This window comes from Eublepharis macularius, chromosome 2 (assembly GCF_028583425.1).
Source record: "Eublepharis macularius isolate TG4126 chromosome 2, MPM_Emac_v1.0, whole genome shotgun sequence".
NCBI classification, from domain to species: Eukaryota; Metazoa; Chordata; class Lepidosauria; order Squamata; family Eublepharidae; genus Eublepharis; species Eublepharis macularius.
Window position 1 is genome coordinate 157,504,739 of NC_072791.1, and position 116,923 is coordinate 157,621,661.

The 116,923-nt window shown below is 43.5% G+C and overlaps 1 protein-coding gene across 1 annotated transcript; it reads left to right on the forward strand.

Moving 5' to 3' along the window:
* Positions 1-16,689: 16,689 nt before the first annotated feature.
* On the forward strand, positions 16,690-113,435 carry IGFBP2 (insulin like growth factor binding protein 2). The gene is made up of 4 exons (XM_054972744.1): positions 16,690-17,134; positions 99,619-99,818; positions 107,113-107,253; positions 110,628-113,435. The coding sequence occupies exons 1-4, from the start codon at positions 16,729-16,731 to the stop codon at positions 110,784-110,786; spliced, it is 906 nt and encodes a 301-aa protein (XP_054828719.1). The 5' UTR covers positions 16,690-16,728; the 3' UTR covers positions 110,787-113,435.
* Positions 113,436-116,923: the final 3,488 nt, after the last annotated feature.

Here is a 116,923-nt window from a genome sequence, read left to right on the forward strand (position 1 = left end):
GGGCAGCTTGAGTGGTAAGAGGGAAAGTCCTAGGTTCAAATCTCATCTTAATAATGGACTTGCTGAGTTTTGCAGTGGTGTACACCTTCCAAAGCAGCCATTTTCTGCAGATGGACTGTTTTCTGTAGCCTACAGATCAGCTGTAATTCTGGGAAATCTCCAGCCACCTCCTGGAGGCCAGCAATTCTACTTCAGGGTTGCCAGGTCCCCTGGTGGCCACTCTGGGGGACAGGGGTGGGGGTGCACACATGTACTCTCATTAGGGTTGCCAGCTCCAAGTTGGGAAATTCCTGGAGATCTGGGGGGTGAAACCTGGAGTAACCTGGAGAAAGTGGGTTTGGGGGAGGGAAAGGACCTTGGCATGGCATAATTCCATAGAGTCCATCCCCCAAAGTAGCCATTTTCTCCAGGTGAACTGATCTCTGTGGCCTGGAGACCAGTTGTAATTCCGGGAGATCTCCAGCCACTACCTGGAGGCTGGCAACCCTAACTCTCATGTGCTCCTGAAGGGCTGAAAAATGACATCGTTTCTAGAATTATACAGAAGTGACAGGTCATGCGGGGGGGGGGGATTCTTTAAAAATAAGCTCCAAACTCTAAATTTTGGGCAATTTTTAGAGAATTGGCCCCCATTGCAACCAGTTGCTTCTACGCTGCGCCAGAAATGATGCCATTTTCCAGTGCAATGGGTGGATATGCCTCCAGCCTGCCCCTGGCCTTTCCAGAGACATTTTCCTAGGTGGCAGGTGGGAAAGGCTGGTGGAGGCCAGGGGGTGGGGGATCCCATGCTATGGCCGAGGATGTCACAAGCATAGGAGTACTAAAGTACAGCCTTCTCCTGTACTGTCCATCCTGCCCCTTAAGATCCTCTTCTAAAGAGCTGTTCTCTGTGCTCCTGCCAGCAGTCATGGGGAGGGTGGTGATTAGAGATATGTTTTTTTCTGAGGTGGCACCTCACCTCTGGAATGTCTTTGAACTTTAGCTTGCCTGCACCTACCTCATTGTCCTTTAGGCCTAGAGCTGCCAGGTCCCCTTACCCTCCTGGTGGGAGAGGGTAGACATAACACTCATCTTTTCGTCACTCTTTTGTTGCTTCAATTCGGCCCATTTGGAGCCCAATATGGCCCACGGTGAAGCGCGCGCACACACTCTTGGGGTGGTGTGATGATGTCACTCCCAGGAGTGACATCATTGTGCCGCCCTGGGAGCATACCTAGGAGGCCAGTTTCCCCACCCACCCCTGCCGCCCAAGTGAATGGGGGGAGGGGCATCCCCTGCCCCGGACCTGGGATCCCTATTTAGGCCCCAGGCCAAAACACATATTTTTACCCATCTGAGGGGTTCCATCCTTTAAAGCTATTTTTATGGTCTTCTTCTAGCCTCGGCACTGTTTTATAGGCAGTTGTCTGCTGCAGAATATTGTTTTATGCTCTTTTTATGTCCTGAATTGGTTTTAATGGTATGTTTAAATAGTTAAATTCTTACTGTGTTGCTTTTATAATTTTACTGTTCCTTGCCGGTCTATCAAGTGGCCGTGGGGAACAGGGGGCCCAGGCCAGGAGGTTTCTGGATATAGCTGCAGACCTGCCCTCCCAGTTGAAAAATGTGTGATGTGTAGGTTTGCCAGTTCCAGGTTGGGAAATTCCTGGAGGTTTGGCAGGTAAAACCTGGAGAGAGCAGGTTTTGAGGAAGGGAGGAACCTTAGCAGTGTATAATGCCACAGAGTCCACCCTTGAAGCTGCCATTTCCTCCAGGGGAACTTATCTCTGTGGCCTGGAGATCAGTTGTAATTCCAGGAGATCTCCAGCAACCACCTGGGGATTGGCAACCCTAGTGATGTGACATCTTTGCCCTATCCAAGCAATAGCTAAAGCTGCAAAGCAAGAAGTCGAGAAATAATGCACATAATGTGCTTTTTTTTAGCAACATGCTTGGGTGAGATACAGGGAAATATGTAGGTTGACAGCATCCAGACATCTCCCATAACTTTGGGCCTTCAACCCAAGCTTAAATCTCTCCTATTGAAATCATATAGAACTTCCAATTACTTGATTTAGGATAGATGATACTGTTTGTTTGTTTGTTTATATTTTGCCTTTCTCCAACGGGAGAAAACAGCTTACATCATTCTTCCATCCTCCATTTTAACCTCATAACAACCCTGTGAGGTAGGTTATGCTGACAGCGTGTGACTGGTCCAAGATCAGGCAGCAAGTTTCCATGGCAGAGTGGGGATTTGAACCTGGGCCTTCCTGATTCTAGTCTGACCCTCTAATGACAACATCACACTGGCTCTCACAATGGCCATTGTCTTCTAACATTTATGGTCATTTGCTCAAGTATGTTAAAACAGATGCCTAATGTATGCCTATTGGCTGGGAATATCCAGAATTCCTAACGAAGAAAGATATCTAGAGTTTTTATCCATGATTTTTTATTCCATATACTCTAAATGCAGCAGTTGACCAAACAACAAAGTTTAAGGATCACTATCATAGTATATTCTGATTTATCTTAAGCTTACTTCAGAAGTGATTGTAGACACCTTCCTTCCCTAGACAAAATGGATTTGGAATCACAAGATTCCTTGTGTTGAAATCTAAAAGCAAAACTAGATGCTTTGCTTGATACAGAACTACTGCCAAAAATAGACGCCTCCCTTTTATCTTACTTCAGCTGCAATATTGTCAGATGTTTCATTGCCCCTCAGGACCAAACTAGACATTATGGTATCCTTGGTCTGCCACAAGGATGCTGCCATCATTTTAAAGACATTTTTAAATGCTATGAGGACCCTCATCAAGTGTCCAAACAGCTGCTCCCCAGTGATTGTTTTAGCACTTGAAAAGGCATAGGAGATGGGATCAAGAGCACCCACTGCAAGCCCACTCAGGACTGCATTACTTTTAAATGGCAGCAGCATCCTCACGGTGGCCACAAGAATGCCATCATGTCTAGTTTGGCTCTCAGTGGTAGATGAGGAATGGAAAATGAAATCCTGCCCTCAAGTCATAGTTGACTTATGCCGACCTCTGGTGGGGTTTTCATGGCAAGAAACTAACAGAGGTGGGTTGCCATTGCCTGCCTCTGCAACCCTGGTCTTCATTGGAGGTCTCCCATCCTACTAACCAAGGCCGACCCTGCTTAACTTCTGAGATCTGACACAATCAGGCTCCCTTGGGGGCAGGAAAATGTACATTGTGATGACTCACAACATGGATAAGTAAGCCGAAATATTGCAGGGAAGAGGGAGAAGAACTTCATACCAATTTTGGCAGCAGCTCTGAGTCAACTGTACTATCCCAATTTAAGAGATGGGGATGTTGGGGGAGGAAACGTATTGAGGCTGCTGAATAAATTTCTTTTTGATTACTCAAGTTCTTTTAAAAAATATAAAGAAGGTCTCAGTTCTTGACTTCACCTTCTTCACCGGCCAATTTATATTGCTTGGTTCCTCACTGACAAAGCAGAAAGTCATAAAATAATCAACTGCCTGAAGTCTGTGGGAAAGTGCTGCTTTGAAAGGGATCCTTTTTGCAGACAATTGCAAGGCCTAATGCCTCAGGGAGGTGCAACCACAGTTGCTTTTTTCTTTCCTTCTTTCTAGAAACAAACCTACATCTGTTTGGCAATGCCACATTTTGTAGGGTAAAATAAACCCTTGACAACAAACAGCTCAACTTATATGGAGGGTAAATGCTTAGAAACAGAGCCTTGCTTGTTAAAGCTGAACTCTGTCGTGGCAGTCATTCTCTTCACCTCTCTGGAGAAACCACAGCCTGCTGCTCCCATGAGCTGTGCCTACTCAGTCCACACCGGATAAAAACCCCTCTGGACAGCTGTAATTTTTTCTTCGCTAAGCACGTAAGTGCTTGAGAAAGGATTTTTCATTTAAGACATCACAGTGAAACAGCACAAACTTCATCTGAATTTATCTAATTTGCTTCCACAATTATGGTGTCAGAGAAAAATCAAAAGGCATGAAATGAATCAAATAGCAGATAATGCTGAAGAGCAGTATAAACAAAAACAGGGCTTCCTGCTTAATCCAAAAGTATCCAAATTGGAAAATTCAGATTTTTCTGAATCTTGACTCTTGGTATTGTCTGATGTGTGATGGGTAGGGGTGAGTCTACATATCCTGCTTCCCATTCATCCTTCAGTCCTGCTGTGTATCAAATACACTGGAGACTCTGGTAGCTTCTGGGACTTTTTATTGCTTTCAACTTGGAGACTACATTTACTAATGGAGAAGACTAACAACACACCCTGAGAAACAACTACAATCTAAATACCAAACATCTCAGCGAGGCTGTTCCTATATGGTCTTTGAGAGTGAAACAGAAACTAGTTCTTAAGAATTCACTATACACACATGAATACATTGCTAATGACATTTGTGAAATCCTTCTCCCTTCAGTGGCCGATACCTGAAATGGTACCTCCTACTATACATGTGCACTTGGAAATTTATTAATCAAGATCTGACTTGAACCATGACCATTCATAAATATTGGAAATGTTTCACATCTGAACAGAATATTTTTGATCTTCAAGAGTAGCCTTCCAATTTTACAGTTCATTGTGGCACCTCACTATCAAGATTTTTTTTATCCAGATAGTGGAAGAGGCACCAAGGGCACCTTACCTGTAGGCTTGCATACACAGTGATAATATTTGTACCTGTACCTCATCCAAATAGAATTTCATCTCCTTAGTAGGCCCTTCTTTTATCTTAACAGAATACTAAACATGGTAGCCTTTTAAAAAGGTTGACAGAGGAGCACAGATTTAGTTCAACACTTTCATAATGAAAAATAACTTACACATTACCATTCTTGCTATTCATTATTTGGAACATCAAAGTTGGCTATGTTCTGTTAAAGCTAAAAGTACATCTAAAATGCATTGGGAATGTGACATTTTTAGAACTCAGCAAAAATGTTCAGATTGATTTTAAGAATATAGTGGTGGCAGCTGCTGCTTAAGGCTTTTTCAGGTGTTCCAGAGTAGCTGATTATAAAGCAAGTCAGACATTGAATTAACTTTTTAAGAGAGATGTAGCAGAGTCTTGTGCACATTTACTCAGTCCCAGTGAATTTAATGGGGCTTATTCCCAACTCCAAGCTGCTTTAAAGAGTTCGCATGTGCAACACATACACAAACTAACACTCTTGCTACGTTATTTTTAACTTTCAGAACCTATTGGAGACTTGCTATAAAATGCACTCTGCAAAGAGAACTGTCGATCTGAAATTCATGTGTCAGAGGTTTGAAATGATGATGAGGTTGTGCTGCTACACATTTTCCTAAACGGTGGCCTTTCTTCATTTCGCAGTGTTCATTCTCACGGCAGACAAATGCAGTCTGAAACATGGTTTAGCTTACTTGAAGACACAATATCTATTTAATATCTAAGGAACTATATAATGCAGTTTGATAAACCAGTGTATTGGAATATGCTTAAAATATTTCTATTTTGCAAGGGTGAGAGCTGAACTGTCACCAATGCAGCACTTGGTAGAAAAGGAATGTACTCAAATGTCCTGGAATATTTAGACATGTCTCTGCTTCTTTCCAGAGCCTAATAGTCTTGTTCCCGTGGAGCTGCCTATCTATAATAGTGTCTCCATTGTACTAGAGAGCATATACACAGAGTTTCCTCCTCTCTTAAAGAGAATGGGAAAGATCTACTTTAATCACAGCATCATGTGCACATTGGATCTCCCATGTACCTAAGAGTCAATGGCACTAGACAACATTTAAAGTCTTGTATTTCACTTACCTTGTTTGTTATATTTCTATTGAAACAAAGCTTTATTTTGTTATTCATTAGCAGAGAAAATTGCTTGTGATATCAGATCCATTATTTTGTTCGTGCATGTTAAATACATTCACTTCAGTTATTTTGCTTATGGTCTCTAATCCTTGCATATCTAAATATTCCTCAGAAATGGAGACATCTAAAGGACTGGCACTATGGAATGGTATACACATTTATTTGAGAATATAAGAATCGCCCTTCTGTATCACTGCAATGGCCATCTAGTCTAGCATCTTGTTTCACGCGGTGGCCAAACAGATGCCTCTGGAAGACCTACAAGCCGAGGATGGAGGCCTTGTTGTCCCTGCACAGGTACTCAGAGGGTATCGTGCCTCTGAATACCCATTTAGTAAGCAAGACTAGTAGCCACTAACGAACCTACCTTCAATTAATGTGTTTAATCCCCTTTCAAAGAAAACTAACAGCATAATCCTGAGGCCTACTGGACTGCCGGCAGGCATGCACCTGCATATCTGCAGCACCGCTATTCCACTCCCTAGGGACTTTGGCAGGAGAGTTGCACTGGCAGCTGAGCCTTGCAAATTGCAGTTAGGCTGCCAGCAAGAGCACTTGCCCTCCGTTCCCCTGGCAACCACGCCAGCATCCCCCAATGACTGCGCCACCCCCATGACAGGCATGCAAGTGGTGAGCAAAGGTCGCAGCAATGTGCAGACCATGATCCTCACTGGCCACCAACACCACCATCCTGCCCTATTCTTTGCACTGCTTGCAAGAAAGGGCTGGGTGGGACAGTGGCAGCATGTGGTGGCAGCCCCCTAGGCGACAAGGAAAGGGGCCACAACACAAGGTCCCCCATGGGTGTCATCTCTGGGGACCCACTGATGCTAAGAGGCTGGAGGACAGCTGTCCCTGCTGCCATAGCCTGTCACAAGGGGTTCATGGCTTGAAGACGTGCCACTACTTCAGCAGAAATCGCCTGTGTGCAGGCCCCTGTGGGGAGAAACTAGGCAGTCTGGCTGGGTGGGCGGGTCCTGGGAACACCACACTTGCCCCATATCACCCCCCTCACCACTCACCCCAGTCACCTGCCATGTCTGATCCTCTGGCGCTGGGATTGTAAAAAAGGCCCAACGGCAACTGGTGGCTGGGGAGCCTCTGGCCACTGTGAGGGTGATGCTGGCATGCTCCACCACTAGGCCATACAGGAGCGCCTTCTTGGCCTTGGTCCAGTTTGGCTGCCACTCGCCACTGCATTAGGGTTATCAGGTGCCCGCCAGTGGTGGGCAAACTCCCAGGGATTTCCCCCCTTATCTGCTGATTTCTGAGTGATCGGCAGGAGGCGGCAGACTCCCGGAGCATGCCTGCCACTGGCACATACCTCAGGAGCGTGCCCCATGCACATGCTCCCACCCCTTGCACTGGCCGCAGGAACATCCCTGCACTCCAGTTTGGCCCCAAACTGGCCGAATTGGAGCGCAGGAGTGCCCCCACAGCCGGCATGATGACATCACTTACAGAAGTGACGTCACCAGGGCTGGAGATCCCCCCGGCCCTGGCCAGCAAATTGTGGGATGGACATGGAGCAGCTGGAAACCACTCACAGGCCTGCGGGCACAGGCTGAGGGGATGAGGATAGGTTCTGGCTCTGGGCTGGGTGGAATGCCCCCCTCCACTAATCCTGCACTTCCCCTATAGCCACCATGCAGGAAGACTTGTTTGGTGCCCATTCCTACTGCCCTCTGTCCCCGGAGTCCACCTGCTCCACTTCCTGCTGGCACTGTATATTTGGGTAGCACATCAGTGTCGGAGGAGGTGCTGTGCCAGTCAATACTGGGAGCGCATCTGCACCATCCAGATCCTGGACAGCACCTGTCTGGACTGTTTCCGCCTGGACCCGGAAGCCATCCAAGCCCTGTGCAAGGACCTCAGGCCAGCACTCCAGGGACAAGCCCTACCCCCTAGGGCCATTCCCATCCTGAAGAAGGTGCTGCTCTCCCTCCACTTCCAGGCCACTGGCTCATTCCAAGGCGTGGTGGGTGAGGTCCACCTCTCTCTCTCTCTCTCTCTCTCTCTGCTGATTTTTTTCTAAATTGAAAATTGCCCCCCACAGATACACAAAGGACACAGAAAGACTTGTTTTAAACCCTCAAGTTTGAAGGAAGGGAAGAACACAGTGGGAGGGAGCCCAACAAACAGGAGTCTGGAAAACAGAACCTGTTGTATAATACAAATGTATTAATTTAAAAAAAACTAGCAGCAACATACTAAACACACTGCAAAATTAAGTTAATATTATTGGCAGTATTAGGGATCTCTCTTCTTGCAGTCTGTGCTATACTTATTGTTTTCATTAAATATAAACAATAATAAAATAACAGCAATACAGATTGTGCGGTGTTTTTTTTTTTGTATTTTTAATGATTTTTTTTCAAAAACACTGTAAAAGTAAAGCCCAAGCTGTAAAGTCCAAATCAGTTCAAACATGAAATATAATTTCAGTAATGAAATATTAATTCCACAGTATAGAACAAGGTCATAAAAGTCCTAATTGGGAAAATTCATCAAGTACCTCCAAAGGTTGCCATAAATAGATGAAAAATGATTATTGTAAAAACCACATTATCCCATCCTCTCCTGAATTTTGACACAGTAATGGTTATTTTATGTCAACAGAAAGCTTTTACTTTACTTTTATTTATTGCTGTGGCAATTGAGTCTAGGTATTTCTTTCTGTACCCTTTTTCCCGGTCCTTTTTAGTAAAAGAAAAGAAAAGTCTGGTACTTATACATAACGTTGCTCTGATTCCCACCAATTGTCACCTCAAGACTTGAGAGACCCCTCCCCAAAAGATGCAAGTACTCAGTACCAGTGAGTACAGCCACAACAAAGCCCTGCTTTTTTTCTTTTAAAAAATGACCTATGTAATTTCTTAAATTTATATATAGTTTTAAAAACTATGATCCTGATATATAAGCAGTCTCAGACTTGGACTTGGTACTGTGATTCAGCTACGAATCAGCACTCTACTGGTTCGAATCCCACTGTTGCCTTGAGTTTAGTAGGTGGCCTTGGGAAAGCCACTCCTCTCAGCCCCAGCTCCCCAGCTGCATTGTGGGGATAATTATAACACTAACTTGTTCACTGCTCTGAGTGAGGCACTAATCTGTCTAGAAGAGCAGTATGTAAGCACAGTTATTATTGATGTTGTTGTTGTTTTTATATGGTTGTCTAGCATAGATTTATTGATCCTCGGCAACGAAGTGCAGTAAAAGGCCACCACCTGTAAGTAAAATCCAAGTAGGAGCAGACCCCACCTCCTTTACTTACTACTTACGTACTTATTTATTCATTTATTTTTTACATTATTTATAGTCTGCCTTTTTCACTGAGACTCAAGGCAATTACACTGTGTAAATTAATAAACTGTATAAACTGAAAAATATCCCAAACAACTGGACAAGTTGGCACTCTGGTACCATCTGACACTGTCATTGCTCATATAGAGAGACCAAGTCAGAATGGATGTGAGCGATTTTATCTGCAAAGTGCTGGGGATTCATCTGTTTTATCTGTTGATTCTCCTGGATCTCTCTGTGGCTTTTGATACCATTTATCATGGTCAGGGCTTTTTTTCTGGGAAAAGAGGTGGTGGAACTCAGTGGGTTGCCCTTGGAGAAAATGGTCACATGGTTGGTGGCCCCACCCCCTGATCTCCAGACAGAGGGGAGTTTAGATTGCCCTCTGTGCCGCTCGGCGGCACGGAGGGCAATCTCAACTCCCCTCTATCTGGAGATCAGGGGGTGGGGCCACCAACCATGTGACCATTTTCAAGAGGTTCTGGAACTCCGTTCCACCACGTTCCAGCTGAAAAAAAGCCCTGATCATGGTGTTGTTCTAGACCTCCTTTCTGGGCTGGGATTTGGAGGGACTCTTTTGCAGTGGTTCCACTTCTACCTGGAGGGTAGATTTCAGAAGGTGGTGCTGGGAGACAGCTGTTCAGACTCTTGGCCTTTCTCCTGTGGGGTCTCTCAAGCTTCCATCTTATCCTCTAAGTTCTTTAACATCTACACTAAACCTCTGGATAAGATCGTCAAGAGATTTGGGCTGGTTTGTCACCAATATATGGGCGACCCTCAGTTCTATCTCACACTACCAGCTGATCCTAAGGAGGCTGTAGAAACTCTAAATAGAAGCCTGGAGGCAGTTTTGGAGTAGATGTAGACTAAGAAACTGAAGCTTAATCTTGATAAGATGGAAGAGCTACAGGTGAGCAGAAGGTCTGACACAGGAGGATTCAAGATGTCACCCATTCCGGATTGGGTTGCACTCCCTTTGAAGGAACAGTTCAGTAGTTTGGAGTACTCATGGACACAGCCTATAGTCGGATAAGTAGGTGGCTGTTGTGGCCAGGAGTGTCTTTTACCTGCTTTGTCTGGTTAGCCAGCTGTGGCCTTTCCTGAGCAAAAAAGATCTATGGCACATGCCCTGCTTACATCTAGATTAGATTACTGCAATGTGCTGTACATAGGGCTGCCCTTCAAGAACTTGATGTAGCATGCAGCAGACAGGGTGTTAACTGGTGTAGGTCACAGGGACCATATCACTCCAGTCTTGGCCTGTCTTCATTGGCTCCCAATTTATTTCCGGGCATAGTTCAATGTGCTGGTGTTGACGTTTAAAGGCCTATATGGCCTGGGACGAATATATCTGAAGGACTGCCTACTCCCCTATGAACATACCTGACCACTGTGGTCATCTTCAGAGGGCCTTCTGAAATTAGATGGGTGGCAATCCAGGAGATGGCCTTCTTGGTTGAGGCACCCAAACTCTGGAACTCTCTCTCCAATGAGATTAGTCTGTCCCCTTATGTTGCAGTCTTCCACCAAAAGTGAAGACTTCTTTGTTTGGTTTGGTGTATTCTCAGTGATCCTTCCTTCATGCCCAATGTTTTAATTGTATTAAATATTTTAATTGTTACTTTTTAAAGCTCTGATTTTAACTGTTTTAATGATGTCTTTTAGTTAATTTTATAATGTGGTTTTATGTATGTATGTATAAAACCATTTTATAATAGTTTTATAATGTGGTTTTAGTATGCATGTATGTTTTAATTTGTTAGCTGCCTTGGTGGCCTTTATGAGGGCAGAAAGGCAGGATATAAATTTTGTTAAATAAATAAATAAAATATGATCAGCAGTTGGGAGATTAAATAAATAATGCAGATACAAAAGTTACAGACATTTGAAAACAAGCAGAAATCTGATACAGAGCTGAAACAAGACATAAGTAATTAAACATGATATATCAAACAGCACAGAAATTACCCAGTAGGAACATACTTACAGTACAGCGGTGGACAGTATACAGCAGTATAATCTATAGTCCCTGTTTCTTTACCAGTGCATCTATTTGAACCATTTCCTTACAGTACAGCCCTCTACCTATGTAATTAATTCAGTTTTGCAAAGTTTGCAGAAAGCCCTGAAGATGGGAGTGCTCCTCACCTCTTCAAGCAGGCCATTCCATTAGGCGAGGGCAACCATAGAGAATGTGCATATATGGGCAGTTGTTGATTTTGCCTGTTTACATGGTGGCACCTGTAGAAGGCCCTGTTCAGATGAGCAAAACTGCTGTGGCAGAGCACAGGGAAAAAACCAGTCCCACAGATATGAGGGACCAAGGCCACGAAGGGTATGCGATGGCCAAAACTTTGAAATGAGCCTGGTAACCCCCTTTCCAGCAACAGCAGAGGAAGGAGATAGCTAAAGGAGCCAGCTACACCTGGCATGGTCAGTGAGGTTGCTAGCCTTTGTTTGCATACAGTGCTTCTGACCAGCTGTACACACACAAGGGGCAAAGGACCTACTTCCCCATAGCTGACAGTAGGAGCTGCTTATTGCCTTATGCCCCACCTCAGTGGCTACTATGAGTCTTTCAGCCGCACCTGCCTATCTGAAAAATGAGAATACCTTACAAGTACGAACAAGCAGGAACAAGGGTGAAACAGCAAGCTACATTTTTTTTTCTTATGACACACCATGAGCTGCAAATGTTATCACTTTGTTTGCATCAAATGACTCTACAACCACTCAACCAATCTGTACCCAGAAGGTATCACTCAACAGTCCATGAAGTCTAAGCAATACTTATGTGGTTTAATTTAACCAAAATGCCTCATTGACCTTGGGTTTCTCAAGTCCTTTTATCATTTTCCTGCCTAGCAACTTGCTGTCCAAGGATTCTGTGACATAAGGGCAGTTTTATAGCAACAAAAAGTTGACTAAATTTGAGTGGCTCCTCACTGCCAAAAGTGCTCAGTCTATAAGCTGTAAGCCCTCCAAAAACTGAGAAAGGAGCTGGAGTTTAGCTTCAAGTTTAAAAAAGAACTAGAATTGCTCATCATCTCTTCATCCTCTGAGCCTGTCCTAGCCTGTTTATGCCGCCTGCATTAAGAGAGGTCAAAGCACTGAGCCATTCAGAACTCATTCACAATGATTTGCAGCCTTTGGAAAAGCTCCACTTTGCATTTTTGATATTTTAGCCCTCTTCTCTGTATTTGAAACAAACAAACAAAATGCTCTACCTCCTCCATAGAAGCCACTTCCTGCTTTTGTTCTACTTGCTTGTGGGCAGGACTGCCCCCAGATCAAATGGCGCCCCAGGGGAGGAAGATCTTTGTTCCTTCAGTTTGTTCAACTTTCGAAGATCTTGATTGGATTGCCCATTTTGATTCACAACTCACACACAGGATTTCTTCCAGTTATATAAGACAATGGATTTGCATGCTATGCTCTGTAAAACTGTTGCTTTATCATGCTGCATATAATCAAGTAAAAATGCGTTTTCCTCTTACAAACTTTTCAGGAATAACTGATATGTCTCTTGACGTCAAGAAATTGAACTTCCCATCAACTTTGGATAGTGTTAAAACGTACTACAGCAGAATGTTAACTAAGTCTTTTAGTTTGTACTGCCTGTTTAACCTGTAGTTGACAGTAGATAACCTGTGATTGGTACCCCTCACCCATGCCAGTGAGATACCTGTCCTTGAACCTGTCCCTGAATGTCATAGACTAGCATGACTTTTGTTTGTAAGGTCCTAATGTGATGAGTTTAGGTCAATTTTTAGTGTCTGAACATGAGCTTGGTTGCTTGGTTCAAGTTCATAAACACTGGAGTCCAATAACCAAAAAATAAATCTCAGTGTAATGCCACTAGGAAATATCAAGAATCTTAAATAAGTTAGCAGCATAGAGATGATTTGCTCTTTCTCTCTATTGTTCAACTGGCCGTTTTGGAGCGAAACTTTCATTTATGGGAGCCAGTTTGGTGTAGTGGTTAAGAGCGCAGGACTCTAATCTGGAGAATCAGGTTTGATTCCCCACTCCTCCACTTGAAGTCAGCTGGGTGACCTTGGGCTAGTCATGGCTCTCTGGAGCTCTCTCAGCCCAACCCACCTCACAGGGTGTTTTGTTGAGGGGATAATAATGGCATACTTTGTAAACCGCTCTGAGTAGGCATTAAGTTGTCCTGAACGGCGGTATATAAATCGAATGTTGTTGTTGTTTTTGTTGTTGTTGTTGTTGTTATTGTCAGGGGATGCCCTATAAGAGGAAGTGCTGACACAGTGTTTCCCACTGGGGAATATTGTTACAGGAATAAAATGGAGGACAGGGGAACACTGTAAGCCCTTTTGAGTCTCAAGTGAGGTATAAATATCTAAGCAAATAAAATCACTGGGAGACACATGCATTTGTCATGTGACATCTGGCTTGGCCTTGAGTAGAACCTTAGCTGCATGCTGGTGCTCAAGGATAAAATGAATCTGTTGGATTTATTGGGGGAATGTCGAAGTTATTACATTTGATTTGGCAAGTTTATGTTAAAAACTACTGCCTTAATTTGACCAAAACATATCCCTTAAAGATGAAATTCAACAATATACTTTTAAATGTTCAAAAATTCAACTTCTGAAATGTTGCTGAAATTTAATGTGTGTTTCAGCTCTAGGCTCAAACTGCCCACAGGATTTATGATGTTAGCATGGAAACGCTTTCTGTCTGGTCACAAGGAATGGTGTATGAGACAAAGATTTGGGTCCAGTAACACCTTAAAGACCAACTAGATTTCCATGGTATGAGCTTTTGAGAGTCAAAACTCCTTTTGTCATTTACAAGGAAGTCAGAGCGTAGGAGGGCTATTGTAAATTACAGTGTCAGTGCTACTGGACCCAAATCTTATACTTCTACTATAGACCAATATGGCTACCTACCTGAAACTATCTTCAAGGAAGCTAGCTATAATACATGTTGTAATTAGCTTAATAGAGCATAGGTGCAAAGTGCAGAAAATTAGCATCTGTAATGTGAGAAAAAAATGTGTCCCAATGGTCTATTTTTCCTTGTTCTGATGGTGTATTTTTCTGCTTTTTTCCCCTCATGTAGAAGAAAAGATGCAGACACCCAAAACCTCATACAGTAGCTGTCAAAGGCCTTTCCCATTCTCAGAATCCATACGCTACAGCTACCAAAGAACGAAGCTGGTATTGACCCAGGTATTGAATCCATAGATCTGAAAATCTGACACTCAGCGGAACATTCCAGCAATGAAATGGTGTTTTAGTAACAGATAAATCATATGGCAGAACCTACGATTAATTTTTCAGTGGTTCCATTTTGGGTGGTTGCCTGCTTTTTATTTTGCATATTTGATGTTTCCAATGCAAGCAACAATTTGTACTGCTGTGGTTGTTTACAAACCCAAGACAATTATCTTTAGCATCCACTGCACAGTGAAGCAAATTGTACCATCTCCCTACCATCCTATATTTTCAGTTGCTTGCAGTGGTGCAGCAAAACTCACCAAATATAATTAATCACCAGCCCTCTATATGGAGACAGGTGTCCTACAGAAAGTTTATAGAGAACTACACACTGATTTATGTCACCCCACAGGGCATTTATGAGGGGCTTCACAACTAGGGTTACCAACCCCCAGGTGGTTGCTGGAGATCGCCTGGAATTGCAACTGATCATGCCACAGATATTGGTCCCTTGGAGAAAATGGCTGCTTTTGAGGGTGGACGCTATAGTATTATACCCAGCTGATGTCACTCCCCTCCTCAATCCACCCATCAAATCTCCAGAAATTTCCTTCCCAGGAGCTGGCATCTCTATTCACAACATAGACCATGATCCATGCTTTGTCTACTCACAATGAGCCAGTTCTCTGCTGGAATCTTGCAGCAGTACAAATTAATGTTGGTATTTCTCTCTTTCTCCCTTGGAAGGGTATATTGCATTTGACCCAAGTGCTACCATTTTGTGAGATTATTATTATTTGCTTCACTCATTTAAATGGCATTGAACTCAGTTATTGATAATGCACAGGCAATGATTTTGTCAGCATTTGAATCAAACCTTTGGTCTACCATGCTTTGTGATGGAGAAGTACACATGCCTAGTCCACAAGGCACTTTTTACATTGTGGAAGGGTTCCTTATCCCATCTGGACAATTTAGAGAGTAACCCTAAGCAGGTCTACTCGCAGGTCTATTCAGTGGGGCTTATTTAAGCATCTTACAGCCACATTTTACTCCAGTTAAACAGAACAGGCTGTCAAAAGATTCACCAGCTTTATTAGTAAAAGTAATCCATTAAATAAGGCCTCTTAATCTGTCTGGAGCTTTATGTATGGGGCTCGTGTACATTCAGTGTAAGGTATTTGCAGTCTACATGTTTTGTCATAGACTATTACTATGTATGATTTGGCTTTTGGAGGGCAGAGGGAGTTGTGGTTATAACATTTGATGGGTTTCCCTACAGTGTCTATGCATTGCAAAAATCTTCTCAAAATGAGACTTTTTTAAAAATTCCCCTTACCCTGATAATATGATTCAGTCTTTGTGACACATGCTGAACTTTGGAGTCATTTCAAGAAGGTCCTTACTGAAACCTTGTATATTTCAAGGGAGTAGAAGATGGCTGATAGAGATTGAAGAGTATTTGCTGAGAGCTAAACCAATCTACTACTGGATCACCCAACCAACAACTATGCCAGCACAATGGCATAATATATGACATTAGGCCAGTGTTCCATTATGATGGCATCATAGACAAATATGGCCTCACTAACATTTACATAGGGCACATTTCTTTCTAGTTTGCTCCCTATATTTAGGATACACATACACAACCTGTCCTATCCATATTTATGAGGAAATAGTATCTGCGGACTTCAGTAAGACTTGACTTTATCCTATGTGTGTTGATTTGGGAAGTAATCCTTCCGGATTAAACCAGACTTTCTTTCAAATAACTGTACATAGGATTGCTGCATGGGGAGCATGGAATGGGAATCCAAATCTCTTAAATCTGTTTATATTAACAGATGTCTTGGATATAATATAAAGTTCTCACGGAGTTGGTAAAGCAGTTATTATTATTTCCCCCCTCCGCGCCCCTTATTCACCCTCGTCAATGAGCCAGAAATCAGGGATACATCATCTCGTTTATTTCACAACAACCCTGAGAGGTAGATTAGGTGGATAATCTGTAACTTGTTTTCAGGGCTAGGAGACATGACACCGAGGTGGCCCGAAGGAGGGGGGATCAGGATGCAAATAGCAAAAGGGGGGCGGGGAGCACTGCCAGAGGGAAGCTGCTCTCGATGACTGCAGCGCAAAAACCGAGCCCCGGGCGAAGATGGCAAGCCTGGAGCCGGAAACGCTCCCGAGCAGAAGGGGCCCCTGCTGGTGCTGGGATTCCAGCCCTCGGGCCAGGCAGGGCGCGAGCGAGCCAAGCCTGAGCGAGGGGTGGGGCGGAAGGGAGCCGCCTGCCTCTAGGACCCAGCGGAGCCGGGGCGCTCGCCAGCCGCTCGCCCAGCAGCACCTGCCCGGCCGGCGGGCGCTCGGTCGGCCCCTCAGTCGAGCGGTGCCGGCAGGATGGTGCAGTTGCAGCGGTTCATCGCGGGCGGCTACTTGTGGCTGGCGCTGGGCTTGTGGGCGCCGGCGGGGCTGGCGCTGCCCGAGGTGCTGTTCCGTTGCCCGCCGTGCACCGCCGAGCGCCTGGCCGCCTGCTCCCCTCTGCCGCCCGCCTCGGTTGGACCGGGCTCGGTCGCCTGCCCGGAGCTGGTGCGGGAGCCCGGCTGCGGCTGCTGCCCGGTCTGCGCCCGCCTCGAGGCGGAGCCCTGCGGGGTCTACACGCCGCGCTGCGCCTCCGGGCTCCGCTGCTACCCGCGTCCCGGCGCCGAGCTGCCTCTCCAAGCTCTCATGCAGGGGCAGGGCACCTGCGCCCGGCGGAGGGACGCCCCCGAGTATGGCACCGCCAGCGTCGAGCACCGAGGGACCGGTGAGTGCCGGGAGGCGGCGGCGGGGCAGAAGAAAGGGGGCTGGGGGCAGTTCTGGGAGCATGTGCAGAGTGCCTTTGCGTGGAACTTGGAGGACATGGCGGACTTAATGGGAGCCGGGGTTTCCCGGTCTTCTTATGCCGCGGAATCCCTTTCAGTGGGTTTTGGATCTGGCTCCAAACAATGCCCTGAAGCATGTGCAGAGGGTTTCAGTGTTGCTCACAGTCAGGTGAGCAAGAACTTCATTTCCAAATGAGCTCCGAGCGTGAGGGGCGTCTCAGTATTAATAGGGCCGGGATGGGTCAGTTTGAGGGCTTCACTGCTAAAACGGGCAGTGCTCCTACTCGAACCTACATCGAAGCTCTTCCCGTGTTTCCAGATACGTGAGATGATTCTGCTCCTTCGTGATGAAGAAAAGATTCTCTCCATGTGCTCAGAGGCATTTTCTTGATTACATTACAGGGGTTTTCGTTCAGCTTTAGGATGGAAAGCATGTTCCAGCACTGCCATTCGAATTTGAGGGATTGAGGGGAAGATGTGGTTGGGAAGTGTGCTGGGTGTATGGGAGCTAGAGATTGGAGGGGGGGGCAGCATTTAGGGGGCACGACTGCGTTTGGGAGCACTGACGTGTTAACTCCTTAAAAGTGGCAGGAACTAAATGGCTAAAAGGACTGATATGTTGGAGAAATGCTGTGTGTGGAGAGTTCAGGGAAGCTGTGTGTAGAGGATTTGGTCTAACCTCAAGTGCAGGTTTGAACTTAGCATATTTGAAGAGAAGTGGAGGTGGGGAGGATGTTGAGGAAAGGTTTAGAATCAAATTGGCCCAGCAGGAATGGGACCAGTGATATATGGTGGCTGGGGTGGGGGGTGGGGTAAAAATAGGTATACTAGGATAGATATACTAGATTTAAGGTAGACAAAACACATGGGTAGTCCCATTGTTTCAGAGCAAAATCTAAAAACAAATGCCATGTAATACCTTTTATGAAGATCAACCAAATTAACATAGCACAGTGTGCAAGCTTTCAAGTTCTCCAAAGCTCTTCATCACCCTGGATGTTTTAAAAGAAAAAAAGTGAGGGAGAAAAAAGAGACCAAGATCTGAGAGACCCCCCCCTTTTTTTTAACATTCAGATTGATAAAGAGATCTCTGGAACTCAAAAGCTTGCATAGTGTCTTGTGTCATTTTGGCTAGTCTTCAGAAAAAAGTATTATATGGCTTTTGTTTTTTAGGGCATGAGGAGAAACAGGTTGGAGATATGAAGGATTCCAGCCTAGGGGAACAGGATGTGGGAAGTAAATGAGGCAAGGTAGGCGTCAGGGCACTGCTGTGAGTGGTGGTGTAAAAAGAGATGTGGAGGAGAAGCAGGAGTTGGACGAGTCTCACATCGGGATGGGGGGGGGGGAAGTGAGCAGGCACTTTGTCAATCAAAGATATGGAGTCCCTGGGGGATGAGTGAATGGCAGTGGGTGAATGAGAACAATGGGCAATTGATGAAAACAATAGAATAGCAAAATGATTCTCAAACTTTTTGAAATGGGACTCACTTCTAATCTTACTGCACTTTTCAAGACCCACTTGCAAAATAACTCAGTGCTACTTTCCCCTCTGTAACATAAAATGTTCAAAAAATTAACACTGAACACATTTTTATATTTTATTTTTCATATATAGTATTTTTAATAATGAATAACATTACCAAACAGGCTGTATTTCATAGCCATTTTGATGCTTACGCAGAAACACATCCAGACTTGCCATTTAACTTCCCACAGCTTCCTCTCCCAGCTCACCCTGTTCCTTCCCCCTGGCCTCACAATGCTTTTGTAAGAGCACCGTGACCCACTCTGGGTCCCAGCCCAAAGGTTCAAAACTACAGGCACAGGGGAAAGATACTCTTGCTGCAAGAATGGTGTCAGTGAGGATATGGACACAGGGCAGAAAAAAGGTTTGGGGTGGAAAGGGGTCAGGGAGAATTCTGATATCTAAAGGTGTCGAGTATGGACACGTGGGGCTTGGGCTCCAGAAGATAGAGCCCTGTAGCAGGAAATACCAAAAACTGACCTGCATATTATGCAGAATTCTGAGTTGTACCACTTCAGATTTCATGTGAGGTGTCCTATTATTTCAGTGCTTTTGCATGTAGAAAGCTCCCTGTGTGTGTTAAAAGAGAGCACATCAGGAAAACATTCACAGACATCAGACTTCTGCCCTTTCATTCTGAGTAAAGCATAGAATGGGTGTGAAAGAGCCATTTCACACGTTATCTGGCTGTTAAGTTTTTTCTGTTTGCTCAAGGGACTGCAGTGTTACTCCAGTGTTTCTCACAGCAAACACATGAAGTGTGAATAGCAGATATGTATCCCTGAATGCACAGTGCATGCTTTGAAGAGCTATGGCCAATTCAGACTTCTTGGCGAGTGCCACAAGGTTGTTCCCACTTCTAATACTTACTGCAGGAAATACCTTTGTCAAACTGGGTGTATGTGCGGTGAACAGGTGAACATGATTGTCCCATGAAGGGTGAAGTTGTTTCAACTGACATTTTGGCTCCCTACAGTTAATGTCTTGTACTTAGGCAGTTAATTGTACACAATGTGAATGAGCTTGAGGGAGGATCCTTGGGTTTACATGCCCCTTGTGCACAGTGTTCCAAAAAGAAGCTTCCACTTTTATGATGAAATATAGTTTTTTGTCGCGCCTGAATCACAAACTGTGGTTTGCCTTCTTCTCTACAAACAGGAGTAGGGATAAACCAGCGAGTGGAAACCTGGTCTGCGGGGCAGAGAGCAAACTGCAGAAGCTTAGATGTAACGTTCCTCATAGAACAGACTCAGTAGGTTGCTATTGGAGACCAGCTATCTTCAGTGCAGGAATTATCTTGTGAGGTTCCACAAGGAGGAATGACATCAATATGCAGATAATACCCAGCTCTGTATCTTGCTATCCAAATCCCCTGGTGATGCAGTAGAGGTACTAAAGTTACTGCTTACAGCTGTTCTCAATTAGCAAACAAATTGAAATTGAACCCAGACAAGATGGAAGTGATGCTGGTTTGAAAAGCAGAGATCTTGTAAGGGCATTGTGCTTCTGACCTTTGATGGGGTTCGATTGACTCTGGCTGACTCAGTTAAGAGCTTAGGGTTTATACTACACCCAGCATCGCTGGTAGAGAAGCAAGTAAATGCAGCTGCACAAAAGGCCTCACAAATCAGACTAGCCTGGAAGATGGCCCTCTTTACCTTGACATTTCCAATCTGGCTCACTGGATTCATGCCACAATAACTTTGAGACTCGAGACTTCAGCTGGTGCAGAATGCTGCAGCTCATTTACTCTCAGGAAATAGACAGAGCATGCATATCACTCCTATTCTGCAGTCTCTCCATTGGCTGCCCATCAGTCAATTCAGGGTCATATAACCATCACATTCAAAGCCCTTCATGGCCATGGCCCATCATATCTATGCAACGGCCTCTCCCTGTATATTCCACTATGGAAGCTCCGCTTATCTGAAGAGTGCCTTCTGCAGATACCGCCCTGCATGTACATGTGCTTTCTCTTTGGTAGCCTCCGTCTTATAGAATGGCCTGCCAGGGAAATTCCCACTGTCCTGGCTTTCCTCAAATTATGCAAAACTGGACTATTCAGGAGGACTTGCTACACAGATTATAGGGCTGTGTCATAAAAAAACAGCTCTGAGAAATGCCTTGGTAGGGACAGGGATTGTAGACTACACTATTGGGTAATGTCGGCTGATGTAAATATGCTCCTACTAGTAATTAGTTATTCTTTGTTTCTGAAGGATTTTATATCTGTACTCAGCTTTGGTTTTTCCCCCCAAATTTTCTGCTACCATACTCTATTGTATCTGTTCACTCTTAAGTCCTAACTGTTGTTCATTATTGTATTTTGCCCACTGAATGCTCTAGCTGTTGCCTATATTGTATTTCACGTGCACTTTGTAAACTGCCTTGGATCTCAGTCAGAAAGGTGGGGCTATAAATAAATAATAATAAAAGCAGAAGTCTCCTTAAATCATTGTGCATGAGGGAAGGAGGGAGTGCATGAGCCCAAAGATCTATTCCTGCCCATCAAGTGTGTTCGAATAATGACAAATCATGGATTGTTATATCTGGACCTTGCCAGTGTGTCTTGAGGGTGCTGTAATCCATTGCATAAACTTTCACTTATATGAAGGAAAACCTCTTGACATGAGTTTCTAATTACAGTGACGTTGAAATGGACTGTGCTTGAAGCTGAAGAGAAAACATGCATGTTGCATCGGTATGTGTCACTATGACACTATGAGATGCCAGTTCTGAAAATGAGTGCGAAAGCTATTTTCACCTCCTGTATGCAACATAATATATTTCATTTAAATGAACACTGGCCTCCTCATTATTTCTGCATCACGACTAATTGCCTGTATAATGGATCTTGATAGGAAGCCATGATTTTTTAGAATGCATTGATGCAAGCTTGCGTAATCTCCCCCCCCCCTCCCCCAGACACACACATAATTAAACCTCAATATATATTCAGAAAATCAGAGATGTTGTGGAATATAAAGTGAGAGGAAGATGGTCAGGGAGATGTCAAATGGTTCCAGACTTTTGGATCAAATTACTTTCATACTGTAGTAAGGTTTATTTTAGAAGTTAGTTTCATCAGAATCTTTGATCTGAGTTTTGAAATCCTTTTGTATAGCATGTGTACCTCACCAAGCAATTTTGGTCACAACATTTTTTTTTAAAAATTGCACGTTTCTCTGACATATAACTCCATATCATTCCAAGAGGCATCTAATGGAAATGCCAAAACTAATCAAATAGTGTGAAATGTGGAATTGTGATTATTTATAACCAAGCTGTTAAAGAGAATGCAGCTCACGTGACACACAAGCAGGTTGGGTTATTGGTTGTAGTGATTGTTGGAAAGTTTGCTTAAATGAAGAACTCTTCAATATAAAGAAGAAATAACTTACCTCCACCTAGGCCGATTCCACACTACCTTAGCTCCCGCTTTTCTTGTGCAATGATTGCTCCATCTGTTATTGCGCATTCTTCGCTTGTTTGTCCACATCACCCTTTGAATAGCGCTTCTCCTGCGCAATCCGTTGATCACATCCCCTTTCAAAAAGACGGGTAAAGGGGCGGGAAAAACCCGAACGGCTCCGCGGGTTTTTTTTTTTAAAAAAAGGACAAATTGACGCTATATCGACGAGTAAGCATCCTGGTTCAATGGTACAACGACACCATTAAGATAATATATTTTAAAAAATCACCCGAGACACTTACGATGAGCGCTCGGAACATCACAGCCTGCATGCTGGTTGAAATCATCTGGGAATGGGTGAGCAGTCATGATCACCTACAGCAGCATCCCACAGCAGAGCTTCATTTTGTCTTTGGAAAATTGAAATCTGTGCCTAACTTGTCGGCACAGTCCGTGTCGGGGCGTAACATGAGCCATGATTTCAGTATCATGTGGATGCCCCCCCCCCAATATATAAATTGAATTAACATATGAAATTGTTCCTCTGATATTTGAGGTCTGCCTGCTTTTTTAAAATGAGATTAATATGATGAGATGTCGCCATATCGACACGGTACTCTTATTTTTTAAAAAAAGGGGTGGGGACAAAGGTGGAGAATTACTCCTTAATTGGGAGGCGGGTCAAGAGAGGCTTGGAATTCAACGGAGGGCAGTTATTCATCAAAAGATAACCCGCGGCGAAAGTGCAATGGGCTGTGGCGACGCCATGGCGAATTAATGACGGCTTTGGAGACGATGCATGTGAACAGATGAAGGAATGGTGCTGCAGAAGTGAAAAACTGCCGCAAGAACAACGGTAGTGTGGATTCGGCCCTAATGCCCTTTGTTCAACATTATGTTCCAGTTGAATGTCTGCACAGTGTATGAACAAAAGATGAAAGTTTTTCCATTATTCAGCAAGGATGGAGAATTCAGTCTTGCTGAATTTACCCATGAGGAGTTGAGGAAAGAGGATTCAGGTCATTCTCAAAACTGATGTGAAATCAGTTTGATATGTACTTGGCAAGAATCGTTTTTATCTGCGAGAAGGCAGGTGCTGCTGATGCGTTGTTCTATGTGTAAATTCCATGAACTGTACTTATTTTGCATAGGCCAGGTTGGAGAGGGGGGCGGGATCTTTTGATTGGGGATTGGAATGCAAAACTTGTATGCAATTCCTAAATTAAGGAGTTGGCAAGCTTATTTTGTCCCTGATGAGAGTCAGGAAGGTTGCCCAAGTGAAACAAGGAATAAGACTGAGAATTCTCCTGCTGTGGGCTTTTGGCATTGTTTAATCTTCCACTGAGGTCTGTGCTGCCAATCCAGAAAGAGCTGTAGGCAGAATGAAATACAAATAATCCACAGCGAGAAACGGATGCCGTTGCTGATTGCAAAAAAGGCTGTGGGTATTCTGGGGAATGTTGGAACAAAAGTATCAGGTCTGGGGAAATCAAACTAACTAGCCAAGTATAATTGTACCCTTTGGGGTCCAGTGTAGAAAGTTTTGAATGTTCACTTCCCTCTGGAAGCCGAACGACAAGATTGCTCAGTACAGACCAGATTTACTGAAGCAGACTCTTTATGCCGTTGGAGTGGATTTGCTTCTCTTAATTCACCCTCTGCATTCCATCTGCTGCACCTACCCATGCCTACAACTAGAGTTGCTGACAGCTTCTTGCACTGAATTCTTCAAGTTCTGTGTCCATGCATTTAATTTCAGACTTCTAAGTTATAAAACCTGACAACTGATCCCAGATCTCAGTGAATGATAAATTTTGAAAATGTTCAACATGTTGTGTGAGGATTGCTGCAGCCCTCTGCAAATTTATTTATGCTAAAGATTGACTGCTTATCACTCTACTAATTGACATGGAAATGCTCCGAAAAGTATATTTTGAAAACCCAGGATATGCTCCTAACTCATAGAGGAGACCTGGAAACGGTAGGACTACATTTGGCATTTCCATTGGTGTTCTGTTTAGTAAGCAGGTGTGTTAGACTTTTACTGGGACAGTGTAGAAATGAGAAATACAGTGAAAGCTTTGTTACCTGGCCCTTGGTTATCCGGAATACTCAGTTAACCAGCATCGCTTAGAGGGCAAGCTTCTCCCTGTTAGCAGCATACTGTTGTATTTTCAAGTGTTCACCCCGCCCACCTCTGCAGCAGGCCAGCTTGATGCCTTCGGCCATTGCTGAGTTTCTGACAGCCAACACTGCCAACTGACTTCTTCTCTGGGACTCTTTCCTCCTCAGGCTGCACTGAGTTGTTGGGAGCCAGTTCTGCCAGTGGGCTCCAGGCAGCTGGCCCTACTTGTCTGCACTTAGAGGAAGAGTCCTGCTAGGTGTGGGGTTGTCACCATGGCATTCCTAATGGTCTCTACTGATTTCATGGAGTAGCAGGTGTGGCAGAATAATAAGATTGAGTATTTAGCACATTTGATGACCAGCAACCCCAATTGCCCATGAGTGCCAGGTAACAAAGCTTTTATTGTACTTTGGCATGCAAAGCTTGAATAACTAACTGGTGATAAACCTTGAGAGAATTCATGGGCACAATGGAGCCAAAAATAGTGGTTCCCCCCGTCCCCCGATCAGGTGGCCATCATGCTGTTATGCAACTCCTTTTTTGATGTCTTTAAACTGCTTAGTCTAAGTCTAAAAGGACAACTTGTAAAAGAATATCTATGATAGTTTGTTGCAATACAAAGACTGTTTTCTTCCTAGTAAGCCTAGGGCCTCCTTGAGGGTTTTCTGGGAGGTGTCTGATTGGCTACTGATTGCTGGGCTATATAAGAGCAGCCATACTAGATCAGACCAGGCCATCTAGTCCGGCATCCTGTCTCACATGATTGCCCTCCAGTGCCTCTGTTATTGTCCCCAAGCACTTGTAATCAGAGGTCTACTGTCTCGGAGCATGGAGGTACCACTGACAAACAGCCATTGATGGTCCTGTCCTCCATGAATTTGTCTAATTACCCTTTAAAAACAGACTTCTGCTCATCCTCCAACCTGATATATGCCCTCATGTGCCAACAATGTCCTTCTGCTCTGTACATTGGACAAAGCAGCCAACTTCTACGCAAAAGAATAAATGGACACAAATCTGACATTAGAAATGGAAACGTCCATAAACCAGTGGGAGAACACTTCAATCTACTAGGACATTCCATCAAAGACTTAAAGGTCACTGTAGTTCAACAGAAACCTTTCAAAAACAAAATCTAATGGGAGGCTGCTGAATTGGAATTCATATGCAAATTTGACTCTGTCAAGCTGGGACTGAATAGGGACTATGAATGGTTAAAACATTATCACAGGTGACAGATTTCCTTTACAGAGGCGGGGTCTGGGGGAGCCCAGTGGTGCCTGGCGTGGGCTTTCGGGGACCACAGTTCTCTTTGTCAGATGCATCTGACGGGGAGAGCTGTGGTTATCGAAGGCTTATACTACATAGGAATTGGATGGTCTAGCTGTTTTACTGCTGCAAACTAACACGGCAAACTCCTTTGAAGCCTACCCAAGCCAACTGACCCCCACACCAAAAGGAGATGTTTACATTCACTAGCAAAGGAATGTTTTGGTTGCATCCTCCCTCTCCCCCACTAACTGCATCTTCTCTCTCCTCCCCTCCTCCCCCCTCCTCCTCTTCTGTATTTGACCAGTTTGTATCATGCATCTGACGAAGAGAACTGTGATTCTCGAAAGCTTATGCTACAATAAAATTGGTTAGTCTTAAAGGTGCTACTGGACTCTTTTTGATTTTGCTACTACAGACTAACATGGCTAACTCCTCTGGATCTAAGACTTCTAAACTAACATCCTTCAGTACATCCCGTGTTCATGAATTCCACACACACTAATTACTCAAAATGTGGGAAAGTGCTTCTTTTTGTCTGTTCTGAATCTGCTCCTCATCGGCATCATTGGATGCTTGTTTGTTCTTTACCCCATCTATAATTTTATAAACCTCTATCATACGCCCTGCCCTATCATCTTTTATGTACTTATCTGAAGGTCTATATAGTTCTGGACAGGGGCATCACAGTACTGGTTCTTTTCACTCCACAGCACAGAATTTACCTTTTTCGTCACCACCGCACACTGAATTGGCATTTTCATTGGGCCGTCCATCATGATCCCATGATCTCTTTCTTGTTCAACAAATATCAGTGTAGACCCCGTCAGTGTATATTTAAAGGTAGGGGGTTTTTTGCCCCAATATTTCTTCTTTACACTTATATTGAATCTCATTTCCCACAGTGACATGCATTCACCCAGTTTGGAGAGATACTTTGGGGGCAATTCCGCATGTCCTGGCATAGCGCTATACTCATGGACTGAGAGCATCTTCCTGGCGTGATTTCTGATGTCATCGTGCCATGATGCTGCTCTCAAGGCACAATGACATCAGAAATTGTGCCAGGAAGACGCCCTTGTTGCATGAGTATAGTGCTATGCTGGGACTTGTGAAACCACCCCTGGAGTTCTTCACAATCTGTTTTACTCTTTCCCATCCTGAATAATTCAGTGTCATTTGCAAACTTGTCTATTTGGCCACCTTTAACTGTCATGAACAAATTAAATAGCACTGGTCCCGAATACTGATCATAGGAGGAGGACCCCACTACTTAATTCCCTTCATTGCAAGAACTGTTAATTTCTGTTTCCAGTAGTTTAATTTGTTTCTAATCCACAAGAGGATGTGCATTAATCATTAGGGGTACATTCTGGTGGTATTGAACAATGGTAACTCTGACTTCTGTATTACCGTAATTAAAATAAAAACAGTCAACAGCTGATGCTACAGAATTGGATTTTATAAATTTGATACTGTTTTCTTCCATTTGATGCCAAAATGTTCTTGCTTGGATTTTCCCATCCTTGCTATCTTCAGCTGTAATCTTGATTTACGATCCACTGTGTTCATCAGTCCTCCACCCTTCTGTGTGTTTCATGTATCTAATGCCATTCATACGAAAGTTTGTGAGCAATAAATTAGCTGGCTTCTGAGATGTCCCAGTACATGAACTTCCCAATCCACAGTCTTTCTGTTCAGTGGGTTTGGGGATTGTAGCTTTTCTTATGTAGGCAGGGTGTTTTGTAGGTAATACTCTGTTCCTTTCATAAACTGTATATACTTTGTAGCACCTCTTCATTTAATTAAGATGAAGTTGGCATTTTATCATTGACTTGTGGATGGAAATAGTTTCAGGTGGTTAGCTGTATTGGTCTGTATCACGAAACTGGTTTTCATTTATTTGTAATTAAACATCCAGCAATCTATCTGAGCTTTCTAAGGATTCCAAAGGATAAAAGTATAACTACTCTGGCTATTATAAAAGTACTAGTATAAGTAATAGATATTATACAAGTGACCAGGGTTTTTTTTCTGGGAAAAGAGGTGGTGGAACTCAGGACCGCACAATGACGTCACTTTGGGTCAGCTGGAACAAGGGGGGAGTTTTTAAACTTTAAATTGCCCTTGGTGAAAATGGTCACATGGCCAGTGGGCCCTGCCCCCTGATCTCCAGACAGAGGGGAGTCTGCGCCATGCCATGTGACCATTTTCAAGAGGTTCCGGAACTCCGTTCCACCGCATTCCAGCTGAAAAAAAGCCCTTCAAGTGACTATCAGAAATAAAAGGCTGCTTTTAACTCCATGTGCTTGTCTTTGTGGGTGGTATTTATTCATGGAACACAGAGAGAAAGTTTTCAGAACATATTAAACTTGATAGTTCTGGTTCTGTCTCATCTGTTAACAGATATTCTGTTATAGCCTTGTCTCAGAGATGCCAACTCCCACATTTAGATTTCAGGGTGGTGGAAATTAAGTTTAATATTTGCAAAAGGGAATTGTTGGGATTTCTGACTGTGAGAGACCACAGTTTGTCTTATCCACAGCCAGGGACTGAGTACAGATAAACAGTTTGAGGGTATGGACACAGGGAAGGGAATGAATGAATGGTACACATGGCTTATATAATGGTGAAACTTACAGCCCAATCCTAACCCTTCTTGGGTTAGAGCAGAGTCCAAAAAACATAACAGTATGCCAGCATTGCTTGCCAGTCCTGTCATGTGACATAACAGACTGACAGTACAATCCTGAGAAGAGTTACTCCAGTCTAAACCCATTGACTTCAGTGGGCTTAGACTGGAGTAACTCTGCTTAGGATTTCATTGTAAGTGGCATAACAGCCTATCAGACCAAAGGTTCTTCTAGTCCAACATTCAGTGCCCACCCAGGTGTCCTTGGGGAACTCCAAAGGAGGGCACAATGGAAGCTGTCCCCAGCAGCTGTTAAACAGAGAGAAAGACTGTGAATGTGGAGGCTGCATTTAGCTGCTAATAGAAAAATAAGTTAACAGAAACTGATAACCCATCGCCTGGTAATTGGTCTAGTCTAAAGTGATGTTCCTGTGTAACAATTCAGTTCTCTGTTGTTTATTTTATTGGTTGCAGTGATCCTCCAATTAGCTTTTCCTACATAAAGTACTTAACAGAGACAGTTTATTTGAAAGATCATCTGCTTAAATGTGGTAATAGATAGCACATACTTGTTTAATAAACGGTTCAAGTCTCCTCTAGTTCATCCTGATAAGTTGACTAGATGTCACTACAGCAATTAAAACGTGCCGGAAAGTAAAACAAAATAAAAAGAAGAGCCTGTTCCAGATATTGGAGGATGGCAAAATGCCTTCTGGCCTTCCCACTAACTGCCCCCTGCCCAACCTGGTGAAATTCCCCATCTGTCAGTGCTACTCACAAGCTTCCATTCAGCTCCCACTGATAGTGCTTACTACAGGCAATAGAGTGAGCAGCCTGCATGCTCCTCTTAGCAAGAAAGGCTTGGTGCTGCTGGCAGCAGCCATCCCCTGCAGCCAGCCATCTCTTTCCCCACCCCCAGAGTGTGACTGCTGCTGCCCCTGCCCCAGGGAATAGCTCTGGAGAAGAAGCCACGCAGGAGCTGAAGAAGGCAAGCAGACAGCAAGGAACAGTCATTGCCTCACAAAATCACTTAATTGGTGGTTCCAGAGGTCTAGGTTCTTGCCTTGAAGAAGGTGCTAGTGGCAGCTTTTAGTGGGCCCTACAAGGGATAACGCAGTGGGTGCCATCCCTGAAAAGTCCTTCTTGTTTGTGTCCTATTGCCCAGCTACACCTCTGATGGTGGAAGACCTATCCAAAGACCTCTAAAGATGATCTAAGCATGGGGAAGTTCATATGTTTCACTGGTGCCAGGCATAGACAGCCCATCGCACCTAAGGAATATTGTCTTAGGAGCTGCAGTTCTGGTGATCTCTGCTCACTCTTCCCTTTCATAAACAGCTAACTAGGGCAGGGTTGTGCGTGTAGTGTCAGAAAGGATGTTGTTGGGGGCAGGGAGGAAGGGGTAGAGAAGACCCACACCCAAGGGGGAGAAAATGGCCATAAACCCATAACAGTAAGGGAAGAAACCATTATAGAATGAAGCTCTATCCCAGGTAACCATATGGCTGTTGTAGACCCTCCATGTTCTTGGTGCTTTGGGAATATCTGACAGCAAGCTTTTCTTCGAGATGATGCACCTTTTATAGAAACCTCATGAAGCAGAATTAATTTACAACCTTCCAGACTTCCAGTGGTATGAAGAGGAGTGAGAGACTTGTGTGACCTTGCTTGGAATTTAGCCTTTGGCCTGATGCTACATTAGCTTTCAGCACAGAGGGTTTTACAACTTCTGCTAATGGAGGTTTCGGTAATTGCAGTACCTTTTTCTGTTGGATTCATGTTACACAAGCATATTTGGGCTAGGAAGAGTTAAAGGATTATCCAGTTTGAAACTAAGGTGATTTCTGAATCATGATGGAAATTCTCAAAGTGAAGTTGCTTTTTAATTTTTAAGTATAATTTAATCATTGATGGTGAAATGTGTTTTTTATATAGTCAATACCACTTCATCTGTATAGTACATTAGAAGATTCAGTGTAAGCAGAGTTTGCAGAGACAAGTGCCTTTATAATAGTACAGTGGCAAAACTTTTACAGCCGAAAGTATGGATGCTTTTCTTGTGCTGCAAAACTGTGCAAGACATTTTGTGTATGTTGCTTATAGTATTTCTGTATAGTTTTCTGGAAATGCTCAAAATCTTTTTTGCCATCATTCATAGTAAACCAAAATTATCACTTTTCAAGGTTTTTTTTTAAAGAGAAAAACATTCTATTTCTAAGAATATCGCATTGGTTACCTTTTTGTTTTTTAGTTCAACTCGTGGTGCTGGTTCTTTTTGAAGCCCTTCACCACCTGGGGCCCATATAATCGAAGGTTTCTTTCTACAAGTATGAACCTGTATAGGCAGAAATCCTTTAGTCAGAGTTTCTTTCTAGGCTCATTAAATTTGCTGCTGCTCCATCTTGAGCCTTCTTAGTATGGGCCTGTGAACTATAAAGGGGTCTCCTTGAATGTGTCAGGAAAACACCAACTCTTACATTTTAGGAAACAGCGTAACCCAGAGCTGTTCAGTCAATAGATTTGTTATATATTTTCTGACAGTGTTTTGTATTTGTTTTTGATTTTTAAGCTATTGTTGTTAGCCATCTTCAGTCCTTCATGGGTGAAACATGACCTAAAAATTGCTTAAGGAATTCTCTTGTGTATGGGCCAAGCCAAGGATGGGTCACAGTTTCTACTTACTTGGCCATTTAAGTTTCATGTTTTGCAGGACTTTAGTGGCATTCTGTTTTTTCTTACAATTTAACAATCTTTCTGCACTTCACTTGCATTTTTTCAGACAAGCTTCTTAATTAATCATTTTGCTTTTTATATGGTTGGCTAACTCTTCACAACTATGGGCCAAGCTACACATGATGAATGACACTTGAACAGCAAGTGGATTGAGTGGAGGGCAAGTGAACAGGGAGAAATACACTTGCTGTTCAAGTGTCATTCGTCATGTGTAGCTTGGCCCATAATCTGTAAACCTTGGGCTACCTTCTTGCGAATATGTTATATATTTTAAACCATCAAAAAACAGTGATAGGGCAACATTAGCATCCTTTTGAGATACAATCCTGAGTTCTCTTGGAACAAGATGGCATCCCTGATTAGAAAATGTGGCACACTAATGTTTTGTATATAAAAAAGAGGTGTCTGCAGTATCTCCCCTACAATGTACAATAGCTGAACAGTTCTAATTATATCCTGAAGTCTGAAGCAATCTCTTGTGATTGTATACAAGTTTGTTCCTGCTTTCTTGCATTGCTAAACCAGTCTGTGGTTCAGCTAGGCTTCTTCTGTAAAGTTGCTATTAGAAACATTTTATATTGGCAGAATTAAGTTCAAAAGGTGACGTCACAGCTCATTTTTTCAAATTCTTGTGTACTACTTCCTCTGTCTAAACTGAACTTAGTATCTGGAGATAATTCTGTCTTCTGGCTGATGCATGGAGACGTTCGCTTTTAATATTCATAGGATTTATTTGCAGTCTGTATGTTGACTGGTCAGCATGCCTCCTACCCAGGGATTGCAAGTTAGGGCTGTGCTCTGTCTTGCACTGTTGTAATTCAGTATACATAAGTGGTTATGTTAGCACAACAGAGCAAGATTTAGCCACACAGACATGCTCAAGTTACTTACAAATAACTTTTCTACAAAGTAGAGAAGCTGCTAGTTCCCAAGCCATGTGGCTATAAAGCTGAGTTGGCACACCCCAGTTTGAGCATTTCTTATTTAAGTGTGCAGCCTGTCTCAAAAAAAGAAGTGACTTTGCATTTATGAAACACATGGCGAACCTCCCACATGCCCCCTCCTCCTCAAAGGATGTGCTCACACCTTTGTTTAGTTGGCTTTCTGCAGTTCCTCTCCATCTGGTGCCTTTCTATTCCAAGTTTGGCACAGAGCCATTTAAAAACAAAAAAGGCAACCCATAGCAACAAAAAGGGAAAGTGTAAAAAGACAGCTTTAGCTCCCCTAAATTGTCTTTGTGAAATCAAACTCTCCAGAGAGGTCTCATATTCTCTCTTTTCTCACTTCTTCCCCTTCGCTTTTATCCTTTCCTGTCTTCAGTTAATTACTCTTTGGTCTTTCATTCTTTATTCCTGGTTTAGTTAATGAGTTGCTTTCCACTTTACTTTTAGGAGGCCCAAATGTCCACACCCATGTGTTAAGATCAATAAAAGTGTCATCTGAGAAGAGCAGCAAGTGTCTAAGGGAAGACCATTTGTGCACAGCATAATTCTGAGGGCTGATTGGGAGGTTTCACATCTTGTATCAGAAATACTCCAGTGTTCCCTTCTTGCTCCCCCCACCCACTAGAGTCCTTCACATGTAGAACTGTATACACAGCCTTTTGCATTTTCATCTTGAATATAAAATATAACAGAGGGGGCATTCCAAAACATGTCCATCTTTTTGATGGGATATACTGTGACACTTTGCATGCAGGGGCTGCTGTGTGACTAACAGTCCCATCCTAAGAACCCAACCCTGGTATTGATGGTTACTGTACTATGGCTGTTGTGCACAGAGGAAGTGACACAAAATTAATTGGCAAGGCTCTGAACACTTAATGATTGGACCAAAGTGTGTTGCAGTCCCACTGACATCCACCAGTCAGGTGCTGCTGATAACCTGTGGGTGGCACACAAAGATGTAGCCAATTGCTGTCCACTGAAGTGGCTGCATCCCTGACATCATGGAGTTGCTACGTACACACTGAGTACCAGAAAGTAACGGCAGAAGAGTGGCCAGCCCTCCCAAGACTGTTGGCATGAGGGGGAGGAGTCTTGAAAACAGCACAATCCAGAAATCTCCACAGATGTGGGTTTCAGTCACTCACCATCCTAAGCCCCTTTGGGCCATGGTTTAGGACGAGACTCCAAGTGGGCCATTCATGTTCCACCTTGGAGATCCTTCCTGCAGATGAGTTCTTTCTTAATTAAAAAAAGCCGGAGTTATGTAGTGGTCAGAGCTTTATACTTTGGTCGGGAAGGCCCTCATTCAGCTCTCTGTTCAGCCATGAAACTCTGTTAGGGATTTGGGGCCACTCACTCATCTCTCAGCCCAGCCCTCCCTCACAGGGTATTTATGAGGATAATCTGGGGAGGGGGGGAACTATGTATGCTAATTCAAGCATCCTGGAGAATGGGCTGAAAAAGAATGAGGAGGCTTAATAAATCAGAGTAAGATAAGACGACTACGTTAAGATTGTAATCGTACATCTGTTTGATAGAAATAGAATAGTGTGCGTGGACACACACTGAGTTTGCAGTAAGAGCAAGGTAATACATACAGTGAATAATGGAATAAATCCTGTTTCTTTTATAAAAGTGTCCACTATTCCATATTACTACAGCCTTATTTCCTTTGTAGAAATGTCATTATACCACAGACTTATTCCATGTATTTAAATGTCCTCCTGAACAATTCCATTTTACACAGGTTGCAGAATGACAGAAGTGTGGGGGCTTTCCTGGCCTTGTCAGGCAGGCCATTCCACAAAGTGGGGGCCACAACAGTGAAAGCATGTGTACAGGCAGCTGTCAGTCATCTCCCTTTGCAAGGATGGCACCATCAGAAGGCTTTGCTCTGATAAGTGAAGGTGTTGTGGTGGATCATAGCAGGAGAGGCAGTCAATTGGCTCTGCCTTTAAGCATTTGGTAACTGGATGCTAAATATGTTTCCATGAGAAGTCTTCTGAAATAATTACTGCTTCATGTGCTGGCTATTTAATGCTAGTTATTCCCATGATGACATGTAAAGCAGGTCACGTAGGACGTGATATCAATTTTATATGCATAAATTCCCAGCATTCTGCCCTCTGAACCAACCTTCCATCATCCTCTCATGAAACCAAAGAACTCAGGATGAGCCTATAATTATAGGGGCACTGGTAGATGGAATTTTTAAATTCCGTTGCTAGTACAGACTAGTATGTTTCTCCCTGATGTGCTAGTTCTTTAGTTACATGGAGCTTTTCATGCGGGCAAGTATGCATAATCAGCATCCACCATTTGCAGCCTCAGATGATAGCATCTGTCTGCTGTCTCAGGGTTCTGTCATCCCATTCCTGACAGCTACTGAATAGGGGTGTGCAACAAAAGAAAGAAGAATAAGAAGACTGAATTTGGATTCCAGTATTCAGGAATACCATTACTATTTTGTATTCCTGAAATCTGGGTCAGATTCTCAATCCAGGTTCTGTTCAAACTAGGAATACCAAACCTGTTCTGCCATTATTCTTATGAGGAAAACAGGCCCTATGTCAGGGCTGCCACCCGCCTCTTGGAGGAAGGGGATCCCCCGCCATCAGCAAGTGCTTCCTGCTGCAACTCAGTTGGCTGGTGGGGGTGGGGGTGGTGGAATTAGTGGGAAACTCCAGGAAATCTGATGTACTCCCTGGGAGACACCAGTGCATTGTGGTGGATGCCAGGGATGCTCTAGCATTTGGGGAAAACTCTATTGTTGGACCACAGAGTTTCTCTCAAATGCTACAGCATCTTCTGGTGTCACACTGACGTCACCTCTGGGTGCATGTGGAGTGACATCAGCATATCACCAGTGATATTACGATATTGGTGAACAACCCCCCCCCCCCCGACCTAGTAAATTCCCTGCCAGTTTGCAGGCCATGTCTTGCAAACCTATCCTACCCAGACAGGCAGGTTGAGGTGCAGGGTATAAATTTACCACCATCCAAGTGGGACCTGGAGTTCTCCTATAATTACAACTTGTCTCCAGACTGCAGAGATCAGTTCCCCTGGAGGAAATGGTGGCTTCAGAGGACAGGTGCTATGGCATCACATCCCCCCTAAGCTTCCTCACATCCCTAGATTCCCTTCTTCCCAGGCATCACCTCCAAATCTGCAGGACTTTCCCAGTCTGGAGTTGGCAATGCTAGCAGGACACCACATTTCCATAACAAATATGAACGGGTGAGGAAGCATTTCTTTTGCAAAGGAAGGGCAGCTGGCATGTGCATAGAGGCATTGAGCTCCTTAGATGCCAGAACCTTGGTAACCAAATGGTGGCAGTGCTTTCCTTGGTTCACAGTAGTGAGGCTAGGTCTCCAGCTACAGCAGGGAGATGATGAAAACTGGTGGGGAAGCCATAGCATTTTGGTGGAACCTTAGAGCATCACACTGACATGTTGAAGTCACTTCTGGCTTCCCCCCTAAATGGCTTGCTGCTTGCCACCACTTGGCTGGCCAACCTGGTTCAGAGTAACCCCCTACCATGGTGTATTACAAACAGTGCAGCTTCAGAAAGGTTCTTGCATAATTTGAAATGTTGGTCTGCAAAGAGAAAAAATAAGTGTGATAGCATGGTGGGTGTCTCTAGACATATTCCTATTTATGTTAGCAGTTACAGAGTTTGAGACCAAGGATTGAAATGTCATCAGCGTCATGTTTAGACTTTCAGAGAACCATGTACTTTAGAGTTTAATATTAATAATGAGGTCTTTAGTCTGGAATAAACAAAAGGCTAACAAATCCAGTCTCTGTATCCCCAGCTGCAAGGAACGACTATCCACAGATAAAGCCACGCAGTCCAGATTCCAGAACACACTGTGCTGTAATCAGTTTGCAAATGGCCCTTGGCAAGGTCTTGCAAAGAAAACAGTAATTTATAATTGCTCCAAAAATTACAACATAATTATTTTTAGGGTATACCTTTGATTGTGAGAAGGCAGTGCTGGTCTTGAGAAATGCTATTCACATACTGAGATCCAGTTTCCTTCCAGCAGGTTTTGGACAAATAGCAGACCTATTGGCTTGCTTTCTTGTTTTTGCTCACGTTGATCCATAACTGTGGCTTCCACAAAAAAATGGTCAACTGAGGAAGAGCCACTTCTTTGAAGAAAGGCTTCTTAGGCTGGAAGAAGGCTCCAAACATTGCTGAGCAGAGTAATAGGATACACACAGGTATTTATAGGTATATAACCATTGGATAGTAGTATAAAACAAACAGTAAATAAGATGACATGACTGGGTCCTGCCACCCCTTCTCACATTAAAATTGAGCATGTTAGAACTTGTCTTCAGCCTCTACCTCAGGCACAGCAAGGGTTGCCAGGTCTCCTTGCCCTCCCAGTGGTAGAGGGTAGACCCAGCACCTTTGGAATTTCCTCTCTCATATGCAAAGCGCACATGTGCTCTCAGTGCAGCAAGGTGGTCACTCCCGGGAGTGGCATCATCACACAGGCCCCCTGGAAGTGCAGCTGCACTTTGCCCTAAGCCAGTTCTTTAAAAAATCACTTTTTGTGGTCCACATTGCCCTGGCACGAAGCGTGGGAACTCTCCCGGGGCTTGCTTGATGACATCACTTATGGAAGTGATGTCATTGCACTGTGCCAGAAGTGTGCCCTGGCACAGTATGTCCCAGGAGGCCTGTTCCCCCACCTTTCCCCCTTGCCAACCAGATGACGGATGGCAAGGGTTGCCAGGTCCCTATACCTTCATGGTGGGAGGGGAAGGGACCTGTCACTTAACTCGTGCCAGCAGCGTGGGGTTCCTCCGGCACCTCCGTGATGATGTCATTCCTGGAAGTAACATCATTGCGCCAGCCACGGGAGCGTTCCAAGTGCCAGGTCTCTTCCCCTTATCTTGTGCCAGCAGCCCCAAACGATCACCCAGCAATCAGTGGGATGTGGCCCCAAACTTCTTTGTTCCTATTTGCCTGTGTTCGTTTTGTCCTTTACCTGTCCTAAAGAATCAACCCGTAAACAAGACTCCTGTCCTGTGACCACACTTCTTGAAGGCTCAGTTCAGCATGGGCTAAGGTTGCCAGGTTCCCTCTCACAGTCCATGGGTGGGGTGGGTGGGTTCTTACCCATGCCCTCAGCCATGGATGATGACACCACTTCTGGCTCAACCCAGAAGCTACGATGTCACACCAGGGTTATTCTGTAATGCTCAACTCTGGGCAGTATACACAGTGGAGGGTAGTAAGCAGTGGGGTACCACAGGGCTCAGTATTGGGTCCAATGTATTTTAACTTGTTCATTAATGATTTGGAGTTGGTAGTAAGCTGTGAAGTGGCTAAGGTTGCAGATGACACTAAATTGTTCAGGGTGGTGAGAACCAGGGAGGATTGTGAGGCACTCCAAAGGGATCTGTCGAGATTGGGCAAGTGGGCGTCAACGTGGCAAATGAGGTTCAATGTGGCCATGTGCAAAATAATGCACATTGGGGCCAAAAATCCCAAATATAAATACACAATGATGGGGTCCAAACTTGTGGAGACTGACCAAGAGAGAGATCTTGGAGTCATGGTAGATAACTTACTGAAAATGTCGATACAGTGTGCAATGGCAATAAAAAGGGCCAACGCTATGCTGGGGATTATTAGGAAGGGAATTGAAAACAAATCAGCTAGTATCATAATGCCCCTGTATAAAGGTATGGCCTCATTTGGAATACTGTGTACAATTCTGGTCACCACACCTAAAAAAGATATTATAGCACTGGAAAAAGTGCAGAAAAGGGCAACTAGAATGATTAAAGGGATGGAACACTACCCCTATGAAGAAAGGTTAAAGTGCTTGGGACTCTTTAGCTTGGAGAAACAACAACTGAGGGGTGACATGATAGAGGTTTACAAGATTATGCATGGGATAGAGAAGGTAGAGAAAGAAGTATTTTTCTCCCTTTCTCACAATACAAGAACTCATGGGCACTCAATGAAATTGCTGAGCAGTCGGGTTAGAACAGATAAAAGGAAGTACTTCTTCACCCAAAGGGTGATTAACTCATGGAATTCATTGCCTCAGGAGGTGGTGGCAGCTTCAAGCATAGACAGCTTCAAGAGGGGATTGGATAAACATATGGAGCAGAGGTCCATTAGTGGCTATTAGCCACAAGGTATAGATGAAACTGTCTAGGGCAGTGATGCTCTGTATTCTTGGTGTTTGGGGGGGGCAATCAGTGGGAGGGCTTCTAGTGTCCCTTCCCCACTGGCAGACTTCCTGATGACACCTGGTTTTTTGGCCACTGTGTGACACAGAGTGTTGGACTGGATGGGCCATTGGCCTGATCCAACATGGCTTCTCTTATGTTTTGGGCATGATGCCATTGCTTCCAGGTCATGCCAGAAGTAGGGTTGCCAGGTATCTGGTTTTCACCTGGACAGTCTGTTTTTTGTTGGACTGTCCAGAACACACCGAGAGGGGAGGGAGGAGAAGATAAGGAAGGGAAGGAGAAGGCAAGGAAGGGGAGGGAATGGTACGGCATGCAAGACATCAACCCAGTCACTGCTGTGGGACTTGGCCTGAGGGTCAGCGCTGCTCACAGACCAGGCTCACAGTGCCCCCGCCTCTCCACTGCCTATTGAGGAGTGTGCCTTCAGGAGGATTCAGCTGGCCCAGATGGCTCCCCACTGCCATCCCCCGGGCTATGTGGCCCCACTGTTGAGAGACTCAGGGCTGGGGTCTCCATGGCCTGGCATGATGAAGTGTGTACTGGGAGCACCCTTCTCCTCTGGGACTGTTTTTTTTTCTCCCGGAAGACTACCTGGCAACCCTAGCTGAAATGATGTCATAGATTAGACCAGCTGATGCACAAGTGACCATTTCTTCTGGCCTGCTGCCTCCTTAGGGTTCCCAGGTGCCCGCTGGTGGCAGGCAAACTCCTGGGGGTTTGCCATCTTGCCCATTGACCTGTCAGTGGTCAGCAGGAGGTGGCAAGCTCCTGGAGGTTGGCGGGTAACACCCCCGGGTGGTACGGTGTGCTCCTGTGTGCTGCAGTGGCCCAATTTAGACCGAAATTGGGCCGCTGTAGAGCACAGCAGCGTTCCCACGCTCTGCAGCAGCCCCTATCTGGGCCAAATCAGCCCCAATCAGGCCCAAAGCAGGGCCAAATCAGCCCACTGCAGAGCGCGGCAGTGCTCCCGCACTCTGCAGTGGCCCAATTGTCACCGAGCAAGCTGGGAGCACGTGCGTGAAAAGACGACAATGATATGTGCCAGTCCTCCCACCTCCCGACTAGGGGGTAGGGGGACCTGGCAACCCTACTCTTCCTATGAAGCTGCTTGCAGTGTAGGGATGCCAGGTCTCCCTACCCTGCCGGGGGGCGGGGGGAACAACACTTACCTTTTTGGTGTTCCTGGGGGCTTCTTGCTCATGCAAGAAAGTGACATCATCGTGCAGGGGTGAAAGTGCACGCTTCTCAGCAGGCTGCTTTGGGGGCCAAATGGGCCTGATTCAACCCTCTTGGTGCCAGAATCACCCTACTGAGAAGTTTGGAAGCGCTCTCAAGGGTGGCACAATAACATCACTCCTGGAGGTGATGTTGTTGTACTGTGCCCCAGGAACTCGCTCAGGGCGGTGTTCTCCCACCTTTCCTCCCTCGCCATCCAGATGAGTAGAGGCAGGGGGAGGAGGGTCGAAGTTGAGGATCCCCTCCCCAGCAGGGGAATTGTATCCCTGTAGCAATGGCAGGCAGAGGGCCAAACCGCTGTGTGATTGTCTTCCATTGGTGGTCACTTCGCAAGGCTAACATGGGCTCCTTAGGTTGAGACCAGGCTTCAGCTAGGCCCAGCAAGGCCTAAACTAGGTATGCAAAGAGGCACAAGGCTCTGGACAAAGAGCTTAATCCATTCAGCGTTGTCAATACACAAATTCCTTATTACAGGCAGCTATGCAGCCATTTTTTGAAGAGCCTCCACTAATCCCTTGCATATCATAAATTCAAAACAGATCCTTCAGCAAAATTTACGAGGACAATAACCCTTTTGTCACAGAGGACAAATCCTAGTCGCCAGAATTATAATGGGGAGGGTCAGCCCCTCAGTTATGCTTTTTTGGGGAAAAGGGAGTCTCAGTTCTCAGACAAAGAAAAGGGAATAATTTTGAGGAAAGCACCTGTCCCTTTGTCCCCCATTCTTTTCCAGGCATCTCCATTTTTCTTGTTCTCTTCCCACCCCCACCCCCATTTTCCTAATCTTCCTGTCTCTTTATTCTTTCTTTTATTTTCCCTTCCTGCTTGCTTCTCTGTTCATTCTAATTTTCCTTCCCTCTTTTCTTTCAGTTTCAAAAAGTTGGGTAGTTGGCAGGCCCTGTGCCAGTGGACTACTTGTGCTATAGAGGCAGGGGTGGGGGGGTGGGGAAGGAAAGTTAGAATAAGCTAAGCCTGCTTTCAAGCAATTGTGCATAAAGTAGCAGCCTTCAGCTGGACCAAAGGGAATTGCTTTTACCTGTTTGAACAGGTTGGTTGGGGGGGGGGGAGGATGCCAGTCTGATTAAGGAGCTATGTGTCTTGTTTCCTGGTGATTTGATAATTTGTTTTAGTATTTTCCCTACTATATTTTAACTGTGAGTAGCTTAGGGTTGCCAGCTCCAAGTTGGGAAATTCCTGGAGATCGAGAGGGGAGGTGAAACCTGGAGAAAGTTGGGTTTGGGTAGGGAAAGGACCTTGGCATGGCAAAATTCCATTGACTCCACCCTTCAAAGTGGCCATTTTCTCCAGGTGAACTGATCTCTGTGGCCTGGAGACCAGCTGGAATTCTGGGAGATCTCCAGCCACTACCTGGAGGCTGGCAACCCTAGAGTAGCTGCTTCCCCAGTGGAACCAGCATGCCCCCACTTTTGGGGGGAGCTTCCACACGACTTTGTGCTCTTTCTGAGCATGACTCAGGACTTTCCCCTTAATCTGGAGCTGAAAAAACAGTGTAGCAGCTGCAGGCAGTGCCTCCATATGAAAGCTCTGCCTGCCACCAGTCCATGGAGGTGGAGCTTAGCATCACCTTCAAAATGGTGGCACTAAGCTTTGGCATCTCTGCCTCTTTAACTTTTTAGCAGGGCTTCCCCCCCCCCTTTAACAACTAAGTCATCACTTAGCAGTAAGCCATTCCTTAGTGTTGGGTGCAGGGGAATGGTGGGGTTGGGGGGACAAGGAGGAGGAAGGAGGTGAGAAAGATGGTACAAGGACTGGGTCTATGAATGCTGTTTCTGTGCACTTCCCTCAGCAGGGCTGGGAAAAGCCAATGGAACTGTACAGTGGTAGAATTTATTTGTTAGGTTTATCAGTTTAATGGGTACAACAACACATTTAAATACAATTCTGTTAAGATGTAGCATGTTTGGCGGAAATGCTCTGTCTCTCAGAATCCACTCTTGATTATTTCCTTGCCTTTTCTAGGTGGGTGCTCAAGTAAGCAATGTGAAATAAACTGGATTTGAATGAAAATTAACTTCTGATCACATAATTGTTTCTAGGCATCATTACCTACATTAGAAAGTTTGGCTTTTTTAAAAAAAACCCTCATTCTCTCCTTTTCCTTTTCAGACAATTTAAAATTAAGTTCCCCTGAAAGTCATTTATTTCTGCTTTGGCAACCTAGGGAGTGTTTCCAGATGATCCTTCCTGACCCTGGCTGAGGACCACCTAAAAAAAAACACCTGTCCTCCCCTAAACCTTCCATTCTTCTTTTTCAAAATTATCCTCTTAACATGTTAAAACAGGACCCACAGTTTAGTCAGCACTGTGTGACTGCCCATGCAGTTCAAAGATGTAATCAGTAAAGCTCTTGGGTACCTATGCTTGATTTATAGGAAGGCCAAACAGCTAGTCCCACTTTTGGGGCCTTGTCTTGCCTTAATGTACAATAGCAAGATGAATGCATTTTGAATCTGGACTCCAGGTCATGATTCAGTATATAATTATGTCGCTCATAAAATGATTGCACACCCAGCAGAAGAATGCACTGAACTGAGATGGCAGAGCATATTTTTATCCTTTTTATCCTTTTTCCGGTCAGCCTGTGCTTTATCATAAGAGTCCTGTTTGAGGACCTGAAGAACCTGGTAAACAAAATACACAAAGGGTATGATGCATTGCAATAACGAGGGGGAGCTGGGTACGTAAGAATATGCAGTGTGCCCTGCTGTGTCACTTAGGTGAGCCATGTAGTACAGCACGCGCTCAGTGGGATGGAAGCCCCAGTTAGAGATGGGCACGATCCAAAAATTTTCAGCGATCCAGCGGATTGTGGATCGGCGCCACCGCCAACCCCGAATTAACGATCCACGCCGATCATCTCCCGTTCCCGAGCCGTGGATCATGGATTGTGAATCATGGAGGCAAAAGCGGAGGGGCGCCCTGCTGTTCCCAGCGATACAGGAACGGTGGGTGATGCTGGCGGCATCTCTGTTTGTGTTTGGCCGTCTGTCAGAGCTGCCTATCAGGGTTTGCAGGGATGAGATTGGAGTGCCCATGACTACAGAACACCCCCTTCCGCCTCCCTCCCCTGCTTAAGATGTTTATAAAGCAGTGTTTCATGAACTTTTAAAAATGTCTTGATTAAACAATTATAACTATTTTCATTGTAATGCAAAGCAGCATCAGGAGGCTGTTGTTGTTCAGCAAATGAGAAGTGGGGAGGTTAACCCATTACTTTCCAGCTGTTACTCTGATCAAAGTTTTCCTGAAGCTTTTTTTGTCCCCTGCAGGAGAAAAGACAGGAGTCGCCATACCTTTTTCCTATAGAAAGAAAGCAGTTCGTGCAGTAGTGTTGTCAACTTCCAGGTGGGACCTGGAGATCTCTCAGGAGAAAAGACAGGAGTCGCCATACCTTTTTCCTATAGAAAGAAAGCAGTTCGTGCAGTAGTGTTGTCAACTTCCAGGTGGGACCTGGAGATCTCTCAGAACTACAAGTGATCTCCAAATGACAGAGATCCATCCCCTGGAGAAAATAGTAGCTTTGGAGGGTGAACTCTATGGCATTAATACTCCCCTGAAATCCCTCCCGCCCCCTTCCCCCTCCCTCCCCTGGGTGTCTTCTCCCAACTTGTGACTGCTTTGCTGCTCCGTGGTTGGAAGGAAGCCCTGCTGATCAAGGAAAGCTGGGCTTCCATTCAGGTTTCCAGGGCGACAGAAGGAGGGCAAACAGAGCTCAGGCTTTCCCCTGGCTCCGTTGCCAGGGGAATAGAATGCTGGTGCCTGAGTGTCTGGATCCCCGATCCAAGCCCGAACGCAACGATCTAGGCCTCTCCCGATCGCTTGATCGTTGGCCGTGGCTGATCACGATCTGCTGGGTCACGATCGCACGATCGCCATTATCGTGGGTTTTTTTCGATTGTAATGCGGATTGTGCCCATCTCTAGCCCCAGTCATAAAGTTGAAACATTACAGCCAGGTTGTAGATTATTCCTCACAAGAGCGGCTGTTTTGGGCAGCATCCTTGTGGTGACACTAAAAGGTGCTGTGATGTACAACGTGGTGTTCTCATAGAGATTTCTTCACCAGTGCTGACCAAAACAGGTTTTCTACATTTTCAAAGAATTAAATGGCAATACTTTATAAAGCTTGTCAACATTTGATATAACCTCAATGAAGCTGGTGTTCTCTTCAATTGTCTTATGTGTGCTCCTTGCTGCAGCAAGAGTTGATCAGAATGGCTTTGGCCCTGTCTGGTGGTCCCAAATTATCTATTGTTGATAGTTTTAGCAGTCCTTTCCAGAAGGATATTTGAGTATATATTTAAAACTGTGGTGGTGGGAGGGGGGTCCTCCCCCGTGTTCAGCAACAGCTTATCTTTGGACAGAAAAAAATGTTCCAGCTGACTTGAAAAACAGCTCAGAGCTCAAAAGACAGAGAGTAAATGTTTAACTTAAATTTTTGAATAACTTGTTCTCTATGGGTAGAGGTACAGTGGCATTGGGGCAGAGGATAGTAAACCACAGTATAGACAAGCTATTCCTTCTTATCTCAAACAAGGACTTATAATGTGGCTTTATAGTAAGTCTCTTTAAAAACACAGGGATGCTGAAATGATCTTTAAGAGTTTACTGTTCAGAGGCTAGTGCTCCTAGAAAGCACATCATATCAGTCTCTGAGTTTATTATGAGTGGCAAGTCCAAAAGATCATTTAAACAAATGAAGACCAATTCACATATAGTATTATAATTTGAATGGGTACATACTACACAACACAGACTGGTAACTGCTAAAACTCTAACATCTGAAGCTTATGCACATTTTTTTAAAAAAATGGTACCCTCTGCAGAAGAGAGCTGTAATTGCCTCAAGTGTCTCAGCATGTTTCTGCTGCGCACACACAAACTTGGTGGTATTCCAAAAAGAATTATGTATTGTGTCTCAATAAATTCATATCATGTGAAGCCACCGTAATTCTAATGATCTTTTGCACCTTTCTTCAGCACCACGTATATTTTGTCTTTGTCCTCTTCATTTGTTTTTTTCCCTTTGCTTTTCTCTTTTCCCACCCTGTCTCTTTTAACTACATGTTTCTAGTGGACTTCAGAATTAAACTGAAATATCTTCATATTTGTATGGCTCCACTGAGGGCAACTAAAGCAGGTTAGATGTTAATAGTTCCTCTTTAGAGTTCTGCTGTGCTGTGGGTCCAGCTACAAGTATGTAATCGGTCTAATAGGTGATGGCAGCGCATCCCCTTCACTCCATACACACTGCTCTTAAGTGTGACACAGAAGTGTCAAAAGATACCAGTGGAGGAGTGATGGAGAAAATGGCAAGAATATTAGTACATTTTTAGCTTAAAGTTACACATACTGCTGCAGTTCAAAATCTTGCTTATTTCTGCATATTTAATCCTTATGGTAGGTATTCTATATACATTCTACCACTCAGGCTGGAAACAAGTTTTTTAAAACCTGTTGAAGAACATTGATGACAAGAAGGATTGTTGTTCACAGCATATATTCATCACATTTTCACAGGATTTCTGGGGTTTTAAAATGTTTCAAATGTATACGTCGTGCAAACTCTCTTAGAGACATCTTATTAACTAAAATTGGTTTGTCTCCAGTCTCAGTAGTAGCCCTGTTTTCTAAACTGAAGCAAGTTTATAGCTTCTTCTCATGATTTACTTCTGTCAGGATAAACCAAAGAAGTGACATTTTTGTTTATCCAGATTTCTTATTATCAAAACTTTTGCATGTTTGACAACAAATTAGCAAGATTTTACTGTATAGTTCAGATTAATTTCTTACCCTTTGCCTTTCAAGAATATTCCGAAAGGGCTATTTAGTATCTGTGGAAGAGTGCTTTACTTGTGTATTTGAAACATGAGACTCTTTCCCAAGGAAGTTCATGCAGCAATTATTTTCAATGGGCTCAGTGAAATAGTACGTGTAATGATTTTAAGTTTGTGTGTGTGTGTGTCTTTAAATGCTTGGTGTGGTACAGATGAAGAGAGGAGGAGAAAGAGAGGGATGAGTGAGTGAAATGATTGGTTGATGACTGAGAGAGTGGGCGGAGTGAATGCAGTTTTCAGTTACTGAGTGGAGAGAGAAGATTCAGTCTGGGGAAAGCAGGGCCACATAGTCCCATGAAGAAGCCTGATGCTTGGGCATGCTATTAAAGGGGAAATTTAAATTATTTTGGAATTTAATTCCTGGTGGCAGCAATCTACCCAAGAAGGGGCAAGAAGGAAAAGGTTAAAGGCAAAATCAAACTGAGAGAAAAAAGGAGGTCATAACAGTATGTAAGCATCGAGAGTTGTAGGTGTGCTTAACTGGGAGTATACTCTGCTGAAATAATTTCGGCTTAAGACTGTCAGGCCCCAGAATTAGGTAGCACATCCTGCATTGTGTGAGCGACAATTTTTTTAATTGCATGTACACCATGACATCTTCCAGACAGCAACGTTGATTGGTGTTTTCCTTTTTTCAGGGCACCTCCAATCATATTGTGTTTGGAATGCTTGTTCTACACTACTGGTTTTTGTGTGGACCTTCCACATGTATGTATCTCCTACATTCCTTTGCAGGCTTTTCAGTTTGCCGTGGTCCCCCACCCCACCCCCGGTTGTTTTTTTGTTGCGATGGTGCAGTCTCTCAAACACAATCAATTTGCACATCGTATTACTGTGTCACTTATTCAGTTACCATGCCCAAACCCCACTGGCAAATCTTACCTATGTGTCTTGGCTTTAATTGGTTAGCTGGTTTTTCATATTTGACTGGTTCCTTTCATTACTGTGCTGTCCTTCCTTCCCTTTTTGTATTACGGACAGTAAAGCTAAAGAATTCAGCATTGCTGTGATCGTGGCCAGTCACTGGACCAAGGTGATGTCGCTTTGGAAGGTTATGGTTGAGGTCTTCAAAGCAACTTTACACTGTTTTATTGTCCCATTCTGTTCGTCAATAAAGAATTTTGCTATGCTTTATACTTCTTATGTCAAGATCAAATTCATTTCATGCACAGAAAGTGTGTGAATGTTTGTGGGTGTAATGGGTGTAAAGCAAATTCTGCTTCATAATCAGCTAACTACTAGTAAATTATCATTAATGTCACGAAATGCTTGTTGTAGCTGCATTCTGATGAATCGTTAATCATCATTTTTTGAATAGAAGAGAGTAGTTGCTGTGCTGGGCCATTGCTGATGGGTGTCTTTTGGATGTTTTTTGCAATTTCTGTGGTGGGCATGCTGGGTATCATCCGGAGGCAGGATGGGGGGGCATGGGTGATGAGAAGCATTCTGAAGCTTCTCCTCACTAGCAAGTCAATGGTTTCCCTTTCTCTCCAGGAGACCCCATGTGCTCCCACAGGCTTGCCTTTCTCTTTAGCTTCTATGTTGAAAAGAAACCTAGCATGCATTGCATGTGGAGCTTCAGAATGGTACCCAGGCCTGGTGCTTGGGTGTGCTCTTACAAGGTTGCAAGAAGAGGACCGGTTGCTTGTTTCCAACATTCTGATTGGCTACTGTTGGCTCGTTTAGAAAATGCATGGTATATCACTGTTTCTGTATATTGCTAATATGCAAATAATTTTTAAAAATACCACACACCTCTCACAACACTCCAAAACAAAATGGTGAGGTTGGCAAAGTTTATGAGAAGCAGGACAGACATTACAAACAGGTGAGAAAATGAAATCTGTCAGTTTTTTAAAAAAAAAGATTGGAGAAAAATGGGTTTCTGGGAGAGCGAAGAAAAAACAGAGAAAAGCCAGGACAGCAAGGGATAAGCAACAAAACTGTGACAAAATAGTGCAGTGGGTGGGGTAAACCAGTAATGAAGGGAAATTTAATTGGAGCAGTAAGGCTTTCTGGAAGATGCCCATGTGTACACTTTAGGGATTCCCCAGTCCCACCTTTCACTCCCCCCCCCTCACCACTTACCTAGCCAGTGGGGGTGAAAGGCAGGGAATGGGTCTCCTGGACATGCTCTTGGGGCTGGTCTGATGATGTCACTGATGTCACTGCGCCACCCCAAGAGCAAGCACACGCTTCGCAGTGGGCCAGTCTGGGCCCCAAATGGGCCAAATCGGGCTTATTTGGGGTCCAAATCAGCCTGCTGTGAAGCGTGCACTCGCTCTCTGCCTTGTGAGGGCCTGATGCGGACCCCCGTGCAAGAGAGAGTCATCCTGGGAGCAAGATTAAGGTGGATCTCCCCTCCTGCTGGGAGGGTAAGGGGACCTGGCAACCCTAGTACGGTTTGTGAAGTGCTATGATTGGCCTCTGTTTTCTGTAGAGTGCACATTCAAGATGGAGAAGAAAAGTTTGTGTCTCATACATTACCATGGGTGCTACATATATGCACAACAAACCCTGCTAATTTTATTACATGTGGAATAGCTGTTATTTCCAAGTACATTTTTGGAGATACAGATATATATCTGAAATGGAGGCATCTGGTGATGGTCCTGTAGTATAGAGGGTCAAGTTCATTATATGTCTGCACATAAAAGAGGCCCTGACCTGGATGACCCAGGCTAGTCTGCTCGTGTCAGATCTTGGAAGCAAAGCAGGGTCAGGCCTGGTTGGATGGGAGACCACCAAGGAACTCTAGGGTTGTTATGCGGAGGCAGGCAATGACAAACCACCTCTGTTCATCTCTTGCCTTGAAAACCCTATGGGATTACCATAGTAACACACTTTGTAAACTGCTCTGAGTGGACGTTAAGTTGTCCTGAAGGGCGGCATGTAAATGGAATGTTGTTGTTGTTATGATTATTAAGTCCCCTTTGACTTGATGGCACTTTAAACACAAAAACATAAAAGGGAAGTTCTATTTCACTGAACTTAGCACTGCTGAAATCCTATCTGTTTTTCTTGGAACCCCGTATTTTCTTTTGATTACAAGGTGGATTCATCCAGATGTTTTTGACCTTATAGCCAGTATATTGCAAGGGCCTTGAGAAAAATATTCCCATATTTGTAAGCCATTCTATCTGACTGCAAATACACTGTGATCACTATAGGAGGAGTGTATGAGGGAGATCTTGAGTAGTCTGTTTGCTCTGCCCTCTCGCCCAATGCTGTGTTCTTTGAGGGAATCATAAAATTAAAAACCGAGAGTTTTTGTATGTGTTGAACTAGAGAGGCCTAGGTTGAAATCCTTGCTCACGTTACCATGGGCCAGTCACTGTCTTTCAGCCCCAGCTATCTCACAAACATATTGTTATGTGGATTAAGTGAGGGGAAATCCCATGTACACTGTGTAGAATCGTTGGAGGAAGGACGGGATAAAAATGTAATTAGTGTAAATAATATTTTCTTCTTGCTTCTAATAAGGTTGAAACTAAATGACTTGGAGAGAGACCAATATGTGCCCAATAAAGTGGCACATGCTTATACCAGATAAGACTTGGACCTTTTGTGTTTGGATTGTTTACAGTCTGAAGTGTGTTGCTTTCCTGCTCTCAGTCTTTGTCGGCAAAGCTCTGCCTTTTTACTAGTGATGAGGGATTTATAGGAGCGGAGGTGGTGATGTCTTTCCTTGAGCTTGAAGAAGGATAACAAATTTTTCTCTCTTGTACTGAACAAAACAAGGAAATAGTAAAAAAAAAATTAAGAAGGAAATGAGAAGCAACAGAGAAAGTGTCCCCTCAGCTCCACATGGGCACATGCTGTGCAAAATCTGGAAACTCCTTGAAGAGATGCTCCCAAAACCGTTCTTCCCTCATTTCATTAGTCTGTGGTATTTGCCACATATCATAGAAACATAGATGGAAAGGGTCTTACAGATTATCTAGTCCAGTCCCCTGCCCAATGCAGGAATAGCTTAAAGTATCCCCAACAAGTATTTGTTCAGCCGCTCCTTGAAGACTTCCAGTGAGGGGAATCCCACCCTATCCCTAGGCAGCTGATTCCATTGCTGAATTACTCTTAACGTGAAGAAGTTTTTCCTAATGTCCAGCTGGTACCTTCTGTCCTGTAGTTTAAACCCATTGTTTCATGTCCTATCCTTTGCTGCCAACAGGAACATCTTCCTTCCCTCCTCTAAGTGTCAGCCTTTAAGAGAGCAATCATGACTCTCCTTAACCTCGTCTTCTCCAAACTGAACATTCCCAAGTCCCTCAGTCTTTCCTCATAGGGCTTGGTCTCCAGGCCCCTGATCATCTTGGTTGCTCTCCTCTGTACCTGTTCCAATTTGACCACATCCTTTTTGAAGTGAGGCTTCCAGAACTGCACACAATACTCCAGTTGGGGACTGACCAACACGGTATATAGTGGGGTAATGACATCCTGTGATTTGGGTGTTATGCCTTTGTTGATATACCCCAAGATTGCATTAGTCCTTTTCACTGCTGCATCACATTGACTGTTCATATTTAGCTTCCCATCCATCCGTATCCCAAGAAGTGTATCCCTCATGCATGCTTTGCATTTTTATTACCCAAGTGAAGAACCTGGCACTTATTTCATGTTAAATCACATCGTATTCGTATCTGCCCACTTTCACAGTGTGTTCAGATCTCGTTGAATTCTATCCCTATCTTCAAGAGTGTTTGCTACTCCTTCTAGTTTGGTATCTGCAAATTTAATGAGTAATATTTTCACACCATCATCTAGATCATTTATAAAACTATTGAAAAGCACTGAGCCCAAGACAGCACTGTGGCACTCCACTGGACATCTCCCTCCAATGAGATGTGATACCATTGACAACTACTCTTTGGGTGCAGTTATCCAGCCAGTTCCTCATCCATCTAACCATCCTACAGTCCAGTCCACAGTTCACCAGTTTACTCAGAGCGGAACTACAAGTGACAAAAGGCACAGATTGAACACTTGTCAGCTTCCCTCAAGTTTTGATGGGAAATGTAGGCATCCTAGTCTTGCAGCTTGGCTGTCTGACTGCTGTCCAATGGACTTTTCAACTGTCACTTGTCCAACATTCCACCAAGCTGCCTACATTTCCCATCAAAACTTGAGGGAAGCTGACAAGTGTCCAATCTGTGCCTTTTGTCACTTGTAGTTCCGCTTTCATACAGCATGAGGAACCTTGTCAAAAACTTTACTGAAATCCAGATAAACTCCATTGACAGCATTCCTACAGTCCTGTAAGCCTGTCATTCAATTGTAGAAAGAGATGAGTTCGGTCTGGCAGGACCTGTTGGGGACAAATCCATGCTGACTTAACCATATCACCATGTTGTCCATCAGATGCATGCAGGTTGATGACTTTAATATCGGGAACAGAGGTCAGGCTGGCTGGCCTGTAGTTCCCAGGATAGTCCTTATTGCCTTTTTTGAAGATTGGTATGATATTTGCTCTCCTCTAGTCTTCCGGCACATCACCTGCCCTCCAAGAGGCCTGGAAGATGATCGACAAAGCATCTGCAAGTTGTTTTGAAAGTTCTTTAACCACTCTCATATGTACCCCATCTAGCCCAGGGGATTTGTACAGATCCAGTGCAGCAAGGTTGTGGAGAAGCAAGGTGCTTCTCCACAACTTCTCTGCCCATGTCAGCCAGCAGCATATGTAATGTGCTAGTTTATTTATTTCACTATATTTCTATTCCGCCCTCCCCACAAACTGGCTCAGGGTGGATTACATTAGTTAAAACACATAATCAGCAATATAACAGAAATTCACAATTTCATAAAAGCAGTTTAAAATTACAGTTAATATATAAATAATTTTTAAAATATGGTGACAACCACAGTATAACTTAACTTCATTCAGTTAAAACAGAATTCTAAAACGGACTGGTGGTAAAAACATCTAGAGGGGGGAGTTAAGCATTGATTCATCAACTCCTTCCCCCTTGCATCGCCGGTGGAGGCCTCAACCATACGCCTGGCGGAACATCTCTTGTCTTACAGGCCTGGCAAAAGGACAACAAATCCCGCTGGGCCCTAGTTTCAAGAGTCAGAGAGTTCCACCAGGCTGGAGCCAGGACCGAAAAGGCCCTGGCTCTAGTTGAGGCCAGGTGGGCTTGTCTGGGGCCAGGGAGCACCAATAGCTGTTTCTTTGATGATCAAAGTGTCCTCTGGGTCGTATATAAGGAGAGGCGGTCCCGCAGATATGCAGGTCCCAGTATGCTTAAGGCTTTATAGGTACCAAAACCTTGGTGTGTGTATACCTGCCATTTTTCTTCTTTACTGCTATAAGCAGATTTTGTAAAGCAATAGAAACTTGTGGATCTTCCTGATAGCTTCTAGGCAGACTATTCCACAATGTAGGTGCCTCCATAAAGAATGTGCATGAACAGTTGCTGATTTTATCTGTTTGCAGAAGGCACCTTCAGAAGGCTTTGCTCAGATGAGTGGAACTGTTGCAAAGAAACATAACCAAGAGAGGCTGTTCTGCAAGTTTATGGAACCAGTGCCTTTAAGGGAGTTATTGGTGATAGCTAGCACCTTGAATTCAACTTGGTAACTGATTGGTAACTAATGCAGTGTCTGCAAAAAGAGAGTGGCCATTTTCACATGTCTTATCTGCCGCTGGAACATTGCACAAAACAACTGGAATACAGCACCTTCTTGCACAAAATCACGCCAGGAAAACACTGTCATTTGAGAGTTTTATGCAAAATCGCATCTTCCTGGCACAATTTTGCACAAGAGGACACTGTCTTCCGGGTGTTTTTGCATGATGTTCCAGTGGCAGGTAAGACATGTGAAAATGGTAGTTCCTATATCGCTGGAAACAGAGGGGCACCCTCCCACTTTGGCCTCCCCGATTCCTGATTCTGGACCGGAAACGAGACTTGATCGGTTAGAATCAGCTACCTGCCTTCAGCGGCAGCCCAGATCCATGAACGGCTAGATCGAAAAAAATTTTTGGATCGTGCCCATGTCTAGTCCTGACTGACTCATCAACGCCCAGCCCAAACCCCTGGACCTAGAAGCATGAAATTTGGGCAGGACGTTCCTTTTGTGGTGTAGGGGCTCACTAAGAAGGGATTTTAAGAAACTCACCCCCTAATGGGGTAAAATGTGTTTTCCCGTAGGGATACAGCTTCCCTGTGTGGCTGGCAGGGTCCACCCCCCCACACACCAACTGCCGCTCTTCCCTGAGGTCATTTGCATATGCGGCCTTGATTGGTCATCTCTCCAACATTCTAAAGAGTATATACTTGCTATTGGGAATCACTGAATGTCTTCTGAGGTAAAAATACACCTCTCAGTCTAGGGTTGCCAATCTCCCTGTGGGGCCTGGCTTTCCTGTGTAGCTGGCAGACTGATGGGTCAGCTGTGGAACTCTGTGTTCTGAGGTAAAAATCAGACAAAAGAAACTGTAGACAGTTGAAGAAAGACAGTACAAGACTCCTGAATAGGAATTTTGTATAAAAGTCAGTATGGCAGCTGAGTTTTTAAATGTTCATGGTGAGATGGTACACAACCTTTCTAGGAGCCATTTCAATGTGAACCTCTCACATGAACCTCCCGAACTGCCACACCACCCCTCCCTCAGTCCCCTCCCTCACCTCTTGCAACCATCACCTCTTACTGCTGCCAAGAAGCCTTCTGGCTGATGTCGTGCAAGATACTCCGATGCTAAAAAGAGTAAGCAACTTAGAGATGCGGCAAGGAAATATGCATGTCCTGCTCCTGTGGTGCACCAAGCAGCAGTGACCAAGTACCCGCAAGATCACCCCAAGGTGCACAGAGCGGCAGTGTCTCTCTATGAGCAAAGCAATCCTGGAAGAGGAGTAGAGAGGCGCTCACTTCCATGGAAGGTCAAGGCTCACTCAGGCATGGCATATGATCCTTCACTACCTTCAGGCTACCTCTTAACCTCATCCATGCAGAAACACCCCTGTTCAGCATTTCAAAACAAAGCAACATGGCCCAAGTGCTGTGGAACTGTAAGCTCATTGTTTGGGATGAGAGCACCATGGCACTTAAGGGGTGTTTTTATTCACTGAGCATAACCTTCAAAGATGTCAGGGGCAACAAGAGAGTGATGAGGGGAGTCACAGTGCTGCTGGCTGGAGACAAGGGGGACTCGAGCTGACGAGGTTACTGTGTGGGTCAAGGCGTGGTATCTGTGGCCCCTCATCAGGGAACTCTCACTAAGAAAGAACACGAGGGTTGACTTGAGAGGTGAGGTGTCTGCTGGGGAATTCTCTGAACTCCTACTAAAAATAGAGGACGGAGCATATCCTGAGTCCAAAGGCAAGGTGACCATCCCTGCAGGCCTAGACACAGTAGTGACAACCCTAGCAGATCTAAAAGCCATGATATACCCTGATATCATCACTATCATGGAGAAGTCCATGGACTGGCTATGCAAGCATGCCATTCTGGCCCCCCAGATCGACAAGGCTTCCATCATTAATGAAATACAACTTAACTCACTCAAAATGGAGTACAGATCTGTAGACTCAGTGGTGCAAATGGATGATGTGGTCCATTATCCTGTGGAGTTCCTCAGTATGCTCAACCCTCCTGGCTTCCCATCCCACAAGCTTCTCAAAGTGGGGGCTCCAGTGATGCTGCTTCAGAACCTCAGCCCATCCAAACTCTGCAATGGCACCAGAAAGCCTCTACAGGAACATCATCAAGGCCACATTGTTCACTGGCAGTGCTCGGGGGGCGGGGGGAGTTGGTGTTCGTACCATGCATACCACTCATACCATCAGAGAACCCCTTCAAATTCAAGAGACTGCAGTTTCCTCTCAAGGCCTGCTTTGCTTTGACGATGAACAAGTCCCAGGGTCAGATACTGAAGGTGGCAAGAACTGACTTGAGGGAGGACTGCTTCTCACATGGGCAGTTCTACGTGGCCTGCTCCAGAGTGAGCTCACCCAGCAGCCTGGTGATCCTAGCACCTGAGGGGAAAACCACCAATGAGGTCTACAAAGAGGTCCTTCAGTAGGAAAAAAAGGCTGTATTTTTACTTTATTTATTGCATTACAATCTTTTCCTTTTAAAATCTTTTCAACAAATGTTACATTTCAAAATTCACTTCATCGGTTTTCGGCATCAACATGCTTCACTTTATTCAAACACCTTTGTGAAACTTGGGTACGATGCTATTATAGTACAAAACCAACTCTAAAAAAAACCCCACAAACCTAAAAATGTTACATACCCATAAGTATTATAACTGGAATTAAAGTAGTTAAATACCGTAGCGAAGAACGGGCCCATCAAGCTAGTATTATTATAATCTTTACACCATTAACTGAATCAACAAAAGTCATCCAGATCCCCTCAAACGTGGAAGCTCCGTATCCTCAAGGACCTCAGCCTTCCTGAGCAACATTACCTTTCTCTTGTCAGGAGTTAGTTTCAGCTTGCTTACCCATAGTTGTTTAACTAGAGCCATCAGATATTGCTTCAGAATCTCTGCCATGTCACCTCGTGTTTTGGACAAAGAAATATAGAGCTGGCTGTCATCACCATATTAACGATAACTTATTCCAAAGCCATGAACAGTTTTCCTGAGGGCTTTACACAGGGGGACAAGATTGAGCCTTGTGGAATTTCACAAGGCAGAATGTTGAAAATTTGTCTCCAATAGCAACTTTCTGAATCCTGCCCCTAAGGAACGATTTGAACCAATCCAAAGTGCATCTGTTAATCCTTGCTTCTGCAGCCAAATGTTTCAACAGAATGGCATAGTTCACTGTATCACAAAGGCTGCTAAGTCTAGTAGCAGCAGTGAGGCATCACTTGTCTACATTTTGTGTAGCATATTTCATCCTCTGGTCTGGTTCTGTGTAAGGTACAGAAATCTCTTTCTCTCTCTTTCTCTCTCACACACACATAGATGTGAAAGGGGGACATAGACGAAGCTTGTCCATGTGCGTCTCCAAAGACGTGTGCACCCATCCATAACAGATGCCGAGTATCTTCTGTAAGTCTCAAGTGTATGTTAGACATTAGACTGTTTCCTTTTCCTTTTTATCAGCTGTCATCCTGAGTGTGAAATATCTTCCTATATATCGTGTGCTCTCTGCATTTATATTCTAATCCAATAAAGATCTTTATTTGGTTAAGTTAAGCTGTGTCAAAGGTGTCTTTTTTTAATTAATAAATTTTTATTGGATGGGTCAATATATAGTCAGACTAAAACACAAATACAATCCATTTCAATTCCCACAAGTATATTTCCCCACCCCCTCCCCAACCCCTTTTCAATGTTGACTTCCAACAGCACTTGAACCCCCCACTATTAATATCACATTATTTCTATATTATAGTTGTTCTTATCTTGTTATTAGTAAAGATCTTAACTATATCTTATCTTACTTAGTATCATTAAAACCCTTCAAAAGACCATAATTGTCCCTTAACATCCCATTCTTTTCCATATATTTTTTCAGCTTTTTCCAATCTTCCAAAAATGTTTTTGGTTCTTGATCCTTCAAGTTTCTTGTTAGTTTGTCCATTTCAGCCATGTACAACAATTTCCTTGTCCATTCTTCAATTTCAGGTATTTCTTCTTTCTTCCAGTATTGAGCATATAATATTCTTGCTGCTTTTATCATATAATATAGCAATGTCTTGTCATTTCTATTAACATCTTCTAAGTGCAAAGATAATAACAGCATTTCTGGATTTTTAACAACATTATACTGGAGTATCAAAGACATCTCAGCACATATTTTAGCCCAAAAGTTTCTAGCCTTACGGCAAGTCCACCACATATGAAATAGAGAATCTTCATGCTCCTTACATTTCCAACACTTACTAGATAGCTGCTTATTAGCTAAGGCTAATTTTTTCGGTGTTAAATACCATCTATATAACATTTTATAGCCATTCTCTCTAATACTGGTACATGTTGATATTTTTAACGTATTTTTCCACAATTGTTCCCATGCTTCCATCATTATTTCATTGTTACAGTTTATTGCCCACTTTACCATTTGTACCTTGACTGTTTCATCTTCTGTGAACCACTTCAATAACAATTTATACATTTTTACTATCTCCTAACAAAAGTTCCTCAAATTCTAAATTCTTAATTCTAAAACCTGTCTTCCTTTGATCTGTATCAAATAGGTCTTTAATTTGTCTATATTGTAACCAACCATGTTTAAATGGCAACTCCTCATTTGGTTTGAGTTTTACTTCCTTATCTACTACTTCTGTTAAGTCCTTGAGGATGAGCCATTCTTCTCCTATATATTCTAGGTTTGGGTTGATCACCTCAGCTGGTATAATCCACAGTGGTTTCTTCTGATCTATAAATTTTTTATACTTTAGCCAAGTCAACAATAAATTTCTTCTCAGATAGTGGTGCTGAAACATTGCATCCATTTTGTACTTATCGTACCACGTATATGCATGCCATCCAAAAAGTTTGTTGTAGCCTTCCAAAGTTAACAATTTATGATTGGCTAAAGACACCCATTCTTTTAGCTAGACTAGACATATTGCCTCATGGTAAAGTCGAAGATCAGGTAATTGCATTCCACCTCTTTCCTTAGCATCACAAAGTACTTTCATCTTTACTCTTGGTTTCTTCTCTGCCCACACAAATTCCGATATTTCCCTCTGCCATTTTTCAAATTGCTTTTTGTCTTTTATGATTGGTATTGTTTGCATTAGGAACATAATTCTAGGCAACACATTCATTTTAACTGTGGCAATCCGACCAAACCACGATAAGTTTAATTTATTCCATTTTATCATATCTCTTTCAATTTGTGTCCAGAGCTTTTCATAATTATTCTTGAATAGATCAATATTTTTAGCTGTCAGCTTTATTCCCAAATATTTAGTCTTGTGTACCACTTCACAATTTGTTAATTCACTCAGTTCCTGTTGCTTCTTCTTGGTCATATTCTTGGTTATTATTTTTGACTTGTTTTTATTTATAAAAAAGCCTGCCAAATCTCCAAATTCCTTAATTTTATGCAGTAGTCTTGGCAAAGTTTGTAATGGATCTTCTGCTATAAACATCACATCATCTTCAAAAGCTCTCAACTTATATGTCATCTTCTCTAATCTGCCTTAATAATATTTCTCAGACCATAACAAATAACAATGGTGATAGTGGACATCCTTGTCTTGTACCTTTCCTTATTTCGAACTTCTCTGTCAGGTCGTCATTGACACAGATTGTCGCTCTTTGTTCCTTATATATTGTTTTTACTGCTTCTATAAATTCTTTACCTAAGTCCATCTTTTCCATTGATGCGAACATAAAGTCCCAGTTCAAGTTGTCAAAGCCCTTCTCTGCGTCTGCAAAGAAAAGGCCAACTTCTTTATCTGGTCGCTTGTTAAAATATTCAATAGCATTTATAACCACTCTCAAATTATCTTTTAGTTGTCTGTTTGGTAGGAATCCAGCCTGATCCTCTCCTATAAAGTCCATTAGCCATATTTTAAGTCTGTCTGCTAATATTCTTGCCAATATTTTATAGTCACTATTTAGAAGCGAAATTGATCTATAATTTTTCACATCTGACAAATCTTGTGATTCTTTCGGGATCAGAGCGATGCTCGCTTCATTCCATGTATATGGAAGCCTTTTTCCTTGAAGTATATCATTATATTTTTAAATATTGGTACAAGGTCTTCCTTCATTACTTTATAAAATTTAGCTGTGATCCCATCCGGTCCTGGTGCTTTTCCAATCTTTGCTGCTTCTATTGCTTGTATGATTTCTTCCTCTGTTACTGGAGAATTCAGTCTCTGCTTCATTTTTTCTGGTATCCTTGGTAAATCTGTTTTTTGTAAACATCGGTCTATTTCTTCCAAGTTTACTGCCTTCCTTTGAAATAATTTTGCATAATATTTGTAAAAGGCATGCTTAATTGTTTGCTGGTCTTTCAATTCTTTTCCTTCTTCTATTATCTTGTTAATTTTCTTCTCCTTTTTCTTCTTCAGTTGCCAGGCTAGGTACTTTCCTGGTTTATTTGCTCCTTCAAATGACTTCTGTTTTAATACCTTTAATTTTTATTCTAATTCCTTGTTTCTGATGGCTCTTATTTGTTCCTGCAGTATTTTGATCTCTTGTCTTATTGATTTTTTCTCAGGTTTTTTCTTTAGTTCCTGTTCTTTTTTATACAATTTCTCCTGTATTTCATGCCATTTCTCTTGCTTTCTTTTCTTGTCCTTGTTATTTAGTGAAATCAAATTTCCTCTTATTACTGCTTTATATGTATCCCATACCATCTGGATTGAAACCTCATTGTTATTATTTATTCGAAAAAATTGGCTTTGTCTCCTCTCTCAAATACTTCAAATTTTCTTGATCTTGTAATAGATCTTTATTTATTCTCCATCTTACTTTCCTCCGACCCATTATCGCTTTCCATAGTATTGGATTGTGGTCTGAACTCACCCTTGGCAAAATTTCCACTTTTTTTGTCCATAGAGCTAGTTCTTTTGATGTCCAAATCATGTCTATTCTTGAAAATGATAAATGCCTCACGGAGTAGTATGTAAAATCTTTGCCTTTAGGATTTTCTTTTCTCCACACATCCTCAAGTTGTTCTTGCTGGACTAATTCAAAAAATATTTTTGGTAACTTTCCAGATTTCTTGTTACCTCCCTTTATATTCCTGTCTATTTGTAAGTCCACAACACCATTAAAGTCTCCAGCCATTATCATCTGGTCATATGAGTCTTGATCCAATTTGTCCATTATTTCTCTGAAAAACTGGTCTTTTGCATCATTAGGTGCATGAAGACCTATTATCAATGCTTTTTTAGCATTTACATTAATTTCCACAGCCACATACCTTCCATTCTGATCTTGAAAAATTAATTTGGAGTCTATAGCCTCTTTAATATAAATCACTACTTCTTTTTTCTTTTGCTTGGACGATGTTATATATTCTTTTCCTTGTTGTTTGTTTTTTAAATATTTAATGTCTTGATCCTTGATATGTGTCTCTTGTAAACAAGTTATATTGCAATTTTGTTTTTTTAGCCAATGAAATATTGTTTTTCTCTTTTGGGGTGAGTTTAGTCCATTTACATTCCACGATAGTAATTTGTATTCCATTATGTTACATTCTTAATGGTCTGGGAAAATCCTCCACATTTTCCTCAAAAAACTTTTCCATCTGCTCTCTTGTCTTGATAATAACTCTTAAAGCTTTATAGTAAAAACTTAGTCCTTCTGGTATCTCCCATCTGTATCTGATGTCCTTTTCTCTTAGTTTCTGGGTCAACTCTCTATATTTTTTCCTTTCTTGGAGAATCCTTTTTGGCATCTCTTTCATTATCTTGATTCTATTTCCCTCCACTGTTAAGGGATTTTCAAAATGCCTTTTGATAATTTCCTCTTTCATTCTTTTTGTTACTAATTGCACAATAATATGTCTTGGTATCTTCTTTCATTGTGCATAAGCTGCATTAATTCTATACACCAGATCCATATTTGCTATTATTTCCTCTGTTTCTTTGTCTAAGAATTCTGCCAGAATTTCTGTCATTTGTTCCTGTACAATGTATTGTCGAAGGCTTTCACGGCCAGAGAACGATGGTTGTTGTGGGTTTTCCGGGCTGTATTGCCGTGGTCTTGGCATTGTAGTTCCTGACGTTTTGCCAGCAGCTGTGGCTGGCATCTTCAGAGGTGTAGCACCAAAAGACAGAGATCTCTCAGTGTCACAGATCTCTCAGACTGTGACACTGAGAGATCTCTGTCTTTTGGTGCTACACCTCTGAAGATGCCAGCCACAGCTGCTGGTGAAACGTCAGGAGCTACAATGCCAAGACCACGGCAATACAGCCCGGAAAACCCACAACAACCATTGTTCCTGTACAGTTTGTGTATCCAATTCCTGCACGCCCCGAAATCTAAGTTGCCTCTCCGTCACCTTACATTCCTTCATTGCCATTCTTTCTTGCATCACTTGGTTTTCTTGCTTCATATTCACCACTATATCCTTAGTCTTTTGCTCTACCTCTTCAACTTTGTTGTTAGTTGCTTGCAATTCCTTTTTTATTCCGTCAATGTTTTTTGCCAGTCCCGCTACTTCCGCCTTAATAGTATCTTTCATATCTTTTAAATCTTTTGGAAGCATTTCCTGCATTTTTTGTAGCAGCTCTTTGTGATTCTCTGTAACTTTTTTTTCTAATCCTTCAATCGCTGCATCTACTGAGGCTTGCCATTCTTTATCTGCTTTTTTCCCTGCCATTGTGGGACTCGGCTTCGTGCCTCCCCACGTATCTGCTCTTTTCCTTAAATCCGTTTTGACTTCTTTTATTCTTCTCTTCTTTCAATATTTTTAAATGTCTCTTTTTTGGCAATTAAAAATAGTTTCTCTTAATTCCAAAATGTCGGGCGTTTTTTCGCTATGGTTTCTCTGGCTCTTCTCTATGGTTACTGGCTTAGCTTCATACCTCACTTAAAATGGCATGCTTCCTGTTCCTGTAATCCTTGTAACCTCTCCAGTGTTTCCTTTGTTTTGCTTCCGGTTCTTCCTTCTTCCAGTCAGTCTTCTTACTTCCTGCCCTCTGCTGTCCTCTCTAGGCACCAAGTTGTCTCCTTGCCTGTTTACTTCCCGTCTCACGATGTGTCCCCTAGTCCACACCTCCTCTTTCACGCTGGCTATCTCTCTTCTAACCGCTAGTATGTATAAACAATATTTCTTTTCGCTTTTTTAGTCCTTAAAACTTCACCAGTGCCCAAAATTTTTACTCAACAATTGTTCCTTGTCGTTTACTCTGTTAAATTCTGTCCTTTTGAAATTTTTATCTTGGTCTTTTCACTGCCGTTTTAATTTACAAAGTTCGATAATGATCTTTACCTTGCGACAATTCTGCGGGTTGTCTGTGCTGTTTCTTTCGCTTATAGTTGGTTAAAGCTGTTACTGAAGCTTGGTTTCTGACGCTCTTAAGCCAATTAAATGACTCCTGAGGTACTGCAGAGAATAGTAGCTTGCCCTTCTCCGAGGGGACCTCAAGGTGGTGGGGAGAATCCTTGATTCAGAACCCCCCCCCTCACCAAGATCACACTCTCTTGGGAATGCGTAGCATTCAAGCCCAACTTCTCCCTGAAGTTGGGTTGGTAGCAGGCGTTCAGCGCCTCACTTTCCAGAAAAACAGTGCCTCGGACAGCCCAGATCTATAGGCTCCTTCAGATTGCCATTAATCCCAAACCGGAAGTCTCAGCTGTGTCAAAGGTATCTTCACCTGCTGGACTTCTGCTCAGCCATTTGCTAGTACTCTGCACATGATCAGAAGATCATCAGTACCCAAACAGCTGATGAAGAGTTACACTTAGGAATGTTGGTGGTGGCAGTCTAAGTAAAGGAAGTACTCCAGCAGAAATGGAAGGAGAAGCCCCCCCCCCCGGCTAATCGTAATATTTTATAAACACATACATACTTTTAAGATCCCAAAATCTGAACAATGAATAAAAGATTGGAAAATAAGGATTTATTGTTACTATTGTATTAAAATCAATGCATATCACGGATAAAGATGTGTAGAAATAGCTTGATTTCCATAATCACAGTGCGAGGTATGTGCTGCAGCTTCACATTTTATCAATCATATTAGGTTGGATCTCACAGACTCATTCTAATAACAGCAGCTACCTTGCCGTGAGTCAAGAGGCTCTTTCACTCAGATTCAACCCATTCTCAGCTCTCCAACTAGTTCACAGACCAAAGGCCAACATGTAAGTACAGAAGTGTGCATTTCAAGAAACCCGAGGCTGTTGCTGTCTCTCCTTCCTTTCCCCAGTAACATGTTGTGCCATTTGTCTTGATGCCATTATGTGTGCAGTTCTCTCTTTCCTCTGCTATGTGTCATAGAAAGTACAGCACAATGATGCAGGAACACAGAGTTACCTACATGTTATGGAGGGGGAGAATGCAGAATGGAGCAGTGATTCTTGAAATGTGTACAAGACCTAGGAACAGGATGAAACACCTAAATTGGTACACCACCATGTATTGGAACATAGTAGGCTGCAGCAGCTAGCCAAGGAGAAACATTTCTGATTCTGTGCAAGTAGACCTATCACTCAAAAGACTTTGAAGGAGGCTAGTGGGGCTAGAAACAGCAGCCATAAGAAATGCATCAACAGTTTTCCAGATTAAATAGGATATATCTTGACTCATTCAATTCTCCCCCCCCCCCCCAAATTCAGTAGGCTTCTTTTCACTGAGTATGAGCCTTTCTTGCACAGGTGCAGCACTTGCAAGCAGAAGAATCCCCTTGGGGCATGAACCACATTTTATCCCTCTCTCCCCTCATTGGATGCAGCTTGTCTTGGGCAATGGGAGATCTATTTGGGTTTCCTTTATCTCTGTACAATAATTTCCTCTTCACTGGATGTGAGCTCAATCATATGTTCTTTGATTTAGCTTGACAGACTCCTATACCTGCCAGGTAAAGGTCTGGTATGCAGATGGAATAAAGCAGAACTGTGTGTGTTGGGGGGGGGGGTCCTGCTGCTTTGACACTGAAAAGGATCATAGTCTACGTTTTGTTTAGTTGCTGTGGCTAATTTTTGACATAATCATAATTGTTTACATTGGTATGAGCCCTTAAGCATTAATTTTTACTAGCCAGAACACTGTTATTGAGATGGACAATATGTTCAGCACCAAGAACAACACCGGAAGCCTATCATGAGCTGGAAATCCTGAGTCTACTTTATTTGTATAACACTTACATGATTACAGAAAATGCTGTGATGTAGTTTTTTAACAAGTTGCAGTCTGTAATACCATCTGTGCAGTTGGGTGGGAAATTATAAATGGCATAATAGTTTGGTAATAATCCATTAATCTGACGATTCATATTCCAGTAATTCAAGTTTAAATTGCTCCTGCATTTTTGGGCCCTTTTAGTGATTTTTCTTGAGCTGCAGTTGTTAGTTGTTGAAGGGGGTCCAAGTGTCTTCCCTTGAAACAGTGCTTCTGTTGTGGGAATACCACCTTTTTGTCATGTTCAGAAACCATTGGCTTGGATTCAGCAGACTTTGTCACCTCCCTCCCACCTCCCTCTTCTCACTGAAGCCCAAAATGCCCCCAGAAATAAATAACACTCCCAAGTTATTTTGAGATGCAGTGGAGAGTGGAGATGACAAGAGTGGCACTCTGCAGCCAGAAATCCTTCAGCCAGTTAGTATATACTCTTTTTGAAATTTATTAACTCTTCTTTTTTGTTTGAATGCTTGAAGCCAGATCTCTGCAAGCACATCAAGCCTATTGGTCTCACTTTTCAAAGAGTGGAAATGGGGTGGGGGTTCAGTTTGCCATCCCTTAAGTGCTATAGCTCAAAAGTGCGATAGATCATCTCTGCAATAGCTAATATGAGTGAAGCAGGTAATATGGCAGCTAGGCGGAGCCTTTAAACAGCAACACGGTTACTGAGTGCTAAACGTACAAATCCAGAGGGCAAGGGATACTTTTTCAAATTTGTTGATGTCAGCGGTTACTATCCAGCGAGAACTTGGTACTTCCTGGAAGTAAGGGAAAGGGCTGAAGTCACCAGGTGGAGACCTGGGATGCCCACAGAGCTTTTCCGAGCTCCCAGGACCCACTGAAATGGGGCTCGAGAGTCTGTTCCTTCACAGTCACCAACACCCATTGGATAGCATTGGTGATGTTGCTAGTGATGAGCAATGTGTTCATATTTCCCACTACTCTCACCTTCCAGATAACCTGTTAGATCCATATTGTTCATTTGGATGGGGATGGAACAATGTCTGCATCCTGTGGGCAGCGGTCAGATCTGAAGCGTCCAGCAGAGAAAAGAACACTGCTGTGCCAAGGTTTTAGAGTAGTCAAGTCTATCCCTTCCCCAAATTTCCTTTTGTGGATTTACTTTGAATTCTATCCAACCCCAGATCTGATCCAGAATGAATTTATAAATCATGAAATCTTGAAGCTGCCACCGGAATCTTGATTTTTCTGGGGATGAGAGGATTTATTAATTTTAAATTTCTGAATATACTTTAACAGGAAAGGTTAATATGGACCAATCGAAAGGAAAAGTACAATGGGAGGGGTTGCTGAAAGGATTGCTAGTGGCCATCTGTATTCTGTAGAACATACTGGAGCCTTGTTTGTAGAGGAAAAAAATTATTATAATAACCTGTTCCTTCTGAATGAAATGTCAATAGCTTTTCACCTTCTGCTCATTGATAAGAGTTATTTGTTTAGTGTTATCATATGCTGCCTTTCAGTCTTGGAAGGTCATCTAGGTGGCTAACAATTTAGCAAATATAAAACAGTAAAATCCAATTAAAAACCAGCATCAATTAGTACCAGTGCACAAAACATCATGTCCGACATAGCCAAGAGGAATTCAGACCTCTTGGCTGGTATGTTTATTTGCATAAAACTACTTTGGTTCAAGGGCAATAACATTACTTTTGAGATTCACAACAGTTCCTGGGATTGTGTGATTGTCAGAGGACAACTGTGTTGCACAATCTTGCTAGTTGCTGTGTCAGTGACCCAGAGGACACTAACATTATTTTGCTATTGCCCTTGAACCCAGTTAATATTTATTCATTCACTAATTTGGCTTCCTTAACAGACAGCTGTACTTCAAAAATATTGTGTGGAACAAGCAGACTGCTGCATATGTACTATTCTTTTCTCTCCAAATGCTCACTGTAGTCTCAGTCTGAACTAGGTCTGTGCATGTCTGGGAATTAAGTTCCCAATGGGGAATTCCCAAGGCACGACTAATTGAAAATCCCACATGGCAGCCAAACAGATTTCATAATATATGAATCAGCATTTAGTTTGTGTATTCATTATGTCAGTGGTTCCCAGTCTGTAGGAGAGGGACTCCTGTGTGATGGTGGAGTTATTGCAAGAGATTTTCAATCTCTGACAGCTACAAAAGAGGACCAGCCATCTCATTAAATGACTCAGTATAATAAATAAGCAAACATGCTTTCTGTAGATCGAATAAATAATATATCGTACACTTAAATGTTTTACTATTTTTCAAATGTATATAGATGCTGTTTTGATAAAATACAAACTCATTTTAAAGTATTACTGAATTCATAGTAGCTTTTTGTCATGAAGTATTTTTTCAGTCAACAGGTGCTAATAGTACAATTACTATCATGCGGGGGTCTGTGAAATACTTTGACAATAAAAACGAGTCCTCGTGCTCAAAATGGTATTTGCTTTACTTTAATGATACTGCTCATTTGGCCAACAGGTCTCGAACAGTGCTACATTAAATACTATAACAAACAAATAATTTTAAAATGACCTAACATTTACTGCATTTAAAATCTTTTAAATTGAATTGCATAGGCAAAAAAATTGGCAGCAGACAGTGTACCTCTTAAGCTTATGCCTTCCAAAAGTACTTTAACCTTGTCTGCAAAAAGGTGTTCAGTCACAACCATCCAAGCTAACTGCAAGCATAAATAAATAAATAAACCAACCTTCAGTGGCCAAGGAAAGAAATGCTGACCTATTTCGCACACTTATTTATATTCAAGGTGCTTCTCTCCCTCTGTATAAGAAGCTCAGTGACACTAGATATTTTGTGAATTCTCCCCACTCATTCAATTTGTGTTTTTGGTTTGTTTTATTGTATGCAAGCCTGAAAGCAAAAGGATGAAGTGTTCTCATGATTTGTTCTCTAGAATTACTCTGCATATCACTTGCTGAAATAAATCATTTTAGGGAGATATTGTGTGTGTGTGTGTGTAACAAACATCCATTTTTCATACACATACATATTTACACAGTGCTCTTTTCTTAAAAGAAAAAGAGGTGTTGGTATTCATGATGTTCACCACCGTGGGGGCCAAGCTCACTGGTGCAAAAGAAGTGTCAGTACTGCAGAAAGTAGTGCTGGTACTGAGCACTAGCATGTACCGTCATAAAAAGCCCTGCCACACACACACGCCATTGTGTGTCAATAATACCCTTTACACTCTCGTTCAAACAAGTCAGTCTCTACATAATTACACTCTGTTACGTTAGCATGATCCCTCTAAAGCTGCAAGGTGGGATGGGAAATGGACATAAAACTTCGTCTTATTTACATGCTGAAGTGGAATAGGATCAGTTCAGGTGGTTGTTTTTATTGAGTTACAGTGCCGGACAGGCAGTTAAAAAGGGTATTCTGACTGTTTTTTTATGTCCAATAACCCTTTCAGCTAGGGTTGGCAGGATCCTCTTACTTTCCTGGTGGGAGGGTGGGTACCCATGGGCTTCCACCCCTGTGCAATGACATTACTTTCGGATGACATCATTGCGCATGCACCGGCATGCACACACACTTTGCAGGAGGCCAATTTGGACCTCAAACAAGCCCAATTTGTGGCCCAAATCAGCCAGCTGTGAATTGTGGGAGCATGCTCAAGGTGACACAATGACATCACTCCTAGGAAGTAATGTCATCACGCTGCCCCAGGTGCGCGCCTGGGAGTCCTGTTCCCACACCTTTCCCCCCCTCAGCTGCCAGGTGAGTGGTGGGGGGGGTGGAGGGTGGGAGTGGGGAATCCCCCGCTATCACTGGGAGGCTGGTAACCCTACTTTCAGCAGCACCTTTGAAAAATATTCATCACTCATCAGACTACAGTTACCACAGCAAATGCTCTCACTAACCCAATATCCTACAAAAATTATAATGTCTACTTTGGTGATAACTGTCCAGATAAGACCCTCCATGAAGAGCAAATCCTCCTATATAAAAGGCAAGCCGTATTGGCAACGACCCACTTTTTATCTCTGCGCAGGCGCACTTGCACGTTCCTCCACGGGGATAAAAGGTGAGTCCTGGGCAACACAGCTTGCCTCAGAGGCCCTGAGGAGGCTGCCACGGCAGGGCCTTGGGAGGGCTGCTCAACCCCCCTTCCCCCTGCCTCTGCATACCTGGTTGGCATGGGAAAAGGCAGAGTACGCACTTCCTGGGCATGCTCCCTTGTGGCTTGGCATGCTCCTGTGCTCCCAAGTTCTACAATGGTCCTATTTGGCCCAAATTGGGCCACTGTGGAGTGAAGGAGCACTCCAGGGCCCATTGGGCCACCCCAGCAGCACTTCTGGGCTCTACAGCGGCCCGATTCGGTCCAAAATGGGTATGATTCGGCCTGCTGTGGAACTCAGGAGAATTCCAGGGCTCATTGTACCACCCCAGAAATGCTCCAAGGTTCTGCAGCATCCTGATTAGGCCCAAATCAGGCCTGCTGCAGAGTGCAGGAATGCTCTAGGGCCCATTGCGCTGCCCCAGCAGCAATGTGATGCCATTGCATAGCCTGGGAGTGCATGCGCTTTGTGTGTGTGAGTACCACCCAAAGAGGAGTGCCAGGTCTTCCACCTGGAAGGTAAGGGGATCTGGCAACCCTACACCTGCGCCAGGCCTCTGATGGGCTGCAGATGTGGCAGGCAGTCCCGATGTGGCGGTGTGGCCCTCCCAAGGCCCCTCAGCAGCCACGGAGGGGCGATGGAGACGCCCAGTATGGAGGTGCGGCCCTCCCAATGCCCTGCAGTGGGGGCCTGCCAAATCAGTTTTCTAGAGCCCACTGTGTTTTTCCACACATGGGCTCTGTTGCTAGTATCACCTAATAATTTCTGCGAGGTTCTGCCTCTTGAAGGCTCTGTTTCCTGCAGACACCTTACTTTTGACTCTTTAAAGATCAGGGTAACCAATTCTGGGTTGGGAAATTCTTAGATATTTAGAGTTGGAACTAGGAGAAGGCAGAGTCTGGGGAGGGATCTCAGTGCGACATAATGCCATACAAACCACCACTCAGAGCAGCCATTTTCTCCACTGGAACTGAACTCTGTAGTCTGGAGATCAGTTGGAATTCTAGGAGATTCCCTCAACCCCATCTGGAAGTTGTCAGCCCTATTAATGATAGTAGTTTCTTTGTCAAGGTAATAAAATAGTGTGTCTTGGACTGCTTGGGGCCAGACATCTTTGCCTACAAGACAGGAATGCAAACTGTTCCGTTACTATATACGTTGCATTAGAAATACCAGCTGTTACACTATGATAGCCGCTTGTCCTGATGTACAAAAGAAGCTAAGATCCACTCACCTTGAGTAATTGCTGCTACTATTTAATGAAAAAGTGAACATATGAAGCTGCCTAATACTGACTCTTTATTAACAACAACAACACTTATATACTTCTAGATAGATTAGTGCCCCACTCAGAGTGGTGAACAACGGCAGTGTTATCCCTACAATACAGCTGTGGAGCTGGGGTTGAGAGGAGTGCCTTACCCAAGGCCACCTACTGAGCTCATGGCAGCCGTGGGATTTGAACCAGCAGGGTGCTGATTCACAGCCCAGGAACTGAACCATATAACATTTTTCTTACACCAAATCAGACCAATAGGAGGATGGAAAGTGAGATTCAGAGGCAAAGGTCAGTGCTAAGATACTAGAAGCATATATGTTTTTAGAATATATGTTACAGTACATGTCCAAGGCTTGGGAGATGTTTACATTCATATGGGAATGCTGACCCAACTGTGATTGCCAGCATTCAGTAGTGTATGAGGAAGTACTTATTTTGGTGAAACTGAAAAACTAAAGTTTTAATATTTGTTTACACAGATGAAGATGAGATCATTCATGAATTTATGATTCCCATGTTCATGAGAATAGACTATCTGTACTGTGGTTTTGTTTTTCTAGTGCATACATTGGACCTGGCCTATTGGTTCCGTAGCAGAGAGAGAGGTCATAAGACTCAGAAAGAGTGTGTTAAAGTACATCAAAGGCATATAGTCCAGTTAACAGATTGCATTTTAACTGTAGATCAAACATTAATGCCACTAGACTTTTAGTGGAGAACTTGGATGGCTCTGCATGTTGTCTAGCTCTTTATATCCATTGAGTTCCATCACACTCTACTCCCACTCCATTACCCTGAGAGAACCCCTAGTCGAACGAGTTTGTTTTGACTTTTTAAACTATCAGGTTTGCAGTGAGGCCCACAGGGCACTGTTACAAGTCTGGGACAAACCACTGCAGCACTCCAGAAAATATTAGAGAGGAGACGGAGGAGTAGCAGATACCATTTTAGCAAGGCAGCTTTTTAAAAAATTAATCTTTTGTTTCTCATCAGGAAAGTGCATCCTGGGGCTTGACTTACAAAGGTGAACATGCCGAAACAAATCACAGAACTAAGCCTACCTGTTGAAAGGTTGACTACAACTCTGCTTAATATCTCTGTCTAATTTTTCTCCAGTCCTTTGGTGACTGATGGATCAAGTAAAGACCTGTATGATACATTTCATAATTCAATCTGACACGTTTTGTTCTCATCTAAGCCAGAAAGCACCATATATAGTTCTGACTGGGGACTGTGAGCTGACAGAAGAATCTTTGTTGGGAATGATCTGAGATCATCTAGTCTAACCACGGGCATGAAGGAGGGATTTTGTAAATCTGCAGTCCCTTCTGCTAGTCATTTGATTTCCTGTGGAATCAGAATAGTTGTATTTTATATCACCTTGTCCTTGTCACCTTCAGAAAAGCATCCTTCCTCCACACTAAGGAAACGTTCATTGAGCAACTCCATGAGCAACTCCTTAAGGAAACGTTCATTGAGCTCAATGGAAGTGTCAACCAAGTGTGCCACAGCAGCAAAAAAGGCAAACTCTGCTGGGGATTATTAAGCAAGGGATTGAAAATAAAACAGCCAATATTATAATTCCCCTGTATAGATCTATGTATAGATCTATAGTGCAGCTGTATCTCAAAAAGGACATTGTAAAGCTGGAAAAGGTACAGAAGAGGAGAATTAAGATGGCTAAGAAGTTGGAAAACAGGAATGTTGAGTGACCTGCACACATTCCGTAAACAATAAGAGATTTAGTTCCGCCATATACCAGTGATGTTTATGCCTAGTTGAGTCTATGAGCTGTGAGTTTCCTAGCATATGACCTGGATGAAATGCTCTCCACTGGAATTCTGATGTGGCAGATCGGGCTTCTCTAAAGCAAGCCTCAAAAAGGACCTGGAAGGTGGATGGGCAAACTAATAGTCTTGGCTTCCAGGTAGGGCAGAATTCCCAGTAGGTCCCCAAAAGATGGGCAAAAACTATTTCTTTCAGGGTTGCCTGTATATCCGAGCAACCTTTACATCATGAAAATGAGGCTCATCAATATCGATGCTTGTACGTGTCTCTGTGCCAAATGGGCACTGTGGATTAATTTGGAAGTGGGGGTGTTTGACTATATGTGGTGGGAAATCAAGGAGTACATGATGGATTGACCATAAGAGTTGTATGGAGATATCTGGAGTTCGGGGTCAGAAGATCCCCTTAATGTAACACCTCAAGTGTAGCTTAAAACGCCTTGGCATCTTGTACAAAAATGGGTGCTGTGACATCACAGCTGAAGGAAACCTCATTCAGAAGTAGTAAATCTCTGAAAACCAGAGGGAGCCAGGAGGGAACATCAGGGGAAAGGCCTCTGCCTCTATTCCCTGTTATTGGCTGAGCTGAGTGACGCCAGCAGGACTGTCATGTAGCACCACAGGGGCTACTCAGCTCGATTTGCTCCAGGGACTTTTTCATTTCCCAGTCCTCTCCTGAGTGGGTTGTCCTCAGGGCCATGTTAACCCATGGCTGGGCCCCTAGGCTTTCAGGTATTTTGGGCCCCCTCTGGCACTTCAGTCTTTCACCCCACTACAGCTGACAGCCTGACCCTAGTACGGTACATAGCCCTATATCCATTTTGAGGGTCTCCTGAAGAATCCTTTTCACAGACTGTAAAGTGCCTTTAACCATTGGAGCCCCATAGTGCAGGTAACAGTGCCTCAGCAAAAAACAATTGACGAGCCCTTAGTCCCTGTGGGGCCCCTAGGCTTCAGCCTACTCAGCCTTATGAATAATATGGCCCTGGTTGTCCCACGCCCCAGCGCACAGACCTTCTCCCAGAAAAGTGCCGATGCTCTACCAGTCATGGCATCAGCGCCTCTGTCTGTCTTTGGTTACGATCTCATGGGGACAGTTGCATATCCAGTGTAATAGGCCAGCCCCTCCCCCGGATCTGCAGTGTTACAGGCACGTTTAATCTCAACCTGTAATGAGCACATGATTGTATAAATCTAAAGGAGGAAGAGTCTTGAAATAATTGAATAACAGCATGCCTGCCTGTCTCAGGTTCTCATACAGCTGCACATTTCTAGTTCCTCTTCTGTGAACTACAACTCCGCACACAATTTGACTCTAGAAGAAGAAAACTTTATATGTTGCCCATGTTGATTTCCTATTCATTTAACATCCCTTCCTTGTTAGTTTAACTTCCCTTCTATGAAACCTCTTTGAATTAGGTGCTGAGACCAATTTCAGTTTGGGAGAAAATTTATATAGCAAATTTATATAGCAAATGGGCAGGGCAGCAGATGGAACAAAATTTGACTCTTTGGTCTAAGGTTTCCCATTGTCAAATTATCCGGAGGCTCCTCTCCACTACAACTTCTAGAACAGTTCTTTTTAAATAAGGGGGAAATATGTGGTTTCCTTAAAGAGACCTAATTTTATTTCCAAAAAGTTGAGCCATTAAAGATAAGTAGGCAGTTTATCCTTCTGTAATGTATCCCTCCACTGTGAGATCTTAAAGAGAGTTAGGAAGTACTTCATTTAGAACGTGTTTAAAGGGCTCCAGTCTCCTGGTTGAGGTCTTGAGGGTTTCAGCAAGCTACAGCTCTTTTTCAGAAATCTCTTTGAATTATTCATGCCATTATACAACCCATGCTGAATGTTTAATTTGTCACAGTTTCCCCTTCCCTTTTGTTTGCTGCCTCAAGTAGACTTCTACTGAATCACTTGTCCTGTTGACAGGCTTTAGAACAACAATGATCCTTGGGCATGATTCTTGTGTGTGAGTGTAACTGGGAATTCTCTATGTGAGCAACAGTTACAGTTGCAGATCTGAGGTCTTCCAGAAAGCAAATGTTAGCCAAACTGAAATAGCTCTCTATCAAGAATTCTTGTCCCAGTTCACGTGGTTGCTTGGCATCACAGTCTCCCTCTTCCTTACAAGTTTGTGCAGACTCCACCAGTAGCATCAATAAGAAGTAGGCCTTGTTTCCTACTTTGGAAAATGGGGTGGAAAAAGATCCAAAAATCATACTTAAAGGAAATCTGGAGAAAAAAAATCTTAGCAGCCTTTTCTTCTCAAATCTATGATCTTTTTATTCCACTTTTCCTCCCCATTTTATTCCTGCAACAACCTTGTGAGGTAGGCTAGGCTGAAAGCGAGTGACTGGCCTGAGATCGCAACTGGCCCCAAGATCACTCAGCAGCAAGATTCATTAGAAGAGTAAGGACTAGAGCTCTACTCTCCTAACCCAACATTCTTGTAACTGTATGATACTGGCTGTGATGATGATGATTAAAACTGGAACACAGAATGCTCTAATTGATGTAAGTACTCCTATGACCAGAAAGCTTCATTGGTTTAGAATATTTATGTTATTTATAGTCTGCCTTTCTTCCTGAGACTCAAGGGAGATTACACAATGTAAATCAATAGGATGATACCTATAATAAGCAATGTAATAGGACTAAGAATTGCAGAAATTTGAAATGGAGCTGTAGTCTGAACAAAGCACCAATGTTAAACATAGTGCATTAAACAACAAAGACCATGGTATTACAACAGTAGAAACACAGTTCATTTTCCTGTACTGATTTGTTATGATGTAGTCCTATTTCGTTTATAAAAATGCCCTCCTACACAGTTTTTGGAAAGCCAAAAGTGTGGGGAAGTCTTCCTGACCTCATAAGACCTCAAGATGAGGAACACTACTGAGGCATGTGTATGGGCAGTTGTTGATCTTCTCATCTGCAGAAGTACCTGCTCAGATGAGCAGAGTTATTGCAAAGGGACATAGGTGGGGTGGCCAGGTGTTTGGATTGCACCCAGAAAGTCTCATATTTTCTTGGACTGCTTGGGTAATCTGAGTGGGCAAAGGAGGGGCACAGCCATAGAAGAAAAGTAAATCCTTGAAAAGACTTAAGCAGATGCAGGCCTAATTTAGTGCATGAAAGTAATTTACAACCTTCAAAGTGGTTACTAAGTGACTAGCCCTCTACCGTCAATCAACCTTTAGCAAAGCATATCTCAGCCAGTGCAAAGCATAGCTCAGCAAGCTCAATTACAACCAGTGTTCCTGCTAATGTGAGCTGTCGTGAGCAATTGCTCACAGATTCTCAGCTGTAGCTCACAGGTATTAACTCTCAGGTGGCCCCGCCCTCTCATTCAGCCGGCGCCAACTGGCGGGCCCAATAGGGTGGAGCCTTGTCCTGCTTCTCTCCTTCCTTCCTGGCTGTGGCTGGCTTAGCCCTCAGGGCAGAGCCAGAGAGCAATTCCAGTTGCCACCAGTTCTCTAGCTGGGGAACAGAGCCGAGCCGAATGATGGGGCCCAGCCTGACCCCACTGAGATCCCCTCAGCCCCAAAGAGCAGAGGAGAGGGGGTGGCACCTCACCTGCTGCCATGGTGAAGGTGTCATTTAACTTGGCATTGGTGCAATAGGAGGCTGGAAAGAAGAAGGATGAGCAGGGGAAGGAGAGCTGGACGAGGTGCTCATCGTGCCTGCTGACAGCCAGATGAGGAGGAGAAGACCATTGTGGTGCTGAAGGAGGTGAGTTGGACTTTACCGTTGATGAGGCCTCCTTTTCGAAGGCTCTTGCAAAGTGGCTTTCACAGCCTGAAATGCAGACTCAGCCAAGAACTGGATCTGGCTGCTCTGTCTCGGCAAGCCAAGCATTTCCATCTAAAATGAAATCAATGGACACAGGCCAGAGTAACTCTGCACAGGATCGCACTGTTGGGGGTTTATTTTAGTGCAGCCGTTTGGGGGCTGGCTCCAGCTTGGCTCTCTCATTTTCTTTTTTTAAGCCGCCGCCTTCTTTGCAGGTTCACAGGCTCACAGCCTTTCTTTGTCCCACCCCACCCCAAATCTGGATCTGAAGCTAAAGTGCGCCTCCAAGGGCAGCTGTGCCTGACTTGTCTTCTCTCCTGCAGCAGAAGCTGAGGGAAGGCCTCCTTGTTCACAGAGGAGCCTGTAGGTGCAGAATTAAACAGGAAGCCTTGAAGATTTTGCAAGGTTTGAGTCCAGTGGCACCTTAAAGACCAACAAGATTTTCAAGATATGAGCTTTCCAGAGTCAAAGCTCTCTTCTTGAGATACGAAGAAAAAGGGAACTTTCATTCTCAAAAGCTTATACCCTGAAAATCTTGTTGGTCCCTAAGGTGCTACTGGACTCTGATCCTGCTGTTCTACTGAGGACCAAGACGGCTGTCAAACCGAAACTCTTTTGGTACCACAAAGTCTTCTCTTTCACTTTGTCCAAAACCAGGGGTTACTGGCCAGTTTCAGGGGTTTAAGTTTTGATCCTGTTCATGTTAACTGGCTTGCAACCTGCTGATGGGCCCAGTTTTAGAGTATCCTAATGATGATAGATTGAAATATTAAGTCATCCTGACTTAAAAACTGTGTTGTTTTTTTGTTTGTGAGCCACCTGAAGCAGCTCTCTGTACAGGTGGTACATAAATATTCTAAAGAAAAATCAAAAGTTTGCAATTCTATATTTGCACATCCTATCCCTCTGAGCTGCAACACTGTGCAGATCTTGTTTATTTGCCCCAGAAAACTGGCAAATGGACTTCAGGCTATTGAAGTTGCATGCTCAATGTTGCTAAAGCACCAGGTTTGCCATTCCTCAGCTTCTGTCTAAAATGAAAGGGGTAGATGAGTCACATTTTCTTTGTGACATGAAGAATAGCGAGATACTGCATTTATGTATTTTGTAATTGTCTAAAGCACAATTGTTCAAAATGTTTTTATTGTTAATTTGTTTTGATTGTAATCAAAATGTATTACATGGTATTTGTTTTTGGATTCTACAGAGGCTAGAAATCAATGAGTTTAGACTGGAGTAACTGTACAGGATTTATACTGTAAATCTCTTCACCTGCTGCAATCTTGTTGGAATAGAGAAGGCTAACGTGTGCCCAGGATGGGATGCAGGCCCTAGCACATGTTCTCAGATATATTTATATTTGTATATCAAATAGCTGGGAAGGAGAAGTATTAATAACTTTACCTGCAGTGCAGAGTAATTTAGTTTGATATTTAGAATCCATGTTTAAATGACTGCTTGAATTGTTGCTTCTAAGCGAGAAACAATACAAATTAAAGTATTTTGTAGTTTGTTTGTATGTTGTATGTCTGTAGACTGAAATAATTTTTATTTTTAAAAGGAGGTGTGCTCAAAACTTTAATGAAAGTTGTTGTGTCAGCTCACAAAGTAGATTTTTAGCGCAGAACACTGCACAGCTTAGAGGGAACATTGATACAACCTGTGTCAACAAGGGGCTCAGGCCTGCAAGAGAGGCCTGTGAGGGAGAGGAGTTTGAATTCTACACACACCTGAGTGGGGCAAGGCTTTTCTACTTTACAGGGAGGGAGGAATCTCCAGCCTCACCCCGAGAAGCGGGGTGAGGAGACCAGCAGGTGTCTGCAGTTTGAATTGGCTGGCAGTGCTCTTTGCTCCTCCCTTGCAAGGGGGCTTGATTGGAAGGGAGAAATGCCATTTCCAGGAAATCAGTACAGAGAAAAAATGTGCTTATGTTGCATGGCTGGTGAGCGTGGGAACTTGAAGAAAAAACAATATTTTTCGGAGAGGGGCTTTCCTTATTGCAAGCATCTTGAATTTGTGTTACATTCCAGATATTCAAGGTAATGATTCAAAATGGCTATTTCTGTGTATATTTTTGACTTTGCTTTGCACACCCTCCTGGTGTTGTCTTCCGGGAGTTGTAGTTTGGGGAATGAAAACATGCTCTTTGTACCCCCTATAGACTTTAATATAATAAAGTGGGGAAAGCATTTATGTAGAGTTGACCTGAAGAAACGCCACCACCTCACATCTCACCATCCCAATTAGATTTTTTACACTTCAAGATTCTCCACCCTGCAAAACAAGCCCCTTTCAAACACTTGTGGGTCAGAGGCAGCCCAGCTGCTGCTTTCCTTCACTTCTCCCTAGCAGGGCCTGAAATATCTCTCACCATCTTCAGGCTTCCGTTTCATCCTCGCAACAGCCTTGCAAGGGAGGAGAGGCTGAGAGTGTGGGACCGGCCTGGTCACTCAGAGAGCTGCCTAGAGTTGCCTTTCTGCTGATGAGGGCAGGGGATCCCCTTCTCCACCCTCTGCCCCTCCCCATTCACCTGGCCAGCAGGAGGAAAGGCGGGGAAACAGGCCTCCTGGGTGTGTTCCCGGGGCAGTGTTCCCGGGGCACCACCACGAGAGGGCTCTCATGCTTCACCGTGCATCCTGGAAGGCCCAGGAGTGCACGCATGAAGAGGAGAAGTAAGATGAAAGCTGGGTCTCCCCCCTCCTGCTGGGAGGGTAAGGGGACTTGGCAACCCTAGAGCTGCCCGCTGGCCAAGTGTGCCTCTTTGTTGAGCCCTTGCGACGGCTTCCCTAGACACAGCTTCAGAAGTTATGCATGGGAGAGCCTCCTCCTGCCTCCTCTCTCTTCCTCACTGTACTTCCAGCCCAGCAAGGACCTTACCCAGTGGTGTCGATTGTTGTAGGCAGCGCCATGATGTCACTTCTGGAAGTGACATCATCGCCCTGGGACCAGGAGCATACAAAGATCATTCCTCATATCAGTACTGCCCCCCCTTTCCCGGTGTCCAGTATTTTTGCAGAGACCATCTGGCAACCCTAGACATAGATGAAAAGGCAGTCTTGGAGATATGAGGATCCAAGACCATGAAGGGCTTTGTATGTGATACCAGCTATCTTGAACTGAGCTTGGTAACTGATGGGCAGCTGAAGGAGTGACTGCAGAATGGATGTAATGTGCATGCTCTGCCTAGCTCCCAATAATAACCAAGCTGCTGCATTCTTCACTAACCAGAATTTCTCAGTTGATTTTAAGGGGAGACCTATGTACCATGATATGGATCCAGGTGGCCAGATCAGTTAAGTCAAGGTGGGGGGGGGGGTCATCTTCTGGCCTAAACTAAGATGGAAAAAAGCATTTTTTGCAGCGGCTTTAACTTGCTTCTTCAGCAGTAACAACTGGGTTGCCAGGTCCCTCTGCCCTCCCACTGGGAGGATAGAGACATCTAGAACTCACTTTGTGCTATCCACGAGGATCTTCTTTGCGCGCACACCCGGGGCTGATGTGATGATGTCACTTTCCCATATAACCATCTATTCTTTAAGTGCTACTAGGCGGGCCTGTGCCCCAAAAGGGCTGCTCTTAGGGTTTATTAGTATAATTTTTTCTCACACAATTTACCTACACAACCATTGAAAAGTTGATAGAAACTTAACGTCAAACAAATCATTTTAACATTTTTTGTTTATTTAACTTGGGAGGGGGAGTCACTGAGAATTTTTGCTAACTGTCTTTCAGCATGGAGACCCAAGTGCCCGTACCACCCATAACTTGTCAGTCTTCTGAGAACCGGAAAGAAGCACTCATTTCAATACATGATGTCTGAATATGGATTTAAACTTGTACATCCTTCTCAGGTCATTCTCATCTGTTTAAGTTTTAACTTTCCCCTCCCTTCAAAATGATCCTTAATCCTAGCAGACAACAGCATCATCAGGTGTCTCCTCTGATTTCTAGGCTTGTTTTTTCCAGTATAGATGTGGCACGTGAACATATGGAACTTATTTAACCTGTCTAACAGTGTTGGCTACTTAGACTTGCAGCAGGTCTCTAGGGTCCACTTTGACATAGAGTGGGTGTTTTCCAGCATGCGCTTCCAGAGATCATGGAGCTAGAGATGCTGGGCTGCAGGCAACCCAGGTACATGTTCCTTGCTGCATCTCCTCCCCCTTTCCATCAGTTACTGCTTCAAATTAGCTTGAATTCTACACATACCTAAAGAAATAATACAGGGAAAAAAATAAATGAGTTAATATAGTGAGACTGAAGGTTGTGTAAACTCTTCTATGCTGTTCCAATTTGATTGTGGAGATTTCATCATACAATCTTGGTTGCCACTTTACCACCACTACGTCAAAATGGAAAACACAAACATGAAAAACTGGTCTGGAAAGTGTAAAAAAAAAACCATGTAGAACTGGTACACTGAAGAGGCTCATTGTGATATACAAACTAGAAATATTTGCAAATATAATTAAGGTACTCTGATTTCTGTATTCTGTATGAATTCAGGGTTGATTTCATACTCAGGAAAGCGTACTTTAAATTAGTTTGACTTAATGATTTGCTATGCAGATAAAGCTCACATTCCGATGGGAAGAGAACCAGGCAAGGAGGGCAAAACCTTATTTGTTTGTAGTACATCTGAGTAGAGATGGGCATGAACTGGAAAAAAACGAACCATGTGATTCGTGGTTTGTTGCATTTCATGAACCACAAATCAAGAACTTTCATGAACCTGCCCTGGTTCATGAACCAGTTCATGTGGTTCGTGAAAATGTGACACCCAGGTCAGCAAATTGTCGCTTCCGGGTCAGCCGAAGGTCACTTCGGGCCAGCAGAAGGCCACTTCCAGGTCAGCAGAAGGTCTGCAGGAAGTTCATCCCCTGTTGCCTAGGAAACTGATTGATCGGCACCAGGCTGTCTGCAGAGACGAATCAAATGAACCAGCCTAAAGTTCGTCGTAGTTCGTCAGAAATGGGCTCTGACAAAGCGCTGGTTCGCGAAGCAAGAATCAGTCTGGTTCAGCATGAATTTTGGTTTATATTTCAGTTCATGCCCATCTTTACATCTGAGACACAAGCCATGATTTGGAATCCACATTTATTGTTAGCTTGAACTGTAGTTTTTCGTGTCTGTACTGTGCCATAGGAGCCTAATGTGCCTGGCCATCCATGGTACTGGGTGGCACGAAATCTACAAATGCACCAGTCAGATATCACTGCCCCATATAATGCTTTTTATTAATAATTTTTGTAACTTCCCTTACTGTTCTCTTCACAGCAAGCTTTTGCACGTTGAAAGCCTTTGCTGCAAAGTATCATTCAGGCTGTGTTGCAACTCCAGCTCCTCTCTGCATAAGAACCGCCAGCATGCCTCTGCTTGTGACATTTATGTTTTGTTCTCATCCTGACACAGCTCTTACTTCTTTTCCTCCTCCTCCTCCTTCCCCTTCCCCTTCTCCTCCTCCTCCTCCTCCTCTTTATAAGAGTTCAGGCTGGAGGCGTGACAGATTATAGGCCTGTCAGCCTTGACGATGTCTCTTGGAAATTTCCCCAGAAATAGAATGGAAAACTGGTTGGAGTATTTGATTTGCTTGCTGGTTTGACGGCCTCCTGGGTTAATGTGACAACGGCAAATATCGCTCCCTCCAGAAACAGAGCCTGATTGGAGACAGCAGCTCCTTGCATGTGGAGACAGTCCCTGGATTACGTCATTCTGTCCAGGGCACCAAGCTGGGCTTCGTCAGTGCTCTCCTTTGAATTAGTTTTGTATTTGCTAATGAAATAACATAGGTTATTCATGAGAAAGAGGATTGTTTCATTTCGCATTACCTCCCTGAGGCCGGTGGGAATTCTATTCCCCCACCCCAACCTGAATACCAGTACAATTGTGCAAAACTGGAAACACTTTTGAAAAGAACTTTGTGTACTGCGTTATGAAGAAAAATACAACTTGGACAATAATTCCAAACAATCTATCTGTCTACTTTTTCTTGTTATTACTTATTTTGAAAGCTTAAAAAAGTTAAAGAGAAGAGATGAGCAGGTCCCCCCCCCCAACTACCTAGCCTTTCTTTGTGCTGCCCTTTAAAGGTAAGAAATGATCTCTGGGTTCAGTATAGCTTGGTTTTCCAGATTTTACTTCTGTGACTTTTGTGTGGATACCATTTCCCTTTATGGACCACAACAGCTGGGAGCTTAGCTGCAGGAAGAGTTCCCACTGTGATTTTCACAAGAATTAACAATGGTTTTGGTTGCTAACATGCTGCTTTAGGGTACCCTAAGCCTCCAGGCATACAACTGGCTCTCACTCTTTCATTCCCTGTGAAGGTAGTGATATATTCCCTTCACCCCTCAGTTCTGCATTGACCTAGTGACTGTAAAAGGAGGTTCTTTTGTTTAGAATCACTGTTCTCCTAGCTTCTTCAAAAGCCCCACTGAAAGGAAATCTAGGCCTGGGGTGGAGGGCAAGGTTTAGGGAGGAAAGGGACCTCAGCAGGACATAATGCAATGGAGTCTACCCTCTGAAGCAGCCATTTTCTGTTGTCTGGAGAGGAATTGTAATTCTGGAAAATCTCCACATCCCACCTGAAGGTTGCAACCCAAAAGCAGAGCATGGGTGAGTGTCGCTGAACACTTCCCCTTCTCACAGATTGTCTTGCAGATATTATTTTCCTCACTGAGCTTCCACTATTGAAGCACAGCTGAGAGAGAAGTTCAGGGTGGAAAACTGCAGTAGGAAATTCGGTTTGTGATCAGTTTTATAATAAATCATTTATTAAACATTTATTACAATATTTGTATCCTATCTCCTCTCCCCATGGGGAGTGTGAATGGCAAAGAATCCAGTGCTCCTTGTCTGCATGTGCCTCTTGCTCTTAAGATTGCTGCATAATCTGCCTTGATCCTCAGCAAGAAAGACAAACTGTTAGCATAGGCATGCTATAAACAGGTGTAGTGTAGTGGTTAAGTAATTGAGCTACGATGCAGTATTTTGCTGGTTCAAATCTCACTACTGCCACGAACTCATCAGGTGGCCTTGAGTGAGCCACTCCTCTTAGCCCCAGCTCCCCAGCTGTATTATGAGGACAATAACACTAACTTGTTCATTGCTCTGAGTGGGGCAAATGAACTGTTGTTGTTGTTGTTGTTAATGTAAATACATAATAAATAGGCCTGGGCATCTGCTTTTAAATTTTGGCTCAAGTTAACTTATGCTTCCCTGGGAATGGGTGGGCTTTTTTCACTGAGGATGGACGCCTTTAAAACAACTTGGCAGAAACTGATAACCTCCCAGCTGGGCTGGCTGGGGATTTCCCCTAACAATATCGACCACCCCAGTCTGACTTTTATTCGAAGATTGATTTTGAGATGTCTTCATTCCTTAGATGAGTTCAGTACTAGAACCCAGGTGCATAGAGTTCGTTCCCCTCTCTACTTGTGATTGGTATACCCAAAATCTAGCCCAGCATATCTCAAATACTTAACAGTTTCTAAATATTGACGAGCCTTTATGTTGGCTCATTTGAATGCAATCCCAATGGCAGAACTATCTGGTCACTTTGGAAGGATCCCATTAGCTGATAGACTTTGCAGCTGTGACACAGGGAGCCTTGACACCTTGCTCCATTGTTTGCTGGATTGTCCAAAATTCCATAGGTATAGGACTATGTTTGTTTCTCCCTTTGTAAAGGGATCTGACCTGTGTTCCATTCCTCTATAAGCTACAGATCCTTTATTGCTGGAAGTGATCATAATATTACCCTGGCAGCAGCCAAATTCTTCTCCTGTGTAATTAAATCTAATAGATCACCAGATCTGGACAACTTGGTGCTCCAGCTATGTTGATTATATCCATCGTTATTATTATCATTACTTGCTATTATTCTTATAATTGCCTTCCCTAGTCATCTACGCTTTACCCCCAGGAAACTGGGTACTCATTTTACCAACCTCGGAAGGATGGAAGGCTGAGTCAACCTTGAGCTGGCTACCTGAACCCGGCTTCTGTCGGGACCGAACTCAGGTTGTGAGCAGAGCTTGGACTGCAGTACTGCAGCTTACCACTATGCGCCAATAAGAAAAGAAAATCTGTAAAATGTTTAAATGGTATGTCTCCCTCTATGTTCTTGTTTTTGTTTGTTTGTTTGTTTGTTTGTGTCTCTCAATGTGAACCTTTGCTTGTCGTTTGCAGTAATAAAGTTTTTTAAAAAAGAACAAACCAGAAAAGGACTGGCATGTGTCTGAGAGGCACAGAACCCTCACTGCATGTCTGGTGAAAAGTCTTTGTGACGGAGATGAGGACTTTGTGACGTGTAGCTTCACCCTAAAATCTGAAGCATAGCATAGAAAAGAAAGTGCTAATGTGATGATATTGCATACAGATTTTTCCCCAACTGTATGTGACTGGGAATTTGGGTTTACATTGCCCTCTTGTCTTTCCATGATATGCAACTTAGAACTCATGAGCATGAGTGTATTGGATTTGTGTGAACATCTGATTGAAGTGTTGATAAACTAGAAAGGAGTCCTGTGTTGTGATCCACAATCTCCACTGCACCTGCCACATTAAAATGAGCCTCCTCTCATCTGTCTGTCAGCTGATCCCTAGAACTCTAAGCACCCCAAATAGTATGTGAGTCAGAGCCTATCTATTGATGTTGCTTGCTAAAGGTTTTTCATGTGGTCACAGGAGAGGGGAAGGAGAGGAAGGGTTGTATTGCGTCAGGACTGCCGTTCTGTCTGTTTGCTGATTATACTGTTGGCTCTTTTCCCTTTTAAGGTATTAATGTGTCACAAATGACTGACATAGGTTTGTGTGAACAGACAGGCGCAGTTTAAAAAAACTCTTTTATGTTATTTACTTACATAAGGCTGAGAATTTGTTCTTTTGTTTTGGGTTTGGAGAAATCATCATACATTTGAAGTCCCCCCCTCCCCCTTTTGTTTCGTGTTTTGCACAATCATGTTGAGTAAAAATTTATTTCTAAATGAGAGTGCTGAGATTTTTAAATAGTTCCAGGAACTGTTATCTGTTTTTAATAATAATAATATTGAATTTATATACGGCCCTTCAGGACAACTTAACACTCAGAGAGGTTTACAAAGTATGTTATTATCCCCACAACAACAATCACCCTGTGAGGTGGGTGGGGCTGAGAGAGCTCCTAGGAACTGTGACTGACCAAAGGTCACCCAACTGGCTTCAAGTGTAGGAGTGGGGAATCAAACCCAGTTCTCCAGATTAGAGTCCCACTGCTCTCAACCACTACACCAAACTGAATCTCTTTTAATGAAACACTAAACTGGCTCTCTTTTAATGAAACACAAGGTTTATAGAAACTTTTCAAAAATTAATGTCTTATTGAGAAGATAGATATGTGTGTATTTGAGTGAGCTGAAGAACACTGTTGTGGCAAGCTAATTATTCCTCTGTAGTCTTGTAATTAGATATGCTTTGTGCAGGAGAACTAGAAAATAACACAAATTTGGGGATAGTTCAAACTGTTTTAAAATTTGGAAGTTACAGAAAGCAGCCAGCAACATAAACTACGAAGCAGGTTGTATATGATTCTAACAGTACAATCCTATGCAGAACTACTTTGGATTGCATTGTTAATTCATCATTTATTCTGTTGCAGTACCAGTCCAGTCCTAAACAAAGTTGTGCCTCACTAAAAACCATTGAAGTTAATGGGCTTAGAAGGGTGTAACCCCTTTTAGGATTGCTTTGACAATTTTGCTAGATTTCACTAAAAGTAATTTCCATGTTAAATGTGATAGATCCAGAGGAGTTAGCTGTGTTAGTCTGTAGTAGCGAAATCAAAAAGAGTCCAGTAGCACCTTTAAGACTAACCAATTTTATTGTAGCATAAGCTTTCGAGAATGAGAACTGTGATTCTCGAAAGCTTATGCTACAATAAAATTGGTTAGTCTTAAAGGTGCTACTGGACTCTTTTTGATCATGTTAAATGTGCTTAGGCTTGGGTTCAGAGCCAAACAAATTGACTATGATTTCGATAATGAAATTACCAGCGCTTTTTTTTTTGAGCCGGAACGCCCCAGAACGGCATTCCAGCACCTCTTTAAAATCCCCACGTGACTGGTGTCACATGGATATTTTTAAAATGGCCTGTTCGGCCTGGATCAGACACAAAACAAACTGGATCAGGCCACTGCCAGGCAGGGGGACGGTTCCCTTGCTAAAAAGCAGCCAGTTCCAGGCCGACTCGGGCCCAATTAGGGCCATTTTGGGCCCAAAACAGCCCAAATCAGGGCTGAAACAGCCCGGTTTGAGGCTGAAATGGCCAGGATTGGGCCAGTGCCAGGTGAGGGAGGGTTCCTCCACCCAGCAATGACCAAATCCTGGCTGTTTAGGCCCCAATCCAGGCCGTTCTGGCACTTTGACCATTTTGGGCCCCAAAAGGCCCAGATTGGGGCCGAAACAGCCCAGATTGGGCCAGTGCCAGGTGGGGGAGGGTTCCCTCACCCAGCAGTGACCTGTTTCAGGCCACTTTGCCCCAATCTGGGCCATGTCAGTGCCATTTGGGGCTCAAAACAGTTCAGATCGGGGCCCAAAACAGCCCAGATTGGGGTCAGTGCCAGGCAGGGGAGGGTTCCCATGCCCAGCAGTGGCCCATTCCATGCTGCTTTGGCCCTGATCTGGGCCATTTTGGCCATTTGGGGCCCAATCAGGGCCCAGATTGGGGCCAAAACGGACAGGATCAGGCAGCTGCCAGGCAGGGGAACCCTCCCTTGCCCAACATTGGCCCGATCCTGGCCATTTCAGCCCCTATCCGAGCCATTTTGGACCCATTATGGCCATTTGGGGCCCATTTCAGGCCCAGAACGGCCAGGATCTGGCCCAAGAAGGCCATGATTGGGCCTCTGCCTGGTAGGGGAACACTCCCCCACCTGGCAGTGGCCTGATAATGGCCAGGGTCAGGCCTGAAATGGTCAGCATCGGGCCCCTGCCAGGTGGAGTAAGACTTCCCTGCCCAGTGGCAGCCCGATCCTGGTCATTTTGGGCCCCTTTCGGCCATTTTGGGCCCACTTCAAGCCCCAAATGGCCAGAATCAGGCCTGAAATGGCTGGGATTGGGCCGCTGCTGAGCAGGGAAGTGCTCTTCTGTGCTGCAGTAGCCTGTTCCAGGCTGATCCAGGCTGTTTTGGGCATCTTTTAACCCAATTTGGGCCTGAAATGGCCCAGATTCAGCAACTGCCGGGTGGGGGAGTGTTCCCTCATGGCAGAGCAGCCCATTCCTGGACAATTCAGGCCTGATCCGGGCCGAATTTAGCCTTATCCTGGCCAAATTGGACCTCCTTCCCATGGAGCACAGGAGCGCTCCTGGGGCAGCCAAAACCTACGTGATGTCACTTTCCAAAGTGATGGTATCGTGCAGTCCTGGGAGCTCATGTGCACGTATGTATTGAGAGGCATCCCACCTTCTCCCGGGAGTTGCCCCAGGTGAGAGTTCTCCCACCTCTTTCTGCAGAAAAAAGCCCTGGATATTACTATAGCCTTTTAGCCATGGGTTACATTAACCTAACTGAGAAGCTCTGATCAAGGTGGGGGAACAGTGAAGCCCTGTCTTCACACTTGCCACACTTGCCATGGATAGCATATATGCAGGAATTGAGGAGAACCTGCAACTGACATGGGTGTTACAGAGGATTGTGACTGATAGGTCTTGAATCCGCTTCATGAAATTCATCATATTCACTTCCACAGGCAATCAAGATTTACTGAAGAGAGCCTATCAGAGTGCACAAAGCAGAATTTGACCAGTAAACTTTAAAGAAATTAGCATAATGAAGGTTGGATGTTTTAGCCCTAATTGCTTTTTTTGCAGAAACTCCAGCTGTGTTGCATGATGTAACAATGTTGCATGTAGCATGTAGCCCAAAGAATCAGTGTTAACATTGGCATGTACAGCCATGTCGCCCCACCCCCCACCCCCATAGTGCATCATAACCATGATCAAAATTGCTGCTCCTCATGTGTGCCCCACAAGTCTGTGGAGTAGCTGAAACTTTGTAATGGAGCTTAGCAATTTTTTTTTACTATAGTAGTATAATTGTCTAAGGAAAAGAAATGTTGAAGGAAGTGGACTGGGGCAACTGGTAGAATCTTTATGGGGGAGAATAACCATTTCTGGCACTAGATTGTATTTCAGTGGCAATTAAAATTGCTCCTTGATATCTGTTGAATCTCCCATGTGTTAATCCAGTCTGCATCAGACACTGAATTATGTGAACCAAGTTAGAAAGTGCTCTTTGTTTGGAGTGCAACTAATACATCTTAGCAGACCGTTTTTCCCCCCTAACAGTGCTAGTGACAGAGTGCCCCATTGGGCTGTGGCTCTCTGAGTAATGAAATGTGGTTTTGGATGCTAGATTCAAATCACGGGCAGGGCATTTTGCTCAGGCTTATTGAACACTTCCCATCTATCACATCACCTTTTGTTTCTGACTGGTTTAACATCCAAGCCACTCTACTCGGCAAATAGCGGATAGCTTCTGCTCCTCTCCCTGTGGTCTGGCACCCTTTCTATGCCTGCCACCTCTGCCAGAGTTCTTCCAATGTTGAGTAAAGGGCAGAACACTTGTAAGAGTTCTTAGAATTTTTTCCCTTTTAAATGGAAGGAGTCTTGGCCCAGAGCCTGGGAATGCATGTGCAGCAGTTTCCAGCAGCATGGTGGAGTTGTGTGTGAAATTTCATCTATTGCAAATTAGCCCAAAAGGTTATTGATACATAGCTTTACTGAGAGTCACTGGCAGTTTAGGTTGGTTGCATCGTTTTCTGTGCTATACATTTGGCTGCAAACCTGCACACAGTGTTGTTTGATTTGTGTGAAACTGAATGCAGTATATGGTGACTAATACAGACAACTAGCTGGCCATATACTTGAATGCAATGTGCTTTTTCTATGTCTACTCATGTATGACTGCTCAACTATGCCTGCAGATGGATGGATTGATGGTGAATACATACACAGTAGCTTTGCCCGGTCCACATTCAGTTCAGGCTGGCCAAGGTAAAAGTTGTCACAGACTGATATGTATCTTACCACTCTGCACAGCAAAGTTTGAAGGTTTCCTCCAACTTAAGTGTCTCTTCTTCCAGTGGAAGAGCCACTTAAGTTGGAGGAAGGCTCCTTAGGCTGGGGGAAGGCTTCACATTTGGCTGACCGGAGCATTGCATGGTGCTGCTGATAACCCCCAAAGGGTTGTGTGGGTTTGGCCTTCTCTAAGGCTACTGGGCAAAGAATGTTCATTTTCATGTGTTCTCTAACACTTTGTATTAACTTTTTATGTAAATGACCTTGAACAGACAGAATTCCAAAAACAATGAGATTCCATTTGTTTATTGCTTCTCTAATGTTCTGCCAGCAGTATGAATTTGTGCTGTTCCACTTTAGCTGAATAGCACAGGACTTTACATCACAGCACCAGAGCCAATATAGTTGGAGCGCTGGACTAGGATCTGGGAGACACAGCTTCTAATCCCCACTCTGCCATGGAAGCTTGCTGGGTAACTCTGGGCTAGTCAGACACTCTCATCCCAACCTACCTTTTGTGAAGGTGAAATGAATAAGGGGAGATTGTTCTAAGCTTCTTTGAGTCTCCCTTGGGGAGAAGGTGGGGAGAGAGAAAAATAAATAAATAAAAATGTGAACTAAAAACCATGCAAAACAGGTGGCTGCCATGAGGAGGAGGAAATTATTGAAATCTTCCGTCCTGCCTCTTGAATCAGTGGAGCCTCTGCTGCTAGTGGGGGACTTCTTGCTCTGGCAAAAGAGGCATGAAGCCCAACCCTCCACTTTTTACTGTATCATTTTTGGATAAGAGGAAAGAATAAAAACGAGGTGCTAGCTACAATTGTTTATATATTTATCACCATTTACTCTTCTATGTTTTTGAAACATGCGTGCTATAAGGCATTTCATCTTACATATATCTTCTGTTTGAGGATGGATATTGATTGATTTTGTGTTAATATCAAAATTGATTTGTGTTAATATCATTCAGTGTTTTATACAGGTTACTCATTTGTAGTGCTCCTGAGGAGAACAGCTATGAAATATGTTGGGCTATTTAAATAATATTTATTTTGAAAATCTATATACTGCCTCTCCAGAGACCTGTTCAAGGTAGTTTTTAAAGTTAGAGTACAATAAAATGATTTTATACCGTATAAAAATCATTTTATGGCACAAAAACAAGCCATTTAAACAGTTTTAAAACAACATTCAGCAGCCTAAAATGATTTTCTTAAAACCGTTGTCTGGCTGGAAGGACAACCTCAGTTAAAAGCCTAGGTAAAAAGAAATGGTTTTCCCTAATTTATTTATTTTTATTTATTTACATTATTATAGTCTACCTTTCTCACTGAGACTCAAGGCGGATCACATAGGGTTCTACATGGGGACATTCAGTAATCAATGCAATAGGATATTGGATAACAGAGAGACTGAAAACAAGCAGAAATCTGATACAGATCTAAAACAATGCTGAAACAAAGCATAAGAAAATAGAAATGTGATATAGAACTAAAACTAAAACAATAAACCATAATCAAACAGAAATCTGATACATAGCTAAACAATACTGAAACGAAGCATAAGTATTTTAAATGTGATACATTAAACGATGTAGAAATTAACTAGGAGGAACATACTTATAGCCACAGGCGCTCCCCAGTAGAATAGTCTGCAGTCCTCCTTATCCCTTTTCCAAAGGGTAAGGGTAAGGTAAGCTTCAAGAACTAGGGAGAGCATTCCAGAGGTGAGGTGCAAGTACTGAAAAGTCCTGTCACTGGTTTTCATTTGCCTTACCTTTGTTGGTTTGGGCACAGACGGCATGTATTGGGAACAGGAACTTAACCAGCAGCCTAAGCAGAACAAGAGGAAGTGTTCCTTTAAAAAAAATACCTTTGGGCATCACATTAGCTTTCTTTCTCTCCCCCACAGCACCAATATGAATTTCTCTAGTTCTTGAGAAGCCTTTGACATCTTCCATGTATCAGTCTAGCTGCCAAAGATAGGGTTGCCAACTCCAGCCTGAGAAATTCCTGGAAATTTGCGGGGCTAGAACCTGGGGAGAGTGGGGTTTGTGGAGGGGGAGACCTCAGTAAGAATAATGCCATACAGTCAACCCTCCACAGCAGCCAAGAGGATTTGATCTCTAGTCTGGAGTTCAGTTTTAATTCTAAAAGAGTTCCAGGTCTTACTTGGAGGTTGGCAGTCTAATCAAAGAGGATGTGTTGGATTAGTTTTGTGAGTATAAGGCTGCATAGAGATATGCTTTAAAATATGGCTCACAGTATTGTGAACATGCTTACGCCTTTAATATATATGGAGGTGTGGAACCTTATTCTCAAAGATGTGGAGGAGGTAGCAGCAGTGAAGAGAGCAACATGTACTAGGGATACACATATACATAAAATGGGGTTCATTGAATAGTACATCTGCTCCAAATTCTCTTGTTAATAATAATAACTGCACTGCTCTTCTGGACAGATTATAGTCCACTCAGACCGGAGAACACAAACTGTTATTATTATCGCCACAATACAGCTGAGGAGTTGGGGCTGAGAGGAGTGACTTACCCAAGGCTACCTCATGAGCTCATGACAGTAGTGGGATTTGAACCAGCAGAGTGCGGATTTGTAAACCAACCACTTAACCATTATGCTATAGCAGCTCTCCATATGCATATAACTGTAGCAGAATTGTTCTGAGAATTGCTGCTAGCATTTTCACAATCTAGGCAGGTTGTTGGAAAAAAGGGGATGAGGTCTAGAAGGAACAGGTTACCATTTAGATTAATTAATTTTATTAATTTTATTTTTACCTGTCCTCCCCATAAACAGGCTCAGGGCTGGTTACTATAATAACAATAAAACAATTTACAATACAATACATAGAAGTAAAACAATCACATTATCAAGTTAAAACCAGGTTACTGAAGATGGCTCTCAGATCTTGCTGTTCCTGTTTGGCATAACCTTTCAGGAATGACTTTGGGAGGGAGGAGCCTGAGATGAGAAGGATACCATTTATTCTCTGTCGTTGATCAAAAGACTTTTAAAACATTGTCATTTTTTTTTCTCCAAGGAGCTTCAGTCAGCATTTCTAACATCCTACAGATCTGGGGTGCACATTGCCAGGTTAGAGCTTAGATGGGCATTGGGGGATGCTTTAATGCCTGGCTCAGGATATACAAACAGTCATGGCTTGAGTTTTTTATTCCTGCTTTGGGTGGAGTTTCTATAAGAAAAGAATGGCATAGTCCTGTCCAGAAATAAAACAGCTATAAACCCAAGAGTACAATTGAACCAGACATATCTGTTTATGAAAGCCTATAAGATGTAGTGGTGGCTGCAACAGCTGTAACACAATATAGCCTTTTTATTAACTGACGGTGGTGGAAGCATGAGTTTTAGAGCATAGATTTATTTTTAGAAGCTATGAAATTTTATATAGTAGCTGCAGGTGCTTGTACTTCAAGTTTGCTTCCACTGCCTAGAGCAGTGTGTGCAGCTTTATTTGATGGTTGTGCTTTTAAGAGCTCTGCTATTGCTGATCCAATGTTCTTTAAAAACATGAGGTCCTACAAGGATCTTTTCCAAGAAACCATTAAAGTGCCAACTGGCTGAGTTGTGTGGTGCCAGCTAGACATGGGCACAAACAGAAAAAAAACCCCAACCAACAACGAACACTGACGAACATGATCCTGTCATGAACATGTTCATTGTTTGTTGTTCATGGGGGCCAGCAGGCTCTCCTCCAGCCATCAAGCTTCCTACTGCACCACTCCCAGAAACCCTACCTGAACAGGCATCAGGAAATGTACCAATAATAAATAATAGCTTGGCCCCTGAGCCTGGCAGCAGCCCAGGAACCTGAAGAGGTAGATCCCTATCCCACCACAAAAAGGAAATTCAAGCTCCAATACACTCACCCTGTCTCTTTAACAGCAGCCGTCTCTCCCTGAAAGCCAGAGCTGGGAGCCTCCCTCCTCCCTCGTCTTTGCTCCCTTGTTGTAACAAATTTGGAGCTCCAGTCCACACTTGGAAGAAGACCTGCCTATCAAGCTAAATCAGGCTCAGGGCCAAGCTACACATGACGAATGACACTTGAACAGCAAGTGTATTTCTCCCTGTTCACTTGCCCTCCACTCAATCCACTTGCCGTTCAAGTGTCATTTGTCATGTGTAGCTTGGCCCTTAGATTGAGGTTTCCAATGCAACAGCAGGAGTTCAGAGTTCAGACAATCCCTGCGTGAGTTGCCAAGGGAATTGATTGCAGGTGCCAGACTGTCTGGCTTGATGAACAGCAACGAACCAGTTTTGCAATGACCACCTGTTCGTTTAGAATGGGGCCTCATGAACAGCTTGTTTGCTAACAGCAGATTGGGCTGTTCGTGGGTTTTTTTAGTTCGTATTGCTGTTTGTGCCTATTTCTAGTGCCAGCTACTGGGCCAGGCACAGTTGCATGGTGCCAGCCGGGCTAGGTACAGCTACACAGTGGAGAACATGCAAGAATTTCTGTGGGGCACTTCACTTTCCTTATAAACCCCTTTCCCCATTATCTCCTATTTCCTTCCTCCTGACAGTCCCCATACCCTAAATTTTTACTGCTTTCTTCTGTCCTTCCCTCTCACACACCAACCTACATTGTATTTACCCTTCTATCTTCAGCTATATTTATTATTTACTTCATTTATATCCCACCTTTCTCCACAATGGGGACCCAAAGTAACATATATCATTCTTCTCGCCTCCATTTAATCTCTAAAAAACTCAGTGTGGTAGATCAGGCTTGACAATATGTGACTTGCCCAAAGTCTTCCAGTGAGGTTTCATGGCAGAGTAGGGATTTGAACTTGGGCCTTCAAGATTGTAGTCCAAACCTCTAACCTCCATACTGGCTATCATGGGATAACTGCAAGTCATCTGGTGGTTGCTGCCAGGCCAGGCCCAGATGAGTCCTCCCTCAAAGACTAAAACCACCCTGGAAAGGACTGTACCCTTCCCCTTGCCTTTTACTGACAGAATCCAAGGCTTGAAATCTGAGAATACTGTTCCAGTTGCCTAACAACAGGCGTTCCTTAAAGCTTCAGGAGCTGCTTATAATTTTGGAGGATTTTTTTAACACATGCATTTTTTTAAAGACTTCAGATTTTTCTTCAAGTCTGCAGATTTTCTCAGGCTTACAGAAAGATCTGTCTTGTCCATTCATGGCTCAGTCGCTGGATATGGCCATGAGCTGAGCCAAGTTGCAAGGTAGGCAACCTGCAAGGACTTGCAGGTGGGGCAGGGGGGTGTACTTCACTTTTCCCTGTATCCCCTTCCTCACATATTTCTTCTTTTCCTCCTCCTCCTGGCAGCCTCTATATGCTCACATTTCCCTATATCCTTCTCTCCTCTGAACCCACTAAATAACTTACCTTTTATCTGCTTCCCATCTTCATCTATATTTATTAATTTACTTCATTTATACCCAAAGCAGTTTACATCATTCTCCTTGCTGCCATAATATCCACACAACAAGCCTGAGAGTTAGGTTAGGCTGAGAGCGTGTGACTGGATTAATATCATCTGGAGAGCTTCCACAACAGAGTTGTGATTCAAACCTGGGTCTTCCACATCCAACTCTGACCAGTACACTACACTGACTTTGGGTGGGGATGGGGGTTGCTGTGATTGAACAGTAGCAGGCAGCCGGGCCTGGATGAGTCATGCAAGTCATGTGATATTAAGTTATCTACTGGTTGCTGCTGAGCTTGGCCAATGAGTCCTTCCTCAAAGGTCAAAACAGCCCTGAAAAGGGCCCTGGCCCCTACCACTGCCTTTTACTGACAGGAACCAAGCCTGGAATACTGGCTAAACTGTTACTTGGTTGCCTAGCAACAGCCACTGAGGGCATCTGGTTAAAGCTACAAGTGCTTCTTTAGTCATTTTGGGGTTTTTAAATCCCTCAGTGTATTTTTTTTTTTAGATTTCAGATTTTTTTGCAAACTTGTTCAGCTATCTAGTAAGAGCTGTTAATGTGTCCCATGTACAGATTTAAGTATCCACAGATCAGGGTTAGGGCTACTTGGCTGTTAGTATATAAGGATGATGATGATGATAGCAGTTTCTGCTTTGCTGTTAAAAGCATCCTCTGTGGTATAAAAAATCCAAAAACACAAGCTATGACTTTTAACAAGACAAACCAAACTATCACAAATAAGTCCTAAGCTCATTTTCCACTCACAGGAGAAGGAGAAGGCGATTTTGCCAGTTCCCCTCTCACAACCCTGTAGGGGAAGATAGAAAAGTTACGATTTATGCAGTGCATTACCATTTATGCAGTGCAGATTCATTCACGATGCATGGGATCCAAGCCAATGCTCAAGATTTCAAGTTATTGCAAAGTTGTTCAGAAAACTTCATTCCGTTGAAAGCTGGGGGGAGAAGGAGGGGAAGAGCGAATTTCAGGACATTAAACTTAAAATGAAAAACTGCTCTGCGTATTTGGGGAATATTTGTGGTGATGTCATGAAGGGTAGTCAGTGTTCTGCTGAAGTGAAGATGATTTCAGAGCCACTCCACTGTTCCAAATATCTTATATTTGTCTTCATCCCACAGGTTTCAAAACCAGTGAACCGATTTGCCTAGGCAAAATCTCATGCTGTATGGGCAAAAATGGACTGGTTTAATATAGTAAAAGCTGTCCATAGTCCTTGGGATTTAAGTCACACTGTCTCTAAAACCCTGCTTAAGTGCCTAACTTAAGGCTGCCCAGACTATTTATGCTGCTGAAGCAGGAATGTCAAGCAATGGGACCGCAACGGCAAAGCCCTTTTGTGATATCAGATCAGCCAATGACACTGAGAGGTGGAGCAGGTAGCAAGCACAGCAGGCTACTGTTTGTGCAGCCCAACCTGTTGATGCATGTTTTAATTGAGCAACAGGTGGAGACTGTGTGCTGCTCAACAGTGTATGTCTGATAAATATTGATTGGAAACATTCCCCCCTCCCTGTGTATCTCAGCTGTCATGTGGGTCTGTATAGTGGTTCTCTACACTTTTTGCAATAAGGGAAGAAATCAGCAGCTTTGCTCATCTGTTCTTTCTCTTTCACCTTGGGAATGGGAATGTTGGCATGTTCTCTCGACTTAGGAAGGCTTCAAAGATAAAACTTGCATGATCTCTATGACAAATAGATCAAGGAGGATGTGTTAGGATCATTGCTCATTCTTTACCCAGTAGCTAAGATTTGAGGAATGCTCCTCAGTCACGTTCTGAAATGCTGGGATCAAGATGCAGGTCTGGAGTAATCTTAACTATGGAATTCTCTGATTTAGCAAGTCTGTACATGATTGATCGATTGACTGAATGATGCCTCAGTTGCAAACCATCTAAGAAATCCAGAGTTTAAATGGGGCATTGCCTTGAAATCTCATGCTTACTTGCTGCCTAAGGTCAGTCAAAAGATACTTCAATGAAGTACTTTCTTCATTGCAGTTTAAAATACCGTTTGTTGCTGGAAAAGGTCGTTTTAATGTAATTGCATAATAATGCATTTTGATGCTAATAACAATGCTGGTGACCATGTGGTTTGTTTATTGTTTTTAAGAGCATTGTAAATAATAGTGTGTTGAAAAGCTACCAGAACAAATGAACAGCTGGGAAGCAAACTTAATGGCAAGGAAGCTCTGATGGGTTAGGGTTGTGGGCAACAACATATGGCCAGTGGTTCACATATCGCTCAACATGCTATTTGTTTCCCATATTTCTTGTCTGCTGAGCTTCTGAGTTCCACAAGTCCAGGATCAGAATAAATGTTGACAACCATTTTTACATAGCAAAGCCACAATGAATGAATGTTTTGGCATGGTGATTGATCTTGTGAACGTTCTGGCATGTTTCAGGAGCATGGCTTGCCAAATACTGGAAGCTTTCCGAAACTTTTGTTGAACCAACAAGTAGTGAATCTTAGTTTGCTTCTACCAACATCTTGAAGTTTAGTGGGGCTTTCCCTAGCTACTCTCTGGTTTCTGAGCCCTCTTCAGATGTTGACCAGATGCTTTCAATTCTTTTGCTGAAGGCAGGAACTGGTAGTTTAAACAAACAAGAACTGATATTATCAAGATGGTAAATTCTATACCTTGGTCCAGAGTTGAGTTTACTGTGAAAGCATGAAAAATGAGAGTGCAGAATACATGTGACTTAGCTGTGGAAAAGGTTATTGGGAGGTCTTTTTGGCTTATTTTAGCCAGGTTTAAGGAAATATCCCTTAGCCCTAGCAAACAAACACATGTGGGGTAAATGGAGTGGATGGAACTCTGTTGATCTGAGCTACACAGCATATTAAAATGGAATCAGATATCAATAGCCTCTTGTGACCTTAAAAAAAAGCCAGACCGAGAAAACATAAAATGAAAGGGGGGAGGTAACACCCTGGGTGGAACCACACTGGCTGGAAATAGATGGCGGAAAAGTGCACTCTGGCTTCAAAGCTAATAATATTTAACTATGTGCTGTTGAAGCCAGTGTGTCTCGAAGGAAGAATGGACAAAATCAAAGATGGACAGGCAGGCAGCTCAAAAGGGCAGGGTGGAGCTCTTCTCTGACCTTTTTCTTTTGTTGCCTATGTTTTGCTTTTCTGAGAAAAAAATGTACTGCATGTGGCATTTTTTTCCCTTTCTGGTTTTAATTCCTTCAAGTGGAAAGTCAGACTTCTGGCTGTAGTGAACATTGTCCTTCCCAAAATCAAATTGTATTACAAGGCATAGGGATCTCTGTTCCTAATTTTCCGAGAATCTTTTAATTAGTTTATCCCAAGAATTGACAATCTTCTCTCAATGCAAGACAACATATGTGCATGAGAGCCACTGAGGTATAGGAGTTAGTGTTGAAATAAGACTGGGGAGATCTAGATTTAGTTCACCTCTGCCATGAAGTCAATAATTTTGCACAAATTGCTCTCTCTCAGCCTAACCTACCCCACAGCCTAACCTGCCCACATGGGGCAGTTGCCATTTCTCAGCCTAACCATCCTCATAGGAGTTGTGATATGATGAGTGGGCAGGTTGTGTTTACGTAGTCTGCAGAACTCACGTGCAGGTTCATAGATACAATCAATGTGGTATAACAGTTTGACTAAGTCTGCCCTTTTAAAAATTTATTTTACTTCATTTATACCCTGCCTTTGTCTCTAGTAGGGTTGCCAGGTCTCCCAGCCCCCCAAGTGGGAGGTTGGAGGCTTGGTGCTTACTTTCACTGTTCCTGTCTCTTGTGTGCACAGCACATACACGCTCCCAGCCTGTGCAATGACGCCACTTGTGGGAAGTGATGTCATCACGCAGGGCACATGCTGCTGTGGGAACACTCCTGCGCTCCACAGGGGGGCTGAATCTGGCCCACATTGGGCCGTGGGAGCGTCCCCCCCCCACTGTCCAGGTAAGAGGAGGTGAAAGGTGGGAGCAGGGGAATCCCCTGCCCCTGGCAGGGGACTGGCACCCCTACTTCCTAGTGGGAACTCCTCTCCTCCATTTTGTCATTACAATGACCCTGTGAGATAGGTTAGGCTGGCAGGGTGTGACTGGTTGAAGGTCACCCATCCAGCTTCCATGGCAGCGTGGAAATTTTCACCTCTCCCAAATCCTAGTCCAACGCTAACCTCTACACCACACTGGCTCTCCACGAAGCTCACTGGGTGACATTAGGCCAGTTATTCTCTTTACCTCAACCTACCTCATAGAAAAAAGTAGCAATTACAGAATGAAAACTACATGCTCCACGTTGAGTTCTTTGGAGGAAGGGCTGGGTCATAATGCAAAAGTTAGAAGTCGCAGCAATTTACGAACATTCTTGCCTCCCAGATCCTAGTCCAACACTAACCACTGCAATCCGTTGGCTCGCAGTGGCTTAAGGCAGTCTTGTTATGATGAGCTTTAGGGTCCATTGTAAGGCCTAAGAAGATTGATTGCTCAGAAGTGCTTATGCAGGACTAGGGCAAGGATTACAATAAGGGTGGATGTTGCTGGCATCTCTCCGAAGCTGTTGAGAGCTATCCTGGGCCCACTGCCAAAGGTCCCCCCCACCCCCACTCAGACCTAACCCAAACATCATATGAAAACAGATTTATATGACTTGTCTGGCTGCATGACTCCCCAGGGTAGAATGTTGTTCCCCTTTAAATTATTATTTATTAGTTGCCCTAAGTAGTAGTGTTCTGCCTCTCTCTCTTCAAATACACTAAAGGCTTTTGCAGTCCCTGGATTGCAACAATAGTCAGAAAATGTTGATGCAGTAATGCTGCCTCTGTAAGGCCATAATGTCTTGCGTCATGGCACATATTCTAGTCTATAAACGGAATGAATGGGAGACTGCATTACACCAGTCCCTAGGGGAAGGATGGGAAAGAATGTAGCCATTGTTCAGCACCCAATATGTACCTCCAGTGATGGAAAGGAAGCAAAATGGACAAGTAGGCCATGTTGCTAATACTAGAGTTTCTCGTGCTGAAGAGCAATTGTCAAGCTGCTGTTTCCGTGCCCTTTTGAAGGACTTGAAAGCACTTCCTGGGGATGGCTACAGCCAAAGGAGGCCAATGGATGCCCATTTGGATCATCACCGTGCCAGCAGCAGGCCAGGACAATGAGAGGAACTTGCTAAGCAACCACCCATTGGAACATACTGTTCATCCTCCTGATTAACAATCCCTTCCCTACTCACACAGTTATGCTGAAAAGGCCGGACAACCACAGAGGGCAATGGATGGGGAGGGGGAGAATGGGAATTAATATTGCACTGCTCATCTGGAAGAATCACCAAACTCTGAAATGCCTCAAGATCCAGCTTTCCAATTTTTTGCATAGGGCTGTTAAAGCATTAGGAACACAGCACAAATCTAGTCATTCGACACTAGCTGTAACATCAGGTGTTTTTGAAATGCCAAGTCTTGTGCCTCAATGAGAGACACTTCCCCCTCCCCCTTGACAAAAGCTGCAGAAGACTGTATTGGGGCAGGCCAGTAGTTTGACTGCTTTGTGGCAGCAGGGCAAGCAATGCATTTTTTCACAGGTCCAATGCCTGCAAGTGGAACTTTGTCCTTTTTTGACATTACAACGACATGTACCAGGAACCCACCGACTGGAGTGCACACAACCTGCAATGCTCCAGATCCATGCACCCTTACATATGAATAGGGCAAAGCATGGATTTTCTACCCATGTTGCCCTGTTCAGGTGAAATGGAGATGGTGCATTTCAGGAGCATCGCAGTGGCTCATGCTTCCATTGGTGTTTTCCCAATATGTGTGGTTGTCACATCTGAAAGGGACATTACCCTGAAATGCTCAAGGCCCAGAGTCCTTTCAGGCACATAGGGGGCTAGTATAGTGCAACATCAGCTCTTGTGACTGGAGAGGCCAGATTTGGCCAGGACAGGTCTAAAAGTAGGAGCCTGACTTTCTGTCATGGCATGGTCAGTGGAGAAGTACCTGCTGCATGTCAAGTCCGGAAGCAGCCTTCAACCTCCAGCAACAGATTGCAGGCACTCTGGGTTGGAGAATATGCTTTCTAACCCAGCCCTAAGAAAATTGTGACACAGGAGTATATGACAAACAGTATTATTTCTGAAAAACTGAGGACTACTAGCTCTGCCTTCCTTCAATTTGGCCAGGATACACTGTTGAAAATAGTAGTCTGTTTGGAAGCTAGGCCTTACTGTCTTCTCTTCCACTGCTTTCCACATGAACTTGCAGATGAGCCTGCTCATTGCTCCATTTTATCCTTTGGGTGAAGGATCTTGGAGCTGAAACAGCTCCTGTAGTAGGAGTGGGTCATTTTTTCTTTCTTTTTTGCTAGCTAAGCCTGATTTTTTCCCCTCTGAACTTGAATACTCAGTTTCAGTTACACGATAAATGAGATAGTGTACATTCCTTGTTTGTATATGTGCAGCATTTATGTCTTTCTTTTCCCTACAGCAGGTCTATTTTATAAACAATACACAGTCTGCTCTGTTGCACAGCATTTTTTGTGCTCTTTGATTCGATCTGTTGAACTGCTTTCTCCCTTCTTTTTTCAGGTTATGTTTTGCTTTTTTATTCACTGATGAAATGGAACTTTTTCTGCATCTTTGAGCACTTTGGGGCAGTTTTTCTGCTTCCCTCTTCTTCCTCTTGCCACAGTTGGCCTTCTTATTAAGCCCAGATTCTGCCTTGTGAAAACCTGTGATAGGTCAGGAATGAACTGAACTGTTGGTAAAATAAGAAAATGGATAAACAAAGAGTGGTGTGCTGTTAAAAGGCCAGACACTTTGCTCTTTTTAAAAAAAGATAATTTCCTTTCTCCTTGTGGTACAAATAGGACATGATGTTCTGTGTATTTGGCCAAAATGTCTCCTGCGGTTCAGACATGTGTGAGTTCTGATTAAAATTAAAGCATTAAATATTATTACAGTTTGCAACCAAGCATGCAAAAATTATACCTTATTGAGGTTTGGGAGTGGGTTATCAAATACGTCATTCTGAGATCCCCCCAAAATAGAAGTACACTTTTCTCTTGGCTGCTCTATGTGGAATTTCTTTTTCAAATCCTTTCATAGCTATTATGACTTTGCATATTGTTTGACTGGAGTCAATAGTAGTGGGATTTTTTCCTTCTCTCCATTGCAGGCATCTGGGGAAAGCATTCTCTGATCAACATGCCTAATAATTGTTTCCTTTCTTTGCCCACCTTTGGTCCATGTAGATGATGAACATCCCGAAGTATCCCTTGCAGAGAACCATGTGGATAATACTGCCAGTGTGGTGACTGGAAGTGGCGTGAGAAAAGTGAAAAATGACAAGGAGTTGGCCGTAGTACGTGAGCGGGCAAACGAGCAGCAGAAGCAGATGGGCAAACCTGCCAAGCACCACCCCCACCTTGAGCTACGGCCAACCTCTCTCAGGGTGAGTTGGCAAGAGATTTGACCAAGGGGATTTTGCACAGTGCCTCCTTCAGGCAGCTGCCAAAGCTGCAGTGGAGTGAGAGAAGCCTTCAAGTACCTGTGCTGGTTCTTTGTGGTATGTCCGTCTTCATACGATGCTGTCCACAGCTGAACACATGGTTGTCATGCCAAGATGGCTCCCCGTTTGGGGCTGTTTCTGAAACAGTATCGTAAGCCTCTGCCTCAAGCTGGTACCAGTTGAAGGGGGGGATTTGTCTTGTGAAGTTCCAACAAGATTTTATTCTCTCACCCATGGTTTTTAGTTTTTTAAAAATTTTATTCATTTATTTATTTATAATCTACCTTGGTCGAGGAGACAAGGCAGATTACACAGTGCATGTCAATACGATCAACAGCTAGGACATTCAATAAACAATACAATAGGGTATGGGTTTCCAGAAATTTGAAAAGAAGCATAAGTTGGAATACAGAGGTGAAACATTGCTGAAACAAAGCATACATAATTAAACATGACATATTTAAATGATGCAGAAACTTCCCAGTAGGAGCATATCTACATCAAACGACCATACTCAGAGGTATAGTATACATTCCCTGTCCCTGTACCAAAGGATCTCTGGGTCATTTCTTAAAGCACAGCCCTACTACCAGAGTAAAAAAGCCCTCCTGAATAATTCATGATTTAAGGAAAATGAAAAGAATGGGAGCTTTTCTAACCTCTTCAGATAAGCCAGTCCATAAAGTTGGGGCCATCTCAAAGAATGTGCATGTACAGGCAGCTGTTGATTTAGCCTAACTGCAGGGTAGTATCTGCAGAAGGCCTTGTTTGTATGAGCAAAGCTGCCTTAGTGGAGCATATAGAGAGAGGCATTTCTGCAGATATGAGTAGCCAAGGCCCTGAAGGATTTTGTGTGGAATAGTCAAAACCTTCAATTGAGTCCAGTAACTGATGGGTAGCCAGTGGAGTAACTGCAGAATAGGACAGCTGGATTTGAGTCTGCTGGAACCTTAGTGACCAACAAGATTTTCAGGGTATAAGCTTTTGAGAGTCAAAATACTATATAAGCTTTTAAGAGTCAAAGTTCCATTTTTCAGGTGCCTTGAAAATCTTATTGATCTCAAATTGCCACTGAACTCAAAACCTGCTGTTCTACTGCAGCAAGTTGCAGCATTTTGCACCAGCTGGAGTCTACAAGTTGAGTTTTATGGGAGAACTGTGTAAAGAGCGTTACAGTAGTCTAGTCTCAGTGTTACTGTGGTATGAATCCAGGTGCTAGATCAGCTATGTCAAGGTAGGGGGCCATTTCCAGGCTAGTCTGAGTTGGGAGAAGGCTTTTTTCCTTCCTAGCAGTGGTGCTGGATCCAGTGTAACCCCTAGGCTCTTAATCGGGTCAGCACTGTAGAATGGGCTCCTTGAAGAGGTGAGGGGATCCCCCACCTTTGAAAACTTTAGGAAGCACTGCAAGACCTGTCTGTTTGCCAGGGCTTTTGAGGGAGTTTGAATGGCAGGCATCTTAGTGGGGGGTGGATTGGGGGTTATTTTATTTTGGTTTTAGTTGGAAATGTTTTTAATCTATTATTGTAAGCCACCTTGAGCCATGAGGAAAGGCGGGTTAAAATGCTTAAAGAAAAAAAGAGTGGATACTTTATACAGGGAGAGGAAGGTCTTCCTTTTCATCAGTTCTGTTTGGTTGGCTGGGATCTGTGATGTTCAGAGCCAAGCTACAAATGACAACTTACACAAGGACTGCACATGAAGGGAGTCGCAATGTTAGCCGGGAAGCTGAGTTTTAAAAGAGATCGGAAGGCTTTGTCAATTTCCCCTCTCTACAGAGACCCCAAGATCCTTCCTCAGAGGGTTTGTCAATTTCCCCTCTCTACAGAGACCCCAAGATCCTTCCTCAGAGGGTTTGTTAATTTCCTTTTCACCTCCTAGAATGGGAGGTGAAACTGACAGAGCCTTAGGAAGGATCTTGGGGTCTCTGTAGAGAGGGGAAATTGACAAAGCCTTCTGATTTCTTTTAAAACTCAGCTTCCCGGCTAACATTGTGACTCCCTTTATGTGCAGTCCTCCTATAATTTGTCATTTGTAGTTTGGCTCTCAGATTCTGTCCTCAAGAGAATTCTCTGAGGCAACTGACTAAATGAAAAGAACAGAACTAGAAGGGAGATGAGCAGATGTGAGGAGAGCTGGAACACTCACCAGACTCTGTTATCAGAAGATATCTTGCGCACTTGCCTGTTGTCTTTGAAAGTTCTGGTTCTGGTTCTGCTCTGACCGTGTTGAAGAGTTTCCCATTGTGGTCCCCATTTCTTGCCATGATAAGAACAACACACTTGGCTTCCAACTCATACTAGCCCTTCTCCTTGACATTACTTTTTATGTACCAGGCACTTTTTAATATGAATTCCTCCTCTCCACAATCCAAAGTGGTATGGTTCAGAGATAGGCTAATCTCCTCATCTGCTGTTTAGAAGAATTAGGCCTTGATATACTATTGTTTGGCTCACACTTCCGAGGATGCAAGACTGTGTAAATGGAATCTCCTTCCTATATCTAGCCTTTGTTAGGGGACGGACCAATAGGTGGGGAAAGGACCAGTGGCACAATGGAAGAGCCTCTGTTTTGCATGCAGAAGGTATCAGGTTCAGTTCCCAGCATCTCCTGTTAGAAGGATCAGGTAGTAAGTGATGTGAATGACCTCAACCTGATACCCTGAAGAGCTGCTGCCAGTCTGAGTAGATAATACTGTCTTTGATGGACCAACGGTCTGATTCTGTGTGAGATGCAGCTTCATGTGTACCTCAGGCTGCTGTGGGGACAGGGAGGGATTTGGCAGTTCTAGTCACACATGTGCATTTGATTGTGGGATGCTCTTTAAGAATAATAGTAACAGATAAGCAACTTTGTTACTTTTAGCTTTACTTGGCTCTAATAATGATAAAGTATACTTGTGAATGAAGCCAGAAATGAATATTGGTTTGCAGCGCCACATAGTGGTAGTGATAATCAAGGAAAGATAGGAGTTATTAGATAGTAGCATGACTGCTGTGATTACCAAGTCTAAAACAGAAAGAGAAGAACTATAGAAGTCAGTCACAAGTGGGAAATGAAAACTTACTGAATTCAGAGTAAAGTGGCATATGGTGAAAATACGCCTATACTTAATGTTCTAAAGTAGATTTCTGCTGCAGAAAATGTTGAAGGCCTTGTGGAAGACATGCAGAAACATAACTTCAGTATGTTTAAATGGCAGACAGAATAATAGAGATGTTTTTGTCATAATATCCATCACAAGATCCCAATATAAATTAAGGGTGCCTTGAAACCTGATGTTTTCAAAAAGCAATCGAGCAGGGTAAGGTATAGAGAAGGTACAATGAAAACGGTTACATTTTAGAAGCTAAAAGAGAACACATGGGTAAAGGAATATGATCAAGTCTATAAAACCAGGCATGCTTTGAACAAGTGACTGGCAGCTGATGAAATGAACATATAGGCTTAGGTCTCCCAGAGTTTTTCCATCGGCAGAGGATTTCTGCTTACAAGTGTGCAACTTTCTCATCTTCCTTCTCCCATGGCAACCTGAAAAGCTTCTCAACATCTTGTTTCTGGGGAACACGGGCAGCATTAACAGCGTTAACAACAGCGTTAGAAGCATTGTTTGTGTCCCACCATATACCTTACAGGCGATGTGTTTCTAGGCTTGCAAGCTTATTTTTCTCTAGCCCTACAGCTGTGTAGAAAACAAAGCTTTTCCTGGTGCAAAGTGGTGGGGAAGTCTTCACCTGGTGAATTAATATTTGCCAAGCTGTTGCTCAAAACACAGGAGCAGGACTACTAAAAGAAAAAAGTTTGATAAGAAGTTTGATAATAATCAACTGGGGACTGCTAGGCAATTTCCAGAAGTCAAAGTTGCTGGAATTTTTGGAAGGCATGCTGGTCTTGATGGCCCTTGGTCTGATCCTTCAAAGTAAAAACCCATGCTGAATATTATGGCATAGATCTTGAATATGCGCTGGTACTTTGTACATTTAAAACGTTTTGCTGTGGATGGTAAAAAGATGGTGCCCCCTCCAGCTACTTACAATGTTCAAAGCTGCATTCAGTCCAGAGAAACGGAGAAGATAAAACAGAAGATTCCTCTTTAGGTTGTTGTATTTTGGCAGGGCCTAGGAGGAATGCTTTGACTCCCACTTGTCCATCAACATTGAAATGAAATCCTGCCCTCTACTTGACTTATGGTGACCCCTGGTGGGGTTTTCATGGCAAGAGACTAACAGAGGTGGTTTGCCATTGCCTTCTTCTGCAACCCTTGTCTTTGTTGGAGGTCTCCCATCCAATTACTAACCAAGGCCGACCCTGCTTAACTTCTGAGATCTAACAAGATCAGGCTCACTTGGCCTATCCAGGTCAGGGCCCAACAACATTACAGTTGGTATTGTCAGTCCAGATGCAGGGATAATAGTTTTTGCTTTTAGCTGTTGATCTTTCCCCCTAACTAGCTTGCTGATGCTGCTCCCAAAACTTCACTTCTTGGATTCTCCCTGTGCCACTATGGGGCTTTCCTCTCTCTCCCTTGCTGTGTTTTTGGTTGCTACTCACACTGATCTAGTTCACTATTTCCTCATTGGCCAGCTTCCAAACAGAGTCTGAGTGGCTGAAAAGTTTTGGGGACATTTTCTTGGGCAGAAACTAGAGTACCAGCATATTAATAATAATAACAACAACAATTTATATACTGCCCTTCAGGATGACTTAACACCCACTCAGAGCGGTTTACAAAGTATGCTATTATTATCCCCACAACAAAACACCCTGAGAGGTGGGTGGGGCTGAGATTGCTAGAAGCTGTGACTGACCCAAGGTCACCCAGCTGGCTTCAAGTGGAGGACTGAGGAATCAAACCCGGTTCTCCAGATTAGAATCCTGTGTTCTTAACCACTACACCAAACTGGCTCTCCTCTGCAACCCTGGTCTTTATTGGAGATCTGTCATCCAATTACTGTCAGATGGAAAACTGGTTTTCCATCTCTCTCCAGTCCTACTGTGGGCTGAGTGCATCTGTTATGGATTTGGCACTCTAATTCCTTGTGGGTGACCTTTATGTTTTTAAAACTAAAAAGCAGGCACTTAAAGAAAAAGGGATGCTGGTGGCTAGATCAGATAAGGATGATATGTCACCCTGATTAGAAGTTGCAAGCAAGAGACCCAAAATATTTGCAGAAGAGAGAGATCCCGTACACCCCACTGCAACTTGTCCCTTTTTCATTGGGCAGTGGTGGGAAGGGTGTGTGTGTGCTTTCTCCTTCAGCCCTCCTCTGACACCAGGCTGATTGCTGGCTCCAAGCAGTGCCCTTGCCCTCCTTTTCTCATCTCACCCACCCTCGCCATTCTCCTCCCCTCCCCAACCCTCTGGGCTGCCGCATTCTCTCCCTCTGTAATTCTTTTTTAAAATCTCCCTCAGGGCGATATAAAGGCAAACAATGGAACCAAATCTGGTCATCCAAATTATTTACTTCCAAATCTGTAAACATTAAACTTCAAGCCTTTAATATCTATACAAGATGGTACCTGACTCCATTAAAGCTTTTTTATTGTAGAATTAATAAAGATCCCAGATGCTAGAAACTATGTGGGCAAACTGGCACATTTCTACACTGCTGGTGGATGTGCCCAAAGATTCAAATGTATTGGGATTTGGTTATTAACATAATTGAAAAAATTATAGGCCATACAATAAGTCGCAAACCAGAAGCTATATTACTGAACTTATGGCGCGAAACTAAGGTACCTATCTCTAGGAAAGATTTCATCTCAATAATGCTAATAGCAGCTAAGATGACTATAGGACTGGGATCTTTTAATTTCTGATAAAATAACAAATCAAATAGCTTCTTCTGAGAATCCTAATTACCATTCAATCTTTATGGATAGTTTCCTTTCTTAAACTATCATGGAGCATCTTATCGAAGATTATGCTGTACCTAATAATCACGTAGACATTTGTCTTTATTGATTGTTAACACCTGTGAAAATGTTCTTTACTTGACTCATTAACTTAGTTTAAAATATTTGGAAACTTGTTACCATTGCATTATTGTTCTTATATCAGAAATAAAAAGTTGTTTTTAAAAATCTCCCTCAGAATGTTGTCCATGATCTCACAAGTTCTCAGTTGGCATTTTTTATTGGAGTTACAAAGTCCATGCAAGTACAGAACTTGCTTATCCATATATTTTTATTTTCAGATTTTCTGTCTAGGAGGTTCTCCTGGGTTTGCAGAAAAATCTCCCTTCCCTCTATTCAAATAATTATTTTTAATTGTGGGGAAATGATATGTATAAGAGAGGTTAACAGATCCAGTTGTATATTCTCAGTGGAAGAATATACCATTGCATACATACAACTACAGCATTATACAAATGTTTTAAATAAATACAGTTGAGCCAAAAGGTTGTGAAACAGGGTATCATTTTCTGTATTTTTCCACACCAGATGCTGCTCAGTCTTTCTTCTTTGCGAGCGTGATGGGTGGTGGATTTCTGTGAAAACCTTTATTTAAAGCACCATTTGTTTAAGCTCCTTTAATGATGATAGTGTTTGAGATTAATTTGATCACCTTAGTTTGTAACGTCGTGGGAGCTGGGTATATAACTCACTTCCTATAAATATTATTAGGAAGGAGGCAGGGGAAAGCAATGCTACGATCTGAATATTTGCAAAGATCTTTGAACAGTTTTGTTGACCTGTCCAAAGCAGCATATTTAGAACAGGAAAAGATCCAGTTCCATTCAGGAGGCATCAGTCTTCACTCCCCCCCCCCCCCGCCCCAATCCATTTGTCAAAGATAGGGCAAGCTAGTGTTCTCATGCTGAGGAAGGTCAGCTGCATGTGTGTATGTATGCTAGTTGTATAGCCTCTTTGGATCCTTGGGAAGTCATCAATGTATCACAATGTGTGGATTCTTCGTTCCTTATTTTACAGTCCAGCAATCCTGAGATGGTGTGAATTTATAGGGGACGTGAGCTGTGTTAGCCAATTTTGCTGGTGCTTTGGAGTGGAGGGTGGGGAGTCCCGTTTTTTCTAAAAAAAATCTGGTTGGGTAAAGCTATCATAAGCTAGAACTGTGAACATCACGTCTTCCTAATGTGCAGCCCATGGTGGGGAGTCCTTGATTCTGCCTGACATGCATTTAAAAGAAGCAAACCCAAGGGTCTTTGCCATTGCTTTGACTGAAATCCCAATGTTGTTCTGATTGATTTTTTTGCCCTGTTTTCTTGGCCTTTTACAGACTTCTTGCCAGCAGGAATTGGATCAGGTCTTGGAACGCATCTCAACCATGCGACTGCCAGATGAGCGCGGTCCATTGGAACACCTCTATTCCCTGAATATCCCAAACTGTGACAAGCAAGGCCTTTACAATCTCAAACAGGCAAGTGGGGAGAGTGCTTAGGGGCTGCTTTTTAAGGGATCGGGGACTCTATTCCCCTATTCATCCAGGGCTGGTCTCTGCAGATCCATGTTGCCTGAACAGGACTAGCACAAGCACAGCAGAATTTATAGCAGGGTTTGGGAAACATAGGAAATTCCTTGTGGAATCAGGCCATCTGATGGTATCCAGCCAAGATAGTTCCTAAAGAAAACACAACGGAGAGCAAGCTTCTCTCACCAGCCTATTGTGATTTCCCCAAGGGAAGATTTCCTAGTTTTCTCAACTCTTCTCATGCTCACAGTGGTACACTGCAGGGCTCCACCTGAAACATGGAATGTCTTTACAAGTCCTAACTCTTTTCAGGGTCTTCTCTACCATCAGTCAACTTTACTTGTAGGTTCAGGCTGATGTATAGTGCTGAATTTATGCAAGCACTTGACAAGCACGGGGAGGGTTAGTACTTTTCCTTTTAGAAAGACATTGCATTTTCAGAGGGGTGGCCTAGCTATCCTCGTCTTTTATAGCAAAACAAAGCAGAAGTTCAGTAGCACCTTTAAGGCTAACAGCATTTATTCAGCATGGAATTTTGCTAATCAGAGCTCACCTCAGGAGAAGTGAACTCTGACTCACGAAAGCTCATGCTGAAGTAAATATTGTTAGTCTTTACAGTGCTGCTGGACTTCTGTTTTATTGAACTTTCAGGCCTTTGTGTCAGGTGGACCCTGTCACAACATTGGAAGCTCCGCTAATGATTCATGAAAACGAGTCCAGGAAAATTTCAAGAAATTATATTAGATTTTCCCTACAAAGAAATGCCTCTCATATTTCTCTTTTCTCCTCAGAAAAGAGGCATAGTCCAAGATGTCAAAATCCTTTAGAGTTAATTTAAGTGCAGTTGGATTTCAGAGCCAGGATCTTGTTCCCCTCTAAAGAAGTCTGCTGAAACAAAATGTGAGGTGGGGAGTCTGTGTCTTTGCTGGGAATAAAAAAAACCAAACCTAATCCCTTAGATCTGCTTTAGCCAAAAGACTTCAAACAGTGACTTGCACCTTCTCCGATAACCCTGGTCCTGAGTCTGGAATGCAAACCCCAGTCAGTTATTTCTGTCCTACCTGCCAGGAAGCCCCAGCCCTTCTTTATAGAGAGAGGTTCAAATTCTCCCAAAGACCTGTATAATCCTGGATGTGTATTGCTGTGTGTTGTGCTCTTCCACCAAAGAGCTCAGGATGGTTCACACAATTCTGTCCTCTTCCATTTGATCCACACAACCCTGTAAAGCTGTAAGGTAGGTTAAGCGAAGAGCGAATGCTTGGCCCAAGATGACCTTCATGGCTCCCCTCACGTGCCTTTTAGAATTGACTGCAGGCAGCCCCACTTGTCACTCAGCGTGGGTCTGGATTGTATCAGCCTCTGAAGGGTAAAAGGGGGTGGGGGTTGGTTGATCTTCTGTGCCTCTGACTCCACTAGCAAGGAGGTCAGTGCATCTCGTAGGAAGCTGGGATGCAGATCATGGAGCTGGGAGTTCCCTCTTCTGTCCCAGTCAGCTCTCCTTCAGGAGGAATACTTGCCATTCTCTCAGGATTTCCCTTGGGAAACAGTACAAGAAGATGCATCCCTGTGCATCTCCCCTTTCTAAAGGTGAGCTAGCATAATTTGCAGCTACTCTGCTGGACAAGCTGAGTAAGAGCAGGACCACAAGTGACAAAAGGCACAGATTGGACACTTGTCAGCTTCCCTCAAGTTTTGATGGGAAATGTAGGCAGCTTGGCGGAATATTGGACAAGTGACAGTTGAAAAGTCCATTGGACAGCAGTCAGAGAGCGAAGCTGCGAGACCAGGATGCCTACATTTCCCATCAAAACTTGAGGGAAGCAGACAAGTGTCCAATCTGTGCCTTTTGTCACTTGTAATTCTGCTCGGACACAGATAAGTTGCAGCTGCTTTGAGGTTCCCTTCCCAGGGATGAAAGAGACAATCCCAATCTCCCCCTCCCCCCAGGTCTAATGATCTTGGCATGTCCATGCTATACAGCTGTGGCTAATCCCACTTACCGTAAGTTAATTCCCTAAAGGGAGCTGACTACCTGTGTCTAATAAACCCTGCTTTGTACACTGCCTTGTCTTGTACCAATATGTGCTCTGATTATATTATGTGGGCCAGCCCTTTTGGTTCGTTTCCATAATGTTGCCTCCCATTCCCTTTTTATCCTTTGCCTTTCCTATTGCCAAGCAGGAAACTCCCTTCATGGTAGCTTATTTATAAGATCCTGCTTGGTGTAGTGCATAAAGTGTTGCACTTGGATGTGGGAGACCTAGGTTCAAATCCCCACTCTGCCATAGAGGCTCGTTCGGTGACCTTGGACCAGTACACACTCAGCCTAACCTACCTCATAGGGTTGTTGTGAGGATAAAATAGAGAAAGAGAGGCTAATGTTATGCAGTCTGGAGCTCCTCAGAGGAAGGGCAGAATAAAAATGTATTGGATAAGAAATGGTTTAAATGTCACTTTACTGAACCCTCAATAAATTTGTGAGGGTGCAGCTTCTGCCATAGGCAAGCCTTGCTGTTCCTTGCAGCAGAAGCAAAGGGGAAAGAGGCAGAGGTCACGCTTATGCTTGTTGCTATGCAATGTTTTCTCCAGTTCCTCTACACTCTCACTGCTCTCACCCCCCAATGGCTGTCTGTCTTTCCCACTGAAAGCCTCTACCCCATAGAACGAACTCCCTAGCTAAATACAATGCTGGTTCCTGGGTGTGGGGAGGGGTGAGAAGGTGTTGTGTACTTTGAAATAGAGTGATATCTTGTTGGTAAAACTGTGTCGATCACATTTTATCTTGCCATTCCTTCAAGAAAGGAGAGAGTGAGTGAGTGAGTGTTCTCATAACAGCTCTGTGAAGGACATTAGGCTGCAAGCGATTGATCCAAGGTCACCAAGTGAGCTTTGTGAGGGATTTAAAGCTGGGGTCTTTTGCCTGTCAAAGCTCAGCATTTGAGCCTTTCACTCCACATACAATTGCAGGCAGAGGTTTGAGAACCATAGCCCTTACATTCAAAATTACATTTGCCATGCTTCTCAGGAGATGAAATAAACCATTTTCCTGTACCCAGTGATGATTTCTGTGCATGGAGACAGCCCTGAGGGGAAAATTTCACTTCTTCTGTAAGCAGCAGGCTGGTCCAAAAATATTGGAAATAGGGAAGAAATTGCTCCATTCCCCTTCAACTACTTTGCAGTTTCTGTGCCAACACTAAGCCCTACTGATGTCACAAAGTCCAGCAACTGTAAAATCAGGAGTAGTCTAAGTGAAGCTTACATAAAGTTTGCTTCTAGCCAACAGCTTTTTCTTCTTTGTTCTACTCTTTCCCTATGTTTAGTGCAAGATGTCAGTGAATGGCCAGCGAGGAGAATGTTGGTGTGTTAATCCCAACACTGGGAAAACGATTCAGGGGGCCCCTACCATCCGAGGAGATCCTGAATGCCACCTCTTCTACACTGGGCATGAGCAAGAGGACCGAGGAGCACATGTGAACTAGATGGACATGTTCCTACTTACTGGCAGGCAGGTTAGCCGAGCCCTAGTGCTGGATTTTACATGGGTTTTCAATGCATTTGTTTTGTGTTTTTAATTCCAAGAGATCTTAGCTTTTGTTGACTTCACATGCCTCTTGGTTGCTTGCACAACTGGCTGGCTGGGTAGGGACTGGCTTCTCGCCTTTTCTGCTGAAAAGTTGAGAATGAGCACCTTTCCTGTTCACTAGCAGCCTTGCCACAAGCAAGCAGTACAAAGAGCTTAATGGGAGAAGCGGCAGAGCTGCCTTCTCGGCTGTACAGTCCTTCACCCACCACCGCCTCCCACCTCTCTAAATAACCAAGGGTTATTTACCTACCAGGCTGAAAGAGAGAATCTGTCTCAACCACTTCCCAGTCCAGACATACACCAAAGATTGTAAATACCGCTCGTTGCCTGAGCTCTGACAAACTGTTCCTTTTGGTCCCCTTTTGGCATGATAGTGGGTTGCTAGCACATGTGAAGGGTAAAGAGATTCCCTCGTCCAGCACACCTTCTGCTGGAATGCCACTTTCCATCTTGGGAGGCCTGGGCTGGAAGACAGCTATACCTGGCCACCATATTTCCCCCACAAGTCATTGCACTTAGCATGAAGTACAATCCCCCTTAACTCATTCATTAAGAATTTTCTTCCATGAGCTGAGGGACAACACTAGCCTTTTGCATATGCCTTGCATTGCCTTTATAGCCTTAATCCCAAGAAGCGCCAAACTTTAATACCTATGGGTCATCCTTTCCCAGATTAGTCATAGCAACATTTTAAAAGTGGGATGGGGTTTTGGGGGGACAGAATTCTGGGTTTTTTCCCCCTAATGAGCTAAAACCCATTTAAAACCCACACTTGTGAGCTGCTGCCACCAACCCTCCTTTTTGTTAAAAAATACCATGGAGCTGAGAGAGATGTGCTGTTGAACATTCAGCTCCCCAGACTGGATTGATGTTGCTCTGAGATGGTTTCACACTCTTGTTTTGTTTCTGCTATAGAGCATGCAAATGCTGGGAAGGACTTAGCAGCTGCACAGGCAATGATGTTTTCATGTATTAGAGATACCAGTTTGTATTTACAGGACGATGGATAGAGTCATACACATTGTAATTGTTGGAGGCTGGGTATTTTTGTTTTGTTTAAACAATGCAATATATTTGAGAAGAAAAGCTGATAGACATACCTTTCCTCCTTTTGTGAAAGAGTCATGAGTAACTATGAGCAGCAGGGACTTGAGTGGGCTTTTTCTTTTTCACTCGAGATGGTATAGTCTTCCTCAGGAGAAAGGCTTGTGTCATACAACATCCATGAGCAGTGTGATACTCATGGACCAAGATTTCCTGCCTCTCCTTGCAGCAGCCCCCTGAAATATTGTTCATAGGCACTAGCAGGCTCACATGAGCATCATAAGGATTTGCAGTGATGGGGGGGGTCAGCAAATATCACCCCCCCTCCTTTGTCATTGGAAACAGATGGCAGGAGACGAGCCATTGGCTTTATGCCTCATTTTCACATGCTGCTGTTGGTCTGAAACAACCCCCTGTGAAAATTGTCAATTACCATCTCTGAGAGAAAACTTCTAAAAACTTCCTGTTGGTGAGTTACCACTTACCACTCTAGATACAAATATATGTAAACCCTGCCCTAAGAGGACTGGACTATAGGAATTCACTTTTAGTTTGATTTGCAAGGCAGGGATTATCTGCAAGAAAAGGAGTGAGATTTAAACATTATGGCAAAACATACAGCCACCAGCTGAGGGGCCAGTTCACATGTTACAAAGGCCTTGTAGCTGGTATGGGGACTTTGGGTCACATGCACACGAAGTTCCATATTTCCTGTCTCGTTGATGGTCATGAAGATTTTGTAACAGGAGAATCTTCTGACATTGGCTACTTGATTATGCCACAGTGGGAAGCCAAAGTTGGGTGAAGTTGCTGGATTAGCTCCACAAGAGTGAGCAGGGGCATGCGAGAAAATGACGGGAACATCCACATGCACTGGAGAAGCTGTCCACTGTCCAAAGCTGGACCAGTTGAATGACAGGTGGCAGAGGAGAACCTGTTGCAAAAGAAGATGGCTGTAATGAAGGCCATCTCATACCCACATGGTGATGCAAATACCCTAAGATACTCTTTGTCATGTATGACAAAAAGAATTTTTTGCTCAGCCTATCTCATCTCCCCAAGCTCGGCATTAACATTTTGGAATTCTACACTCATCCCTGAGCAAATAATTTCTATCCACTTTAATTTACTTTACTATTCCAGTTCATTTAGGACCGAATGAGAACAGTTGGACTTGTGCCTTGATGGAGAATTTCACCTGTTCCTCAAACTTTCAATGATGGTTATAGCTACACTGAGAACATCAAGAGATCTATAGGTGATGGGAGTGTCGTTGGAGTATCCCACCTCCATGGGAAACACTCAGATTTCACATTGCAAAGCCTAATAAGAAAAATTGGTGCTTTTTAAAAATTGGACTGCTTTTCCATGTAAACCTTGCAAGCATCAGCTCTCAATTGCAATTTGTACCTGTAGAGAAATCACAGAGCTTTTCTTTTCTCTTTTTTGATTGCTGAACTGTGAGAAAGTTGGAATAAATTAAATGGGATGCCAAAAACAATTGCCTTGCCTTTTTCCAATTCAATGAAACATGTCTATCTGGTGCAAGAACAGCAGCTTTCTACAAGTTTGTCCTTTATCCCATTGATTACAAAGGCAGGTCTCTCTGGACAGCACTACAGATCCTAAATTGTCCACACACACATCCTTCCTGGGTCTGTTCAGTTTAGGGACCTCTGTTACCCAAACCAGTTTGTGGTAGCTGATAATCCTCTGCACCTTATTGTAATGGAAGATGGTTAAGACTTGCCCATAGTCTTTCAAGCCAAGATAATGAGGAGTATGACTATTCCAGAGGGATCCTTAAAAGTGCCACAAGACTCCTGTTTGTAATGGATTGGGGGCTTTTCTTTTTAAATAGCATCCTTACTTGCAGGTACAGAGTCTGGGAATCCAGTCTATGGAGCTGCCCTCCCAATTGATGTAATGTGGTGTAAAAGACACTAGACCATTCACACACTTTCCAATTCCCCTTTTTCCAGTTTGAGATGGGGATCCAGCCATTTTTACATACATTTCCTTTGAAAGAAAGGCACAGTGGAAGTTTAGCTATGGGGGGAGGGGGGGCAGAATCAGATGCCATGCTACTCCCCCACTCCAGTGATTGGCAGAAGTGTTTTGTCATCTTACCAATTGTGCACACATAATGGACAGAACAGTTTAATAACAGCTGTGCTGTTTTCCCAGTGCACATCTCCCTTCTATCACTGCTAATAATTCTAGGGAAAAGAGTACCGTCTCAGTCACGTGCAGTGAAAGTAGGGTGTAAGAGTCTGTTTTGAAAGGAATGCACAGGCAAGGGAAGCTAAGCAATGCCCCCGTCCACGTCTTCACTTTGCTCTGTTGCAGGAAACATTTTTCTCTAGGCATGGTTAACTTATGTTTCAGGCACGAAAGAATAAAAAGGGTAAGGAGCATGTGGGGATAGCTTCCCTTCCCTTAGGGGAACAGCCCCCCCCCCCCCCCCGGAATGGGTGGGTGCATATACAACAAGGGCCCCTGATGACCTGATTCTGCTCTTGCTTTCCTTAGGTTGTCAAATGCCTGCTTTGCTTCCTATGCAAGAAAGAATTTAAATGGCCTATACAATGAGGACCCTTTGTGGCAAAGTTGAAGAGATACCAAAACAGAGCATAAGCAATTCTAAAACTGACCTATTAAACAACAGAGAGCTACCCAGTAGGATCACACTTAAAGCAACAGCCAGAACATAAGGCAAAAATTATTACTCTGATCTGCTTAAACACCACAGTATTGTGTAGATCAGGGGTGGGCAATTGTTTTGGCTTGGGGGCCACTTTGTGGGAGCAGAGGTTAGCGGAGGACCGCACCTTTTAAAATGATTGCATTCATTAGTTAACTTTGCATTTCAGAAAAGGTATAAATTGTATCATAAAAATCAATATAAATTAAATAAAATAGTGGTAGTTTTATTCAATTTATTTATTGTGCAAATTTCATATCTATAGCTGCAAGCACATTTAATTTTAGAATCACTTTAATGAGACAAATGTAGGAATGAAGGAAATGAAGGAAATCTCGGTTCAAGGCAGATTTTTCTGACTGTCTTGGCGGGCCACAAACAACTCTGTAGCGGGCTGCATGTGGCCCGCGGGCCGCAATTTGCCCACCCCTGGTGTAGATACATAGAATACTGGTATACCACATATAAATTGACATTTAGAAAGGTTATATTCCAAAGCTGCTTACCCACAGCTTTGCCAAAAAAGGGGAAAGCAGCACTGAATTTTAAATGACTGTTTATAAGGTGTGGCCAGGTTATGTCGCAGCTATTACATAGGCCAGCACATGACTTCATTAAATCTTCTGATTCGTACCCTATAGATGCATCGTGCAAGATACCTCTGAGCATCCCATAGAAGTAATTGTTGCAAACTCTGTTCCACTTGTTCTGGGGTTTTTTTCTGGGCAGAAAACCATTTATTCATAAATTATCTTTCAAGGTTGAAAACTAAATTACCGAACAGTGAAAAACTGCATTTATACAAGAACCAAAACAGGCTCTCAGGCCTACAGTTTCAAAACATCTTAATGATTTAAAGTTAAAATCCACAACACTTTCTGTAACCTATGTAAGTCCTGACAGGAAAGGTGAATGGAGTCCCTGGCAATTTCATCCCTGTTGGGCAGCAAGCACTTCATTACTTAAATCTCAGCACTCAGTATCACAGAAACACAGGCAAGACTGTGCCAAACTTGCCAACATTTGCATAGGTTTGGGAGGTGGTGGGATAGACTATAATTCTATGGAAAATACAGTGAGGGAGACATTTGCTGCTTCTTTCAAGTACAAGATCCAACATTCCCAACAGAGCAGCCATAAAAATAGGTATTGCGGGAACTGAACCCCACTTGGTCTTGGCTCAAAGACCTTTTTTTCCATCAGAACCCCTTAATAATTGAATGCATGTACACTATCCAACTTAGTCTACAATTTATGAACAATTGCACACCTGTTGCTCAAAGTCCACATACCTTTTTTATACCTTTTCCAAAAGCTCAGCCTTCATTACCTCCAAATAAAATTGAGAAAAGTTAATCTTAAATCTACTGAACACCTGCTGAGAATAGCCTGTTTAGCAGACTTCACAAGCTTGAGAGGAGACTTTACAAATCTTTTCCCAAAGGAGATTCTGGAATTTAGGATGCTTGGTAGGCAGCTGCATTCGGCTGCAGTAGAGCAGCAGAATTTGAGTCCAGTGGCACCTTAGAGACCCACAAGATTTTCAGGGTGTAATTTTTCAAGTCAGAGTTCCCTTCTTCAGAATTTAGAATTGCTGTGAAAGCTGTTCTCACCACAATCTTCATGTGCTGCAACAATACAAGCAAGCAAGGCTTCTTGTAGTGGTGAGTACAGCATTCAAGAGAAAGGTGTGCAAATTGCAGACCATGTAAGGCTTTGAACCTAAAACTGCCCAGTTGCTTGCTAGTTAGTAGCAAGCAACTGGGCACTTCCACTACATAAAGCAAATGATTCCTACAGAGCACTAGTTCTATAAGGCTGTGGGCAGGTGCCGTGTGGTGAGCTCACTGCAACACATGCAGCAGTGGAGTCGAAGGCTTTAGCACGTGTGTCCTGCTACAATTCAGTAGTCCTGCTTCATGCAGTTGGGCTTCTTGTGCGCTGCATGCGGTGGGGATGGATCCCAACCCCGTATTTTTACCACCTACTATTAGCCCTCATCTCTATTGTTCCATCATCACTTTACTCTCCACCACCTTTGGATCTTGTGCGCCCTTTTTTGTCCTTGACCATCTACCTAGTCAGCATTTTAAAAGGAGAGGTAAAGGGTGCGGGTGTTTTTAAGGCATTACATTTAGGAAAAACACAAGAATCACCATTTCTTAGCAGCCACGGCATACATGCCAAGGAGAAATTCGGCAAAGGCATCTCAAATTCAAGATCTATCTCAGGTGGAGCTTTCTGCCGCTAGCACTTGCTCAGCATGCAGTCGTTTACAGAGGTCA

Coding starts and splice junctions, on each gene's coding strand:
- IGFBP2 (XM_054972744.1), top strand. CDS start 16,729: ATGGTGCAGTTGCAGCGGTTCATCGCGGGCGGCTACTTGTGGCTGGCG. Junction 17,135..99,618: donor CGTCGAGCACCGAGGGACCG/GTGAGTGCCGGG, acceptor TGGTCCATGTAG/ATGATGAACATCCCGAAGTA. Junction 107,254..110,627: donor GCCTTTACAATCTCAAACAG/GCAAGTGGGGAG, acceptor CCCTATGTTTAG/TGCAAGATGTCAGTGAATGG.